The 144,179-nt window shown below is 38.4% G+C and overlaps 1 pseudogene; it reads left to right on the top strand.

Moving 5' to 3' along the window:
* Nucleotides 1–45,974: 45,974 nt before the first annotated feature.
* LOC110542940 (ubiquitin-conjugating enzyme E2 N-like) lies at nt 45,975–107,434 on the top strand (annotated as a pseudogene).
* Nucleotides 107,435–144,179: the final 36,745 nt, after the last annotated feature.

Here is a 144,179-nt window from a genome sequence, read left to right as displayed (position 1 = left end):
TGTGTGTCTTTCTGCTTCTGGGATATCTCACTCTGATGATCTGTTCTAGTTCCCACCATTTGCCTGCAAATTTCATGATTTCCTTGTTTTAATTGCTGAGCAGTATTCCATTATGTAAATGTACCACAGTTTCTTCAATATTTTTAACAAAAAGGCATGTTGGATTTTTTCAGGCTTTTTCAGCATCTAACGAGATAATCACATGTTTTTTTTTATATTTTTTATTTTAATTTTTATTAATTACATTTTATTCACTTTGTATCCCCCCATAAACCCCTCTAGCCTCCCCTCCTAATCTCAGTTTCTCTCCCCCTTCTGTACACATACCCCTCCCCAAGTCCACTGATAAGGGAGGTCTTCTTCTCCTTCCTTCTGATCCTAGTCTATCAGATCTCATCAGTAATGGCTGCATTGTCTTCCTCTGTGGCCTGGTAAGGCTGCTCCAGGGTGAGGAATCACATGTTTGTTTGTTTTTCTTTTGTTTTGTTTTGTTTTCTTTTGTTTCTTTCAGTTAGTTTACATTGTGGATTACATTGGTGGATTTTAGTATGTCAATCCATCCCTGAATCCCTAGGATGAAGCCTGCTTGCTCATGGTGGATGATATTTTTGATGAGTTCTTGAATTCTGTTTGTATTTTATTGGGAATTTTTGCATCAATAGTCATGAGAGAGACTGGTCTAACATTTTCTTTCTTTGTTGAGTCTTTGTGTAGACTAGATATCAGGGTGACTGTGGCTCCATAGAATGAGTTTGGTAACATTTCTTCTGTTTCTATTTTTGGAACATTTTGAGGAGTATTGCTATTAACTTTTCTTTGAAAGTCTGCTCTAAAACCACCACTCTGGTCTTTTTGTGTTTTTGATTATCTGATTGTTTTTGTTTTGTTTTTTTGTAGTTTGTTTTGCTCTTTACTCTGAGATAATGTTTATATTGCTGAGAAGGGTTTCTTTTATGGATCCTATTTTCATATCGATTCTGTTAGCTTATGGCTTTTGATTGGGGAATTGAGTCAAATGATGTTAAGAGATTTTAATGACCAATGATTGTTAATTTCTAATATTTTAATGGTGGTGGTGGTGGTGGTAGTGTGTGTGTGTGTGTGTGTGTGTGTGTGTGTGTGTGCCCTTTTGGTTTTGCTGATAAGGAATTATTTATTTCCTGTGTTTTTGTGGCTGTAGTTAAACTCATTAGGGTGGAGTTTTTCTTTTAGTATCTCTGTATGCCTGGATTTGTGTGTAAATATTGGTTAAATTTTGTTTTGTCATGGAATATCTTGTTTTCTACATCTATAGTGATTGAAAGTTTTGCTGGATATAACGTTCTGGGGTAATATCTTTGGTCTTGTAGATTCTGTGATATATCTCTCCAGGCCCTTCTGGCTTTTAGATCATCTGTAAGATATCTGACTATGCCCATCTCTGTTTTAGAGTTTCTGGTAAGTAGTTAGATGTAATTCTGATAGGTCTGCCTTCATATGTTACTTGACTTTTTTTCTTGCAGATTTAATATTCTTTTTGTTGTTGTTCTGTACTTTTAGTTTTTGATTATTTTGTCTCAGTAAGATTTTCTTTTCTTTTTGGTGTTCTGTAGGTTTTTTTTTTTTTTTTATGTTTACAGGCATATAAGAATATCTTAGGTTGAGGAAACTTTCTTCTATGGCTTTGTTGACAATGTTTTCTGGGCCCTGGAGCTGGGAATCTTCTCCTTCTTCTATTCCTCATATATTTAGGTTTGGTCTTTTCATAGTGTCCCAAGGAGCTTTTTGTAAGGATCATGCTACAGCTTTTCAAGAAAGAAAAGTTAGAGTACAACTTCCAATTCCGCTTAAGAGTCTCAGATAGAGACAAGAGGAAGAAGAAAGTAGAGAAAGGAGGAGGTCACAATTCGGGAGAATCCATGAGGAATTCACCATGAAGACAAAGATAGAACAGGAGCAGACTAGTGGCAGGTTAGAGGGCGCAGGATTTAAGATTAGTCAGACTAACAAAGCTGGCTTAGAATAGATGGATATCTGCTCAGTTACAGTGCTTAAAGTTTGTTGAATAGATCTAGTAGGCCTCTACATCAATTATTTTGGAGTTAGTGTGGGTACTAGAAAAGGCCCACACTAGCACTTAAATTCAACATCTGGTGCTCAGTGTTTAAGGGTTGTTGCATGTGCTTCCATGGGGCAGGGCAGCGTCCATGAGACACAGCTACGTGCCCCCTGACCATGCCTTGGACTACTCAGCTGCACAGGGCGAACTAGTCCCCACCCGGGATGAGAAGCCAGCAAACTGCTTGGCAGCAAGTAAGTCTAACAGTTCACTGCACTCCACAGAAGCACTTCCTAAAGTGTAACTATGGTAGCGTAGCTGCAACTGCCACTTGGAAAGGTGATACATCAGGGGAGGTGCAGGTCCTGGCTGATGCTCAAGAACATGAGCCTTGGCATAAGCCAGCAGCAGACACGTGGAGACTACAGAAACACCTCTGCCCTGTGAGCAGAAGGGACCAGCCACAGCACATGGTTTGAGCTAAAAGCAGAAACAAGGAATAGACAGAACCAAAGAAATCTGAGCACAGCCACACTTCTTTTTTCTAGTTAATTTGTTTTTTATTAATTATAATTTATTCATTGTGTATCCCAGCTATAGCCACCTCCCTCGTCCCCTCCCAATCCCCTCCCTCTTTTCCTCCCATGCTCCTCCCCCAGTTCACTGATAGGGGAGGTCCTCCTCCCCTTCCCTCTGACCCTAGCCTATCCATTCTCATCAGGACTCACTGCATTGTCTTCCTCTGTAGCCTGGTAAGGCTGCTCCCCCCTCAGGGGATGGTGACTAAAGAGCCAGCCACTACGTTTATGTTCTAATCAGGTAAAAAGATAAAATATATAGAGTTATGTTTTAATGTTAAAAAGAGAAAGACACTGGGTTTAAAAATTCATAGATAGACATAAATAATTTGTAATTGATACATTTAAAGAAATAAGACACATAAAGATGAAAGCACAGTAACAGAGCTCTTGAACTCTATGTAATGCTATTTTACATGGTTTAAAGATAAAAACAAACACAAAAAGAGATAAATGACTTAACTTAAACTGACACAATATTGATTACAATACTGGCAATTCTTATGCTAGTCTCCACAGCCACAGTGGAATTTTGTGCCTACTCAAAGGACTTTAGAGATACAAGAAAATGAGAGATATAAAAAAAACAAAGTCAAGCCTTAGAAGAAAAATTGGAAAATTTTATAAATAACAGTGAAGAATAAACCAATATAGTAGAAATACAAGAAAATTAATATGTAAAAAATAAAGACAGGGAGCAGTGAGAGCAAAGTGACTGAGAGTGTACTATGGACCCCAAAACCTTGACATTTGTGTTTCTTAGCTGATTGGAGAGCCCACGGGGAAACGCTAGTGTCTGACTTAGGGAAATGTTCTTGGACTTCTGCCGAGCACATCCACAGCCCTAGCCCGTCCACCCTATCCCACTGTCTGTGGACACCTTCTGGATACCAGGGTCTGGCCTTCAGCTGCAGCCTCAATCTCGTTGTCCCCGGAATGGATACCTTCCAGCACTGGGGGTGAGACTCCAAACCTGGAAGCCTACTCTCACCATCCCATGGACAGCAGTGTCTCCAAATTCCAAACTCAGGATACCTTCTGGTACCGGAAGCATGTAGCTCCAAACCCTGGGTCTACTCTCACTCTTCCAGGTGCATTACATCAACCACGGGCCTCCTGGTGCCCCAGACCTATGGAATCAACTCCAGACAATGCTCATCTCTGAGGATCCTCGAAGCTCACAGGTTCTCTAAGAAGGCTGTGCCCAGCAAGCACAGTGTCTGAGCACACTGCCTAAGTTCACTAACCTCAGAGCAAGAGAGCCAGTGGCGGGGCAGCTGCTCTAAGACTCCCCTTGGGAAAAGGAGGATACCTAAGGCCTGAGGAATCCACTTGGTCCCCAGGATCAAACATCTGAGAGGACCCACAGGCAATTCTCTGAGAACCACCTGCAAATCCAAGCTCATTCCCACCAATCTGAGAAGGATGCCTGCAGGAACATGTCTCTTCCTGCCTAGGGCTCTTCCTGCACCCAAAGAACTTTAGTAGGCAACAGGATCTATCAGCTGGTGCCAGAGATAAACAGATGGCTAAAGGTCAATGTAAAAACACATTCAGCAAAACCCAGAACAATATGGCATCTGCAGAACACAGTTACCCAAAGGCAAGCAGTCCTGGATGCCCTAAAACAACTGAAACCCAAGAAAATGTCCTTAAATCTGTGCTTATGAAGATGATAGCAGGGGAAATGAGTAAAATCTGTAAAGAAATACAGGAAAGTACAGATTGAGGCTTTAGAGAGGAAATTAAGCACTGAAAGAAATACAGGAACGTTCAAACAAATAGGTGAAGGAATTGAACAAATCATTTAATGAAAGGCAGGAAAATACAAACAGACAAAGAAAATCAATAAAACAGTTCAAGATGGATGTAGAAACATTAAAAGTACAAACTGAAGAAATAGTGGAGAAGCAGAACTTAAGATAAAAAAGGGGAACTACAGAGATAAGCATCATCAGCAGAATACAAGAGATGGAAGAAAGAATCTCAGGTGTAGAAGATACAATGGAAGAAATCAATGCATCCTTTAAAGAAAATTTCAAATACAAAACATTCCTGACACAAAACATCCAAAAAAACAAACAAACAAACAAAAAAAAAAAAACAAGGACCACATGAAAAAAACAAATCGAAAAATAATAGGAATAGAAGAAAAAGAAGGTTACTAATTCCAAGGACCAGAAAATTATTTCAACAAAATCATGGAAGAAAATGTCCCTAATCTTAAAAAAGAGATGTCTATAAGCAAATGAGAGGTCTACAGAAAACCAAATAGAATAGACCAGATAAGAAAATCCTCCTGCCAGATAATAATCAAAACACATTTATGGTGGGAGACTTCAACACCCCATTCTCATCAACATACATGTCATCAAAACAGAAACTAAACAGAGAAATAATGAAACTAACAGATGTCATGATTCAAATATACATAACAGGTATCTATAGAACATTTCACACAAACACAAAGGAATCTTCTTCTTGGCACCTCACCTATTCGGTTTTCAAAACTGACCATATAGTTTGTCACTAAGCAAACATCAACAGATACAAAAAAAATTGAAATAACCCCTTGTATCTTATGAGACCACCACAGATTGAAGCTAGTTTTCAACAATAATGGAGACAATAGAACACCTACAAACTCATGGAAACTGAACAACTCTCTACTCAATGACCAATGGGTCAGGGAAGAAATAAAGATAGAAATTAAAGACTTTCTAGAATTCAATGAATACAAAGAAACAAAACACCCAAACTTATTGGACACAATGAAAGTAGTGCTATGGGGAAAGTTCACAGCACTAATTGTCTTCATAAAGAAATTAGAGAGCACACATACTATCAATTTTAAAGCACATCTCAAAGCTCTAGGACGAAAAGAAGCAACCAAGCAAAGAGGAGTAGATGTCAGGAAAAAATCAAACTCAGAGCTTAAAACAATTAACTTAGAAAGAAAGAGAATAATACAAAGAATAATTGAAACCGTGATTTTTTCTTTTCTTTTCTTTTTTTTTTTTTTACAAAATCAACAAGATAGGCAAACAACTAGCCAAACTAACTAAAGGCAGAAGTAAAGAAGTAAAAGGGGTACATAACAACAGACACTGAGGAAATCCAAAGAATCACTAGGTCTTACTTCAAAATGGACATACATAAACACAATAGAGGCAATATACAGCAAGCAATAGCCAACATCAAATTAAATGGAGAGAAACTTAAAGCAATTCCACAAAAATCAGGGACAAGACAAGGTTACCTACCCTCTCCATATCTCCTCAATATAGCACTTAAAGTTCTAGGTAGAGCAATAAAACTAAAGGAGATCAAGGTGATACAAATTGGAAAGGAAGAAATCAAATTATCACTATTTGCTGATAATAAAATAGTATATTTAAGTGATCCCAAAAACTCTATAATAGAACTCCTGTAGCTGATAAACATCTTTAGCAAAGTGGCTAGATACAAATATCAACTCACAAAAATCAGTAGCCCTCCTATATACAAATGATAAAACAGCGTAGATAATTAGGGAAACTACACTCTTCACAATAGCCACAGGTAATATAAAGTATCTTGGTGTAACTCTAACCAAGCAAGTGAAGGACCTGTATCACAAGAACTTCAGGTTCCCGAAAAAAGAAATTAAAGAAGATATCAGAAGATAGAAAGATCTTCCATGCTTATGGATCAGTACGATTAACATAGTAAAAATACCAACAAGATTCTTCACAGACCATGAAGGAATTATTCTCGTCTTCATATGGAAAAACAAAAACCCCAGAATACCTAAAACAATGTACTACATTAAAAGATCTTCTGGAGGTATGTCTATCCTTGATCTTAAGACATACTATAGAGCAACAGTAATAAAAACTATGTGGTACTCACATAGAAACAGACTGGTGGATCAATAGAATCAAATCGAAGACCCAGAAACAAACCTACACACTTATGGACACTTGATTTTTGACAAAAGGGTCCAAAAGCATACAATGGAAAACTATAGCATCTTCAACATTTGATGCTGGTACAACTAGCTGTCTACATATAGAAAAATGCAAATAAATCCATTTTTATCACCTAACATAGAAGTAAAGTACAAGTGGTTTGAAATCCTCAACAAAAAACTAGACATAGAGCCAAGTAATTGTGGTAATGATACTTGCTTTTTGCCCAATGCTGGAATGCTAGTAAATTTAGGTATGCCCTGGTTACTCGCATGCCTCACTGGGTGCCTGTGCCCATTGATGCCCCTCACGCTATGACTCTCTTCAGACAGAAAAGGGATCTTGGAACTACAGCCACCATTGTTACTACCATCTCATTGACGGCTGTTGGAGCTACCACCAGGGCATTAGCCATGAGTCATACTGGGCAGACTGCTCAGACCCTGAATAATCATTTAGCCAATGTAGCTCATGCCTTAGTTGTACATAAAGGAATTAATGCTCAACTAAAATGAAGCTTGATGGTGTTCAATCAGAGGATTGACCTCTTGCAGGAGCAAATTGATACCCTATGGCAAATCGCTCAACCTGGCTGTCAATGAAAGTATGCTGGACTTTGTGTCACTAGCATACAACATGAGAATTTTTCCTGTGCTGCAAATCTGTCTAAACAATTGTCGAGCTATATTTTAGGTAATTGGACTGGAGAATTCGATACTACGATGGAGCAGCTGAGAGTGGCCATTGTCACAGTAAATTCTACCAGAGTGGATGCAGGACTAGCCACAGGATTATCACCATGGATTGCTGCAGCCATGAATCATCTGAAGGAATGGGCGGGCATGGGAGCGTTAGCAGGCCTTCTGGTGTTGGTCTCCTTGGTTTGCCTGTGGTATATATGCAAGATTAGAGTCTCACAACAGTGTGATACAGCCATGATCATTCAGGCCTTTACAGCCATTGAAGCAGGACATTCTCCCCAAGCATGGTTGGATACCATAAAAAGCTAAAATGATACGCTCAGGATGCGAGGCTAAGCACTGCACTCAGGGTCAGCTGCTTTGGACCCAGAGAAGAGCATTTCTGATTGCATGCGGGTTGATGCCCCAGGTCCCGCCTCTGAGAAAAAGGTATCGGACGGGTCTGATGCTCTTTGGGTGGATGACACCTAAATGAACATCTGTACAAAGTCCCAATTTATTTCTAATATCAGAGATCAGACCTCTACTCTTGCCTGATGCGTCTAAAACAAAAAGGGGGAACTGTAGAGAGCTGCGGAATGCTATGCCTTAAAGATGGAGCTGGTTTCCGCCTTCCACCTTCCCGATGGTGAGTGCTCTCTGTCACGAACAACTCCACATTTGGCTAAGGCCGAGGATCTGGCTTGCTTCCATGTATGTGGACCTATCTGCATTGCCCCCGTGGCACGCCTGGGTTGGCTACCCAGAGGCTATTTAAGCTGTGGGCTGGCTTTCCCCGGGGTCCGAGGATTGTTCCATGTTCCTGAATAAACTGCATTGAAAAAAAAAATAAAAAAAAAAAAACAAAAAAAAACAAATAAGACTGCTACAAACATGGTTAAAAAAAAAAAAAAACAAAAAAACTAGACTTGCCCAATCTTTAAAAACAAAAAAAGGTGGGAAGTGGCCTTGAATTCATTGGCACAGAAGACAACTTCCTAAACCGAACACCAAAAGCACAAGTTCTAAGATGAAAAATTAATAAAGTTCATGATATTGAATATTAAACAACAATAACTACTACTTTTATTATGACTTTAAAAGGGGTAAGGCAAGTAAAAGCAAACAACTATTAACTAAAAGAAGCAGGCCATGAATTTGAAAGAGATCAAGGATAGTTTCAATGAAGAAAGTAGAGAGATAAATATTGTGAACATATTAATGTCAAAATGACAAAAGAGAAAATACACTATTAACTGTAGAAAGATTGGTAGTGGATCTGCCCCCAGAAGTTAGGAGGTGAATGTGGTTTAAATATATAGAACACATAAAATTACCAAGTAAAAATAAGCTTAAAAATATAAATGAGATGAGGCTGACTAGAAGACTTCTAGTCATGTTGGGGTGAGCCACTGAAGAAGGACTGGGCCTCAGCCACTCCCTTCTTTCTTTTATATCCTGGCTGTAAGTAGACCTCATTTGTTCTACCGTGTGCTCCTAAGCATCACTATTGCCTCTCCACTGGCACCAAACAGTGAGCTGTGCTGGTTCCTATCTTATGTCAACTTGACACCAGTTAGAGCAGGGGATCTCGACTGAGAAAATGCCTTCACCAAATCTGCCTGTGGAAAACTGTGTTGTTTGTTTTCTGGATTGATTATTGATGTAGCGAGAATTTTGATTTCTGGAAAAAACAACACAGAAATGTTATAAGAATGTGGTTTTGTCTTAATCTCAGGTGTAGGATTTGGGCCTGCTTCAGACTGTCAACAGCAGCTGACCTACGACTTGCCTCATTCTCTAGCAGGGGCATGGCTTTGCCAGCTGCAGATAGTTATTTGGAAGCGTGTGACTTTTTTCCTGGGGATTTTTCAGAGGATATATAAATACTAGAGCCCTGATAGGGTTCCTGGTCGGCTGTTTCATGGGTGGATGCTATTAGTTGTGCTTTGGCAAGTTGTCATGAGAAGAGATGACAAGAAAAATAATTAGATATCCTAATGGCAAATATCATACTTGCCCCAGGAAACTCAATGTCCCTAATCAGCTGGAAGTAGTCTAACAATATAGATGACCCTTTTTCCTTTGCCTTCTTTCTCTCCTGCCTAATGTTAGGGGTTGGAAGGGAGGAGGCTGGTGGAAAAAAGGGACCCATAAAGTAACCAAAACCCAGGCTACATGAGGGTCTGGCTCACTCTGGGTGGTTTTACCCCTGAGTAGATGTCTGAATGTTGTAAGAGCACAAATTGAACAAGCCATGAGGAGCATCTGACCACAATTTCTGAATCAGCTCCTGCTTCCAATTTCATGCCTAACTAATGGCATTTAGTTCAGATGGAACAGGTGAGAGATCACAGATGAAAAGGAGTTTTAATTGCATAAAATAGTGCACTGGGTTTTAAAGAAAGTATTAAATGTATAACGGGTCGTGAAAAGTAGATACTGCAAATCTGAGAGCTATAAACAAAGCTAGGTCAAGTAGTACCCCATCCTTAATGGAATATTATCATCAATCTACCAAGTGCTTTTCGTATCTATTGTAACTCATTACAATAAAAGTCTTGGACAGGATATTTAACAAATGACTTTTGGAGCATTGTCACTGAAAGGAAAAATATCAGCTCAGGATTCTCAAAACCAAGTTCTTAGCACACACACAAAAAATATTTATCTCAGAGGGACAAAGGACAAAGAGTAAAAGAAAAGACCAGGAGATAGAGGGCAAGTAAGAAGGGGCATGGAACAAGGGAGAGGGGAGAATAGGTTCAACAATGAGGGGTAAGAGGTATTTTCTCAGCCTTTGGATAGAGAGGTGACAGACATCATTTATAGAAGTAAAAGGTGGAATCTCTATGTTAGGATGAGATGTTTAATTTTAATTAGGCATGTAAATTAGGTGAGCCAAGGGGCTTTTGGTAGCTACACTTTTATAGCTGGACCTTGGTAGAGACCCTCAGGATGAGGAAGTGGCCAAAGAAGAGCACAGACTTTGGTAGCTAGCTTTAGGAATGTAATCTAATGTGTTTTTTTTTATTAATTACACTTTATTCACTTTGTATCCCACCCATAAGCCCCTCCCTCCTCCCCTCCCAATCCCACCCTCCCTTCCCCTTCTTCAGGCATGCCCCTCCTCAAGTCCACTGATAGGGGAGGTCCTTCTCTCCTTCCTTCTGATCTTAGTCTATCAGATCTCATCAGGAGTGGCTGCATTGTCTTCCTCTGTGGCCTGGTAAGGCTGCTCTCCCCTCAGGGGGAGGTGATCAAAGAGCAGGCCAATCAGATTATATCTAATGTTTTTTGTTGTTGTTGTTGTTGTTGTTGTTTTTTTTTTTTTTAAGTAAAGGAAATTGAGGCAAAGAGTATGGCCTCCCAGAGCCATGCTCACCATACTTGAACTGGCCGGAGTCCCTTCTGTCACTAGAATTCCTATGTCCATTTCAATCTTTTCAGTCCAGTATAAAACTGACCTGTTTATTTTCACATTTCAGAAAATTCCTAAAGAAAGTCAGAAGGTAGATTTTACAACTAAAAACAAGTAGTCATACGTTAAAATGAGGGTTGAGAAAGTTATGATAGTTTTACAATTAAGTATTCTTCAGTTTTTTTGTAACTGTACTATCTCTTGATTTACCCAGCCACCAATTTTTATTGTTGTTAGCTAATGTGCAAAGCAATGCGAAGTGGTTGACATAGGAAAATTACTATATGGCATGCACATATGCTGTTATTCTGCTTCAAGTCCTGTCTAATCTAATAATTAGAAGATGCAAACAGGGAACTCTGAAAACATAGGTTAGTTTTCCACTGGTTAAAATTCATTCTCTCTATGATGTTCATACTAGCAAAATTGAATCTCTTGAATTTTATTTAATTATTTTTTATAAGTTACATTGATTTCACTTTGTATTCCAGTTGTAGCCCCCCCCCATTCACTCCCAATCCCACACTCCTTCCCTCATCTCCTCCCATGTCCTTTCCCAAGTCCACTTACAGGGAAGGTCCTCCTTCCCCCTCCCTCTGACCCTACCCTATCAGGTCTCATCAAAACTGGCTGCACTGTCTTCCTCTTTGGCCTGCTAAGGCTACTCCTCCACCAGGGGGAGAAGATTAAAGAGCCAGCCATTGAGTTCATATGAGAGACAGTCACTGTTCCCATTACTAGAGAACCCACTTGGACACTGAGCTGCCATGGGAAATATCTGTGCAGGGGTTCTAGGTTATCTCCATGCATGGTCCTTGGTTAAAGCAAAGGACACTGTCAGAACAAAATAACGGCCTTCAGACTGGGAAAGGATCTTTACCAACCCTATATCTGACAGAGGGCTACAATCCAGAATATATACAGAACTCAAAAAATTAGACAGCAACAAATCAAGTAATCCAATTAAAAATGGTATACTGTGTTAAACAGATAATTCTCAATAGAGGAATATCTACTGGCAGAGAAACTCTTAAAGAAATGGTCAACATCCTTAGTCATCATGGAGATGCAAATCAAAACGATCCTGAGATTTACCTTACACCCATTAGAATGGCTAAGTGACAACACATGCTGGAGAGGATGTGGAGAAAGGGGAACCCTCCTCCAGTGCTGGTGGGAATGTAAACTTGTACAAACAAAATATGCTTATTTTCTAAGAACTAGCTTCCTGACATTGCATATTCACCTTCAACCTGCAGAGTCCTACTCTTTTGTAGTGTCAGGAATTGAGAAATTGACCTCAAGGGTCTGCTTTGTCTCCTGGCTCTAATGGTGTAACTGAAAAGGTGTATATTGTTTGTCATTAGCTCAAATAAATGTTTTTACAAATATCCCTGAATTCTCACTTTTACAGAATTTGAGGGTTTGTATTACAATGAACATTTTACAATGCAGAATATCCCCAACTGATTTTTGATACTGTGTGTAGCTCCCTTCAAAGCACTGGTCAGCAGCAGCACCAGTTGAATGTAGAGTAGGAATTCAAGATGAGGTTGCTGTGAGACTAGAGCCATGGCTCTCAGCGGTGAATACAGACCAATTCAAACAATATCGACATATTTACAGTGCAGCATTAAGATATTTATGATTGTCTCACTTTCATTCAGGTAAAATTGGTGGGAAGCTTAAAGAAGTTTATTGCATTTAGGGAAAGTGACTGAATGTGAGAAGGAAAACATTTTGGAGATTCGGAATGACCTAAATGACCTCATGTAGAAAGACACTACAATGCATTTCTAGAAAAAATTTTTTTTCTTCCTACATATGCACATGTGTGCATGTGTGTATGTGTGTGTGTGTGTGCTCATGTGTGTGTGTTTTTGTGTGTGTGGCAGTGTATGTGTGGTATATGTGTACACAATTTGGAAAATAAATATAAGAAAATTTTTAGTTTCAGGGGTCAAATACCACTGTATTTGTCTATTCTCAATGGCATTCAAGCAACTATATCTCATATATTTGGAAAGAGCATTGAGCATTCCAATATATTTTAGCAGGAAAATAAATTATATGAAGCTAATCTATTTTAAGAGTTCCCTTTAATTTTTATTAATGTTAATCAATCTGTATAGACATACTTAATTAGGCACTGTTTGCAGGTAGATATGCCCAGATATTTTATTATACTTTTTTTTCTGTCTGCCTAATGTAAGGTCCAATCTTTTCCCACTAATATAATTTTATGTGGTTTCTAATATCCATTTGTAACACTATTTCTATTTTTTTTTGTACCAACTATCACAAGAAAATGACATTTAAATGTGTGAAGGATGTTTGCATTATGTGAGATATAAAGAATTTTGTGAAGATCACAGTGTTTGGCCAAAAACAGAAAATTCAAGCATGTTATAAAGTGTTAAATTGCCCAAAAGATACCTGTGTTGAATAATGTGCATGTATGCTTCTTCAATTAAACGTAATACTTTTGATGTTACCAGGTGACATAGGATAATGCAGTACCTCTGGAGATCAAGCAAAATATGCAATGTAAATTCTTGGAATTGATTTATAATGATATTCTTTATAGTCAGTCTTTTAAATCCTTGACAACTGAGCCGAGCTGAAACAAAACCCCTGATCTTACTCAGGTGACTCTGAACCTAGTTCTGGGTGGCTCAATGCACTATCTGAAAAATAATGCTAGGAGAATAGTGCAAATTCATTGGGTGTGCACTCTGTGGATACCACTTCAAAAAAATGGCATAATGTTCTTTTCCCTTGGCACTTATGGGGGTTTAAATGAGAATTGCTCCTGTAAGGCTTGTATGTTCGAATAATTGGTTCCCAGGTGGTTAAAGTGTTTGGAAAGGATTAGGACATGTGGCTGTTGAAAAAGGTGTGTCACTAGGCTCAAGCTTTGACTCTTGAATAGACTCACACCATTTCTAGTTTCCTGTCTCTGCCTCTGGGTGGTGTCTCAAGGATTGAGCTCTCAGCTGATGCTCTAGCCACATGCCTGCCTGCTCCTTGCACACTTGCTTCCAGGAGGGCCTTGGATTCTAAGACTCTGAAATAGTAAACTCCAATTAAATGCTTTCTTTTTAAGATGATTGGTGTTTTATCACAGCATTAGGAAAACAAGAATTCTAAACATTTCTGAGCACCATGTCTTATCTTCTTTACACATGGAGGCACAAATGCACTGTCAAACTCCATCATAAGAAGCAGAGCAGCAGAACCCAGCTTCATCCAAAGCTGCAGTATGTGTTCTTGCTCTACATCATTCACTTTTCAGAATATATTAGAAAATTTTTAAAAAAACTTTAAATATAAGAACATATCCATTTCAAAGTGTCCTTAAAAATAACATCTAACACTGTTTCTTCTGATGTCTTGAAGGGCAAACTCAGGCTGAGGTGCTCATTTTCAGGAAATCTGTCTCTCCTGTAGACTTAGTTCTCCAGGATACATACATCTTTCTATTTCCTTTGTACAGTGCACCACACAGACGGGCAGCTCAATTAACGTTAATAAGTAATTATGCTATCTTTTTCCCACAGTTGCATATTTAACCTAAGGCCAGTTCTATATTATTAAAACACTCACTGAAAGTTCTTCATGGAGTTCAGTCTTTTGCAAGTGAAGATATGGAAGTGGATGTGAAGCGTCTTTTCACACACTTATCTATACCTCTTTAATATATTTTTTTTTTACTTCCCATCCCTAATGTATAATTAAAGTTACACCATTTTGAGTGTTTAATGGCATATGAAGCCAAGAAACTCTTTAGAAAAAAGAATTTTGGCATTGAGCTGCTTTTCTCATCATTCCAGCAGCAATCCTATAGATCAACGATTGTTAAATTGTTATCAGTGTTTGATGTAGTGTTGAGACAAAATGGATTCTTTCTTAAAAATGCATGTTATACCTTAAAATAAGAGTATGATGTTAAAACTTAAAAATATCATTAGCACAATTTATTCAAATCCTATCATTGAATACATTCCTGGATAGATTATAAGTGAAAAATAATTAGTGTGGGACCAAGGGGATAGGTTTTATGTAATTTTGACGGAAATAAGGTGGAGAAAGTCAGACTAAAACACCTGTTTCACCACAGAGAGGATGAATGATAACCTTTGGGTAAGTATAAAAAACTAAGAGAAGGTTTGAGGAACTAAGAGATAGATTCCATGATAGACAGCTAGATAGAATGAGTGGCGAGACTCAATAATAAAGATAGTGAACTTCCAAAATGGCTAGCTTTTTCATCAGTCTTCCGTTTTGAAACGCAAGTTGGCAGCTTAAGTCAAAGGTTCTGCAGGTGTTTTCTCCCACGGCACATCCTGGTGCCTGTGGATTGGTTTGACAAGTTCAAGCCCAGACCAGATCACGTTTACCCCAGTGTTGTGGATCTATCATCCTCCCTGTTTTTGTCCAATACAAATAACCGTAAATTTGGGGGAAGAAGATCCTCTCAAAGATCTTAAAGGCCTTAGGATTCAAGAAGAAACTAGGCTTCAGTTTTCCAAGTGATTCCTCTACTAGGCAGAGAGCATTTGTATTTCATCACAAATGGGAAAAAAGTCTCTTTTCCAGGAAAAAAGAATTAAAAATGAAAACTGACTAAATTCTGGTATCAATATTGAGGATCACATGTTTCATTTGTATGTAGTCTCATTTGTTATCATTAGTGACAATTGATACAATTTAGCTTCTTTTTGTTTTCAAACTTCATTAGTCTCAGGAGATGTCATCTCATAAATACATATTTGAATGAACGCAGTCAATATCACACCTTGATATAACAATAGAAAATTATGAAGAGAACTAGGTGTAATGTTACATTTTATTATTGTCCATTGTTTCAAAGTACTTAATAGAAAGTGCTTCTGCCCCTGCAATAAATAGCAACATATGTAGTCTGAAATTAATGTTAGTCTAAGTAACCACAAGATAGTGCCCTTTGCAACAGCCTAAATTTTTTCCAGGCATATAATAAGGGAGAGAAACATGATTTCCATCATCTCACATCAGCCAGACAAAATGCTAAGCACAGTAATTGTTAGCATTGTGGTATCATACTTAAGAAACACAGAAGGAGACTAAATACCAATTGTAATGGTCCTCTGAACCCTCTTGCTTTTAAGAGAAACTTAGAAGAGATCCATAAAATGATTATGCTAGAACAATGAAGATGTCACAAAGAGGTTGAAAAATGGAAATTTTTCCATGAACCAACAACAAAATCAATTTCGTAGTAAGGAGAGACTACAAACATTATACTAATGACTAGGTTCATTAGTAAATAATATTCTTCTACTAAACCAGGCCTCTATCCATACACACTCATGAACACAGACGTACTGATCACTTAGTAAAGAATGTTATTCATGCTACAGTATAGGGTTATCAATATAGTAGTTGATTTGTTGTGTTAATTATAAAGAAATGGAATTCTATCATGGTTAGTCCAAATACAAACCCACACTAATTTCACTATGAGTTTATTAATACAGACTCAATCAGTTATCAAAGACTCTAGGCAAAATTCTACATTCTGTTTGGCAGATCAAATAAAAAATTAAGTATTAACCCCTTATTTAAGCTTAATATAAACTATTGATAGTAAGTAATATTCCAACTTGATACAAAAAATTTATAACTATTTTTTTCTAAACAAATAGAAGAGTATTTGTAAAAGCCAAAGTAACAAATAATTCTACTCAATTTTCTCTTAATGATTTGGTATTACTACTGACTTAATATATCAAACACAAACAGAAGTTTTGAAATTTATCTTGAACATCTTCCTGAGGGCCAAAGACATATAGCAACTGTTAAAAGAAGAAATGTCAAAGTAATTGTTATTTCCTCCCGTGATTCTCATTAGCCAAAAATCATTACCTCACTATATAACTATTCTGGACTTAAATACTCACATAATAACCTATTTTTCATTTTGATTTAATGTCCAGTCACAAGATTGTTATATTTCTGAGGGTAATTTTTACTTCTTCAGCCCTGTGTATTAAGTCATCTTAGTAAAACTAAGTCTATAGATAAAATGGAGTTTGGATGAATGAAACAACTTATGTCATAGTTGGTTCTTTAGTACTGTTATATTTAGAAATTGTTCTTGTTCAGAATATAAATAAGAAATAGCCCTATAAGGACATACTTACCAGCAATGTGGGGAAGCAAACTGTTTCTAAGAATGGAACACAAACAGAGAAGTTTCTGTCATTAGTATTTAGCATTCTGTTTTGTTTGCTATTTGTTTTGGGACTGTTTTTACTAATTTTTCTTGTTTTCTTATCTTTGTTTTTTATTGCACTTACAGTTAAGATTCTAAAATACTAAATAAAACAAAGCTTCAATGAGAGTATGTACTGAAAGTGATACCAAACCCTCATTAACCAACATTAATGCATTCCAATGAGAGGAGATCTAACAAAAAAATTATTTTACATATTGTATCAAAGTTCATAATGGAGATTGGCCTAAAATTCTCTTTCTTTGTTGGATCTTTGTAAGACTTAGGTATCAAAATGACTGTGGCTTCATAGAACAAATTTGGTAATGTTCCTTCTGTTTACATTTTGTGGAATAGTTTGAAGAAGTTAGCTCTTCTTTGACAATTTTGCGCTGTCATGAGTAGCAAGTTGTTCAGTTTCCATATGTGGGTAGGATTTTTCTTATTTCTGTTGTTGTTGAGGTCCAGCTTTAGTCTCTGCTTGTCAGATAGGACAAAAGGGATTATTTCAATCTTCTTCTTTTTTTTTTTTTTCAATGCAGTTTATTCAGGAACCTTGAACAATCATCTGACCCTGGGGAAAGCCAGCCCACAGCTTAAATAGCCTCTGGGTAGCCAACCCAGGCGTGCCACGTGGGCAATGCAGATAGATCCACATACATGGAAGCAAGCCAGATCCTCAACCTTAGCCAAATGTGGAATTGTTCGTGACAGAGAGCACTCACCATCAGGAAGGTGGAAGGCGGAAACCAGCTCCATCTTTAAGGCACAGCATTCCGCAGCTCTCTACAGTTCCCCCTTTTTGTTTTAGATGCATCAGGCAAGAGTAGAGGTCTGATCTCTGATACTAGAAATAAATTGGGACTTTGTACCGATGTTCATTTAGGTGTCATCCACCCAAAGAGCATCAGACTCGTCCGATACCCTTTTCTCAGAGGCGGGACCTGGGGTATCAGCCCGCATGCAATCAGACATGCTCTTCTCTGGGTCCAAAGCAGCTGACCCTGAGTGCAGTGCTTAGCCTCGCATCCTGAGCGTATCATTTTAGCTTTTTATGGTATCCAACCATGCTTGGGGAGAATGTCCTGCTTCAATGGCTGTAAAGGCCTGAATGATCATGGCTGCATCACACTGTTGTGAGACTCTAATCTTGCATATATACCACAAGCAAACCAAGGAGACCAACACCAGAAGGCCTGCTAATGCTCCAATGCCCACCCATTCCTTCAGATGATTCATGGCTGCAGCAATCCATGATGGTAATCCTGTGGCTAGTCCTGCAACCACTCTGGTAGAATTTACTGTGACAATGGCCACTCTCAGCTGCTCCATCGTAGTATCGAATTCTCCAGTCCAATTACCTAAAATATAGCTCGACAATTGTTTAGACAGATTTGCAGCACAGGAAAAATTCTCATGTTATATGCTAGTGACTCAAAGTCCAGCATATTTTCATTGACAGCCAAGTTGAGCGATTTGCCATAGGGTATCAATTTGCTCCTGCACGAGGTCAATCCACTGATTGACCACCATCAAGCTTCCTTTTAGTTGAGCATTAATTCCTTTATGTACAACTAAGGCATGAGCTACATTGGCTAAATGATTTTTCAGGGTCTGAGCAGTCTGCCCAGTATGACTCATGGCTAATGCCCCGGTGGTAGCTCCAACAGCCGCCAATGAGATGGTAGTAACAATGGTGGCTGTAGGACAAACCCACTAAAACCTGTGCGTCTAAAGAAACTAAGCAAGAGAGAGGACCCTAACTAAAATGTCCAATCCACATCCGGAAAGGCAAAGAGGATGGACATCAGAAGAAGAAGAAAACAGGAAACAACCTAGGAACCTACCACAGAGGGCCTCTGAAAGCCTCTGCCCTTCAGACTATCAAAGCAGATGCTGAGCCTGATGGGCAACTGTTGGGCAGGTGAACGGAATTTTAGGTAAGAACTGGGAAATAGTAAGAGCTGGAGAGAACAGGGTCTCCACAAGGAGAGCAACAGAACACAAAATTTGAACACAGGGAACTTCCCAGAGACTCATACTCCAACCAAGGACTATTCATGGAGATAACCCAGAACCCCTGCACAGATGTAGCCCAGGGCAGTTCAGAGTCCAATTGGGTTACATAGTAATGTGAAGAGGGACTGCCTCTGACATAATCTGATTGGCCTGCTCTTTGATCACCTCCCTCTGGGGGGGGGAGGGGGGAGCAGCCTTACCAGGCCATAGTAGAGGACAATGCAGCCACTTTTGATGTGAACTGACAGACTAAGATCAGAAAGGAGAGGAGAACCTCCCCTATCAGTGGACTTGGGGAGTGGCATGCAAGCAGAGGGAGGAGGGAGGGTGGGACTGGGAGGGGAGGAGGGAGGGGCTTATGGGGGGATGCAGAATGAATAAAGTGTAATTGATGAAAAATTTTTAAAAAAAGAGAAAAAAATAATTTAAGAACCTTAAATGACTTTCAAAAGTGGAGGAAAACATGGAGTTAGTCAAATGGCATGGAGCACGTCTCACCCCTGGGTGCAATGGTCTCCTGAACCTACTCAGACCTCGGACACCACCACTGCTAGTTCTAGAACTGACGCAGGATGTTTCAACGAGGGTGTTAAGGCTTCTCATAATATTTCCTATAAGCCCACACCTGTTTGTTAATATCCCCCATTTTTATTCATTATTAGCCAGATAGAGCCAAGTAATTGTGGTAATGATACTTGCTTTTTTGCCCAATGCTGGAATGCTAGTAAATTTAGGTATGCCCTGGTTACTCGCATGCCTCACTGGGTGCCTGTGCCCGTTGATGCCCCTCATGCTATGACTCTCTTCAGACAGAAAAGGGATCTTGGAACTACAGCCACCATTGTTACTATTTCAATCTTCTTATATCTGTTGAGGCTTTCTTTGTGACCAACAATATGGTCCATTTTGGAGAAGGTTCCATGAGGTGCTGAGAAGAAGGTATATTCTTTTGGATTTGGGTGAAAGGTTCTATAGACATCTCTTAGGTCCGTTTGATTCATGACATCTGTTAGAGTCATTTTTTCTTTGTTAAGTTCCTGTTTTGTTGACCTGTCCTTTGTTGAGAGTGGGGTGTTGATGTCTCCCACTATTAATGTTTGGGGATCTATATGTGGTTTAAGTTTTATTAATGTTTATTTTACAAATGTGTGTTCTCTAGTATCTGTGGTATAGATGTTGAGAATTGTGATGTCTTCTTGGTGGAATTTTCCTTTAATGAGTATGAAGTGACCTTTCCCATCTCTTTTAATCAATTTTAGTTAAACATCTATTTTATTAGATATTAGAATGGCTACTCCTGCTTGCTTCTTAGGTCCATTTGTTTGGAAAACCATCTTCCACCCTTTTACTCTCAGGTAATATTTATCTTTGTGACTTAGGTGTGTTTCTTGTATGCAATAGATTGTTGGGTCGTTTACACATCCATTCTGTTAGTCTGTGTCTTTTTATTGGAGAGTTGAGTCCATTAATGTTAAGAGAGATTAATGACCAGTGGCTGTTAGATCCTTTGATTTTGATGTTGGTTGTGGTAGTGTGTTTATTTACTCTGCTACTTTTAGTTTTTCTGCATTGAGGTTATTTCCTGAAAGTAGTTAATTTTCATGGGTTGTATTGTTTCCTTCTAGTATCTTCTGTAATGCTGGACTTTTGAGTAGGTATATTTGAAATTTATTTTTGTTGTTGAATATCTTTTTTACTCCATCTGTGATTACTGAGAGTTTTGCTGGGTATAGTAGCCTGGGCTGATCTCTGTATTCTCTTAGGTTCTACATCATATCTGTCCAGGACCTTATGAATTTCATAGTTTCTTTTGAGAAGTCAGGTGTGATTCTCAGGGGTTTGTCATTATATGTTACTTGGCCTTTTTCCCTTGCAGCTTTGAGTAGTCTTTTCTTTTTTTTTTTTTTCTGTATACTTAATCTTTTGATTATTATGTGGCAGGAGAATTTTCTTTTCTGGTCTAATTTATTAGGTTTTCTATAGTTCTCTTGTATGCTTATAGGTCTCTCCTTTATATTGAAAAAAGTTTCTTCTATGATTTTGTTTAAATTATTTTCTGGGCCTTGTAAATGGGAATCTTTTTTTTCTTCTATTCCTATTATTTTTATGTTTTGTCTTTTCATGTTGTTTTGGATTTCTTGGATGGTTTTGTTATACCAGAATCATGGGACACTCAGAGAGCACCAGGAGACATCTCGATGCAAGAGCAAGAGAGCTTTATTACAAGAGTGATCGAACTCAGGACCCAAGTCTCACTGACACAGCAGTAGAGAAGTGGGACCACGAGCTCTGAGTGGACAGGGTTTTTAAACGGAAAGTCTGTGAGCAGGAGGTTTCCATGACAGCAAGCAGGGGGCACATGTTTCTATGACAGCAAGTGGGGGGGGCACATGCCTTGATGTTACAAGATTAGGTAAAAGTTAGAGGGCAAGGTGACCTTCTCTGAGGCACAATTGTCTAAGACAAATGATCACAATTGCTATTCTTCTAAACTATATCTGAAACATTGGGGATAATTTTCCCAGCTGATTCCCAACTGATTCTCATTGATTATTGCCAGGGAGATTGTTTCTATTTTCTGTGAAGTATTTATTCTGTGTTATTTCCTGGAGGCTGTTGCTAGGAGATTTAACTTTGTTGTCTGCCAAGTGTACATTCTGTGATATTTCCTGGTACCTGTGTTCAGCTCCCAGTCAAGGTGGCTCTTTATTTCAAAATGGAGTTATACCCAGGCTAATTTAAACTATTAAGTTTCTGTAAGGAATTTTTTAGATTTAACATTTTCTTTGATAGATACATCATTTTCTTCCATTGTATCTTCCACACCTGACATTCTTTCTTCTATCTCTTGTAGTTTATTGGTTATGCTTACCTCTGTAGTTCCTGGTTTCTGCCCTAAATTCTTCCTTTTCATGATTTCTTCAGTTTGTGTTTTCTTTAATTTTTCTGATTCTATTTTCAGATCTTGAACTGTTTTGTTAATTTTCTTCACCTGTCTGACTGTATTTTCCAATTTTTCCTTCAATTCGTTCACCTGTTTGTTTGAACATTCCTCTGTTTCTTTTATTTCCTTCAGTGATTTAATTATGTTGTCTCTGAAAGCTACAAACTGTTTGGCTGCATCTTCCTGTATTTCTTTATGGATGGCCATAATCTGTTTGTCTTCATCTTCTTCTAAATTTTTAAGGATGGTCCTAATCTGTTTGACTTTATCTTCCTCTATTTCTTTATGGATGGCCATAATACATTTGACTTTATCTTCTTCTAGTTCTTTACACATTTTATTTGTTTACTCCATTATCCTCTTCAGTAGCATAGATGTAAGGTAATCTTGAATTTCATTTATGATAGGGTGTCCAGGGCTACTTGCTCTTGTATAACTGAGTTCTGGAGATGCCATATTGCTTTGGCTTTTGTTGATTGTGCTTTTATGCTGGCGTGTCCCATCTGATTGTCTCAGGTATTGGCTGTTAGTTTCTGTTGCCTCCTGGAATCCTGGGTTGGGGAGAATCCCCTTGGCAGGAAGATGGTTGTTCCTGAAGGAGGCCTCCTCAGTTTTTTGGGTATGGTCACCAAATGGACGGTGCTTCTTAGGAATTGCCACAGCTTACCTCAGAGGTATGGCCCTGTGTGGTAACTATGGTCATGGGCAGTTAGGGGCACTCTCCTCTCACCAGGAGATGTCCTGGAATCAGCTGCCCTGCCTTTGGGTTTCTTGCTCTGAATGTAGTGACTTTTCTCCCTTGCCAGGGTAAGCTCCTCTGTGATCCATATATATATATATATATATATATATATATATATATATATATATATATATAATAGCACACCACTCATCTTCAAGCCTTATTGATTGAGCAAAATATAAGAAAGCACTTTCCATGTGGCAGAAGCTCAGTAATACATTTTATAAACTGTCATCAGACATTCTCCACAAATGACAGATCTATCAAACACAATGATGCTGTTTAAGCTAACCTATCACTAAACAGAGGCTTTGTACTCAAATTAACATTAAATTACTCAGTTCAATATAATTAGCCTAGAAGAGCCAAATACTTTACTTTTGAACTCAGAATTCTCCTAAAATAGTGTTTCCACAGAGCACCACACTTTAGCATTTGAAGGTAAAATTCTGTTCACTCTAAAGTGTAACTGTTGGTGTGCTTTCTTGATGGGTTATTTTGAGGATAAATGCAACAGTCTGCATAAAACCCTGGGAACCATACATGGGGCAAGCATGACTCGTGTTAGCTGTAACCTGCCATGTTGTTTAAAATTCTACTACATAAAATACAATTTTCCCTATAAGAAGAATGTAATCTCAGTAAAATAAAATCTTGTTAAGAAGTAGTTACCAATGATACAGTGATACATACATGTCCAGGAATTGTTTGGTGGATTATTTTACTAACTCATCCAGAAACACGGACTATGAGCTTCAATATAAAAGTAAAAACTTACATTTAAGACACACTAAAGAAGTCTGTTTGATAGACATTGATGAGTGAATGGAGGTAAAGGGTAGGAATGAAAGAAGGTATGACATTAATGTAAGTGAATTCTAGAAAAGGATGCTTTGAACTTGTCTAAGACATGGGACATTTAAAGGGGTACGCAAATGGTTGGCAGTGATAACCGATAGACAAGAGGATTTCTCTGTCCCTGGTCTCAACCCTGCCTTACTCATCTCTTTACTCACAGGCCCCTGTGCTAGAAGCACTAGATAAAATATTTACTCCATTTGACAGTTCTATTTCTGAATGGTCAGAAAGCCCAGGGCAAAAGAGTTGTAATAAGTTTTGAAAATGTCTATTTTTTTTTCTATTCAAATTCATCAAAGACAGGAAATATTCATAGATGTTTACCACCTCGGCAACTAGGAAAACAAAGTGTTACAAAGTGTAGAATTGATACAAAGGCCTATGTTTGTTTGTTTGTTGTTTGTTTGTTTGTTTTCTCATAGCCCTTGAAAGGGTCTTTGTAAAATAATTTAATGCCATTTCCATTTCCAGTTCTTAATATCAAAAACTTAGCTGCTCATTCATTTGCCATTTAAAATAAACTGAAATAGCTAATAATTTAAAACTCTTGTAAATGCAATTTTAAGTACTGTCAAGTCCTTCTGCTGTTGGATAGAGAGTTTTATACAGTTCAGAATACATCTATGTAATCCAATTTCTGCCTAGTCTGTGATCAGACTCTGTAGTTTCTTTTCCACATTAGCCAGCCGCTTTTATATGCCCTTCAGTCAGATTTACTTGATCTCTTTATTTTAAGCTTCTGAAGACAGACACAGACATCCAACTTGTCTTCCCTCAGGCTGTCAATTGTCACTAAAATATAAGAACTTTTAGCAATCAATATCAAAATTCAAATACAGAAAATCCCCATAAGCTACTTCCCACCTTAAAAAAAATCCTGAACCTTTACAAAATAATCATGCTCCCTGCAGAAATTTTGGGTCAGTATAATAAATAGGATTCAGAAGAAAATAATTGAACTCAAAAAAATTCTTAAATAAAATCTCCTCACACAAGCAGACAAATCCAGTAACTATGACTTGGCTTTGTGCATTTTACTGAGATAATAAGAGGAACCACGTCCTACTCTATATTTCAGAATCAATATTTAATTTTTCTAGAGTAAGCATATTAATAAGATTACAAAGAAAGTCTGATTAAGCTTACCTCCTCCTTATAATTCGTCATGGTCTTTGAATTATGTCTATTTCCAAATATTAATAAATATATGTGTAAAGCCAATTTTAATCAATACTATAAGTTGTGTTCTCTCACTACCTGAGATACCCATCTTTCTAGGATTATTGAGTTGTTAGAATTTATGGCAGTTGTGTGCCACTTAGCTGTCATATAACTTTCCAATTGCTTTAAGCTTTCAGGTTGAGGTAAGAAGGAAGTTTTCACATTTGCTCCTCTCTGCCATCACCAGTGACATCTGACACCCGACATTTATGACTTTCTGTGAACAGGAAGCGCAAACACCACAAGGCATTGCACTACCTCCCAAGACTTGTGGGTTTCTGAGAAGCTAAGGCTATTTTGAAGCACAGTGCCTATGGGGCTCCATCAAGTAACAACAACCTAACTCTTAAACTGAGCATTCTTGCCATCTTCTTTCTTACAGTTACTAGACCTCTACCAAACGGCATAATGTCATTTTTGTGAAGTCTTATTGAAGAGTCCTTTTTTACCCAGGTATTTGCAGCTCCTTGTAGCTCTTTCATTCTCTTTCTTCACACCTTCAGCCAACTTGGCCTCTCTCGTCAGTCCATACTAGATGGCATTGGCCAAGCTTGAATTCAGCAAGCTATTAAAAAATGCAACATTCCCCATAACATAACATTGTTCCCCTGGAACAATTCCCCATAATGTGCTTACACATTTGAAAAAAAAAAAATGCATTTCAGGCTGTTCCAAATCCCGCCCTGCAAATCCACCAATTTACTATTCAATATAACGAACACTCTTCATTCTTTATAGTTAATAGTTCCTCCTTTGTTTACCTGGAGGAATGCTACTTTGAAAGATTCCCCACTGAAGCTATACTTTCATCCTCATCCTGCTAGAAGAATGCATAACATGTTCATGTACTATACACTTCATAATGCTTAAAGACAGGATTCTGGATACTTTCATATAGGTGAAAATAATGGTAAGTGGGTAAAAATGTGAGCATACAGATATGTACACCTGGGTACTAATATCAATTAATGCTTGTGCACCAAAGAAGCTGCTGTGATAAAGACAAAGAAAAAACAAACAAACAAAACTCCCAAACATTCAATGATCTTTCACTTGACCCTACAGCCCTAACTTAGAGCGGAGTGAAGACATGTTTCTGCCTCCTTTATTTTGGGACAGGTTACTGTTTGATTCTACATCAATTAAATAAGAGGGTTTTATTTTGATTTTTGTTTGTTTGTTTGTTTGTTTGTTTGTTTGTTTCTACTTAAACTGCTTCATCCCCATTTGAGGCTGAAGATTAAGGCATTGTACAAAATTTGCTGTTACCTTAGATTTTAGGAAGGAAAGTTTAGTAGTTGGCCTCATTACTCAATTATTGTTCTAAATGTTTGCTAACTGACTTTCTTTTGTTCTGTCTGCATCCTAAGCAACTGAGGGAACTGGAAGAGTGCCTGCTGCCTGCTCTGTTGGTAAAAATTAGGGTGGGTAAGAAGGTAGGAGAGAACTGAGAGAAGTTGGGGGAGGGGAGAGATTATGATCAAAATATAGACAGAACCAAAATATCTGTACACAGGAGTCTTTTCTGCAACTGATACTCCAATTAAGGACCATTCATGGAGGTAACTTAGAACCGCTGCTCAGATGTAACCCATGACAGCTCAGCATCCAAGAGAGCTCCCTAGTAAGGAGAGGGTCTCCTAGTAAGGAGATCAGGGATTGTCTCTGAAATGAACTCAGTGGCTGGCTCTTTGACCACCGCCCCCTCTGAGGGGGGAGCAGCCTTGCCAGGCCACAGAGGAGGACAATGCAGCCAATTCTGATGAGACCTGATAAGCTATGGTCAGATGGGAGGGGAGGAAGACCTCCCCTATCAGTGGACTTGGAGAGGAGAATTGGAGGAGATGAGGGAGGAAGGGTGGGAGGGAATGAAGGAGGGAGCTACTGCTGGGATACAAAGTGAATAAACTGTAATTAATATAAAAAATAAAAATTTCATTAAAAAATTCAATAGTTTAAAAAATGAAACATGTTTTATGGTCAAATTAAAATAACCAAGGACACTTCAAAATCTCCAGTCCTGAGAGCAAGTGACAGGTGCCCAGGAAGGATGGTGCAATGAAACTCTATTAAAACTCAGTGTAGTATAGTGATACATACCTTTAATTCTAGCATTCCGGAGGCAGATGCAGGTGGATCTTTGGAAATTGAGGACAGCCTGGTCTTCAGAGAGTTCCAGGAGAGCCAAGACTAAACAGAGAAACCATGCCTCAAAAAAATAAAGCCGAGAGAAAGAGAGAGAGAGAGAGAGAGAGAGAGAGAGAGAGAGAGAGAGAGAGAGAGAGAGAGACCCAAAGCTCATTCCATTGACCACATTTTCAGAACCTGCTTTTAGCAGTTACTCTTCTCTCTTTCCTTGGCATCCTGGGGGAAAATAAGGCTAAAACAAGCATGCTGGAACTTCCACAGTAGAGGAATCTGCTCTGAAACTTTGTTTCAAAAGCACTCTAGGGCAAGTCAAGCATATGTTTTTGTCAATTGAAATAATGTATCAATAAACATATTTTATATTAAAAAGTAATATACAATGTTACAGAATTAGTCCACACCCCAATCTGTGGAAATCCTATTCTGACCTTAAAGCAGTCCCGGTTCAGACTGCCTTAAAGACTGCAGACGTTAGTAAACAGTAAGAAAACTGCAAAGCTGCTGCCTGCTAAGTGGCAATTTACCGTAACAAGCATCAGCCTTCCCTGGCTCCACAGAAACAGAACATTTTTCTGAGCGGCATGTGACTTTAGGAAGGCTGTCAACTTGATTACTGGAAAGTGTCCCCTGAACTGAAAATAACATCAAAGCAAAAATTCTGCCTGTGCAGCTGAAATGGCTGAACGTTTCCTTCCCAGAAGCTGATGCCAGGCAAACCTTCATCCCACCAGACAGACAGCCTGCTGGGGGAAGCAGGAGACTGCTGCTGAAAGGACACTCAGGATGAAAGATAAAATGATTTGGTAGTGTGGAGGAAATTCAATCACAGCCACATTCCTGGAATAGGTCTTTCCTTTCTTTCTCTTTCTTTCTTTCTTTCTTTCTTTCTTTCTTTCTTTCTTTCTTTCTTTCTTTCTTCTTCAGTCTAGAGAAATATGAACAGGGAAACACTTATTTGGACATATGTGAATTTCAAATGGGGAAAAATGATGAGGACGTATAGCCACTAAGCACATCTTTATGGAAATCTTGTATACCTCTTATGGAGTCCCGAATCCTGCCAGTTCGGGGTGATTACATCAATATTTATAGCACATCACACCAGGGTGCCCATGTTCCCCAGCAGGAGCGATTAATGTGTGTTATCAACTCCTATGACAAGGCACATTTTTTTTTCTGTCAACGAACAAAGCACATTTGTACTCTGTCAGCTACATATCCAAGTCTTTTATTTTGTGCAAAAAAAAAAAAAAAAAATCCCCATAGCTGAAGCTGAAAGATAAACATTGAAATGCAGTCAATTCTCTAAATAGATTTATTCAACTGGCAACTGGCTATATTTGTGGCCTGTATCAAACAAGAGACAGCACTAGAGGAAGAAACTGGCTGCCTGGGGTTGTCAGGCAAGTTTCACAAAAAGTACATACAGGCAAGACTATCTGACGATAACTACCAAATAACTAATAATAGAATAGCTAATAAGAATGACAGAAGCAGCCAAGGAAAGGTTATTCCTAATTTGATGTTTATTTCAATATTACTGTTGTTGCAGCTGTGGCTGTTGTTTTAAGGCTTTGCCTTGGTGAGTGGTGTCTTAGTTAGGATTACTATTGCTGAGATGAAACACCGTGACCAAAAGCAAGTTGGGAATGAAAGAGTTTATTTGGCTTATACTGCTACATCATAGTTGATCATCAAAGGAAGTCAGTGTTATGATATATAGCGATGCAGTGAGACAGTACCATGGTGGACTCATACCAAGGTGTGCCCCCTGAGAAATTACATCATGCAATAGATCTAGTATAAGGAAGTTTATTGGAGGAAGGGAGAAGAGGGCCTGGAGAAAGGGCAGAAACTGTGGGTAAGGCCTGAGGGCAGAGAGAGGGGGCTGGAACAGAATGAGAGCTGGGGTGGCAGGGGTCCATTTATCTGGCAGGCAGTGATATAACAGGTTTTTAGGTCACTGAGGGAAGGCTAGCCAAATGGCCTGTATGCTAACCGTAAAGACAAGAACTCAAGCAGGGCAGGAAGCAGGAGATAGGAACTGATGCAGAAGCCATGGAGGTGTGCTGCCCACTGGCTTGTTCTTCACGCTTTCTTATATAATCTAGGACCACCAGCTGGGGATGGGCCCACCCATAGTGGGCTGAACCCTCCTCCATCAAGAACTAACTAAGAAAGTGCCCACAGGTTTGTCTATAGCTGGATCTTATGAAGATTACTTTAATTGAAGCTCCCTCCTCTCTGACGACCCCAGTGTGCGTGTCAAGTTGACATGAAACTTGCCAGCACAGGTGGTGTTACGCTTTAGGAGTTAGAATGAGACGGTAGCGCCAAGCACACAGGGTTTCTGAATGACAGGACTGTAGTGACTGGAAAACGAGTGAGAGGCCATGCTGCAACCTCCAAAATACCAGTGTCTGTGTTTCACAGGTGAGAGGAGAGCTTGTGGGCACTAGGAATGAACAGTTTCAGACTCCACACCAGGCTTTTTCCATCTTCCCAAGGACAGCTCCCTGGTTCCAGGAGCATATGGTTCCAGACTCCGGCCACCCAACACTCCAGATTTAGGTAAACAGACCCAGCCACCCGCCCACAGATCTACCAGTCTACTCTGAGGAGATTGGAAAGACCTTGAAGAATCTCTCTCCAAATTGGTGGCAACAAGCCTGCATGGTGTCTAAGCAGCTTGAGCTCAGGGAACTGGGAGGGAGCAAGTAAATGGTGGTGATGTTGACTCAGGGAGTTCTGCTGGCAAGAGGAGGGTTCCTGGGAGCTTGAGAAGACTTGTCAATCCTCTGGATCATATTGGCTAGACACTCCCATTCAAATCCACTACCTGTGGGTCTAACTGGGACACAGCCATCTGAGAAGAATGGCAGGCTCTTCCCTCAGAGCCAGCAGCCAATTCACAACCACATCCACCATCCTGAGAAAGGCTGCTCAAGGATCATCAAGGCTCTGGCTCAGGGCTCCTCCCACTCAAGAACCCCTGAAGGGAACCACGAACAACTAGCCAATATCAGAGACAAACAGATGGTTAAAGGCCAGCATTAGAACACAATCAGCAAAAGTCAGAGCAACATGGCAACTTCTGAACCGTGCCATCCCACTGCAAGCAGCCCTGGATACCCTAACACAACTGAAACACAGAAAATGACCTTAAATCTATGCTTTTCAAGATGATTGAGGCATTTAAAGAGGAAACAACTAAATCCCTTTAGAAATACAGGAAAATACAATCAAAGAGATAGAGGCCCTTAACAAAGAAATGAATAAATCATTTTTAAAAATATAAGAAAATACAAACAGGTAAAGGAAATGATAAAATGGTTCAAGATCTGAAGATGTGTGGAAAATTATAATAATAATAAAAAATAAAAACCTAAAGAACTCCTGGAGTTGGAACACTTAGGGAAGAAAAGAGAAACTACAGAGGTAAACATCACCAACAGAATACAAGAGATGGATAAAGTTTTCACCCCCCAAAAAAAAATTACCTACTTCTTAGCACCTCACAGCAACTTTTTCAAAATTGACCATATAGTCTGTGACAAAGCAAACATCAACAAATACAAGAAATATGAAATAACCCCTTGTATCTTATCAGGCCACCATGGATTAAAGCTAGATTTTAACAACAATGGAAACAAAAGAAAATTTATAAACTCATGAAAACTGAACAACTCTACTTGATGACCACTAGGTCAGGGAAGAAATAAAGAAAGAAATTAAAGACTTTGTAGAATTAAATGAAAACAAAGGAACAACATACGCAAACTTATTTTGGACATAATGAAAGCAGTGCTAAGGAAAAAAAGTTCATAGCACTAAATACCTTCATAAAGAAATTGAAGAGTTCTCATACTAGCAAGTTTAAAGTACATCTAAAAGCTAGAGGACAAAAAGAAGCAAACACGCCCAAGAGGAGTAGGTGGCAGGAAATAATCATACTCAGGTCTAAAATCAAGAAACAAAGAGAACAATACAGAGAATCAATGAAACCAAGAGCTGGTTCTTTGAGAAAGTCAACAAAGTAGACAAACCAGTAGCTAAACTAACTAAAAGGCATAAAGACAGTATCCAAATGAACAAAATCAGAAGTGAAAATTGGAACGTAACAATAGCCATCATTGAAATCCAAAGAATCATTAGGTGTTACCCAAAATTGGAAAAAATAAGGGAAATGGACAATTTTCTTGATAGAATTCACTTAGCAAAGATAAATCAAGATAAGGTAAATAGTTTCAACAATCCTATAAACACTTAGAAAATAAAAGCAGCCATCAAAAGTCTCCCAACCAAACAATGCCCAAAGTCAGATAGTTTTAGCATAGAATTCTACCAAACTTTCAAAGAAGAGCTAATACCAAAACTCCTTAAACTATTCCACATAACACAAACAAAAGGAGCATTGCCAAACTCATTCTATGAAGCCACAGTTACCCTGATACATAAACCACAGAAAGACTCCTGTGCTCATGGATCAGTAGGATTAACATAAAAAATGGCACCAACAAAATTTTTCATAGACCTTGGAAGAACAATTAGCAACTTCATATGGAAAAACAAAAATCCAGAATATCTGAAACAATCCTTTACAATAAAAGATCTTCTGGAGGTATCTCTACCCTCAACTCAAGCTGTACTCAAGCAGTAATAAAAACTGCACTGTACTAGCATAAATACATACTTCTGGATCAATGGAATAAAATTAAAGACCCAGGAATAAACACACACAGACACACACACACACACACACACACACACCTATGGATACTTGATTTTTGACAAAGAAACTGAAAATGTACAATGGAAAAAAGATAGCATCTTCAATAAATGGTAAAGGCAGAACTAGCTGTCTACCTATAGAAAAATACAAACAGATCCATGATTTACCACCCTGCACAAAACTCAAGTCCAAGGGGATCAAATACCTCAACATAAAGGAGACACATTAAATTTGTTAGAAGAAAAAGTGGGGAAGAGCCTTGGACTCATTGGCACAGGAAACATCTTCCTGAACAGAATCAACACCAAGAGCACAGGCTCTAAAATCAACAATAAATGCGACCTCATGAAATTGGAAAGTTTCTGTAAGGCAAAGGAAACTCAATAAAACAAAATGACACTCTTCTGATTGGGAATTTAAATATCTTGACAAATTTTACATCAGAGAAAGGGATAACATCCAAAATATATAAAAAACTCAAAAAATTAAACAACAACAAACCAAATAATCCAATTAAAAAATGGGATAGAGAGCGAAACAGAATTCTCAACAGAGGAATCTGAAATGTCTGAGAAGCTCCTAAAGAAATGCTCAATGCAGGATGTTCCAACGAGGGGGTTAAGGCTTCTCATAATATTTCCTATAAGCCCACACCTGTTTGTTTATATCCCCCATTTTTATTCATTATTAGCCAGATAGAGCCAAGTAATTGTGGTAATGATACTTGCTTTTTTGCCCAATGCTGGAATGCTAGTAAATTTAGGTATGCCCTGGTTACTCACATGCCTCGCTGGGTGCCTGTGCCCATTGATGCCCCTCACACTATGACTCTCTTCAGACAGAAAAGGGATCTTGGAATTACAGCCACCATTGTTACTGCCATCTCATTGGCGGCTGTTGGAGCTACCACCAGGGCATTAGCCATGAGTCATACTGGGCAGACTGCTCAGACCCTGAATAATCATTTAGCCAATGTAGCTCATGCCTTAGTTGTACAAAAAGGAATTAATGCTCAACTAAAAGGAAGCTTGATGGTGTTCAATCAGAGGACTGACCTCGTGCAGGAGCAAATTGATACCCTATGGCAAATCGCTCAACTTGGCTGTCAATGAAAATATGCTGGACTTTGAGTCACTAGCATATAACATGAGATTTTTTCCTGTGCTGCGAATCAGTCTAAACAATTGTCGAGCTATATTTTAGGTAATTGGACTGGAGAATTCGATACTACGATGAAGCAGCTGAGAGTGGCCATTGTCACAGTAAATTCTACCAGAGTGGACGCAGGACTAGCCACAGGATTATCATCATGGATTGCTGCAGCCATGAATCATCTGAAGGAATGGGCGGGCATGGGAGCGTTAGCAGGCCTTCTGGTGTTGGTCTCCTTGGTTTGCCTGTGGTGTATATGCAAGATTAGAGTCTCACAACAGCGTAATGCAGCCATGACCATTCAGGCCTTTACAGCCATTGAAGCAGGACAGTCTCCCCAAGCATGGTTGGCTACCATAAAAAGCTAAAATGTTACGCTCAGGATGCAAGGCTAAGCACTGCACTCAGGGTCAGCTGCTTTCGACCCAGAGAAGAGCATGTCTGATTGCATGCGGGTTGATGCCCCAGGTCCCGCCTCTGAGAAAAGGGTATTGGTCGGGTCTGATGCTCTTTGGGTGGATGACACCTAAATGAACATCAGTACAAAGTCCCAATTTATTTCTAATATCAGAGATCAGACCTCTACTCTTGCCTGATGCGTCTAAAACAAAAAGGGGGAACTGTAGAGAGCTGCGGAATGCTGTGCCTTAAAGATGGAGCTGGTTTCTGCATTCCACCTTCCTGATGGTGAGTGCTCTCTGTCACAAACAATTCCACATTTGGCTAAGGCTGAGGATCTGGCTTGCTTCCATGTATGTGGACCTATCTGCATTGCCCACGTGGCATGCTGGGGTTGGCTACCCAGAGGCTATTTAAGCTGTGGGCTGGCTTTCCCCTGGGTCAGATGATTGTTCAAGGTTCTTGAATAAACTGCATTGAAAAAAAAAATTCTCAATGTCTTTTGCATTATAAAAATGCAAAACAAAACCACTCTGAGATTTAGTCTTACACCTCTCAGAATGGCTAGGATTGAAAATTCAAGTGACAGCACATGTTCTTGAGGATATAGAACAAGGAACACTTCTCCATTGCTGGTGGCAGTGGAAACTTGTACAGCGACTTTGGAAACCAATATGGTACCTTTTCAAAAAATTGGGGGTTCCATCTCAAAACAAAGCTATACCAATCCTGGGTATATACCCATAATATATTCCACCAAACAACAAGGACATTTGCTCAACTCTGTTCATAGTGGTTTTATTCATAATAGTCAGAAACTGGAAACAACCAGATATCTAACTGAAGAATGGATTAAAAATTTTAATACATCTACACAATGGAATATTACTCAGCTCTTAAAAAAAATGAAATCACGAAATTTGCAGGCAAATAGATGGAACTAGAAAGAACCACCTTGAGTGAGGTAACATAGACCCAGAAAAACACACATGGTAAGTACTAACTTATAAGAGGATATTAGCTATTTATTACAGAATAACTCTTCCACTAATCATGAACCCAAGAAATTAAGTTCATTCAGACTATAATGTTCTTATCTAAGAACTAGTATTGTTTCTATCTCTTTCATGAGCAATTATGTAAAACGCTTCTGCCTGTTAAGCGGGTCAACAGGCATACTGGAATTGAGCACAGAGTCTCACACATGCAAGGCAAGCTCTCTACCACTGAGCAGCATCCCCAGCCCTTGAACATAGTCTTTCACTTACTTCTGTTTGGGTTGAGGCCAATTACTTAGCTTTGATGCCTTCATTTTGGCACTATATCTCCTGGACTCACATGTGAGCTCTGTGAATTCTGTGTATAAATACACAGGAGTTACTTCATGCCACCGCTCTTCAAAGTATCAGGAGATGTGTGATGCAGCTTTTATACACCCCTGAAAGATGGCATTAAAGACAAAGTGGAGCAGCAAGATGTTTCTTAGGATGAGAAAGTTGTGCATCCAAAGAGGAATGGCAATAAAGAACCTGAGGGCCAGGGGAGCAGAGCCAGGGCAGCAAGGAGAGCAACAGTGTTCAGCAGAGCAGAACGGAGCAGAGGCAGCACTTTGGAAAGAGCGCTCAGAGCCGTGCTCAGTAACTTCAGGATACAGACCAGACAACATAGTGTCAACCCAACACACACCTGCCTGGGCAGTGGCTGGAAAATGGGGCTGTCAGGGAAGTAGCCTTTCCCCTGGGGTCTTACCTCTTTAGGAGCCCCAGCTTGATTGCACACAGAATATTTGACCTCCTGCTGGTAGCGTCCCGCTCATTCCCTTTCTCTTCCTACCCAGGCTTTGTCCAACATTGTAGTTGCCCTGGTATCCCAATCGAAGTGTTCAACTTTCCTTATAAACCTTCACAAATGGCTTGGCTTAGATACTCACTTGTCAAGCTTTTGGCCAGGCGTGGTGGCAGGGTGATCTAACTCAAAAGGGCAAAGTTGGATAAGTAAGCCCTGGTAGAGGTGGAATAATGCTATAGAAAGTAGAATTCTGGAAAGAGAATTACGTTATAGCTGCAAATAGGCTCACCCTTCATGCTTTCCAAATGAAATTAAGATTATCAAAGGCAAATCTTAACTATGCCATCAGTTGTTATAGTTTGAGCATAAATATTTATAAACAAATATCTACAAAGTTTCTTTCAATTCCCCCCAAATGAGGATTATATATATGAACACAGTAAATAAAATTCATAAATGTACAGCAAGTTATATGCCATGCCAACTTTTCATTGAACTAGAAGCCATCCTTTCAATCATACCAAATATAGTGATTGATTAGATCTGTGAGTGAAACATTGAAGAGACTAACAGGATAATGTGGCCAAGCAAAGCCAGGTTGAGAATCAGTGCACTTATTATTCCATTTATAAAGTCAAAGATAAATTTAAAAATAAAGTATTGCCTAACTACCTGTAGAGTTTGAGATAAGTTCTTTAAAGAATAGATTTTCTGGGCAACTGCCTTTGCAGATGCAGGCTAAGCTGAAGGGGCAGTCTGTGTAGGACAGTCTTTAGATTTTTACAGTGATGAGAGCTGGGTCAAATAGCACGGACTTTACATGAATCTTGTGAATCTACTCATGTTATGCTCTGTCAGGTTCATTAGATTTACCAGTGTTTCCCATTTATGTTAGATGGCATTTGATTAATCTCTGAATTTCTTTCTTACATTGTAATAAAGTTTGATAAAAATGCAGCAAGTTTGCCTTTCATATATTAAGAGTACAAACCAAGATTACTACTCTTGGAAACGTAGCCATCTTTGTCTTTTGAAAAGGTCTTTTGGGAAAGGCTCAGGAAAGTTTCAACTAATAGCATTTTCTCTTAAGTTTCTCCTTATGACCCAGACCAGCAGGTTGATCTTCAGTGACAGGTCTTGAGAGAGAGGACCAGGAGATCAGAAGAGAAGGAGATAGGGCAGTTTGAATTTGAAGTTCTTTCAAAAGCTATGTATTGTGCCAAAAATAATGCAGCATATTACATACTATGTGAAAGAATGAAATGGGAAGAAGAAGAAAATTTACCAAGCACTGAGCACAGAGAATATCGCAATGGCATTACAATAGTTTTGGCATCACACTGACAACTCCAGTCTCTGCAGGAGGAACAGCCAAGTTCTCAGGAACTGAAACCTAATTCCTTTGAGGCTCTGGCCCCAGCCTCAGACTGGCCTTGCCAAGTCTACTCCTGGGCAACCACATAGAACTTTGTTCTTTTGGTTCTTGCATCAGGGCCTCTGAGAAAGCCTTGACTGGTCCAGCTCTCAAAGTCTTTGTAAATCCTGAATGACCTAAATATCAGACATCTTACAGGAGACAGATATCGTTAAGAGGTAATCTTAAAGAAATTTCCACTGGAGACTGTAGGGGAGAAACTTAAAGAAAACAATAGGTTCCTTCATAATTCAAAATGACCTTTCCTCAGAGATTCATTGCCACTGGATATTGGCACCAGAAAGCTCTGGAAAAGGCTGACCACTAGGTAATGTTCTTATATTCTCATGAAGAAAGGAGCCAGAAGAAATCACTGGTCCTGTTTTTTTCTATTTAATAGAAACTATCATCCCTTTCATATTGCAGGATTTCCCAAACACAAACATTGGTATCAGCTCCAGCTTTCAGAATGCCATTTCTATTCTACTATCCATAAGTTAGAGTCCTTGACTTTCTCTTACTTATCTAATATCTGTCTTTATTGTATGCTTTTCATTTGTATCAGAATATGTCTTAAGCAAAAGCAGATGATTGTCAACCAAGAACTATTTTTAGTTTATCTTTGTCCTGTGCCTACAAAATAAAATGGCTTGCCATTATATTACCACTAGGTGGAGGCACAAATTTTGAAGTGCTGAATAAAGGTCCCTGGTTTGAACTTCCTGAAAGGTGAGAGTTCAAAATCATACGTACATTTTTTGTGTGTGTTCTTAAATGTTCATAAATTCTACTGCCAGGAAGATGGTAAGTGAATGTACCATTTTATCTCATTAAAGTATACAAATAATGACAAATCTAAAATCCATATTTTTATTAATTCTAAATATATGTATACATAGAAATATTGTTAGCAATGAGGCAAATGCTCATATGGCCTAGCTATAGTCAATTACAGCTTATATTATACTTTGTTATTTGAAATGCCTTCCACAACCAATAAAATAAAATAACAGTTGAAATTCAGAACAAAAGAAATGCTTCCTTGCAGAAGCGCCTTTTCTGCTCATGTCTGTATTTTCATTCAGGGCTCTAATATGTACTCACCCTCCCCTCACACCATACGAAAATCTTAAGCTCCACTTGATAGCTTTAGATAGTGAAATTTATGACTATCACATAGGGGAAATTGTTATGTCTTTTAAATGTTATTTACCAGCAATGTGTGGGGGTGCACATACACACACACACACACACGCACACACACACCTGTGTTCAGATGCATACATGTACATGATGTTGGGGGAAGGGGCATTTGCATGGATGGCCTCGCATGGGTGTGGAGGTCACAGAACAACTTAAGGAATCAATTCTCTCAATCCCACTTTGAGCTCTAGGCATGAGATTCATGTCACCAAACTTGCACAACAAACAGTTTTGCCCACTGCTAAAGTCATACCTATAACACAGGAATTCCAAATCTTAATATATTAGTAGAAAGAAAATAGATGTTTTTTCCTTCAAACCTAAAACCACACAAAGAAAGACCAGCTCATATTGAAATATAGAAGTGTTGTGATTGATTTTCTTTTTTTTTTTTCCACAAAAAAACTTGGACCAAGGCAGAAAGATTGTCACTGGATGTTACAGTTTTGAGAAGGGCAGTTTAAGTGTGTGATTACTTAGCATGGAGTGGCAACAGGCTAGAAAAAAATGGACTGATTTCAGTCCATTAAGTAGGGAAACAAACAAACAAAAAAATACATGACATTTTACTCCATGAAAGAGAAAAATATCTGAAATGGAATGGGGCCCGAGTAGATGAAATGGAAAATGTAAATAGAAGAAAGATTGATTTCACTATGCTCTGTATTTCCTTATCTACACAAGCCTTTCTGAGCCCCCGTCCTCAGGCTGGGAATAAATTGAAGGCCATATTATATGCGCTTGGAAAGGAAACACAGATAATTAATGAACAGATTCCTTAATAACTATTCTATCACTAAGTACTTGGGGCAAATATGTTTTGCTGTTGTTGATTGAATTTTTTTCTATAGTTCAGTAAATTTATTTAAAAAAATCATTACTATATTTACAGTAAGATTATCTTGAGGCAAATGAAAACTTATTAAACTTATGTGGTAAATCTTAAACTTACCACTTACAATTTTCTGGTGCTGTGATTCTCAAAAGAGTAAGAATTTATTTAAGTAAATATTTGTTGATATCTGGTTGGTATCCTGTGGCTGCAAGAAAAGGGGAGTAGAAGGCACTAAAAGACTTTGTCTACTTTTTACTAAATATTAACTGCAAATCATTGAGTTTACTCCAATTCTAGTCTATAGAGATCATGTGATTGTACCTGCTTATTTCACTCTGTAATTGATTTATTATTGACATTTTCTTTAATGATAGGTTTCTATACCTGCTAATACAGCATATGTCTTGTAAAGTTGTGAACAGTAAATTAATTACTATTTACCTGGGTTTTTCAGATCTGTATGAGCTTTGGTCCACTTGGAAATATTACTGGGCATGTTTTGTAAAAGCATTGATATTTTTCTAAGATAACTGTTTTATATCCTAACGTTTAAACAAAAGTCATTGAACAATTACAAAGGACAAATGTTGAACATGAAGTCTTAAGAGTGCCCAAAGAAATATAAACTCATGTGAGAAGTACCCAAACATTATGGATAAAACTCCTTCTAAGATAGATGTCTATAGTGATGGCATTATGAACGGGTCACATAAGGAACCAGCTTAGGTGAGAATAAACACTTTAAGGCATCTCTGGGAAATGTGCATTTAAAGTTTGATTTTTAAAAGGATTTGTTAGGTCAAAAATTGGAGAAAGTTGGAGCAGAGAACAAAATATCCAAAGCAAAAAGGTGGTTGTTATATTTGATAACCTCATCTTTGTTACCCAATGAAATGATACCCCCTTCAGACTCTGACATGTTATACTTGGTGGCTGGCCCAGCTGTACTCAAGGTAAAAATACTGATATAGTAATCACATTAGTGTAGGCCAAGGACACTTCAACAACAAACCTGCATGAAGGTTTTAGAAGAACATGAAGAATTTTTCAGTTAACCTGGAGTTGTCATCAGAAAGGATGCATTACCACCTTTAGGCCCCCAGAAAGAACAAGCAAATGATACTGTAGAGCTTGGCAAGCATTTTATACAGAAATGGCCTTTTTGAACGAAGGAATGGCATTTTGTCTGAAGACACAGCTAGCAAGTACTCTCTCTCCCTTTCCCCTCTAATATGCTGAGGAGCCTACTGACTAGACCCCAACTAGAAACTCAAGGTCAGAGATTCCTGTTGATATAGCCACACAGTTAGGTTCCTTTTACAGAGTATAAGACATACAGAAAAGATGGTGAGTAGACTATGGAGGAACAAATAGAAAAAGCCGCCCACAGTGCAGGCGATTTCCACAGCACCAAAGCAAATGGAGAACTATATCCCCAACACTGATAAAACTAGCCCTTCTCCATCCTCAGAGCCATTCTTTTATTTTAATTTTATTCTCTCTCTCTCTTTCTCTTTCTCTCTCTCTCTCTCTCTCTCTTCCTATGTGCATGCATGAGAGAGAGAGAGAAGGTGTGTGTGTGTGTGTGTGTGTGTGTGTGTGTGTGTGTGTGTGTTTCAGGTGCCTGTGAAGGTCAGAAGGGGTGTCATAAACCCTAGAGCAGGAATCAGGAGAATTGTGAGCTGCCTCACTTATGTGCTGGAAACTTTACAAGAGCAGTATTTGCTCTTAACTACTGGAGAATCCTCTCTCCAGTCCTGTAATACCCATTTAAAAAATGGATTCCTCTTAGCCATTATTTGTCGGCCTACTGGAACAAATTTGCTTTTTATTTTCACAATATTATCTATATTTGCTTTCGATAGCATAGCCTCGGGAAAGTGAGATCTTGTATAGCTCTAGTGATCTTCAGAAGTCTTCACACTCTGGTTGTTTTTTTATTCTAAATCTATGTTCATAATATTATCATAAATATTTTCATACAGGACAACAGTCTCAGGCTACAAGCACATGAGATTTGCTGGAGACATATTCTAACATTCCTGACCAGGCAATTCTATTTCTGAGCGTGGGGAGAAGAATCCTAGGATCTCTGTCTTAAATAAGAATACTACTATGAATATTTGCTCCATAAACAGATAATGAATGTGTGGATGGTTATCCTTCGTGATTCTTGGTGAGTTTTATGCATTATTCTGAAGCAAAGACCACAACACATTGAGAAAATATAAAATAATTGATACAATAAGAATAGCATATTACTGAATTAATGCTATTCCGAAATTAAGACTCATCCCAGCAGTATATAAAAACTAATGCTGAGACTCATAACCAAACTTTAGACAGAGTGCAGGGAATTTTATGAATGACAGGGAGAAAAGACCTGGAGAGGACAGGAGCTCCACAGTAGAGAGCAACAGAACAAAAATATCTGGGCACAGGGGTAATTTCTGAGACTGATACTCCAAACAAGGACCATACATGGAAATCACATAGAACCCCTGCACAGATGTAACCCATGTCAGTTCACTGTCCAAGTGGGCATCCTAATAAGGGGATTAGGGACTGTCTCTGACATGAGCTCAGTGGCTGGCTCTTTGATCACCTCTCCCTGAGGGTGGAACAGCCTAGCCAAGCCACAGAGAAAGGCAGTGCAGCCAGTCCTGATGAGACCTGGTAAGCTAGGGTCAGATGGAAGGGGAGGAGGACCTCCTCTATCTGTAGACTAAGGGGAGGGGCACAGGAGGAGAAGATGGTGGAAGGATGGGGTTGGGAAGGGACTAGGGATGAGGTTACAGCTGGGATACAAAATGAATAAATTGTAATTAGTTACAAAATAAATTAAAAATAATGAATCCTTCAATATATTTTTAAATAGAACTTTTCTTCTTTTCAAATGTATTTAAGGACAACATGGAAAAAACTGTTCAATGACATATTTAATCTACAATTAAAGCATAAAATGAAAAAGCTACAAAATGTATCCTAAATTGCTAGTGATATAATTTACAAAGGTGTCATCTTTTTATCTGGTTTTCTGTAAGTAACAACAGATGGTGCTTTGGCTTTTCTTTCTCTGAACACCTGGTAACTTTTAAATCAGTGCTCAGAATCTCTGAAGAAAATGGAACCATACAATGAGGTCTATGGCTTGCTTTCATTGTCAAACTAATAAACATATATGTATATATTATATTTGAATATGTTAATATTAGTTCAAATATATATGAAAATTGATAAATAGAGAGATATGATAGATATAAATACAGAGAGATTGAAATAGACAAATAGGGATATAGGGATAGGTATAGAGAGATGGAGATCTATTGGTAAAGAAATATAATGATAGAGATAGAGGTAGAGACACACTCTCCGCACTGAACACCACCTTTCCTTCAATTTTCTGTGGGTTACTTTAATTTTAAACAGATGGTTACACACTTATTTTTAGAAGAACAAGATAATAAATATTTTGGACTTTGATGCCATATTATTGCCTTTAGACTCACTTAATCCCTAGTTACACTGTAAAGGAAGCAATTAACCAATGCAACTTCTTTGCGGTCAACAAACTTAATGTTATGTCATTGTCAGATTTTATACACTATTATTCAATTTCATTTTAATCGTTTAAAATTGTGGAATTCATTTTACTCTATAATGATACAAATATAGATATTGATTATAGAAAATTGAGCTCAGGTTTTATGTTTTTAGAAAATATACTTATGTGCTTTGAACACACAATTAACATACATATAAACATATATTTATCCACACATACCTTTTGTCTAGGGATACATAGAGATAAACACACACACATACACACACACAGATCTATCTATATCCCCAGGCAAATGGTATTTGTGATACTTAACATGGATTATTTACTTTACAACATCTAGAAGTAACTAGTAGCCAAATCTGTGGGGAGGTCTTTGAAGGAGTTGGTTAACTGCAGAGAGCTCGCCCTCAGGGTGGGTAGCAGAGTCCCATGTCCTGAGGTCCTGTACTGAGTAAGAATGAAAGTGGGTTGAGCACTGGTGTTCACCCTTCTCTGCGTCAGGACTGTGGTTGTGCTGTGACCAGCTGCCTCACTTCCCCACCACACTCTTTCCTGCCACGACACTCTACTTCCCAACCATGAGTCACAATGTGCCCTCCCTTATTTAGGTTGCACTTGTCAGGTGTTTTCTCACAGCTCTGAGAAAAGTAAGTAATAAAGCATTAAACAATGTAAGCTCTTAAGCAGTTCATGACAAATTTAAATTTTACTACTGATCCTTAAAGGAAACATAAGAAAAAAGAGAAAGCATCTTCTTTTCTTGACCGTCTACCAATCTTCCCTCTATAAACAGCGTTACCTCAGACATTTACTTCTCCTATCTAAAAAAGATTTCTTTTTCATAATTTATGAGGAAACGACTGTCCACACATAAAAACACTAAGGACATTTGAAAAAGTTTCAATGGAAACTTGTGGTTTTATAAAATGACCAAAATTACGAATGGAGGCCTCTGAAGAGGATAACAGTTCTCCAAAGCCATAGGTTCTCAAAACGTGCAGTGCCAGGGATAAGATACCTTTCTTTGCATTGTTGGTCAGGAGGGTCCCAGAGGCTTGCCAAACAAATCAAGCTACCCTCATGCTTCTAGTTGCCTAACAGAATTTGTTTTGATAGTAAGATCCTGCATTTGAAGATGCTATACATATTGGTTAGAGGACACAGATAAATCAAGCTACTATGAACTGGAACCTTCCTCCTAGATGATGCTAGCTTAGTGTTGGCTTCTATAGAGAAAGGCACTGATAATGTAAGCTATAATAATGACTGGTTTGATAAAGTATGCCCACTGGAACAATACTGACACAAATGCTACAGGAATAATCAACGGCTTTTTTGTTATATTGAACATCTGTTACACAGGAGGGAACTCATGGTTAGGGAACTCATAAACTTTCCAGGAACTTTTGCCAGGGGTAGTTATAAGCCATTAGGGGAAAAGCTACTATTATTATTTTGCTAATTCTTCCATTAATTTGCAAATATTTACCTTTTATACTCATAGATTAGTGAAGATATCAGCCTTAATCAAAAATCTTTTGCCATGGGCATGATCAGTGTAGATTCACAAGTAGTCAAAGTGTAGAGAATAAGTGATTGTGGTGTATTCATCTCTAAGTAGGTGTCCACATGACATCTCCCTTCTCCAAAACTAAGGGAACATAGCAGAAAAGGTAGAGGGACATTTGTTCAAATCAGAGGCTGGGAAGAACTGCTGAAGGTCAGTGTCTTCTGAACTGACATGGCATTCATGAACACACAGGGGGTACTGGGGAAGGTCAAGATCATCAGAATTTCAGCATGTGAACTGGGTAATGGCACAGGCCTTTAATCCCAGCACTTGAAGGACAGAGGCAGGCAGATCTCTGAGTTCAAGGCCAGCCTAGTCTACAGAGGGTGTTCCAGGATAACCACTGCTACTGTTAGCAAACTAGACACAGTAGAGATGTTCCCATCCCTATGAAAGAAAAGTTACTCCACATGAACTAAATATAGCATCTTTGATACAACATAAAAATTTTCTTAAGGACAAAAGTTGTACTATATATATTATATTATATTACATATTATATATTATATATAAATATGTTGGAATTTCTGTTTTTTTCTGTGTATTTCTTTATGAAATTAGCTAAGATTGTCAGGTGTGGTAGCGAATAGTTTAGTTCCAGCACTGAGGAAGCAGAAACAGGTGAATTTCTGAATTTGGGGATAGCCTATTATACATAGCAAGTTCTATGCAAACAGGGCTATATAACGAGAATTTCTATATCAACAAAATTAAAACTGAACAGTTTTTGGAGGGAGAGAGAGAAGAAAACAAAGAGAAGGCTGGGAAGTAAGAACATAAGAAAATGGTAAGGGAGCCCACTGCTGAGCGACCTCCTCATTAGGCATAACGAGGAAAAGCCTAAATGATAATGAAAGATAGAACATCCAAACCTCCCGCCTGAGCACAGAACCTACTACATAACAGATGACAATCATTTTGAGGAAATCAGGGATACTGACTGGAAACGGGACCAGCCACATTACAGGATGCTGCTCTCTGTGATCCAGTGACAGAGGTCCTAGAGTCACTGTGAACAGTAGAATTCAGAGATGCCTTCAGTGCACAGCAACTTACATCTAACTGGTATATTAAGTTTAACATTTCAATATTTTTCAAATATTATAATATGGAAGGCATTAAATAATCAGAATGTTACTTTTTAAAAAATAAATTAATTTTTACTTTATTCATGCAAAGAATGGATTGCAATGTCTCTGAAAAAGGTGGATGGGCAGTTTTGCCATTTTTGTCAACATTGTCATTTCTCGATATATATTGGCTGATTTGTAAGAACGCCTCTATCCACGTCCCTTGCAGGTGAAACATCTTGACCTATATCTCTCTCTAGCAGCACTAATACTTCTAACAACCCAACTTTTTTTTTCCTACCAAACAACCCTTGTTCACTTGCTGAACTTTCATATACAGCTTAGTGTTAATAATTTCTTCTGATCTCAGGACTTCAGACAGACAAGTAAGGCAATGGCTCAGAAAATAAAGCACATTTGATTGACACTCAATCAATAAATGTTAAATTCAATAGCTCTGAAGGTGTATGACCAAATGAACTTTGTGTTAAATGTAAAATTCATAGTGGCAGAGAAGTGCAATCAAAGTTAATATTATCTCAGAATCCTGACACCATATCACACATGTCATGATTTTTAATGTTTGATAAAATCTGGGAATTTTCAATTACTTATGACAAGACACTTCTTCCATCTTCAGAATCATTTTTTTTCTAAGCTAAATGACTGTAAGGGAAAATCTCTCATTTCTTTTTTTCTTCACATCTTACCGTACCTTTATGTCTCAGTATGTTCCCTATCTTCCTCTTGTTTGTTACATTTCTAAGATAATTGGCAAGACTTTATTGTTCAGTAATCCACAGATTTGAAAATCAGTATCTGAATACATCTCTAGCCACAGCAAGCTAAATAGCAAAATTAAAATGAATACATAATTTCTCTTTTCTGGAAGTTAAAACATTGTTAGGTAAAGGTAACATTTAGTTTAGTAAAAATCGCCTGTTTGCTGCCAAGTCAGGCTTGCAGTAAATATGTAAACAACTTAGCAAGTGAAGATACATATGTCTCATTGTGACCTCAATGAGGGTGTCAACATTGCTTTTCCTATTAGATTTTCTTGAGTGCCATCATCTACTCAACATAGTCTTGGACATGGCTATCTTGTTGAAGAACAGAGGGAGGCTGAGATCAAGGGTTCCATTTCTTACAGGAATGTCAAGAGTGCTTTAAGATGAGGCCACATGCTCAGCAAGGCTACCAGTCTCACCAGGGGAGGTGGAAGTGAATTTTCCACCTGGCCTTACAGTTAGTTAGCTCTTTTAAAATGAGATTGCCCTTGGCAATGGAAGCTTGGTTCCAATTAATTTTAACATTTTCCAATTAGTTTTTAACTTTAACATAAAGTTGTAACCAAGTGTTACAACTCCTTGGTTTAAACTGCTGTGCTAAGCATGGCAGAGGATGCAGGAGGATGCCAGGAACTGGCCAGACAGCAGCTCAGGTAAGATTCAGCACTGATGGACCAGAAGGTTATCCAGGCCCAGGGGGTGCTTTCCAGGGTGCTTAGCAAGCTCATGGTGGTCAGGCAGCTCCAGTGGGCAGCCAAGCCTCCTCCAGTCCAACAGCAAATATCCATGGAGAAGGGGAGCTCTTCCTCCCCCAAAATAAATGATGAATCTCAGTCAGCCATGTTGGAAAGAACCATGTGAGATCACTATTTCATGTGAAATCAGGGATTTATAAACTTTGGGCAATGGGGGGGGGGGTTGAGGGTGAATATTTTTGATTCACTGGGGCTAGAGGTGCTAGAGATACTTGATTTACCTATAATGGTTCAGCACCTCATTCACATGCAATAGGAGAACATCTTACTTAATTATCCTATGGGTGGGGAAAATATCCAAGTACAAGGTCTCTGGTTGAAAGCCAAGATACCAAGACATCTTATTAGTTTGGGGTGAGTATCTTCAGGAATCCCCAGATATTTGCTAAACAGGTTTCCTTATCAGGAAAGCATCTAGACTATAATCTTCCCTGAGGACTATGTGACAAGCCTTAGAGGTTTCTGGGGTTCATAGAGGGTGCCTCTCTAAGAACAGGAGTCCATTTTACACCAAGCTAAGAGGCTATCCAAAAAATGTCACACTTAAATCTCATCAGCAGAACCCCACACTTGAGAAATAAAAATTACTTTTAAAACCATAGATAAATCATTTTATAAAAGGTGCTTACTTTTTGCTTTCATGGTTCAAAGATGTATTGGAATTATAAAAATTATGTAAATCACACTAATAATATTTTAAAATGTATTTTATCATTAAGATGTTAGTTAAAACAGAGTTCAAATCTTGACCTTTCCCCTCATCAGTTATTACCAAGTCTCAGGTCATAGAGATGCTACATCCGACAGATGAGCAGCCACAAAGCAGAAAATTCAGAAAAAAAGAAAACCTTAAACAAACAAACAAACAAAAACACCCCAAGGAAACACAAAAACTATAGTTTTTTCCTTTAAGGCCTGGAATAAAGCTGCTCATGACAAGAGAAAGAAAAATCTCTTCCGTTTTTTTGTTTGTTTGTTTTTTTATTTAACTTTTATTAATTACACTTTATTCATTTTGTATCCCCCTATAAGCCCCTCCCTTCTCCCCTCCTGATCCCACCTTCTCTCCCCTTTCTGCATGCATGCCCCACCCCAAGTCCACTGATAGGGGAGGTTCTCCTCTCCTTCTTTCTGATCTTAGTCTATCAGTTCTCATCAGAAGTGGCTGCATTGTCAGGGTTCTAGGTTATCTCCATGAATAGTCCTTGGTTGGAGTATTAGTCTCTGGGAAGTTCTTGTATTCCAGCTGTAGCCCCCTCGATCTCTTTCCAGTCCCAGCCACCCTCTCTCTTTTCCCCTATGCTCCATCTCTAGTACACTGATACAGAAGGACCTCCTCCACTTCTATCTGACCCTAGCCTATCAGGTCTCATCAGGACTGGCTGCATCATCTTCCTCTTTGGCCTGGCAAGGCTGCACCCTCCAGGGGTGAAGTGATCAAAGAGCCTGCCACTGAGTTCATGTCAGAGACAGCCCCTACCCCCTTACTAGTTAACCCACTTGGAAACTGAGTGGGGGGTGAGGAGAGCTAGGTCCTCTCCACACATGATCTTTGGTTGGAATATCGGCCTCTGCAATTTTTGACAAAGGAGCTAAAACCATACAATGGAAAAAAGACAGCATCTTCAACAAATGGGGTGCTGGTCTAACTGGATGTCTACACTTAGAAAAATGCAAATAGACCCATATTGATCACCCTGCACAAAACTAAAGTCCAAGTGGATCAAAGACTTCAACATAAAATCTGAAACACTAAATCTTTTAGAAGAAAAAACGGGGAAGAGCCTGGAACTCATTGGCACAGGAGACAAGTTCCTGAACAGAGCACCAACAGGACAGGTTCTAAGACCAACAATCAATAAATGAGACCTCATGAAACTGAAAAGCTTCTGTAAAGCAGAGACAGTGTTATCAGAACAAAACAACAGCCTACAGAATGGGAAAAGGTCTTTACCAACCCTATATCTGACAAAAGGCTAATATCCAGAATATAAAACGAACTCAAAGGTTAAAAGCAAGTAATCCAATTAAAAAGTGGAGTACAGAGCTAAACAGAGAATTCTCAACAGAGGACTATCAAAGGGCAGAGAAACACTTAAATGCTCAATGTCCTTTGTCATCTGAGAAATACAAATCAAAACAACCCTGAGATTTCCCCCTCACACCCATCAGAATGTCTAAAATCTAAAACTCCAGGGATGATGCATCCTGGAGAAGTTGTGGAGAAAGGAGAACCCTCCTCCATTGATGATGGGAATGTAACCTTGTAAAACCACTTTAGAAATCAATTGGCACTTTTTCAGTGCTTTTGTGATACAAAAACAAAAATAAAATTACTTTTACTTTTTTAGGGTTTTCAAATGCATCTGAGAATGAAATGTATGCAAAGCAGATTAGCTGGAGAAAACATACAATTTTGATATTTTCCTCTAAGTCTGAACAAAGGCAGGCCATTGTTGAGAAAATCTAAAATGTCTGCGGAGAATAAAAAAAAAAAAAAAAAAAAACCGATTTAACAGGTACTATTTATGAAGCATCCTCTGTGTGCTTCCGCACTAACTCATGCTTGCCTTCTTCTTCTAGTGGTGGAGAACATTTTTCCATGGAAGTATTTATTTGTTTTCAGAAAAATCAAAATCCCCATTCATGATCTGCTTGGTTATCAAATGACCTCAATTCAAAGCATGTGTTAAACCCAGTGATGTATTTTAGGAAGCATATTTACTATCTTCTTCCCTTTGTTCCATTAGTCATAGGGTACTAAGACATATTTAATATGTACCCTTATTTTCAGCAAGCATGCTTTCATTTAGCTCAGTTACTCTTAGAATGACAGAGGAAATGCACCAGCTGATTAGACTGCAAAGATTAGCCATGGGCCCCTGGCCTCAGACAAATATGAATGTTCTATCTCCAAGGATTGGTTGACTTTGCAGGCTCCCCAGCTCATCATAAAGATGAAAGAAAAAAAATACTTCAGAGACTGAGAACTCACAGAACTGTAGCCATCAGGAATTAGAGAAATCAACATCCCCCAAACAGCAATAGATGAAGATGAAAACCAAAGCTAATGAACAATGCAAGTACTGTGGCAAACATTTCTAACTCAATGGCTATCCACCGGGAGATGTTAAGAAGTGACAATTTAATCCCAGTGTGTTAGACAATCAACAATAGGAAAACAAACTCTTAGAATATGTTTTATACTAATTTATTTGAGGAAAAGAAGTTTCAAGTCTCCACATAACTCATTTGAATATCAAAGCAGAAAGAATTTGCCTGTATCAGTTGCTTCTTAGCAAACTTTAGAGTAAGTTTGCACTTGATGTAGGAAAGTAGCCATTTCAAGTTTTACAACATCATAATGTTCCACTAAAAACGAAGGCAAACCAGTCAGCAGGTGTATCTTGTTACCTTCTTCCTGTAATTTTTTTCTGAGCAGGAAGAATGCCCATATTTATACGAGCATGGCTAGCTATATTAAAATGAACATACTCCAGTAAACTAAATTAAAGAGGATTGCAACTGACTTGTTTTAGACTGCAGTATGGAGACTGGGTCTAAAGCAAAGCATTCTTTCATTTTCATGCTGTTTCTTTTGTAAGCAGCCTGCAAAAGCAAGTCAAACAAGACTAGGAAATTTCCTAAACAGAATGGAAGATCTAGATGTTTGATTCTAGGATGAACTAGAAATAAAAATCATGTGACCCTTACACAATAGCATTTTTATTTCACTTAGTATCTAGATAGCCTAAATCTAAATCCTTCTTAACTGTATCCAAGGACATGAAAATAATAAATGTTCAAATCTAATTTTCAGGGTTTACTATTTTAATACAATTAGAAATTGAAAATCTTGAAAATGTTTGTAAAAGTTTTAAAAAGATCCAGCTATACCACTCCTAGGCATATACCCAAAAGATGCTCAAGTACACAACAATGACATTTGCTCAACCATGTTTGTAGCAGCATTATTTGTAATAGTCAGAAGCTGGAAACAACCCAGATGCCCCTCAACTGAAGAATGGATACAGAAATTGTGGTACATCTACACAATGGAATATTACTCAGCAATGAAAAACAAGAAATCATGAAATTTGCAGGTAGATGGTGGGAACTGGAAAGGTTCATCCTGAGTAAGCTATCCCAGAAGCAGAAAGACACATACAGTATATATTCACTCATATAGACATATAATATAGGATAAACCTACTAAAATCTGTACACCTAAAGAAACTAATCTAGAAAGAGAACTGGCTAAAATGCTCAATCCCCATCCTGAAAGGCAAAGAGGATGGACATCAGAAGAAGAAGAAAACAGGAAACAAGTTAGGAGCCTCCCACAGAGGGCCTCTGAAAGGCTCTGCCCTGCAGACTATCAAAGCAGGTGCTGAGACTTATGGCCAACTGTTGGGCAGAGTGCAGGGAATCTTATGAAAGAAGTGGGAAATAGTAAGATCTGGAGAGGACAGGAGCTCCACAAGGAGAGCAACAGAACCAAAAAATTTGAGCCCAGAGGTCTTTTCTGAGACTGATATTCCAACCAAGGACGAAGCATGGAGATAACCTAGAACCTCTGCACAGATGTAGCCCATGGCAGTTCAGTGTCCAAGTGGGTTCTATAGTAATGGCAACAGGGACTGCTTCTGACATGGACTGATTGGCCTGCTCTTTGTTCACCTCTCCCTGAGTGGGGGAGCAGTCTTACCAGGCCACAGAGGAAGACAATGCAGCCACTCCTGATGAGACCTAACAGACTAGGATCAGAAGGAAGGAAAAGAAACCCTCCCCTACCAGTGGACTTGGGGAGGGGCTTTCGTGAAGAAAGGGGAAGAAAGGAGGGGTTGGGAGGGGAGGAGGAATGGAACTCGAGGGGGGATACAAAGTAAATAAAAAGTAATTAAAATAAAATAAAACAAAAATTAAAAAAACTTTCTACATATCAAAAAATAAAGTAAAATAAACATAAATTCCCAATAAACAGATGGGGAAATTTAAATGAAATAAAGCATGGCATAGTATAAAAATTTAAAGTGTTGAATGCATATTATCATATAACTAATTGATAAGTTTCATCAGAATAAATAATGTTACAAAATTAAACACATTCATCACAAGTAAGAATATTTAATGAGTCTAGCACAGCATTCAACTAAAATAGTCAGAAAATATTTCTACAATAGACAAAATCACAGAGCAGAAATCAATGAAAGTACACAGAAAGTAGAGAAGATTCATGGTAACAGACAGAAAAGGCATAAATAATCAATACGTAGTGGAAAACTGGTACCTGACAGGTAGATAGAAATTAAAGACAGAATAATGTAAAAATAAATTAAACTTTGTAGTAAATTAGATGACAGTATGCATAATTATGTCTAAGATAGTGTTGTCCTCTTATTGCAGTAGGCAGCACGTCAGTCATAATTACATCTAAGATAGACTTTAGAAGAACTTTAATCATAAAAGTCATCAAAGAATCATATCTTTGTTAGAGTAGTTAAAGTGCCTTTCCCTCCCTCAGTACTGATGACTCACCCACAGCCATCCCTCTACTCTCCAGGATGCATCTACACATACATGTGAACATAGGACTGCCAAATGCTCGGACCACATAATCATAAGAAAGTATTTCGCATAAACCTCTAAAAAATAGTTAAGTTTATACAATGTAAGTTATTTTTATTGCTGCAATGCAAGGTTATCAACTCCAAATAATTTAAAGGTAAAACAGTGGTACACAAAAACATGCTCGATTCATTAATATAAAACTGTTACATTTCTAAAGAAAAGAAATCAGCAGATAAACAAAAATGTATCCCTAATTATCACATGATCCCAATGTTAGGCCAAATTTTCTACCAGAAAACTTCTAGAAACTGTAAACAAATTCAGAAGTGCAGAAGGATACAAAATCAATTTGCACAAATCAATGACTTTTCTATACACCAACAAATATACAGAGAAAGAAATCATGAGCATATCATCTAGGGTAGAGATGTTCCTTTCACTGCAAAAGAAAAGTCGCCCTGAATACACATTTTATAGTATCATTGCCATGACATAAAATTTTCTTAAGGACAAAGGTTGTACATAATATATATTTTTGTTATAATTTTGGGTTTTTTTGTTTTCATTTTTAATTAAAATTAACTAGAATAGTCAAGTGTGGTAGCACTGAGGAGTCAGAAGCAGGCGAGTCTCTTAATTTGAGGAAGCCTAGTCTACGTAGAAATAGTATGACACCAAGACCGCATAATGAGACTTTAAATAGGAACAAAATTAAAACTAAACCTAGTGTCCTGGAGGGAGAGAGGAAAGACAAGAGACAGCTGGGAAAGAAGCGCATGGAAAAAAGGCAAGGAGAGCCTGCTGTTTCCTAGAATACATTGGGTATGTGACAGAAAAAAAAAAAAGAGTGAGACGTTCGATTACCTTGCTGTTTCTCCAGGGCTGGTTAAGGAGCAGGGTCTGAATGTGGCCACTTCAGTCTAAGACTGAACGTGAGAGGATGAGAATAATCGTCATAACATTTTGACCTCCTTTGAGCTTCTTTTCTTTTTTTTCATTTTTTTATTTTTATTTTTTAATTTATTTATTTTTATTAATTACAGTTTATTCACTTTGTATCCCCCCGTAAGCCCCTCCCTCCTCCCCTTCCAGTCCCATAGTCCCTCCCCCTTCTTCACGCATGCCCCTCCCCAAGTCCACTGATAGGGTTTTTTTTTTTTTTTTTTAGGGTAAGACTTTAACGTTTCATTTTTTTTTTTTTCAATGCAGTTTATTCAGGAACCTTGAACAATCATCTGACCCTGGGGAAAGCCAGCCCACAGCTTAAATAGCCTCTGGGTAGCCAACCCCAGCGTGACACGTGGGCAATGCAGATAGGTCCACATACACGGAAGCAAGCCAGATCCTCAGCCTTAGCCAAATGTGGAATTGTTTGTGACAGAGAGCACTCACCATCGGGAAGGTAGAAGGCGGAAACCAGCTCCATCTTTAAGGCATAGCATTCCGCAGCTCTCTACAGTTCCCCGTTTTTGTTTTAGATGCATCAGGCAAGAGTAGAGGTCTGATCTCTGACATTAGAAATAAATTGGGACTTTGTACCGATGTTCATTTAGGTGTCATCCACCCAAAGAGCATCAGACCCATCCGATACCTTTTTCTCAGAGGCGGGACCTGGGGCATCAACCTGCATGCAGTCAGACATGCTCTTCTCTTGGGGAGTGGCATGCATGCAGAGGGAGGAGGAAGGGTGGGGTTGGGAGGGGAGGAGGGAGGGGCTTATGGGGGATGCAGAATGAATAAAGTGTAATTGATGAAAAATTGAAAAAAAAAGGAAAAAAATAATTTAAGAACCTTAAATGACTTTCAAAAGTGGAGGAAAACATGGAGTTAGTCAATTTACATGGAGCACGTCTCGCCCCTGGGGGCAATGGTCTCCTGAACCTACTCAGACCTCGGACACCGCCACTGCTAGTTCTAGAACTGATGCAGGATGTTCCAACTAGGGGGTTAAGGCTTCTCATAATATTTCCTATAAGCCCACACCTGTTTGTTAATATCCCCCATTTTTATTCATTATTAGCCAGATAGAGCCAAGTAATTGTGGTAATGATACTTGCTTTTTTGCCCAATGCTGGAATGCTAGTAAATTTACTAGCTGGTTACTCGCATGCCTCGCTGGGTGCCTGTGCCCGTTGATGCCCCTCACGCTATGACTCTCTTCAGACAGAAAAGGGATCTTGGAACTACAGCCGCCATTGTTACTGCTATCTCATTGGCGGCTGTTGGAGCTACCACCACAGGAGTCATACTGTGCAGACTGCTCAGACCCTAAATAATCTTTTAGCCAATGTAGCTCATGCTCTAGATGTACAAAAAGGAATTAATGCTCAACTAAAAGGAAGCTTGATGGTGTTCAATCAGAGGGTTGACCTCGTGCAGGAGCAAATTGATACCCTATGGCAAATCATTCAACTTGGCTGTCAGTGAAGGTATGCTGGACTCTGAGTCACTAGCATACAACATGAGAATTTTCCCTGTGCTGCAAATCTGTCTAAACAATTGTCTAGCTATATTTTAGGTAATTGGACTGGAGAATTCGATACTACGATGGAGCAGCTGAGAGTGGCCATTGTCACGGTAAATTCTACCAGAGTGGACACAGGACTAGCCACAGGATTATCATCATGGATTGCTGCAGCCATGAATCATCTGAAGGAATGGGCGGGCATGGGAGCGTTAGCAGGCCTTCTGGTGTTGGTCTCCTTGGTTTGCCTGTGGTGTATATGCAAGATTAGAGTCTCACAACAGCGTAATGCAGCCATGACCATTCAGGCCTTTACAGCCATTGAAGCAGGACAGTCTCCCCAAGCATGGTTGGCTACCATAAAAAGCTAAAATGTTATGCTCAGGATGTGAGGCTAAGCACTGCACTCAGGGTCAGCCGCTTTGGACCCAGAGATGAACTTATTTTCTTTAAATAAATAACTTGAGACAAATGATCATATCAAATTAATAGACCCAATTTCAAGTTACCAAATTAGCTTCCCAAAGTCTTGCTGGTATACACATTTCCTTAAATAGTGAATACATGTGTGTCTATGCATGAAAACAAACATTACCTTGTAGAAGCTCTTTGGCTAGGCTCTTGATTTTTTGTCCAGCTTCTGTCAGGTCATCTAAAGGTGAGGGTACACTATGTTCTTTCAAGACTTGTTTTCTGAGGTTGGTGGGTTCACATGGTGATCTGTTACCATATTTTTATTCTGTCAAAAGTCTAACCTGAAGCCCTTCTGTCCATCTTGCTGCTTTTTAATTATGAGTGGCTTCTACTTGGGAACATTTATCCTTCAATGAGACATTTACCTCCTGGGAGTGTGCTGGGACACTAACTGTTTCTGTGTATTCAGCAACCCACACAGGCTTTTGTTTCTCTACATCACGGTAAAATTTGTCCAATTTTCATTCATATTTTCCCAACTTTAGGTTCCATAGCAACTATTACTAAATGTAAATTGCCACCAAGGATATTATTAGGACTCTCCTTAGAGCTGTTGGGCTGTTTGGGTAAAGGGAGTATGTCCAGACAGAAGTGCCTAATCTCAGGAGTCCACTTTATTCTGTGTTGAGAGAATATGGCAGAGTATAGAAGTCCAGATAATTTTCTGAATAAATATTCACAAATACAGCCACTACTTTGCTTATTTCTTTTACAGAAGTGTCTCATGGTGGCTTATAATATCACTTCTCTCTAGGCTTCTTTCTGGGAGAAATGAGTAACAAAGCTTGAAAGAGCAAGCCAGTCACATGAGCACACAGACCCTCCATATAAATCCTTCTGCATCTGTGAATGAGAATAGATTAACTGTCTTAGAGACAGGTTTCTGGACATAAAGCTCCACAATGATGTAACCATTTAAATGACGAACAACGTGAGCTCCATGGTGACATTGCAAAGATGCCCTAGGAACACTTTGCACTTACATGTTTGCTGTGCAAGCTCTGTTTCACTGGAAGTGTTAAGAGGAAATTAAGGAAAGTGGAAAAGATAATATTCTCCCTTACATTGTTGGCTGTTTCTTTCTCACAGCCTGATCCCATGTTTAATCTTAAGGTCTCTCCTAAGGAGTCTTTACTCATCAACTCCTATATCTACCTCCCCTCGGCTACTGAAATGACATCACAGGATCTGTCCCAAGAATTCGACAGATCATCAGAGCTGTGTGGTGTGAGCTGTTTGTAATATACTGCATCAGTTGCTTATGCATAGTTAAAACTAAATACCAGACACACACAGCTGAGAGGGGGAAACATTTACTTTGGCTTATGGTGTAAAAGGTATGGCTATTGAATTGAGGACTCATCAGAGCATACAGCTCACAAAATAGTAGCAAGAACTGCGGAAAAGTATATTGCCTGCAATGACACATCCCAATTTCCTGTTTCTCCAGCTTGTCCTCTCTGCTCCTGTCCATATGCCATTTGTTATGAATTCATCATGGAGTCCATTCATTCATCAGAACAGAGCTTTCATGTTCTGTCTGTGGAAACACCCAGAGGTGTGCCTCACTAAACTACGAGGTGCTTCTCCTCCCAATCAAGCTGAAATCAATGCCAATCATCACACACCCTTGCTGTTCAGCATTACATACTTTTAGCCACATTTGATGTTCTCCTTCAGTAGGAGTTATGGGGCATCTAGTAAATTAGTGGAATTCTATGCAATGAATTCTAAGGTGGTGATTGTGTCACTGATAGAATATTCCAAATTTGTTTGACACAGAAAATAAAATTAAGAGTCTAGAACAAGGTTTTCAATTTGAAGCATCTCAAAATACCGGATATTGTGTTTTGTGAAAGATATTAGAGAACATGCAATCAACACTCATGTTAAAGCACAGACACTAAGTTCATATTATCATTATGCCCCTGCCTAAACTATCTGTAGACTATACCAGAGTGAAGGCGATGCTTGTAGAATGGCCTAGATAGGAATGGGCTGTGTAGAGCAGAGTAGCAATTCCAGGAATAAAATTCAGTGCCCAGTGTGAAGTTCCTCTTATATTTGTCAAATGATCAGTCCTGATTTAACAGTCTTTTATTACATGTAGGCTGGAAGACAATATAAAATATTAAGAGAATTTCACTTACAACATTAAGAGGGTCTTCAAAATGTCTGGTTCCAGAAGAACGTTCGTAAGTACTAAAAACAACCAAGGAAAAAACAAACATAACAGCTAGTGTATTCAATGATATGTTAAACGCATACATTATATGTGTAAGTCTGAAAGGAAGAAAATACAACTTGTATCCTATGTCCTCTTGAAAGGCTAGAAAGTAGCCTTCATTCTTCATTCACATCATTCTAATATGACATGATGTGGTGGGTACTAGGCAGGCCGAAGCAGGCAAATCATTTTATGACTCAGTAAGTTATCATTGACAGCATTATGTTCTGTGTGTAGTAAAGTAAAACAAATCCTATATCACGTTGAACAGGTCAAATAGAGTAGAATGGAAGATTAACTGCCAGGAAAGAACATTTTGCTTTCGTACTGCAAAACCAGACTGTGGCTGGATCTCTTACCACTGGAGTGAGCAGGAGAAGTGCACAAATAGGAAATAGCAAAGCTGAGGCTGGGGAAAGAGGAGAGGGATATATTTGCAATGGCTCTACTCTCTGGATCGAAAATCTTGTGCTTTTCTTTATGGCAATGAAGCCATTGGAGGTTTCTGTAGTGATTCATCATGGCTGCCAACTTGACACATCTGAGAATAGGGAGCCTTGGTTGAGGAATTGCCTCCTTCAGATATACCCCTGGGCGTGTGTGTGTGTGTGTGTGTTGGGGGGGGTTTCTTGATTGATGATTAATGTTAGAGGACCCAGCCCAACTTTTGTACAGGTGCCTTTTGTGTAGGTGGCCCTGGGTTGTATCAGAAACCAGGCTGAACAAGCCATGAGAAGCAAACTGGTAAGCGGTATTGTGTTGTCTCTACCTCAGTTCCTGCCTCCAGGTCCCTGCCTTGGCTTCCCTTGATGTTATACTATAAATTGTGAGTCAAATAAATCTTTTTCTCCAAAGTGCTTTTGGCAAGTGTTTTATCATGGTGAAAAAAAAAAAAAGCAATATAGGACAGTTTCTAAACAAAGGAGATTGTATTCTAAACTGCAAGGCTAAAGTTCATTTGCTCATTTAAGTACCTTCAGTGACCTACTTGGGAAACCTATCAAAAAACAGAAAGCACTGTTGACTTTAAATCTTGTGATAAATTCGAAATCTCGAAGAAACTTAAAATCTTCCCTGAAGTATGCGGACATCCCCACCTTTGAGCACAGGGCATTTGTTCTTCTTTTCCTACCCAGAACCGCAAACACTATGCTAAGAATATAACACATGTTAGGGTTTAACTTAAAAACATTCTCCAGTATTTGAGCAATTGTTTAACTTCAACAGAACACATTGCTGTGGCAAATAAACTAAAAAAAATAAGAGCAAGATGAGTAATTAGTATTAATTAGTGTTCATTACTGTTTTTCCTAGAAATAGCTCTTGCTGAAGAAGCATGTCATCACATGAGCTGATTGTACCCTAACAGCTTTTTTAATGTCATCAGTTTTATAATTTTAGGGAAAAAATACATCATTATATTTTGTCAAGGATGATTGATTTGGGGAACCAGCTTTGCTTAATGAGATAATATTGCTCTGGGTTGCTGGTGTTTGTGTGGCTTTCTGGGTTTGGAATGGGCTGTTTTCACTTGGCCCTGTTCCCTGACATGAAGTGAGTCTTGCAGATGAAGCAGTCATGTGATGTGTGTGCCCCAGATTTCATATGTTGCCTTGTACTCACTGTCAATAGCAGTCTCTCGCTGGGTGTTACTCTCTTGATCATTTGCCACATTTATATTGAAATTTCAGATTATATCACAGTGAAACCGTAGCAGCTGATTGTAAAATATGGTCCACTGTTTTGCCAAACTTTCTAACAGCAAGTTAAAGATCTTTCTGAGTCATATATTCTCCATCACAGTGAATGTGTTAGACTGTAATTCATGTCCAACACTGCATAGCTCTCCCCTGGAACAAAGCCTGCATTAGCATGTGACCCAGGTACATCCCACAGACCAATAACAGATTTTGATTTAATTTAAAATGATAGGATCATTTTAATATCTTTAAAATATGTACATATTTATAAACCTTTGGTATGTTTATTCTTACTAATAGTAGCAGTATTTAGAAATCCTCCAGTTAAGTTGCCCTCCAAGATAAATATTCCCACCTAAGTGAGTTGATTTTATAAGCACTCAATACATTTATTTATAGACTGTTTCATATAATATGACTACATTTCTTCTTCATGAAGAGTTTTCCTCTAAGTAAGATGAAACCTTAGATTCACAGTCTCTAACAATTTTCATCCCAAAATAACCATCATGGCATCTGAAATAAAACATGTTTATCTGCTCAAATGGCCAAACAGAACTTCTTTAGTTTCATGGCCACTGGCTAGAATTCTGTTCATTTATTTTTGTTTGTGTCTTTGTTCGTTCTTCTGCTTTGTTTGGTTTTTCTGTTTCCTTGTTGACGAGCTCTCATTATGTAACCCAAGTCATTATGTAACCAAGGCCAGTCTGGAACTCACAAATTTCCCAACTCTTTTTACTTCCTGAATGTCGAAGTAAAAGGTCTAAGCCTCAGTGTTTGACTTCATTTAATTCTTCATTTAATTCTTATCCACACTCCTAAATTCTCTTGCTTCTAGACAGAGCCAGACTTTGTGTTTTAACTTCAATAATGAGCACAGTTTCCTATTGCAACTGAGGAATGTTCTGCACTCTTGTATTTGATGTGCTTATGTAAAAGTTAGCACTCCAAAATGTATAGTCCACTCTCACTTATCAGTTTGTAGGGACATACTAAGCTTGACTGTGCTCCACTTCTGATTCATTTTTCAGTTATTTCTAATTCTGGTCATAGATCCTAACCCCATTTCTAGTTCAATTTAGAAACCTTGGGCTGTGAATTCCCTTCCAGTGTGCTGGCAGCATCTCTGAGTATGTGTTCTAGTGCAAGGGGTAACTCTTTTGATGTTTTCTCCATGCAGACTTATCTGGCAATGAATTTGATGTACATGCAACATCAGGAATGTGATCCTGCAAGAAATAAACTTGTGAAGCAGATACTGAGATGCGGTGGAGCTATCTTTCAGGATAGCTCACTGGTCTGTGTTAGCTTAAACATAACTCAGACTTTTCTACAATTGGAGAAATATAATTTGAAAAAAAAAATGCTTTCACGTAAACTAAATAATGCACATCTTACAATATAAGCTCATTAATTTTTACCCTAAAATTTATCCTAATTTTGAGTTTTTCTGTTTTTTATTCTCATTGTGAAATAACATTGCCTCATATTTACAAAATATTTGGTTTTTCCATTGCATAGTTCATATTACCTACATCCTGCTATTCCTCTCCCACTAAGTCATGGGCCCTCTGTTCTTCTGTGGTTCTTTGGTTATTTCATATTGAAAACTCACATCTGAATTTTTGAAGTTAGGACAATAGCTGAGAGCAAGAAGATGCAATGTTTGTCTTTCTAGGTCTAGGTTACTTCACTCAACTTAATATTTTTTATGTTCTTTCATTTACCTACAAGCTTCATCATTCCATTTTTTTTACAAATGAATAGTATTCCATTGTTTTTATGTACTATGTTTTTATTGTCCATTCATTTGTTGAAGGACATTTTAATTGTTCCCATTTCTTGTCTGTTATGACTTGAACAGAGCAGTAATAAACATTGCTGATCAAGAACCTGTGGAGTATATTATCAAGTCCTATGGGCATATGCCAAGGAGTCTTATGGGGGGTTTACACAATTGTTCAGTGTCAAAGTACCGCTTAAGAAACATACATTCAAGTAACAGATTATATTAGGATATATGTGTTAATAGAGATACATATGAACATACAATGATAACTGAAGAAAAATAGGCCTTGATTTTTATGGAACTCAGGTAGGAGTATATGAGAGGATTTGGAGAGAGAAAATGAAAGGAAGAAACATAATTAAAATAAAATTGCAAAAATAAACAGAAAAGAATGATGTTAGAATCCTGTCTTTTAGTTTGACCCCAGATTGTGGGCTTTCATTCTCTCATGGTCCTCAAACCAAAATGAGGAACAGTGCCTCCCTTCCTGAAAGAGGTGAGACACAGAATCTGAAAGATGAATGGTAGTTATCAGTTAGCTTGGAATAAGAAACAAAGGGACTGAGGAAGGGTGCTTCAGGAAAAGAAAACAGCTTGGGAAAGGACAAAGAAACTGCAGAATCTTGACACCAAAAGTAGGGCAATGGTTCCAGAACTAAAATTCTGAGAAAAGAAATAATAAAGAATGAAACCAGAAAAATGAGTAATGAAATGAACCTGTCAAGTATCACAAAACATGATGAGGAGCTTAAGATTAAGACCTATTGAGTGGATTCAAGGCTTACTCTATGAGGCTTCTGTATCCACCAAACCTTCTATTTCAACACCATTCATGTGTAGCATTACTTTGGGTCTCTGATTGTTAACCACTGTTTGTCAAAACACATATTTTCTGGAACTCCCGAAAGACCCTGTTCTTTCTACTGGAGTGGCCTTGCCCTTGATGTAAGGAAACAATAATAGCTGAGCAATTCTATCCCCTGCATTAATTTGCATCTACTTTTTCACATATACCATGATTTTAATTTCTTCCTTGCAATCTCCATCTATGATACCTGGGTGCACAGTAAATCTTTGAGAAATTAATCCACTTCTTCTCAAGATTATTCCTACTCTCTCTGAATGTAAAGTACTATAAACATGAGTGGTTATCTTGTAACATTCAACATTTGGAGACAGTTTAAGAGGCATATCTGTGGCCAGATCCAAAGCTCCACTACCCTCAGTAGCATGCATTAAATCATCAACACTTAGTTTTGATTTCCCTGCCAGCTTGGTACCTCCTGGTTGACTGAAGGAAGACAGCTTGCATTGTTTGTTGTGGGGCCCGGAGTTGACAGTTCCCTTCATTCATTTCCCGATGAGAAGAGGCAACTTTGTATACCTCTTTTGGATTTACAATCCCTAAACCAATGTTTTCCCTTGCCACAGTGCATAGCTCAATTATTTAACACTTGTTTGATAAATGGAGAATGCATCCCATACCTTAAATTAGACTCTTTATAATGTTTTAAATGTACCATGTCTATTGGATGCCATGTCACCTCATCATAAGCTTTATCACCATCATTAGCAGGCACATGCTGTACAAAGTCTGGGAAGTTGATGGTGCCTGTATAGGCCTAGGCAACTCCTCTGGTGGTCCACTTGGCTAGACAGGAACCTGATTACCTTGTATAGCCTCCTGCTTTTCCAGGTCCCTTGCCTCAGGAAGTGTTCTAGGCATCTGGTATCAAAAGTGGGTGGAACAGGGTAGCGTGGCAGCCTGCCTTCTAGCCTAGTTTGCTTCCCTCTTTCATCATGCAGAAGATTCCCTGTGTTGGACACCAAGCCTAATGGTTGCTCTCCTGTCATCAGCCCCTTTTGCTTTCTAAGCACCTCACCTCTATTTACAAACTCTCAACGTGCATAGCCAACTCTGCAATCCTTTCTAACACCAGAGAACTGAGTGATCCTTTTGAGATTTCAACTTTTCCTTCAATCTTTTTTCAAGATGAAATATGTGAAGACTATAAAGCAAAATCAGAAAACACCCTCTGGGATCAAAACAGGAGACTATCCAGCAGCAATAGCCACTACTTTGACAACCTCCATAAACAACATTGCCAAACCATCAAAACATCATCATTTCTCCACTATATTAGAAGCACAGTTATCCAGAGTGCTTAAGCCAAGGCTGGGTGCCATCTGTAGGCTTAGATTTTTCACCAAACCTACTTTATTCGGGATTCTTAAACAACTTTATCTCCCTTCTAACCCCCTGAACTTAGATAAAAGATTAATAGGAAAAAGGGCTGCAGACTTCTTTTATCTATTTCCTGCTGATTAGGGTCAATGGGTCTTTAGGGGATTACCAGACTCAGTTGTCTAGATACCAGCAGTCCAGTCCAAAGACCTACAAGCAGCAACATGAAGTCAGCAAGAGCCACAAGACTGTTAGATTGCCTTGAGATGTTCTCTGGAACATTTCTCTCTGAGAAGTAAAGTGTTGAAGCACAGAGAAAGTGCTTAGAAAACTGCTAGGGAAAAATACAATAATGTAACAAAATAAGCTCACTGACATTGTGTTAGTCAGTGTTACATAATGACACTCTTCATCAAAGTTCTATATTAAATCACACCAACTCTTGTTATAATTACTCACAGTATATAGATTAAAAATTAGGATATCATGATCATCTCACTTGGGTTATGATCCTTATGAAAGAAATTACTGTTTTTTTCCATTCACAGAGGACAGATTCTCTTGGGGTCAGAACCAGCTTCAACTGAACGCCTAGCACTGTCACATCAGTTTTGTGAAATACAGTTTAGAAATCAGCACTCCATGAAATTCAAGAATTCTCAGTGGGATTCTGCAAAGGCTTTTTATATAATTATAAGCAAAATTTAGTTCACTTTTCTACTGAAAAAAAAAATTCTGTAAGAAATGCTTACCAGATTTTGGAATAATTAATCATGAGAAAACTCACCTATCATTTTATTCAGAGTCAGGTGATCCACAACTTATTTCAGTGATTTTTGAGGACATGGAACATGATTAAGACAGATTCTTTAGAACGGTTTTGTGATGAGCCAAGCGAAAACAGTGGTCAAAATGTGAGTAGAAGGGAGGGAGGGAGGGAGCCAAAGACATGGCTAAGTGATTAAGAGAACTGACTGTTCTTCCACAGGACAGGTGTCTATTTCCAGAAGCCACGTGTTAGCCCACATCACCCATAATTCCATTTCCAGAAGATAAGATAAACTCCACTGCCATCTGCACACATGTGTTGAACAAACATACATGTAACAAGTACCAAAACATTTTTATGTGGGTAGGATCAAGGAAGAAGAGGAAGAGTGCTTCTCAAAAATAAATAGGAAGCATCCATATTCACTCTATAAGTTCACAGTAATGAATAGTCCTTTCCAGACCTACCCAGTGCCACAGGCTTTCTCAAGGTTCTAATGGTGCTGAATTTTCTAACTATAGACATAACTCCCTTATTGAAAGGTAAAAGGAACTTCTAAGGCATCATGCTAATTTCACAGGAATACAGGACGAGGTGTATCAATGAAATTTTTTTTATTAGTTACTCAGTTCAGTGATTCATATATTTAACAAGTAGGCAAAACCTCTGTTTCAGATGAAAGAAGAGCAAACCCTGAATAGTCACTGTAACTGGATATACCACTTTAAAAGAAGACATATATTAAACTTGTAGACTGAAAGCAATTCTTCTGATGCTTACTGGGTAAAGAAAAGGCATATGAAATTTCAAAGGCTGCACATAGTTACCAAGAGCTAGACACTAGCACTAAAAGACAGTAGAGATACAAACTAGATGATAGATTACTGTTATCGTACAAAACATTTTGTTATATGCCAAAGAATATAAGAGAGTTTTTATAAAAATACTTCTGTAAGAAACTCATTTCTGGAGTGTGTTGTGTCTTTGTGAGTCTGTGCCTGGTATTTATGTAAGGCATGCACAATTTGAGCAAACAGTAAAGCACACAGGGGAAGCACTCTTCAATTTCCAAAATAATATGTTGGATTAAAAGCTTTACGTCTCTTTTTAAAACTTCCATTCTAATTTCCTCAACTTAAATTTCATTTACATATGTAATGCAGCATTTAGCGAGATAAAAATAAGCTAAACTCCCAAGAACAATTTGCACTACCAATGTTCCTATATTTCAATATAAGCTGAATTTTCCCAAAATTAGTCAAGTTTGAGCCAAAATAAGTCATTTATGAGGAAATTACAGTGTTGTGCATAAAAAAAACCTCACATCTCACCCCCTCAGGAGTAGATTCTAAAGGATTATCAGACATTAAATCTTATTCATGGCTTTTTCTCTCTCTCTTTCAAAACATCCCTTCCTCTTTTAACTGAAAGGTACATTTTACTGTTGTCTGGACACTAATGCTTTGTCACCTCATTCTCCATTCTCACTTACCTCTTTATTAAAATGGTGGAGAGAGGTTCTGAAACATCTAGTAATATCTGGCTGCCACTGCCATGATGACAAAGCAGTCATAAATATGAGCAGGAATGTCAGTTGCTTAAAACAAAAAAATCTGTTTCCTACATGGCACACAGCTACCCTGAATTGTCAACAGGAAATTTAAAGAGGCTCTTTATGATGAATTTAAACATATTTGCCTGTCTACGATATCTAAAGTTAGTTTCCTACAGGACTAGATTTTTTACATCTCTAGACTAGGCAACTAATTTAGATAACTTTACTCTGCATCTACAAGCTCCACTTTCCAGAGAGTTGATATGCTGGAACTCAAACATTGTTTCCATTTCATCCATGATGCAGAATAAGTAGGAAGGCATTTTCTACAACCTATGAAATAGCCATGAATCACACAAAGCATGCTGATACACATCCTTTCTGACAGTCTTAGAAGACGGTGACGAGGAACAAAGTGATGAATGGAACAAGTAGATGCCCACGTTCTACAAATTGGCTATCTCGAGGACATGACTACATTCCACAAGCAGGTGGACACAGTAGAAATTCAGGATTTTAGAAAAGTCACTATAACTGGCATGTGTTTTACATTTTGTAAAATCAGACTATTTTGTAGAAAATAACTGAGATATCTGTAACCAGAATATATAATAACTGACTCTAGGCAGAGCAGTACTTTCCCTGAATGCATTTAACTACTTCACACTCAGAAGAATAGAAGGTTTAGGAAATATGAACGACACAGTAAAGACAAGTCCAGGAAGTAGCCACTTAGCTTGAGTATAGACATTAAAATATAGTCTGGAAATAACTGGTTCTTTAAGGAAACCATTAGTGATGTTAACAGTTGGAGGCAATATCCCTTATGTATGATCTACAGATTTAATAAGAGGAAAATACAAATACTAAAAGCAGCATTTCAAACATTCAATTATTGAAGATAAGTCAATATTTGGGTTTCATCATCCACCTGAAATTGTGATATGGCACTACCTGAAGGAATAGAAAACAGATTGCAGCAATGTCTAAGGTAAATGCTGCTCTCAACTCACCTCTGAAATTCACAAGCACACTCTGTGTGCTTTTTTAAGCACTTTAAAGCACTAACAGATCTTCAAGTTGTGGAGTTCCTTCCTGAATTACTGGTTCTCAGAGAGGAAATCACAGTCCCCTCTTCCTCAGTGTAGTCATCTTCAGGTCTTTATCCCTTCTCTCTCAGTTATCTTTGTGGGGCTGTGCCATTTGCTCTATTTTTTTTTTGTCTTTACCAGATTCCTTTACCTGATTGACCTTTTTCCTGATGCTGTGACACTCCCCCACCCCCTGTTGTACACAGTTCGAACCACAGACCTTTTTGCTATTTCTCCCAGAAAACCTCTCCTTCTTGGACTGTAAGTATATAGTATTCCCACAGATGGACTATGGTCACCTCTGTAGTTCTATTTTGTTTATGATGAGAGCGCGTTTTTAAATTTTGTTATTTTGCATATTTCAATAATAGCGCTTGGATTTTTAAATTGAAAGTAAAACTTTAATACAGTATATTCTGATTACGGTTTCCTTTATGCCAATTCCTCCCAGACCTTCCCAACTTCCTCACCTTCCCAAACTCACAACATTTTTTGTTTTGTTTTGTTTTGCTTCACTTTCTCATTAGGATACAAACAGGCACATAAAACAATGAGACTTCTCAGACATTTGTTTCTTCTTTTGAGAATTCTCTGTTTATATCTGTAATCTATTTTTAGTTGGGTATTTGAGGTTTTAATTTGGTTATATGTCCAGTGTTTAAATTATTTATAAATCTTAAATATTAACCCTCTATTTGATGTGAAGTTGGTAAAAAATCCCATTGTGTAGGCTGCTGCTTTATTCACAGGATGGTGTCCATTGCTGTGCAGAAGCCTTTCAGTTCCCTGCGGTCTCATTTGTTATAGTTCTTTATGCTGTGTGTATTCTTTTCATAATGTCATTTTCAGTGAGTTTAAAGATATTCCCCACTTTCATTTCTAGATTCAGTGTGTCTGGCCTTATGTTGAGGATGCTGATCCATTTGAGCTTGAGTTTTGTACAGGGCAATAAGTATGGATCAGTTTGTATTCATCTATGTGTAGGCCTTTAGTTTGACCAGTATCACTTTCTGAATAAGCTATTTTTTCCCAGTGTATATTTCTGGCTTCTGTATCAAAAGTAAGATGTTCATTGGTTTATAGACTTATATCTACATCTTAAACTCAATTCCATTGATCAACCTGTCTGTTTTTATGCAAATACAATGCTGTTTTTATTACTATAGCTCTGTACTGTAATCTGAGATCAAGGATGGCTATACTTAAAGCAGTTCTTTTATTATCCAGGAGTATTTTAACTATCATGGGATTTTTGTGTTTTCATATGATGCTAAAAATTGTCCTTTCACATTTCTGTAGAGAACTGTGTTGGAATTTTGATGGGGATTGTATTGAATCTGTATATTGCTTTTGGTAGGATGACCATTTTTGCTGTTACTCTTATCAGTCTATGAGCATGGACGTGGAATGTTTTCCTTAGTGTTTTGTTTTTAAGAGAAAGGGTTTTACTTGGCTTATGCTTCCAAGTTACACTTAATCATTCCAAGGAAATCAAGACAGGAACTCAGACTTGCTTCAAAATTTCTAATGTAACCAAAGATGACCTTAAACTCTTGAGTCTCCTGCCCCGGCTTTCAGAGTGCTGCTCTTGGTCTTCAAAGCTCATAATCTTTCAGACTTAGTGCAGAACCTGGTACACAAGTTCATGCTACTTTTCAGGGAAGCATTGTAAATCAGGTCAGCGAGAAAACCGGCCTTTGCATTGTCGTTCATCCTCAAAAGCCGTTAAGCCAAATCAGGGTGGTGTAGACGAGAGCTGTAACTAGGTTCAGGTGTCCAACAACACCGGGTTCTGCTCACTGTGGGCTCACTGCACAACCCCATTTACTTCTTATTTCTGTGTTTAAACTACAACTTCTGATTCTGCTTCTATTTAAGAACTTACTGCACAGTGGTCAAGTTTTGCACAAGAGTCCACCTGTTACAACCTGAGGCCCCGTGAGCTATGACTTATTATCTAATTTTCGAGACAAGTGGGCACTCAGTTTGTCTCATATGTACAAACAGCTGTGGCACCCAGGGTGGCATACAAACACTCTAGAGGCATGAGACTCTCCTACTTTTCCCTTATAGCTGGAGCTGTATCGTTTGTTAAATTAGGTCAGGTCAGAAAATGTAGACCTAAGTTCTAATTCCAGCTTTCCCTGTACACAGCTCCCTTCAACTCTCCAGGCCTTAGATTCCTCAACTGGATGCTGCCAGTTGGCTTCTCGTGATAAGCCATGGCACTCCTGATAAATTCTCTCTGATATCTGGAGGGGCACTGCTTCTGGTGGGAGTCACTATCTGGTTATACTACCCAGGCAAACATTACCTCTGAGCGTCAGTTTCCTGATTTTCAAAGATGCTCTTCACATCTCAAAGGAAGCTGTGGGCTGTTGGTGGGCTGGTTCCTCCAGAAGCACATTATTATGTGACATTGATCAGGTGCTACATCTGCAAAAGAGTACTTGTTAATTCAGTCTGTGAAACTATTTACGGAGTGAAGTGTGGTGGTGAGCAGGAGTATTGTGGGGTGAAGGTCAACCAGGGATTCATGGAGAGGGCTTAACTGAAAAATAGGGGGGAAATGAGTATTAAGTAATAAAAAGAGATGGGAAGTTCTTGGAATTGAGAAAAACATATATAACATCACTAACCATGAAAAAAAGGACTGAAGTCAACTTGGTGGAGCAGATTATAGGTACGTGATTATTTACTGAAAGCCACAGATAAGTCCACTTAACCACTGGCATCATGTCAGAGGAATTCCATAATCCGGTAGACCCAGAATCCAGGAAGAGGAGAAAATGGAGACAGAAGACAGGGCTTTAATATCTGTAAGTGGAGCAAAGCCTTCAAGAGCAAGAGAGCATCTGGGAGGAGATGGGGTGCTGGCTGAAACTAGTGGGTTGGTTCAGAACTTCTTATGAAGCCCAAAGAGTGTGAGGGCTCTTATTAAAATGAGAAGTTACTAGGAGAAAATTGCTTTTCTTGTTATGACAAAGGGTGAATTATTTTCTCTCTAGAAGGGTAACCACCACAGAACTGACTGTTTTGAGATAGCAGTCCTATGCAGAAGAGGCTCTTGGGCCCTGAGGCAGTCGGTCTTCTCATGTCCACAGGGAAGCAGACATCAGGGGCTGGTTATAGAGGCAAAATACCCGGGTTGAAATCCAGGCTTGGTGAATGAATCATTCTTCTAACATATTTACTGGAAGATCTCAACATCAGCACAGGAGAGAGCACTTTTCCGGGCACATAGATAGGCTCCTACTGCATTCTGTAATTTTAATTTTGCTATAGAGACAGTACCACAGCTGCATCTCTATATCTTACATGCTCACTATTCCATTCTCAGTTTGATGTGGCTAGAAATAAATGCCAAGCCCCTAAAGACGTCACAGTATTAATCCAATCAAAAAGACCATTTTTAGGTAAGCTGCAGCCTACTGAGTGACCCTTTCCATCTTTTCATATGTTCTTCAATTTCTTTCTTCATTGTCTTCAAGATTCCACTTGTTTGGTTAGAGTTACCCCAAGATATTTTATATAATTTGAGGCTGTTGTGAAAGGTGTTGCTTCCCTGATTTCTTTCTCAATCAGTTTGTCATTTGTAGATTTATCATTTACAGGATACTGATTTTTGTGTATTAATTTTGTATCCAGCTACTTTGCTGAAAATGCTTATCAGCTGTAGGAGTTTCTTAGTAAACTTTTAGGGTCACTTATGTATAGAATCTTAATATCTGTAATAAAGACACTGACTTTTTCCTTTCATATTTTTATTCTCTAGATCTCCTTCAGTTGCTGTATTGCTCTAGCTACGACTTGATGTCCTGTATTGAGTATGTATAGAGATGGTGGACAGCTTTAGTTCCTCTCCATTTGTTAGTTGATGTTGATTATGGGATGTATGTAAACTGCCTTTACTATGTTTAGTTATTTCCCTTGTATACCTAAACTCTACAGAACTTTTATCATGAACGGGTGCTGGATTTTGCCAAAGGCCTTTTCTGCATCTACTGAGATGTTTGTGTGCTCTTGGTCTTTAGATGTGTTTATATGGTGGAATACATTTACCTATTTTGAGTATTAAATCATCCCTGCATCTCAGGAATGAGACCTACTTGATCATCTTTAATGATCTTCACTAAATATTTCCTTGAGAATTTCTGCATTTATATTTAATAGAAATTAGTCTATAATTCTTTCTCTTTGTTGAATCTTAATGTGACCTTGTAAAACAAATTGGGTAATGTTCCTTTTATTGTGTGAAATAATATAGGGTATATTAGCATTAACTTTTTGAAAATCTGGTAGAATTCTTTACTAAAGCCGCCTGAGCCTGGGCTTTTCTGGTAAGGGAAGGGGAGATTTTTAATGACTGCTTCTTTCTCACCAAGCATTGCAGTTTTGTTTAGAATGATTATCTGATCTAGGTTAGCTTTTGTAGGTGGTAAGTATCAAGGAAATTATCCATTTCTTTTATATATATTTTTTATTTTGGTGGAATAAAGATTTTATACTAGGTCTTAAGATTCTCTAGATTTTCTTTGTGTCTCTTCTTATGTCTCCTTTTTGTCTCTAATTTTGCTAATTTGAAACTTCTCTCTGTCTTTTGTTTAATTTGGCTAAGGGTTTGTCAATCTTACTAATTTTCTCGAAGAATTAAGAATTTGTTTATTTTGTTGTTGTTGTTGTTTGTTTGTTTGTATTTTAATGATTTAAGCCCTGAGTTTGAATATTTCTTGATTTCTTGTCATGTAGTGCTTTGGGCTATTATTTCTTCTTCTTCTTCTTCTTCTTCTTCTTCTTCTTCTTCTTCTTCTTCTTCTTCTTCTCCTCCTCCTCCTCCTCCTCCTCCTCCTCCTCCTCCTCCTCCTCCTCCTCCTTTTCCTCTTCCTTTTCCCTCTACTCCTCTAGAGTTTTTAAGATGCTTCCACTTTCTTTATGTAGGCATGTTATGTTATCTCTTAAAACTACCTTCACTTTGCCCCATAAAATTGGATGTGTTGAGTTTTCATTTTCATTCAATTTTTAAAAATTTTTAATTTCATTCTTACTTTTTGTCTTGACTCATTTTACATTCAGTAGTGAGTTCTTCATTTCCCATTCGTTTGTAAGCTTTCTGCTGTTTCTGTTGTTGATATCCAAGTTTAAGACAGCGGGGAGGCAGAGTGTTTCTTTAATTTTTTGTACTTACTGATACTTGTTTTGTGTTGGAGTATATAGTCAGTTTTGCGAAGTGTATCAAGAGGTGGTTATAAACAAGATATATTATTTTGTGCTTAAATTAAATATTCTGTAACTGTCTGTTAGTTCCAATTGGTTTATAACATTATTTAATTCCAATATTTCTCTGCTTAGTTTTGTGTTTATTACCTGCCTGTTTGGCAAAAAATGGTTATTGAAATCTCCCAATATTACTGTGCTCAATTATGTGATTTCAGCAGTCCTATTGTTTCTCTTTTGAACTTGGGTGCCCTTGTGTTTGGTGCATAGATGTGACTATGCAGTGCCCTTGCTTATATCTTCAGCTTTGCTTTTGTTTGATACCATATTTTGTCAGATATTAAAATCTCTGCATTGGCTTACTTCTTAGATCCATCTGGAATGTCTTTTTACATCCTTTTACCCTGAGGTAATGTCTATTCTTGACGTTAGGGTATGTTTCTTAGGTGAAGGAGAAGAAATATCCTGTTTTGAATAAAGGCCATTGGTTTTGAGAGTTATCAATGAGTTGTGTTTGTTGACTTCCATTATTTGTTGTGGTGTAAGCGTTTCGTTTTTTTTTCCTCTGTTTTTTTTTTTTTTTTTTTTAATTTGATGCCCTGGGATTATTTATTTTGTATATTTTCTTAGCATTGCTTAACCTCTTTCAGTTTAAGTATTCCTTTGTTGACAGATACTGCTTGACTGTGTTTTTATTGTGGAATGTCTTTATCAGTTGTGATTGAAAGTTTTGCTGGGATGCCATCTCTGACCTCTTAGGATATTTAGAACATCAATACAGTCCCTTCTGGCTTTTGAGTCTCCTTTGAGAAGTCTGATGCTATTACAATGGGTCTGCACTTATGTATTACTTGTCTTTTTTCTCTTGCAGATTTAATAGTCTTTCTTTGTCCTGTACATTTAGTGTTTTGATTATTATGTGCTGTGGGCAAATTGTTTTCTGGTCCAGTCTATTAGGTGTTCTGTGTATTTCACCGTGAAGTGCTTTCTTTAGATTAGGAAATTTTTCTTCTATAATTTTGCTGAAAATATTTTTCTGTGCCTTTGACCTGGGTTTCTTCTCCTTTAATTATTCCTATTATTTGCACTTTTTTTTTTCGTACTGTCCCAGATTTTCTGTATATTTTGTGTCTGGAGATATTTTTATACTTAACATTTTCTTTGCTGAAGGTATCTGTTTCTTCTATCTTGTCTTCAGTGCCTCGGATTCTCTCTTCATCTCTTCATCTGTTGGTATGTCATGCCTCTGGCCCTCCTGTGAAAGTTTCTAAGTTTTAATTTACAGTTTTCCTTATTTGAAAATAATTTTCTTTCCATTGTCATGTCCTGAAAGGTTTTGTTAATGTTATTTTACTGTTTGTATCTGTTTTCATAGATTTCATTAAGGCATTTATTGATATCTTCTTTCATATTCGTAAGAGTGAATTCGAAGTTCTTGTCTGAATCTTCTGCTTTATTTCATTACTTAGGTCCTACTGTAGTAGGGTTTCTAGGTTCCAGTGGAGATATATTGTCCAAGCTGGTACTGTGGTTTTACATGGGCATCTTGGCACCTGGGTTTGAGATTACTTGAATTCTTGGTGTTGGTATCTGAGCTTGTCTTTGTTGGATGGGTTTTTCTTGTTTTTCTCTTGACTTATTTGGATTTTAAGACAATTTTGTAGATACAGGTTGCCTACTAGGGAGTATTTCTGAGTCCCTGTCAGGTGTAGCCACTGGTATCTTCAGATACAACTCATTTCTAAGTATTAGTAACTGAGGTGAATGAATGGGAATGGGCTACTAGGGCAGGGTTCTGAAAGAGTTCGCAAGAAGGAGGGAACTTGTTCTGACACAGTATCTATGTATTCCATTGGGCCTTAAGGAATAGAGTAAAAACAGCTCCCTGTAGGTAAAGGTCTGGAGATGAAACTGGTGCCATGAAAACTAGTCCTCACGGAGGAGGCATTCAGGTCAATTTCAGCTCATGAGCCTCTGGGCCTTGTTTCAGAAGTGCATGCTGTCTTCAGAAATAGGGGCTCCTCCTGGGGACAACCAAGAGCAACAGCGGTGGACTGTATGTTTGGAGAGCTATAAGACAGCCTTTGCCAACAACTCAAAAGAAGGCTTTTCGTGTCTTTTATTAGTGTTCTTGTTAGGATTTCTTTTGGACTTGGTGTAAGTGCCATCAGCCCGGATAAGAAAAATTAGACACTGAATTATGTGCTTTGTAAGGCCTTTTGTAGGTAAATAGTTAATAATATAATTTCTTGTGGATTTTTCAACCCTCCATATTGTTATTCCCCCTTTTTAATTTTTTTAATATTAGTTACAGATTATTAACTTTGCATCCTAGCTGTATCCCACTCCTTCATTCCCTCCCAAACCCACCCTCCCTTCCTTATATCCTCCCTGCCCCTTTCCAAGTCCACTGCTAGGAGAGGACGTCCTCCCCTTTCATCTGACCCTGGTTTATCAGTTATCTTTAGGACTGGCTGCAATGTCCTCCTCTGTGGCCTAGCAGGGCCACTATTCCCCCTGTTTTTACCAGCGTCTCTCTTCCTCAACTAGCCTCTTTCTCTTATCCCTCTATTATATCACTTGTTTCTGCATGTTTCATTTACCTTCTTTCTAAGCTCTTCTGTATTAATCCCCTCCTTCTCCCTAAGGATCCTCCTGTTTTACCATTTTCCCCATCAGATCACTTGTACCTTTATTCTCCTCCCACCTTCTTCTATATTTACATTTATCCCTTTCCTAAAGATACCCGTATTGCTCCCATTTCCCCTATCATATCCCTGAAGAAAGCATCTTTGACAAATAGTGCTTGGAAAACTGGATGCCCACATGCAGAAGAAATTAGACACCTTATACATAAAGTAACTCTAAATCATGTTCTAAAAAGACCTAAACCTGAAACACTCAAATTGATAGATTCTAGCAGTTAGAAAAAAACATAGAACCTTACATCATCTAGGTGTAAGAGATGAAAGGACCTTCTCAATAGGATTCCATTTGTCCAGGAATTAAGCCCAACAATTGACAAGTGGACCTCATAAAACTAAATTGCTTATTGACAGCAAGGAAAAAAAAATCAGTCAAACAAACAAACAAACAAACAAAAACAAAACAAAAATAGAGTTGAAAAGTAAGCCTAAAGAATAAAGAATAGAAACATATATTTGCCAGCCATTCATCTGGAAGAGGTTTGATAACCAAAATATGCAATGAACTCAAAAGACTCAAGCAAATATATGACCTGTTCAAAAATGAGCCTGCAAATTGAATACAGAATTTTTAAAGGAAGAAAAACATAATGTTTAAGAAATATATAAAAAATATTAATTATACCCAGCATTTAGGGAAATGCACATCAAACCAACTTAGTTTTCATCTTACTCCAGTCATAATGGAAAAGAACAATTGATAACACATACTGCAGGAGCAGCGAGGAAAGGAAACTCATTCACTTTTGGTGGGATTGGAAACTGGTCCATCTCCTATGGAAACAGATTTGGAAAACTCTCAAAAAGATAAAATACATCCACTATATGACCCAGATATACCACTCCATGGTTTATGCCAAGTGGGCACATCATCACACTCTACAGATACCCCCTCATCCCTATTCATTGCTGTTCTATTTATAATAGCTAAGAAATGAAAATCACCTAAATGTCCTACAAAGAATGAAGAAGATAATGAAATTGTGGTACATGAAGTAACACAAACTCAGAAAGACAGATGTTATAGTCCCCCCCCCCCGGTATGTTTTATTTATTTTATTTTATTTTATTAATTACACTTTTTTTACTTTGTATCTCCCCGTAAGCCCCTTCCTCCTCCCCTCCCGGCCCCACCCTTCTTACCCCTTCTTCAGGAATGGGGAAAAGGTGGCTCCTTTGGGGGGGAGAGTAAATTTAGATGTTCTTTTAACATTTGTACTGAGTGGATATAAGATCAAAGCGACTGCATTTTCAAAATCTGTCTAAATTTCCTCTGCATTTGAACTTGCTTTGAACACATTTTGTTTTTAAAGCGTTTGAAAAGAGATGGTTATATCACAGCACACCTCCTCCACAGACAATTCAGGTCATTTGCTCTGAATGTGCCCGATTTTCTTCATGCTTCCTCCTTCCTTTGAAAAGATCCTCTCATTCTGGAACTTAGTTTACTCTAAAACTTGATTTCATTTAAGGTGCAGCAGGATTTAAATATTGCACATCTGTGTGAGCAGGTACTGCCATCCTGAACAGTCCCAGCTCTTAACAGTTACAAATCTGCCACCTCTGCAGAGAGAATGAAGTAAAATACTTGCTGCCATATAAAGTCTGAGAGAATGTGTGGTCCCTAAGGCACTATTTTGAAGTTTGGTTTTGAGAATCCTGTCTCCTATTTGATGCGATCTGAAACAGAATGATAAAGGGAGATAGAATAATGGCAGTACATTGGAGTATGACATTCTTCTGTAGAACAAGAGAAAAATCATAATATAAATCGTTACCAATGATGTAGTTGTTTTCACTTACTGTTTTTTTTTTCCAGTGTGAATGGGACATTATTTATAACTGACTGAAACATCAAAAAATTGGCAACCTCATTCCTAGAAGTCAATCTTGAAAAGGACAACCTGCCTGGACAGCATGAAATTTGCAAAAGTGAACAACACCTTCTGTGACAGGGCCCTGGCCGAGTGTACCTCTATAACACAGGGAGCAGCTTTGCCCATCTGAAGCTGTGCTGCTAAAAGACAGTGACAACCAGTAGCTATTAGATTTTCACACGAGTGAGGCCACTTTCCACTTCTTTTGCAAAGAGCTGACAGATCTCATTACAGTGACATGATGCCCATCCTTTAAGAGAGTTGATGTGCTCAGGAAATGGCTGTTTTACAGTGACATGATGCCCATCCGGAAGAGAACTGATATGCACAGGAAATGGCTGTTTTTGTTTAGGATCTGATGTAAATTGGTAGAACTCATATTTTTTTTTCCACATGGGTGGAGGGACAGGACTCCCAGAGGTTGTCAGAGCAGGTGAAGCCAGTCTATTTAGAAAATTCAGCAATGTTCTCTGAACTGAAGACTGTTTTTTTTTTTTTTTAAAAAAAAAAAAAAAGAATAGAAACCTACCAAAATCCATTTTAGTCCTCCTCTGAGTAGTATATTAAATAGATTTCAAAAGTTAGAGCTGTGTATGTGAGGTGACACTTTGTGCTATGGATGAACAACATGTCAAAATAACTCCCACCTCCATGCAGGGTATGAGAATCCAGGAAACCTATGGCTTACACAGGACCTCTAGGTCTGAGTTTGCAGAAACCCCTGTTTGGAACCCTGAAATTTATGGAGAGCTAGTTGGTCAGATGAAACAAATTAAGCTTGCACAAGACAAGTAAACTAAGAATAGTGTGCTGGGCAAGGTAGTGCAGGCTTTAACCCCAGCACTGAGGAGGCAGAGGCAGGTGGTTCTCTAGTTTGAAGCCAGTCTGGTCTACATAATGAGTTCCAGGACAGCCAGGCTTATGAGGAATGATTTGTCAATTGAAAAAAATGATACACTTATAAAAATATATAGGAGGCTAGAGACATCATTCAACACCGAAAGCACACTTTTTGTTCTTGCAAAGAATACAAGTTGCATTTTAAGCTCCCACATGTCAACTCTGAATATATTATGATTTTTCTCTTGTTCTACAGAAGAATGTCATACTCTAATGTACTGCCATTATTCTATCTCCCTTTATCATTCTGTTTCAGATCGCATCAAATAGGAGACAGGATTCTAAACACCAAACTTCATGTCAAACCAAACAAACATGTCAATTCCAGTTCTTCAATGCAGTGGTCTTGTCTGACTTCTCACATATACTCCAGAAAGTTCACACATAGAAATGAGTAAAAGTAAATAAACAAATCTTCCAAAAGAAAAGGATGTTGGGATGAGAAAGAATGACATAACACCACATACACTCAGACACTGAGTGCATGGAAACTAGATTGGAGAGATCAAATGAGCATTTGTAACTATCCATCTGGGAGGTGTGGTACTCAGCCTTGAATCGACTTGTACTTTCACACAGCAGGAAGTGCTGCTGGACTAGTTCTTCTAAATCTCTATTCTTATAAGTACAAGTCATTTGATTAAGACAAAGCATAGAAACACACCACCAACAAAGCAAATTTGTGCATCTCCTGATACTTCAGGAAGTACTACAAGCAATTTACCCCATGATGGACTTATATCAGACATTAGCACATTATGGTTTCTTGAAAAAAATTTAAGCACACTTACTTAAAATGTGTTTAAGGTTATTTAAGCATAGCACTGTCTTTTCCCTCCAATATAAAATAGCTAGTAAAATTTAATGGAAATAAAATTCTTGATATGTTCCATATGAAAATTTTCTCCATACAGTCTTCACATGTGACCCCAGGAACATTACCATGGGCTCTGTATTATCTGAATCTCAAACTGCAATCCCAACCAAAAGATCATGTCTGTTCCAGCTAGGTGAACACTGTTTTTTGCTGACACCTAGTTGTTCCAGACTATGGAAACAATAGCAGATCCTGAAACAGAATCCTTAGTGTGTTTTTGGAATTTCTATGTCTCCGTACCACTTCTTCATTGTTGATTATGAAATCACAGGGTGATGAGAAATGGACATATTCTGTCAGTTTATGCTAGAGAGAAAAATGAGCACATACAGATACTTGCTGCCTAATGGATCTCACTTACAACCACCAGGAGAAGCAATACGACACAGGTGGCGAGTTTCCTCTCTACACCGAGGTCAGACCCTACTGAAGCTCTTTCAAATCACATGCCTCAAGCCACATTCACCACGCTGTATCACGACTGAGTGTAATGAATAATTAGAACATAGGACTGTTAGTTGCAGCTGAATGATACCATCTTCTAAAGATGCACTTCTTTTACTCAATGAGTCAGATGGTGAGTGTTTTCAGGCTTCATAGAAACAAGGTAAAATCAAGGGCATTTGTAGGTTCTTTCATGATCACTAAAATTGCAGTTAATTCAATCCCCATTCAGAAAGGCAAAGAGGATGGATATCAGCGGAGGGAGAAAACAGGCAACAGGACAGGAGCCTACCACAGAGGGCCTCTGGGAGGCTCTACCCTGCAGGGTATCAGAGCAGATGCTGAGACTCATAGTCAAACTTTGGGCAGGTTGCAGGGAATCTTATGAAAGAAGTGAGAGATAGTAAGACCGGGACAGGACAGGAGTTCTACAAGGAGAGCAACAGATCCAAATAGTCTGGGCACAGGGGTCTTTTTTGAGACTGATATTCCAGCCAAGGACCACTCATGGAAATGGCCTGGAAAACCCCTGCACAGAGGTAGCCTATGGCAGTTCAGTATCCAAGTGAGTTCCATAGTAATGGGGACAGGGATGGTCTCTGATAGGAACTGATTGGCCTGGTGTTTGATCACCTCCCCCAAAGGGGGGAGCAGCCTTACCAGGCCACAGAAGAAGACAATGCAGCCACTCCTGATGAGACCTGATAGGCTAGGATCAGAGGGAAGGGGAGGAGGACCTCCCTTATCTGTGGACTGGGAGAGGGACCCAAGTGGGAAAGAGGGAGGGTGGGACTGGGAGGGGAGGAGAGAGGGGGGTACAGAGGGGATACAAAGTGAATAAACTCTAATTAATAAAAATAAAAATAATTAAATAAAAATTAAAAAATAGTGTATCTCTTTTAACTCATAAATTGTAAAAGATAATGACAAAAAGAGACCTTTGGCTTAATTTATCCACCTGGCCTCCATTCATCACTCTATGTTCTCAATAATGTCTCTCAAGTCTGTTTCTTGAGTTCTAAAATGAGAGCTGCAATACATCCCTCTTCTGCTTAGGTTGTTGTGAAGGTAACTTTACTACCTGGAGAAAGCCCGGCTTCTCACAGCAGATATGTATCAGGTGTTCACTATAAATTGATTTGAAGATTTAAAAAGTGTGTTAGTAGGACCTGGAGAGGACAGGAGCTCCACAAAAACCAAATATATCTGGGCCCCGGGATCTTTTCTGAGACTGTTTCTCCAACCAAGGACCATGAATGGATATAACCTAGAACCTCTGCCCAGATGTAGTCCATTGCAGCTCAGTATCCAAGTGGGTTCCCTAGTTAGGGGAACAAGGACTGTCTCAGACATGAACTCAATAGCTGGCTCTTTGACCTTCCCCCAGTCCCCCAACGAGGGAGGAGCAACCTTGCTAAGCCACAGAAGAGGACATTGTAGACAGCCCTGAAGACACCTGATAAGCTAGGGTCAGATAGAAGGGGAGGAAGCCATTCCCCATCAGTGGACTTAGAGAGGGGCAGGAAGGAGATTAGGGAAGGAGGGTGGGATTGGGAGGGAATGAGGGAGGGGGCTATAGCAGGGATATGAAGTAAATAAACTGTAATTAATATAAAAACTAATAAATAAATAAAAGTGTGTTAGTTATAGTTGTTCTGTAACAATTCGGTACAAACATATAATGCATATTAATCGCTCTCATTTACACTCTTCCTAATGCTTCCCCAGCCCTGTCAGCTCTTCATCATCCCTACTAATCTGTGTCCAGAATGCATGTCTTTGTTTTGTTTTTCCATCATGGTCTCAGTTTTGGTGGTCTCACCAGTGGGTACTCCGTGAAGACAATAATTTCCTTCTCCCAGGATTTAGCAATAGCCAGTACTTCACCAGAAGTAATCCAAGACTGATTATTTTATAAATAGATGAATTCATAAGAATCTAGAAGTAAACATTGCCTTACAAAAACTTTTCAACTTCAAGAGATACATTTCTACAACAGAATGCTACTCAGCTATTAAAAACAAGGAAATCATGAAATTTGCAGGCAAATTATAGACTAGTAAAGATCATCCTGAGCATAGTAACCCAGACCCAGAAAGACATACATGGTATGTACTTACCCATAAGCAGATTTTAGCCATATAATACAGGAAAATCTGTACTACAATTCACAGACTCAAAGAAGGTAAGTAACAAGGAACACCCAAGGGAGGATGCTTAAATATCACTCAGAAACAGAAATAGAATAGACAGTGGAAGTGATTGAAGAGAGGGGACAAAGTAGTAGAGGAAGCACAGAGAGAAATGATGGTGGAGATTAGATATTGGAAGAACAGGGGCCAGGAGGACAGAGGCTCTACAGAGAGAAGAGAAAGTGTGGGCAGAGGTATCTCTCTGACAAGTTAATGATCTAGGACAGTGTAGGCTCCTCAGATGATAGAGGGTGACTCTAGCTGAAAGGCCTAGTAGAAGGGGTCATAAGACCAAAGAGGAAACCCTCTAACTAGACAGAACTCCTATTGGAGTAAGGCAAATACCAATTGACCCACAAAAACTTTGGCCCTAGCTACAAGGTGTGGGGACAAAGACAGAGCAGAGATGGAGGAAATATCCAACCAATGACTGGTCCAATATGAGACTCACCTTATGAGAAGGGGCCAACTCCTGTCACTATTACTCTGCTATGTGTGCAGACAAGAGCCTAGCATAGCTGTTCTCTGAGAGGCTATGCACAGCAGCAGATTGAAACAGATGCTGAGACTCAGAGCCAAACACTGGGCAAAGCATAGGGAGTCTTGTGGAAAAGTGAGGGAAGGATAGAAGGACCTGGTGGTGATAGGAGCTCTACAAGAAGACCAGCAGAGGCAACTACCCACACCCAGAAGGCTTATGGAGTCCAAAGTGTTAACTAAGGACCATGAATAAACTGAACCTAGATTCTCTACACAGATGTAACCAATGGATACCTCAGGCTTCGTGTGGGTTCTCTAGTAAGAGGAGCATGGGCTGTCTCTGACATGACTCTTCCCCCCTGTCTCTTGCCAGGCCACAGGGGAAGAGGAGGTGCTCAGTCTTGATGCCACTAGACAAGCTGGGGTGGGTTGGGGAAGACTCCCATTCTCTGAGGAACAGGGGAGGGAAAATGGGGAAGAGGGAGGAAGGGTGGCACTGGGAGAAAAGGAGGGAGGGGGCTGCAATTGGGATGTAAAGTGAATAAATAAATTAGTTAATTAACAAAAAAGAAACAAAACAAAATGTTTCCATAAAGTACTTGTGAAATCTAAGACTACAAAATAATGAGGCAAGTAACACAGAACCAAGTCCAAGATGGATGCTCGTCACACCTGTGCTTAATAGCTTCCTATCTACTATCCCACAAAAAGACGAAAAAAAAAAATGTCTGCCACAAACAGACATACTGAGTACTCCTGGGAGTCTCAATATGCATGGGGACATAGAAAGGCAAAAGTGGAAAAAGATTCTGTCTTCTAGCTAAGGTTACAAACACTGCTGTTTTACTTAGCAGACTCAACATAGGAGAAAGACCAGGCAATAAAAAAAGCAGCAGAATTCCATCACAGACTCTGTTATCAAGAAAAGAGGATAATTCAGGCCACACACTCCATTCTTCCTCATAGTCAGCCAGGATGGGCTCTCCAGGAGGAAGAGCATAAAGGAAATTTACAAACAACAGTTGGGAGATTTGACATCCTGGCAGTTGGCAGCTATACGTTATCATGAAGACGTAGAAAGGGTGGAAAGGAATGATGCAGTGAGAACCTTAGTTTCTGGTCTGAATAAAACAAACGAACAAACAAAACCCTCAAGTCAGCTGGGATTACTGCACAAAAGTCCAACCCTGGGGTAAGACATCATGAAGCTCTGAAAACTTAGCAGAAGAATAAACGGCAGCATCTTCCTGGAGAAAAGATAAACAACACTTATCTGTGAGTACATGCGTATTGAATCGGCATTAGGCTTTTTGGTCAATATCGTAATCATTGGGAGGTATCAAAATTAAATCCTCACTGTCCTGAAGAAAGAACCTAAAGCTACATTCAACTTTGAGAACGTGCGGGCAGCCTTACCAGGCCACAGAGGAAGACAATGAAGCCAGTCTTAATGAGACCTGATAGGATAGGGCCAGATATAAGGGGAGGAGAACCTCCCCTATCAGTGGACTAGGGGATGGGCATGGAAGGAGAAGAGGGAGAGAGGGCCGGATTGGGAGGGGACTAGGAAGGGAAAGAGGAGGGGGCTACAGCTGGGATACAAAGTGAATAAATTATAATAGACTTAAAAACACATTTTTTAAGAATCTCAAAATATGATGGAAGTAATTGAGGTTGGAGAGACTGCTTAGTGGTTAAGAGCACTGGCTGATCTTCCAGAGAACTTGGGTTCAATTCCCAGCACCCACATGACAGGTCTCAGCTGTCTGTAACTCCAGTTCTAGGGGATCCTACACCCTCATACAGATATATATTCAGGCAAAGCACCAAATAATATGAAATAAAAAATAAATTAATTTTTAAAAGATGAAGACGATTCACTTAGATTTCGAGGGAAACAAATTATTAAAGGACAGCACAGCAAAACAACAAAAAAATGCATTGTTGGCGGTTTGTCTGGTGCTTTATTTTGATGCTAATTACTAGCCCTCAAGATCTGGGTACTGCCTGGATATACATATCCTTGTTGTGTAAACCTGCCTAAAACCTGGGGAGGCAGAATGAGGTAGACTTGGCTGAGGTTCCCAGGCTTTGGGGAAAAGGAGAATCATAGGAAGAAAACAGGTGGTCGAAGAGAGGAGGAAGAAGTATGCCATGATGGATTAGCTTGGAGAAGAAACCATGTGGGCTGGGAAAAGGAACTCCAATAATTGTGTGAAAAGGCCCAGATGAAGAATACAAGCAAGTATTTATTAGGTTATAGATGGAAGATAGGCCAGATGAGGATGGTTAAGGAGGATGGCATTGGATGGGGGCTGGGAGGTAGGTAGTGAGGTTATTGAGACAGCATGGGAAAAATATTTGCCCAGACCAAGGTTTTAAGACAATTATAAAAACTAACAGGTGTCTGTGTCTTATTTGATTGTGATAGTGGGTTAAAAATATCTCTATGAAAATTATAGGGCAAAAAAATAATAAATAACATTGTTTAGTCCAAAACCATTTTTATTTACTATAACACTGCATACATAGAAAGACATGAAAATATAAAGGAATTATTTGAGACAAATAAAAACGTACTCTTTATCCTCATCCTCTGTTCCTCATGTCCCCTGGGGTACACCCTGCTGCCCTGAGATTCAGTATCAGGAACATCCAGGTTAGCTCCCTCCTCCACTCCCCCAACACCACTGCCTACCAGGCCCTCTGGGGCATGCCCCACAGCTCTGAGCGTCATGCTGTTCTTTCCTGACCCACTGCTCCATTGTCCAACCACCACTCTTCCTGCCTTTGCCAGGCCTGCGGCTCCAGGAACATCCATGTTAGGCCCACCTTGCTGATACCTGCTACAACAGAAACATCCAGGACAACCAGATGGCTAAAGGTAAGAGCCAGGGCAATATGGTAGCCCCGGAGCATAACTATCCTACTATAGCAAGCCCTGGATACCCTAACACAACTGAAGCACAAGAAAATGACCTTAAATCCAATTTTATAAAGATGATAGAGGCCTTTAAAGAGGAAATGAATAAATTCAGAAATACAGAAAAACACAATTACACAGGTGAAGGAAGTGAATAATGAGTGGCCCAACTTAAAGACACAACCTCCCCCGCCCCCACCAGGAGAGAGCCAACCCCTGACACTATTAATGATATTCTGATATTATTACAGGCAGGAGCCTGGCATAAGTGTCTTCTGAGAGGCTTCATCCAGCAGCTGGTGGAAACCCACAGCCAAACAATAGGCGGAGCTTAGGAAGTCTTGTGGAAGAATGGGGGGAAGGACTGATGGAGCCAGAAGGATCAGACACCACAAGAAGACCTATAGTGTAAACTAACCCAGGGAATGTGAACATGGGGGCTCACAGAGACTGAACCACCAACCAAAGAGCATGCATGGTCTGGACCTAGGCCCCTACACCTGAGGAGCAGATAAGCTGCTTGTTCTTATGTGAATCTCCTAACAATTAGATCGGCATGAGGGGCTGGGGCTGTCTCTCTTTTTTTTTTTTTTAATTTTATTTTTTTCTTATCAGTTACATTTTATTAACTCTGTATCCCAGCTGTGTCCTGATCCCTCATTCCCTCCCAGCCCCTCCCTCCCTCCCTCATCTCCACCATGCCCCTTTCCAAGTCCACTGATAGGGGGGGACCTCCTCCCCATTCATCCGATCCTGTTTTATCAGGTATCTTCAGGACTGGCTGCAAAGCCCTCCTCTGTGGCCTAACAGGACTGCTCCTCCCTTCGGGGGAGGGAGGACAAAGAGCCAGTCATTGAGTTCCTGTTAGAAATAGTCCTTGTTCCCCTCACTTTGGGAAACCAATTGGTTACTGAGCTACCACAGGCTACATCTGAGTGGAGGTTCTAGGTTATATCCATACATGGTCCTTGGTTGAATGTCAGTCTCAGAAAAGACCCTGTGCCCAGATATATTTGGTCCTTGTGGAGCTCCTATCCTTTCCCCATCAGACTAACTCCCCTTCTTTCTTATGATTCCCTGTACTCTGCAGAAGGTTTGGTCATGAGTCTTTGCTTTGAAAACACTGCTAGTTAGAGTCTTTCAGACACACTCAGTAGACTCCTGTCATAAGTTCAATGCACATCCCATCTGTCTTTCTAAACGAGGATTGATCATCTTACCCCATGTCTGCTCTCTTGATTATCTTTTTTAGGTGTATAGATTTCATTATGTTTATCATATCTTATAGGTCTATATAAGTGAGTATATACCATGTTTGAGAATTCTCGACAGAGGAATGTCGAATGGCAGAGAAACACTTAAAGAAATGCTCATCCTCATTAGCCATCAGGGAAATGCAAATCAAAACGACCCTGAGATATCACCTTACACCCATCAGAATGGCCAAGATGGGGCTGTCTCTTTAGAAGTGAAGATTTGGGTAGATTCATGGGAAACCCTAAAATTTAGTACGAATTTAAGAATTTTTAAATTTAGAATGAAAATACTTTGGTATGAAATCTGATAAAGATGGGCATAACGGAGCGTAACCAAAATTATTTGGTTTTGCTTTTACTTTTCTTTAGTTGAGATAAATCAGTTTTCAAATTTCTATCTTTCAGCTGATCCTCATTGCCCTTTTACTCACTGCTTCATGATGCTACATGAGGGCACGGGAGGTGGTAGACCGGCAGCCTCCTAAACCACGTGAGGCATCAAATGATATCCTCAAAAATTCCTGACTGCAGGTACACGAGGCACTGATGTGCAGAAGCGCTTGATCTATTCAGCTTCAGCATCGGCTTAGTACTGCAGACCATACCGAAAGCTAAGCTGGACCAGACTGAGATGAGTTGACTTGCTTCATTACACTAACTATAAACTTAGTTTCCATGTGTTTTCCAGGGTTTAGGGGTAAACGTAAAAGCCTTATGCACAGTAAGCAAGCATGCTGTCTCTGAGCTATAATTAACCTCCCCCCCCTTTTTTTTTTTGATGTTTTAAAATATGGTATCAGAACATGGATTGAAAGGAAAAAAGCTCACTTTAATCATATACTGTCTTGTCTAGCTCCTGTCACTTCTGGGTTCTTTTCTCTTTATTCCCATTGTTCCCCAAGACTCCCTAGGCATTGACTAGTGTTTGGTTGTGAGTCTTAGCATCTGTTTCTAGGAGCTGCTAGGTAAAGACTCTCAGAGAACAACTCTGACAGGCCCCTATCTGCAAGCTCAGCGGACTATCACTGATAGTGTCAGGAGTTAGCACTGTCGGATAGGATGGCTCTTCAGTTGGGCCAGGCATTGTTCTGCTCTATCTTTATCTCTGCACATCTCATAAGCACAATACATTTAGGGTCAAAGTTTTTGTGGGTGGGTTGGTGTTTCACGCCCTTTACTAGAAGACTAGTCTAGTTAGATGGTGTCCTTTTCAGTCTCTATGGTCTCTGCTACTAGGAGTCTCTGCTTGAGTACCCCTCATATCCTTTCAGAAGCCTACCCGGACTTAGGACTCCAGCTTGTTACACAGATATGCCCACCCCTCAGTTTCTCCTTTGTCTGCATGCCTTCTGTCCTCTTTCTCTTGCTCTCTCAGGTTTGATCTCCACCATCTTAACTCTGTGCCTCCTCTCCTACCTTATTCCCTCTCTTCATCCATTACCTCTGTTGATTCTATCTCCCCTTCTGAGTGTGGTTTATGCCTCCTCCCTTGGGTCCTTCTTATTGCTTATCTTCCTTGGGTCTGTGGCTCATAGCATGCTTGTACTATGTGCCTCTTGTACTCTATGCTATTATTGTCAAACAGTTAGTAGTGCCAAACCCCTAAGCTTAAAAATTCATTGGGTTTATTCATATGTGTTAATCTTAGGATTAATTAGAAAAATTACTTAAGTTTTTGTTTGTAATCAATCCATTGTAATCAATCCAACTTCATCAATAAAGCCAGGAATAACCACGTTTTTCTGGTAACAAAAACAACAGTAATGAGTTTTATTATTATCTTATGCTCCTCAAAGAAATGTCCTTAAGAAATAAATACATCTTGGGAAAAAAAATACGCTGCTAAAAGCAGAAACTAATAGAAATAATTTATCTTGATAAACTATTATTCATATCTCTAAAAGGAAGCATGTCAAGACTAAAAGAGCCAAGGACAGCAGCTGTCAGCCGCGATCCCCACTCGGTTTCTCCATTTTCATGAGGTAAGTCTCCTAGTAGAGATCACATATCTATTATAGACAACTGTACAACAGTAACATGTTCTCTTCTGTGTAGCCAACTCACAAGATCAACAAAGGGAAGTGGTGCCCCTTTCTTTTCTTTCCTGTCTTTATCTCTAGTCAAAAAGTTTTCTAATACAGCATTGAACACAAGCAAAACTATGCAATGTTAGTAATTCAATAAGGAAGATATTTCCTCATGGTGACATTAAACTTCTACATGTTGAAGAATGTGAGCAATCAGACACATTGGGGGCTTAATGATAAGACTTCAAAAGACATTGGTTCAGTACACACAGGATAAAATAGGATTGTCTTGGAGGAAGAGCAGAAAAATAAGTCAAAGGAGAGAAGATACTGCACAGAACAAAAATTTCTGATTGCTGAGTGCACTTCTGAATATGCCAGAGATATTTTTTTTGGCCATAATGATCTGGATCTCATAATTTTCACGTCTGTCATAATGTCGTACACATTAGTTACTTTCCTTGTTGCTGAGGAAAAATTCCCAGGCAAACTCATTAAGAAAGGAAGAGCTTGTTTGGACCACTGATCTAGGTATGTCTACCATGGCGGATAATGCAAATAGCAGGAGCATAAGACTACAGGTCACAGTGAGTTTTAAGAAAGAAGAGAGCCCATCTAGCAGTGTTTTCAAAGCAAAGACTCATGACCAAACCTTCTGCAGAGTACAGGGAATCATAAGAAAGAAGGGGAGTTAGTCTGATGGGGAAAGGATAGGAGCTCCACAAGGACCAAATATATCTGGGCACAGGGTCTTTTCTGAGACTGACATTCAACCAAGGACCATGTATGGATATAACCTAGAACCTCCACTCAGATGTAGCCTGTGGTAGCTCAGTAACCAATTGGTTTCCCAAAGTGAGGGGAACAAGGATTATTTCTAACAGGAACTCAATGACTGGCTCTTTGGTCTCCCCACCCTCGAAGGGAGGAGCAGTCCTGTTAGGCCACAGAGGAGGGCTTTGCAGCCAGTCCTGAAGATACCTGATAAAACAGGATCAGATGAATGGGGAGGAGGTCCCCCCTATCAGTGGACTTGGAAAGGGGCATGGTGGAGATGAGAGAGGGAGGGAGGGACTGGGAGGGAATGAGGGATTGGGACACGGCTGGGATACAGAGTTAATAAAATGTAACTGATAAGAAAAAAATAAAATTAAAAAAAAAGAAAGAAGAGAGCCATATCATATGGCAGAGAAACATTTAAAGAAATGCTCAACGTCATAAGCCATCAGGGAAATGCAAATCAAAATGACCCTGAGATTTCACCTTACACCTATCAGAATGGCTAAGATAAAAAATTCAAGTGACAACATATGCTGGAGAGGTTGTGGAGAAAGGGGAACCCTCCTCCACTGCTGATGGGAATGTAAACTTGTACAACCACTCTGGAAATCTATCTGGTGCTTTCTCAGACAATTAGGAACAGCGCTTCCTCAAAATTCATCTATACCACTCCTAGACATAAATCCAAAAGAAGCTCAAGTACACAACAAGGAAATTTGCTCAACCATATTTGTAGCAGCTTTATTTGTAATAGCCAGAAGGTGGAAACAACCAAGATGTCCCTCAACTGAAAAATGGATACAGAAAGTATGGTACATCTGCACAATGGAATATTACTCAGCAATAAAAAACAAGGAAATCATGAAATTTGCAGGAAATGGTGGGAACTAGAAAAGCTCATCCTGAGTGAGCTATCCCATAAGCAGAAAGACACACTCGGTATATACTCACTCATATAGATATATAATATAGGATAAACCTACTAAAATCTGTACACCTAAAGAAACTAATCAAGAGGGAGAACTCTGGCTAAAATGCTCAATCGCCATCCCAAAAGGCAAAGAGGATGGACATCAGAAGAAGGAGAAAACAGGGAACAAGTTAGGAGCCTCCCACAGAGGGCCTCTGAAAGGCTCTGCCCTTCAGACTATCAAAGCAGATGCTAAGACTTATGGCCAAACTTTGAGGAGATTGTAGGGAATCTTATGAAAGAAATGGGAGTTAGTAAGACCTGGAAGGGACAGGAGCTCCACAAGGAGAGCAACAGATCCAAAAAATGTGGGCACATGGGTCTTCCCTGAGACTGAAACCAAGTAGCATGCATGGAGATAACCTAGAACCCCTGCACAAATGTAGACCATGACAGTTCAGTCTCCTAGTGGGTTCCATAGTAATGGGAACAGGGACTGTCTCTGATATGAACTGATTGGCCTGCTCTTTGATCACCTCTCCCTGAGCTGGGAGTAGCCTTACCAGGCCACAAAGGAAAACAAGACAGCCACTCCTGATGACACCTAACAGACTAGGATCAGAAGGAAGGAAAAGAAACCCTCCCTTACCAGTGGACTTGGGGAGTGGCATGTGTGGAGAAGGAGGAGGAAGGGAAGGATTGGGAGGTGAGGAGGGAGGGAACCACAGGGGAGATACAAAGTAAATAAAGTCTAATTAATAAAAAGGGGGGGGCTGAAGAAAGAAGAGAGCCATGAATGTTCCTGTTGGGCCTAATGTATTGTTATTGTTTTTTTTTTTTTTAATTCAATATAGGATATTATTCCATAGAACGAATGGTGACTCCTACCTGTAGGGATGGTGTTGCCATCTCAATTAGTCTAATCTAGAAAATCCCTCACAAATATTTTCTCTCCAAGATGATTCTAGACCATGGCAAGTCAAAAATCAATACAAACCATTACACTAGGATTGTGTAAATTCATCTCACTTTGATTATAAATGTATTAAATACACTGCAGTTTTTTAACCACTAAACTATATGTTTAAAAGAAATTAATTCAGGACCATGCATGGAGAGGACCTAGACCCTCTCTCTGCTCAGATATAACCCATGGCATCTAAGTCTCCATGGGGGTTCCTTAGTAAGGGGAGCAGGGGAAGTCACTGTCATTAACTTGGCTACCTGCTCTTTATTCAATTCCCCCTGGAGAGGTGGCCTTATTAGACCACAGAGAAAGAGAATCCAGATAGTCCTGATGGGACCTGATAGGCAAGGGTCAAGTAGTAGGGGTAAAGGCACTCCCTCTCAGTGGACTAGGAGAGGAACATAGAGGGGGAATTGGGAAGGTGAGTGGGACCAGAAGGAGATGAGGAAGGGGGTCACAGCCAGGATACAACGTGAATAAATTGTAGTAAATAATAATAACATAATAATAAGAAAAAATGAAAAAAGAAAAAATAATTCTGCAAGATTTCCATTATTAATATTTGATAATCTTCAATTCATTTAGTCTTTTTTCATTTCTGTTTCTTCAAGACTTACAAGTATATTTCTGCACCTTGAAAATCCCATGGTAACACGAAAACAGTTTAGTAAACAGACTTCTCTGTATTTGCAGCAAATTGAAGTCTCCCTGTGAGAAGAAAGAGAATGATGTATTTTTATCTGGGTTAACCCTTCATCCTTTGTGGAAAGGGTAGTTTGAATATATCAATATAAAACATCACATTAATTCAAACTCTGCACAAAAGACAGAAAGAGAAATTTGAAAATTTCTGTAATACCAACAATTAAGAAAAAATATTTAGTATGTTTCAATATTTTTATTCATAGAAATACTCAGATATTCACTTAAAATCAGGATCAATGCTTCATAATTTTAATTGTATGCTTTCCACTAATGCTTCTATCTGATTAGTTTTACCTTAAAATTTAGTTAAGTTGTTTTTATGATTTATGGTTTACTTGTATGTGCCATCATATATTGAATTAGACCTCTATTACAGAATGTTTTTTAATTTTATCATAAACAGCCATAGAAAAGCACCATTTTTTATTGTTATACAAAGACTATATACACTTCTTAAACTTCTTTCATTGTGCCTTATGGAGCTATCCTGCTGGATTGCAACATCACAAAAATAACACATTAGAGGAAAGTTGTGAGGAAGAAGAGTAAATGATTTCTTCCGAACTCAGAGATAGTATTGCACAGGATACAATATAGTCAGATATATAGGCTTTGTTTTATTAAAGGAATAACTGGTAATGCCTACTGGAAAAATAGCCAGAACCCAGGATTAGTGGTTGAAATGGACATTAATCTTTACGGTAAAGAAAAATTCCATATGAAACTGGAAATAGGGTAATATTGAGTATTATAAACATAATACAATCAAAATGAAAAATCACTGATACTTAATTTGAAAATAAATAACTTTTGTTAGGGAAAATAGAAATAATTTCTTATTTTAAATGATTTTACTTTTTAAATTGTGGTATTTATGTTTACATAATTCACTGTTTGCAATATTGTAAATGTGTGATACAACTGGATCTACAATAATGTAAACTGTGCAGAAAGTTCAGAAAAATTGTTTAAATGGGGCTTTTAAATAATGCTAATACAAATTCATGTAACTCCAGACTACCAAAGAATATATATCAGAGTGAAAGAAGCTATCCCAGAATTAAATTTTTACCTTTAGGTAGTAGGCCTTGCGGTCATCCAGGTAGACAGTTGAGAACCACTGTACAATGCAAAGTTGACAAATGGCAAAATGTATTTTAATTAAAGCTACAGAAAGAAATTGATATTCTCACAAATGGAGAACAAGAAAATGTCACTTAATAAATAATGACCAAAAAAAAAAAAAAAAAAGGGAATGTGCAACTGTGAGTGTGTCATATGTGGTTTTGTTTAGATGGTTTAAAATCAAACTCTATTTATGATGTCATTTTCCAAAACATGTTTGTATGTTCTTTGTAGATTCTTAGAATGTTTTCCCATTCACACCAAGTTGAGACCTGTGGTAAAGAATCCATATAGAGCTCAATCACAGCTCAATATAAAATTTACCTTAAGGCCACACCTGCCACTGGTGCTTGCCTTATAGTGATTTAACTTTCATCTCTCAGGTGGAATGATCCGCTCCTAACACTCATCCTGATTAAACTGAGTCGCGACTTCTGAGTCCTCAAGACTTTGACAAGCACCTTTTTCTTGCCTTTTCCTTATATTAGTCTGTAATCTTAGACTGTCTCCTTAAAGCACGTGCTTAAGTTTGATTATGGGTAATTTTTCTTTATAATGTTGAATGATCTTCCATTGCTGAAAAGCCTAGCCTTAACACATTTGTATCTGACTTCTTTATTGGTTCTTTGTTGGATTTTATGCATCAAATAGCAACAAACAGCCCTTTGTATCATTGTATTTTTTTTTATGAAGGATATAAATAACTGGGCCTGCCCTAATGAACTTCCAAAATGAAGGATACGTTTGAGAATCAAGAGTACAGAACAGAAGTTGCAAAGTGAGGAAAATGGAAGGAACACATGTACTTTGAGTAGGCGATTTCCACTGGCTCATTGAGTTAGTGTTTAGGTTTTCATAAGTTATAAAAAACTGGCTTTTCAATGCAGCCAATATTAAACATTGTATATGTAAACATAATTACACTCGTTATGGAAGAAAAAAATGAAATCTAAAACTAATCATTTTCTTTTACTAAATGCAGCCAGGGAAATTTTTATCTATTGAATCACTTTGGTAGAAATATGAAGCAGTGTGCATTTGCATAATTATAGGAGTGTGTATCTCAATTCCATAGTCAACACAGTAGGATGACATTGGACTTGTAAGAATCGTGATACCCGCTATGACTCTCTTCAGACAGAAAAGGGATCTTGGAACTACAGCCACCATTGTTACTACCATCTCATTCGCAGCTGTTGGAGCTACCACCAGGGCATTAGCCATGAGTCATACTGGGCAGACTGCTCAGACCCTGAATTTAGCCAATGTAGCTCATGCCTTAGTTGTACAGAAAGGAATTAATGCTCAACTAAAAGGAAGCTTGATGGTGTTCAATCAGAGGATTGACCTCGTGCAGGAGCAAATTGATACCCTATGGCAAATCGCTCAACTTGGCTGTCAATGAAAATATGCTGGACTTTGAGTCACTAGCATATAACATGAGATTTTTTCCTGTGCTGCGAATCTGTCTAAACAATTGTCGAGCTATATTTTAGGTAATTGGACTGGAGAATTCGATACTACGATGAAGCAGCTGAGAGTGGCCATTGTCACAGTAAATTCTACCAGAGTGGACGCAGGACTAGCCACAGGATTATCATCATGGATTGCTGCAGCCATGAATCATCTGAAGGAATGGGCGGGCATGGGAGCGTTAGCAGGCCTTCTGGTGTTGGTCTCCTTGGTTTGCCTGTGGTGTATATGCAAGATTAGAGTCTCACAACAGCGTAATGCAGCCATGACCATTCAGGCCTTTACAGCCATTGAAGCAGGACAGTCTCCCCAAGCATGGTTGGCTACCATAAAAAGCTAAAATGTTACGCTCAGGATGCGAGGCTAAGCACTGCACTTAGGGTCAGCTGTTTTCGACCCAGAGAAGAGCATGTCTGATTGCATGCGGGTTGATGCCCCAGGTCCCGCCTCTGAGAAAAGGGTATTGGTCGGGTCTGATGCTCTTTGGGTGGATGACACCTAAATGAACATCAGTACAAAGTCCCAATTTATTTCTAATATCAGAGATCAGACCTCTACTCTTGCCTGATGCGTCTAAAACAAAAAGGAGGAACTGTAGAGAGCTGCGGAATGCTATGCCTTAAAGATGGAGCTGGTTTCTGCCTTCCACCTTCCTGATGGTGAGTGCTCTCTGTCACGAACAATTCCACATTTGGCTAAGGCTGAGGATCTGGCTTGCTTCCATGTATGTGGACCTATCTGCATTGCCCACGTGGCACGCCTGGGTTGGCTACCCAGAGGCTATTTAAGCTGTGGGCTGGCTTTCCCCAGGGTCCAAGGATTGTTCAAGGTTCCTGAATAAACTGCATTGAAAAAGAAAAAAAAAAAAAAAGAGTGCATACAGTATTTGACAAAAAGATAATTCCCCACTTGTTTGTGCAGACAGTTAATCTCAAGAGTTAGGAGTAAGGCAAGCTATTTTCATTATGGAACTTAACAATGATATTATGATAAAGTTATATAGAATTGGAATCAGCTAAAATTCAAGACAGAGTTTGCTATTGAGTAAACTCAGTGTATGAAATTTCATTTATTTGCCCCTTCTCATTGTCACATGTAAGGGAAAGTGACAAGTTATCATCACTTAATAAATTTGAGTATTTTGTCTTTAAAAAAAAAAAGAATCGTGATACCTTATGAATCTGAAAATCAAGGCTTAACTTATTGTTTGATTGTTATCTGGGTTAAATGCCACTAAAAAATTAATGTCAATAAAACTATATTTAGTGAAACATATGTCTTCTAGTCTAAACATTAGAAAGTGCAATTCATTTTAAATATGTAGTACATCTGAATCCACAACGATGTAAACAGTGCAGAAAGTTCAGGGGTCATTTCAATATGTAAACAATTATTTTTTTCCTATTTTCCCATTTAGCATTGACTTCACAGTCATTATTGACAAATAGTTAATGTTATAACACATATTTTCTTTGTTTTTTTTCATGTTACACACTAATCTAAATGAAGATATCATCCAATATTTAGGTAATAACTCCATTAGTTTATCAATAACACTCATCAAATTGCTATAGACACAAGATTTGGCAAAATCCGACCAAAATATTCCATGCTAATTAAATGACCTTATCAAATTTATTATCATTGATTTTTTTATTTATAAATGGTGTACTTAATATTCTTATATACACAAAGGATTTGATATACATACCTATATATGCATACCTATGCATGCATTGAATTTTTTATTGAAAAGCATGATTTTCTTTCTTCTGAAGATTCACATGTTCAAATTTAAAGGGACACAAGAGAAGCAACAGAGTAACAATAGAAAAGAAAGTAGTTGTGGCCACTTCAGAATACTCTGAAGGGAAGGAAGAGGCTCCCTAGGAGGGCACATTTTTTGACACTCTCTGGTCACATACTCAGGACCAACAGGAATTTTGATAAGGATTTTATTAAAATGTAGCAAAGAAAATGTTCAAGAAGTGTACAACTGAATTGGAGATGTCCTAGGAAAGGAGAAATTTGGACCTCATAGGGATACTAGGACAAATGCCAATGTGCACATAGCTAATAAACACGATGGAGCCAGGGATAGAAAATCACTAAGAGGAAACTGTAAGGCTCGAGGCATCTTACTGACAGTCCTCCAGCATAATAAGGTACCATGGTAACAGTGATACATTTCATGACTTACAGGGAAATCAGATAGCAACAATATCTTGCTGAAGTTAGTAAGATTCTTGGTAGCAACAGTCAGGAATGATTAGAATGAGTAACTGAGGTACCAGAGTGAGTGTGAGAAATGATAAAGGGATAGAATTGGATTTTAAAATATAATAAAAAGTGACAGTAATTTGAAGGCAAAGTCACACACAGTATAGGAACTCTGTCCTTTGATCTGGTATGGAAAGTAGTTTGAAAAACAAAGAGCTCATAATCTAAAAATGGCCTCCTTGCAGTATATGAGTATATACCCAAACAGTTATGGGGGTAGCAAGTGATTAATGGGGTTTTTACTTCTAAACTTTGCTATTTAAGAATATTTAGACAAAACATTGCTCACCTGTTTCTCTCCTTGGCTTTGTGACTACCTTCCACCCTCAATTTTTAAGCATTTTCTGCAGGCTTAATGCTCCTGGCAAGCTGTCAAATGGCCTGTGTGTCTTTACAAAGAGACTCTGTTCCTGTAGAAGTATCAGGACTCCAAAGTTAACAGTGATTTTATTTCTCAATGTACATTTCTGTCATAAGAACTTTGATATGTAAATTGGCCATACTCCCTTCAAGAATCATTATATGCGATCATGCCAGAACAACCTCTTTGCTGACAGGCCACCTGTCAAGCCCTGTAAGAGCTCTCTAAGATGGGTATAAGAATTCTGCACATATGGTGTTTGTTGCAAACAAATGCTTCCCATATAAAATGGCGACTAGAAAACTTCCGAATTAAAAGCAGCAGGAAGTCAGTGACAAAGTGAGTAGGGGAAGGAACATTCTTAAAGTTTTACACAGTTGTCATGAGGAGAATAGTTAAGAGGAACATAAGTATATATATGCTAAGTAGTTTAAATGGTTGTGTGTAGGTCTTTCCCTGGTACTCAAAGCCTAAAATTAATGAATGTGATGCTTTTTTTAAATATGTGATAGTAACTTCCATTAATTATGTGGATCTTATGTGGATTACATGATATACATATGGTTAAATCCCTTACTGAGGGTGGGTTAATTTTAAGGACTTAAAAACTGATGGTTGATCTCTTACCACAGGCATCAAGAAAATATATTTCTCTTGAGAATACTTCTACTTTCAAGCCCTGTTGCTCGAATGTACATCAAATGACTTACATGTTAAATATTTAAATTCCCAGTGTCTTCTAGAAGGTTAACAGATGTCAACCTAAGAATCTAAAAGATGGTTCTAAAAGTAATGGCTAATGTTCATTATTGCCTCTGAGATATATGACAACCCACAGATGGGTTAATTTGTTTAATTATTGTAAGTTCCTTTGACTTAGTCAGTATACTAAACTCCAGGATAGAGGAATGGAGAAAAGCCATGACCTTGCTCAGAGTAGCGATAATAATGGGCAGACTCAGATTTGATCCTAAATGTCCTCTGTCCAAACAAACGCTCTCTAAACTAACTACTGATCCACCCAACATTCTTTATCATTTACTTTATCAGTCCAATGTTAATATATTAATTCAACCACTAGAAAAGATTTCTTATATTTGTAGTTGTGAGCCTAGCCTTTAATGGCTGAACCATCTCTCCAGATCTAGAAAAGATTTCTAAGCAAACAAAAAAAGCAAACAAGCAATATAAAACAAAACAAAACAAAAAAACAACATGGAGACTAGAGAGAAGGCTCTAGAGAAGGCACCTGAGCAATGTCTCTCCTAACATTAGTCCTCTCAGCCCTGTGACTAGTGGACCTCCTTGGGTTCTACTTAGTCATCTTTTACAAACTAGCTAACCAGACAAACTTGGCTATTCTTAAGAAGATTTCTTCATCAGATCCCAGGGGGGAGAAAAAAAAAAAGAACATTTTGCTCAATACTGACAATTCTTCAAATCAAACGCATACCTGCCATAATCACTACCCTATAAAGACAAAAGAGCCCATTGTTTTTAAGGAGTCAGTGTTACTTATTGACTATTATATTCAGTCAATCAGAACTTAGCAAAGAGAAGAATTTATTTGATGGCCCCAGTGATTTTTCAGCAATAGCTCTAAGATCTCTTCAAGCCTATGACCTCATACTTCAGAAGAACATTAATGGTTACTCTAGAGGTGAATAACTGCAGTATTTTGTTTATTCAAAACCATGATCCAATCTGAATAAATAATGCTTTGGAATAAATGTTCACAATGAAAGCTGGCAGCCATCGTTTTTCAAAGAGCCTGGGAGGGAAATTATTAAATCTGGAGAAAGCACCTTCTGACTCTCTAATGCTGAATCTGACACTGGAGAGTAGACATGGGAAATGAAAAATATTATCAACATGCTTCCTCCCAACAAGAAACACAAATAGTGCCATTATTTGACAGATATTATTTGAAACTGATCTTTCATGACCTCATTCTATACAGCTTCTATGATCATCTGTCTGTGTGAGAGCCTGATTTCTAACAATGTGGCTATTATAATTATTTATGTTGATCTAAGCTTGTGCCTGAGAAATGAGTTTATGAAACACAGATCCGGACATATTACTAATAGTGAGTTCAACAGAGTCAAGATCAAGATTTGATAAGAAAAGAAATAGAGTGCATTCAGATATACTTTGTAAGCAAGTCACATTTATTCAAAACCTTCAGATCATCACAAAGCAAATTTAAGGAACAAAATAGCTCAAGGATTTATGTGGCAAATTATAAAAATAAATATGATATAAGAAAGGAGTGGGAATGGGCATATCAGTGACTGATTGGTCATTTATCAGTCACATGATGTTGTCATATGAACTGTATGGACCGGGTCCTGTGCTATAAAGCTAAGATGGGCTATCAGAATTGAGAATATAGGCCCATAGGTATAATACAATGCTGATGATGTGTCTTAGTCCCTGTTCCTGCCATAAACAAATGTGCAAACCTAATACTATGAACCCTGATTTAATCTACAGGGAAAACATGTAGTTAAAAACTTTACATATATATGTGTATGTTTTCCTATATTTCTTGTGAGAAATGCAATAGCCTACTCAGGAGTCCATCGATCACATAACTGCCTCAGAGATAATCTGAAGGTTGATTAGCTACAAAGATCAGATAGGCACGCTCAGTTTCTTCAGGAGTGCAGAAGTGGAGCCATTACACATTTTCACACCACTTACATAATGTGATGTTTCCCTAACATTTAACAGGATTGTAGCATTGATTAATGCATTTATGTCAGAGCCACAGCTTTGAGGATGAATTTATTAATTTCACTGGGTTAATGGCAATGACAATAAGTATATGGGAGTTTGTGGCTGGAAGATCAAAGAAGGAGGTGATTAAATATTATTGCAGAGCCTAGAAAAGAGACAGTGTGTACTATACCACAATTGTGTTGCTCTTACTCAAAATACATTGTAAATATTAAGCCCTGCATATAGTTCATTTCTTTCCTTTTATTAATTCATTTAGGTTAGGTTATGTGTTCTCTCTCTCTGTGTGAGTGCAGGTCTGAGTATTGGTGGAAACCAGAGGTCAACATTAGATCTTTTCCTTAATTATGTTGTATATTGATTTTGTGAGTGTGTGGTGTGTGGAAGCCTGCTGGGACTATGTCTGTTCCCAGCTATTGTGCCCATAAATGTGATGGTGTGTGGGCACACGTACATGTGTACATGGGGAGGCACAAAGTGGTCATCAGCTTTCTTTCTCATTATTCCCTGCTTCATTGAGGCAGGAACCTTTGCTGAATTAGAGCTTGACTGGATAGTCAGGCTGGCCAGCTTGCCCTGGTTTTCCTGTCACTGCCTCCCAAGAACTAGCTTACAGTTGGCCATCACATCCCTCTGGTGTTGACGTGGATTTTGAAGACTCTGTTTTCACATTTTGGCATCAATTACCTTAGTCACTTTGCCATCTTTCCTCAGTAATCTCACTGCATTTTTTGAGACAGGGTTTTACTGAACGAGGAGTTTCACTGGGTTAAGAGGCCAGCAAGCAACAACGAATTTCTTGCTTCTTCTACACTCAGTTCCAGGAACACAACCTCTCACAGCTTTTCCCATGGTGCCTGGGAATCAACCATGGTTCTCCACACTGACAAAACAAGCACTTCCCTGACTGGGGAGGCTATTTTTAACTCTCTCAGAAGTTACTAGTTTCATGTAGTTTTTTGACTAGGAATGGGACCATTAAATCTTTTTTATTTCATATTATCATCTCTACCACTGTTGTCATTGTCAGGTATTGTTTAGGCAGATATATATTGGCTGCCTAAACAATATATATGTATATATAGTTCCTTGGGTATAGCTTCCCTGTCATATCCAGAAGACAGAATCTCAAAGCATAATTCTTGATCCTGTGGCTGTTACAGTCTTTTCACCTCCTCCTCTTCTGTCATATCCTGTGTCTTGTGTACAGGATTATATGGCAGATGTGTCCACTGAGCAGCCCACCATCAGGTGTTCTCTGCATTTGACCAGTTGTGATTTTCCGTAATGGTCTCCGTCTTCTGCAAAGAGAAGCTTATTTGATGAGAGCTGAATGTATCTGCGCGCATAAGGACAAGTATTTAGAATGTTAAATGATGCAGTCTCGGAATCTTAACATCTATGGAAGTTGTCAGTGTCTTAGTTTTGGTAATAGTTCATTCACAGCTTTTAGTAAATTTGGAATATATTATCATTTCAAAATGAAAGCTTCATCGTTCTTGACATTTTCTTATAGTTATTGCAGAGATCAATAGTGAAAAATAAAAATAATTTTTGATACTAAGATCATAATTGTAGAGCAGATGAATGTAAAAATCCAGGTTAAATGAAGAAATGGAAATATTAGTACTGTCTTTCTTTTCAAAAGAAATTCAAGACCACAAGCAAAAGATCTTACTATACAGAGGCATACAGTGGAATGGTTACCCTCATAATCTTTATACACTAATGACTATAGAAATTCACAGTAACATCTTTAATATATAATGTCAAATGATATTGGTTCACCCCATCATCATTCACTGCAGATCAAAATGAAGACAATGATAAGAGTCCTGCCATGATTTTATACTCAAAATGTTATAGTAAAATGAGAATATATTTGACATTTTAGGTACTTGATTTTGTGTTAAATTTCTACTATTCTATGTTTTTCTTCTTGAAAACACAATTATTAATAAATTTGTATGTAAATTAAAAATAAACAAAAGAAGTCAAGTTCAATTTGAAGAATATCATTCTCTGTTCTCTATATTCATTTCTTTATATCAACACCAATGCAATGTGGGGAATGTTGAGGAACGCCTTATAGAGGCCCATGGGGAATGGCGAGCAAAGCCTCAGGGAATCCTATGACTCCTTTCAAAAGGTCCTGATCCACTGCACACAGTGTTGATCTGCTAGGGACTTCTAGCACACTAGTGAAGTCTCAAAATGGATTCAAGGCTAGGATGGTTACTGCTTCCCCCTCCTTCATGGAAGTCTGCTAAGGGGACCTTGCTCGCTCACCCAACATCTCCCCCATTTTCTTATAGTGGCACCACCCATTTGTTACTGGTGCTTGGGGCTAGCATGGGAATGGTCTGATTGGCCTTTCAATCATTTAAAGAAAGCAGCATTACCAGGCCACAGAAGAAGACAATGCAGCCACTCCTGATGAGACCTAATTGACCAGGGTCAGAAGGAAGGAAAAGAAGATCTCCCCTATCAGTGGACTTGGGAAAGAGCATGCATGCAGAGGGTGGAGGAAGGGAGGGATTGGGACAGGAGGAGGGAGGGAACCACAGGGGGGATACAAAGTGAATAAAGTAATTAATAAAGAATTAAATATATATGTATGTATATATATATATATATATATATATATATGAAAAAAAAGCTTGTTACACTGGACAATAAAGTTAGGCCTGCACCTTGAGTCTGGTGTCCCAAGTGTGATTCCAGGGATTCTGCGTGGGCTCCATTGCCACTCACCCTCTTCTCCTCGGTTCTTGATCCCACAGTGGAAAACAATCCAATGTTACATTTGTTATCTTAAACTTAATTTGTTAATTATAACTTAGAATTTTAATTTTTAAGCTATAAAGCAGAATTTTGGATATACCTTACTGATAGGTGTTCTTCAGAATCTTACTTAACTGTTACTTATAACTGTTGTGATCAAGTTCTACCTTGAGAACAAAGCTTTGCATGTTTAATTTGACTTCTCCTTTAATTGACCTAGCGGATTTCTTTGGAAAGAAAAGAGGCAGCTCTCACACCTAGTCAGGCTGGGATAAAAAAAAGCAAGAGAACACTTCAAGTTACTTACATGTCTACTATTATATCTCGTTTGTTAGAGCCCAAAAATATACTAAAGAGAAAAAATTTGGTTTTCTTAAGTGTGCCCTGCAATTGCATCAATAGCTATTTGGGTCAGGAGTGACCTTGCTACAAGGTATGAATGCCACAAAAATGCTTTAATATGAAAAAGAAAATATCTATTGCTATGTATTGCAATATGTGATACTAGCATTGAGCGGACTACTCCATTTCTTGTCAGGAATGTCGGGCAATTTTGTAATATATATGCAGAACATGGTGAGCTACTAAGTGTAAACTTCTCTGGATTTTGAAGTTCCAAAACTGACACTCTGCAGGTCTAGATTTCAGAAATAAATCTAAAGCACAACACTTTGTAAACATGAAGTTTCTGCCTAAAGGCTAACTTCAAGATGAACACTGCACAAAGTTCACAAAGCTTTGTATGTATCTATAAATGCTTTTATGTGCGAAAGTATTAAACACAGATATCTTATTATATTCATTTGTTCTGAGTGCTCCAAGTTCTGGGCTTATGCAGAGCAATACTGGTGTCACAAAGATGAGCTTGTGTGATAAAATATGGGCAGCAAAAGAGCCAATTTATTCTTTTGAGGTTATATCTGAGCCCAGTCCCACTGGTTACAGAAAACAGGTGTGCGAAGATCTGGAAAGAGTACAACTTCCTTGACGAAAGGCTTAGAAGAAAGAAACATGGTACTCTGTAAAAACAAAGTGAAGGCCAGTGTCTTGAACACAAAGGAAGCAACAGATGGATGATCGAAGGCAGGAGCTGTGGGCAGTGGAGGGAGACTCAGAAAGGAGTGTGTGTTGCAAATACCACAACTGGAACAAATTGAAGCATTTAAGCATGGGATGACAGGATCTGACTTGCCTAAAGGGTTTAAGAAATACGAAGGAAAGAGGCCACAATTACTGAGTAAAGCAAAGCAAAGAAACATTACCTCCATTAGGAGCAGGGACACTCAGCCTCTAGACTCTTTTTATCATTGACTTATATATTTTATTTATTTATATGTAAATTATGCATATTTATATGTAAATTATGCATACTAGGTTTCAGTTTGAAATTTACATACAACGACATAATGTATTTTCATACCTACAAACACAGATACCCCTTTGAGGGTTCCTGTTGGAGCTGGACAGAAGTTAGAATCAGCAAGAGGATGGACCTCTGTGAACACGTGTATGTGGGCTTCTCCTGTGTGTGTTTATTGAAGTGAGGAGTCTACCCACTGTCTGTGGCACTATTTTCTAGGTGGTTGCTAGCCTCTACTAGGATGGGAATGGAAGCTGAGCACCAGCATGTCTGCATTCATTGTTCTCTGTTCCTTTGTTTGGATGCAGGGTCTCTAGCTCCCCCAAGCTCTTGCTGCTGTGACCTTCCCAGCTCTGCCAGACGGTGAAAGGGCAATGCGAGCCTGAATAATTTACCTTGCTCAGGGTGTTCTGGCACAGAAACCAAAACATAAACTATGATAGCTTCCCTTATCCCACCCACTCACTCTTACCAAGTAGTCTTCATATATTAATATCTCTTAAAATGTTCCGATTGTTTAATGAATTTTAATTATGATTTCTTATAGGCATATTTGAAGTGCTATTTACAGGCCCATAAACAACTGATCAGTAGCTGTCCCACTGAAGAATACTGAATTTTCTCTCCCAGCAACCTTCAATTTCCTGTCACCGGTCCCTCCCCATACCAAGATAGAGTGCTGATAAGCCCATTATTGTGCATCTCTTGTGTGGGTCACCATACTTGCTGTGGTTTGGAGAATACAATGGCCATTCCATGCCTGGAAAACGGTGTTTGACAATACTTACTGAACTGTCAGCAGGAACACCTCTAGTAAACTCACGACCTACCTACATAAGGGCTTGTGACCAGATTCTTAATACAAGAACTTTTTCTGTAGAACAGGCCTCAAATCTAATAAGAAAGCAGTTCATTAACCACACAATAACTGTGACAGTACTACCCCAATGGGCAGGCCTGTAAGTAAGGCCCTCAGTGCCAATTTCCCATCAGCTTGTGTAGCACCTCTTAGCATTATCAAAGCAATCCAGCAGGGAGCCTGTCTAGAAGTCTACAGACAATTTCAATTTCTTTATTTACCTACTGACTGTAAAATACTTAATATTCATGCATGGATATAATGTCTTTAGATCTAGTCCACCCCTCATTTACTCCTTCCAAATCCCTTCTTTATGTACCCTAACTTTCTTCCTCAATTTCATGTGTTCCATATCAGTTCTCTGTACTGTTTTTGAAATCTCCAGGACATTTTTGACCGATCACTGAAGGGAGGTATCCCACCTTTATTACTGGGTCATTTATTTATCAATCTATAGCTTATACGAGGAGCATAAACCCCTGTTTTGAGTAGCTCCAACTAATTAAACTTGTATATATACATATGAGTTTATGTGTATACACATATACATACAAAGTACATATATACATATATAACCTCAATTAATTAATCTAACATATATATAATGTATATACATGTATGTATACATATATAAGTGTATGCATATATATAAAGCTTATAAAATAGTAGATTTCTGTCTTATTTTTTCAAGTATTCAGTGTTCATCTTGTTGGTTATCTCATTCACACCATCTTCTTTGTCATACCTTTCTATCCCTCTTAAATCTCCTTCCTTCTTTCCTCTTCAAACTGTGTTCTCTCTCCCTCCCTTAGTCCCCACTCTTCCACCGATGGAATCTTTGTGAGGCTTCACGGGTGAAAATGCTCCAGTAGGTAGTCCACACCCAGAAGAGTATAGATTGTATACACTGTGGCTTAATTGGTGGCTTACTTTAAGAAAGAGAAAAAAGAACATAAAGTTTGGGAATAAGAGTGGGAGGATATGCATGTAGGAAAGATTATGGGGAAGAGTTTGTGACAAATATGATTGAAACATGTATAAAATTCTCAAAGTATTAGTACAAACAAAAGATGAATGGCGTATGAGGAACAACAGCCACGGTTGATTTCTGGCCTCCACACTAGAACATCCATGCTACATATACAAGAACAAACATATCATAATTCACTATATTAGACATAGGAGAACAATGATGCTTTTATTTTTAGAAAATGTCAAGTGCAATTTCCATGAGTCTAAACCAATTCTCAGTTAAAAATAATAATCCAAATATAGTTTTATTTTTTGTTCTGTTTTAGCCAGTTTGAGTATTAGAATAACACCATAATGGAGTCTTCCACTCTCTTTTCTTTTCTTTTTTCTTTTTGTTTCTTTCCTTTTATTTTATTTTATTTTCCTTCTCTTTTATTTTCTGAGTTTAGGAAGTGTTTATTGTACTGTGAAAGTCTGGAACTTTCTGTAACTGTGATCTAAGCATAATTTTTTAGTTGGAAAAATTTTTATTACCGTTTCAATTTCAGTATAATTTATAGCTTGTTTAGGTTGTTATTCTTTCTTCTTATGATATTTATTTTTTATTTATTACAATTTGTTCATTTTGTATACCAGCTGTAACCCTCTCCATCACCCCCTCCCAATCCCATCCTTCCTCCCTCTTCTCCTCCTATGCCCTTCCCCACTTACACTGATAGGGGAGGTCCTCTCCCTTCCATCTGTCCCTAGCCTATCAGGTCTCATCAGGACTGGATGAATTGTCTTCCTCTGTAGCCTTGTAAGGCTGCTCCCCCCTCAGGGGAAGGTGATCAAAGAGCCATCCACTGAGTTCATGCCAGAGAAAGCCCCTATTCTCCTTACTAGGGAACCCACTTAGACTGAGCTGGCATGGGCTACATCTAAGCAGGGCTTCTAGGTTATCTCCATGCATGGTCTTTTGTTGGGGTTATTCTTTTTTTAACTGTGGTGGTTTGGATGAATCAAGAAATTCATCCATTTCTTTTAGATTTTCCAACTTAATGGAGTAAAGCCTTCTTTTGTAATGTTCTGTAACTTTTTGGTATCTTTGTAATGTTTCTTTGTTCACTTCTGATTTTGTTAATTTGAGTCATTTCTTTTGGTTAGTTGGGCCAAGGGTCTGATGATCCTGTTTATGTTCTCAAACAACCAAATCTTAGATGTAATAATTTTTTTGGTATTTTTTATTCCAATTTTATTTTTATTATTTTCTTTGTAAATTATTATTATTATTATTATTATTTTACAATTTATTCAATTTTATCCTTGTTGTAGCCCCCTTCTTCTTCTCCTATCCCTCTCCCTTAGTTCCCTGATAGGGAAGATCCTCCTCCCCTAATGTCTGACCATAGCTATCAGGTTCCAGCAGTACTGCCTGGATCCTCTTCTTCTGTGGGCTAGGTCACCCCACCAGGGATAAGTGATTAAGGAAAGAATAGGCAACCAAGTTCATGTCAGAGACTGTCTCTTCTCCACTTACTAGGGAACCTACATGGAGACTGAGCTGTTTATGGGATACGGCTGAGCAGGGGCTCTAGGTCCTCTCTATGCATGGTTTTGGGTTGGTGCATCAGTCTATACAATCCTCCCTGGGCCCAGTCTTTATTTCTATTTATTTATTTATTTAGGTTTTGTTGGTCTCCTTATGGGGCTTCTGTCTCCTCTGTATTGCCCCTTTCCATAAGACTCTCCATTCCTATCTTATTAATTTCTGCTCTGATTTTTCTTATGTCTTGCCATCTACAAGGTTTGGGTTTGACTTCTTTTTCTTTCCAAATTCTTATGTTGCACAATTATAGTCATTTATTTAAGCTCTTTCTGATAATTTAGGCACTTAGGGCTACAAAATGTCTCTCTTACAATAATTTTCATTTAGTTACAGCACTATTTTGATTTATTTTTTGACCATTCATTATTCAGTAATGAATTGGTTAATCTCCATTAGTTTACATGTTTACTAGAGCTTTGCTTGCTGTTGGTTTTGATTTTAAAGTTTATTGCATAATAGATAAGACACATAGGATTAATTCAGTTTCTCTGCATTTGTTAAGGTATGCTTCATGAACTCACAGGGGGTCTATTTTAAAGAAGTGTCCTTGTCCTGCTGAGAAGAATGAATATTCTCCAGAATTTGGATAGAATAATCTATAACTGTCCCTTAGCTCCACTTAATTAAGATGTCAGTTAATTATGTGATTTCTTTATTTTTTTCTATTGAGATGATCTACCTATTTTAAAAAGTGGGTTGTTGAAATTGTCTACTATAATTCAGTTTGTGTTATGCCATTGGTATGCTTTCTACAAAATTAGGTGCAACAGCTTTTGGTGCACATGTGTTTAGTATTGTGATATGTTTTATGATTAATTGACCCCATGATGAAGATGAAATGCCCTTATTTGTCTCTTGTGATTAGTTTTAGTTTGAAGTCTATTTATCCAATACTAAAATGGCAACTCTTGCTTGCCTCTTGATGAACTTTAATGCGGGAACCACAAAGATACCAAACTTACTCCTACTGAAGTAGTGGGAGGTAAGACAAAGAACTATTGATGTGCTTGATAACACTGCCACATAGTAATTGACACAATCAGACAATCAGGATAAATACTTTATAATTCTAACATGAAAGAGAATGACTCTTTGTAGATAGTATGGCCATCTTAAAAAAATCAAAAGCAGCAAATCAAAATATAAAGAGGGAGCCTGGGACTTCCATTCTTGCTTGAGCCAAGTGGAGTTGAGACAAGAGCAGAGGCCAAACTTGGCATCTGACAAGAAGGCCAGGCTGCCCGGCAAGATCACCAAGGAAACCCAGCATTTGCTGTCAGAACCAGTTCCTGGCATTAAAGCAGAACCGGATGAAAACAACGCACCATTTTCATGTGGTTATTGCTGGCTCCCAGGATTCCCCCTTTGAGGGAGGGACTTTTAAACTTGAACTATTCTTTCCAAAAGAATATCCAATGACAGCACCTAAAGTATGTTTCATGACCAAAATTTGCCATCCTAACATAGAGAAGTTGGGAAGAGTATGTTTAGATATTTTGAAAGATAAGTGGTCCCCAGCACTGCAGATCTGCTGAGTTCTATCAATCCAGGCTTTGTGAGGAGCTCCTAATCCAGATGATCTATTAGCAAATTATGTTGCAGAGCAGTGGAAGACCAACAAAGCCCAAGCTATAGAAACAGTGAGAGCATGGATTAGACCATATGCTGTGAATAATACTTAATTTGATCGGATCATCAAATGTACATCACTCTTCCTGTTCTGCCAGACTTCTTCCTTTTTTATTTGCATTTAATGGGCACAGTCTTAGAAATATTACAACATAAAAACACAAGCATCTTTATCTTTGGTGAGTACATGCACATTATCAAATCTGTGTCTTGACCTGATTCACTATTGTAAAGCATGAACAAAGGCTAGAAGTATCATCTGGGTTGTTGTGAGATATTTAAAGGCAAGGATTGTGCTTTGACTTGTTTCCCCATTGAGATTTAAGTAAGAAGCACTGTGAATGAAGGTAGTTGTCAGGGTTAGCTGCCAGAGTTATGGGTGATTTTATTTAATGTTTTAGGGGGAAAGTAGTTCAATTTTATGGCCTCCTTTACCCTCCCCATCTTAAGGGATCTAACTGCAGTGGTCAAATGCAACTACCCAGGATTTTAGAATATGCTCTCTAGCCAAGTTTATCTTTAGACTCTGTAGGTAAACAAGCTTGATTGTCTGAACCAAAATGGGAACGTTAAATAAACATCACAGCCCTCATTAATAACATTGTGACTTTGCTGTCAAGTGTAGATTCTCCACCCCTCAGTAATCCTCCCCACCAAGAAAAAAGAATAAGGGGGAAAAAAAAAAACAAGCATGTGACCATTTTGTATGGCTTGTCTGGAAACTTCTATAAATTTCATGTTTTAGTAAAGTATTTTTGTTATTCTACAAAAATATTAAAAGAATTGAGTCACCAATGAGTTCTAGGGTCTTCCCCACTTTTTCTTCTAACCAATTTAATGTGTCTGGTTTTATGTTCAGGTCTTTGATCCACTTGGACTTTAGTTTTGTGCAGAGTGATAAGTATGGATCTATTTGCATTTTTCTACATGTAGATATCCAGTTATACCAGCACCATTTGTTGAAGATGCTATCTTTTTTTCATTGTATGGTTTTAGCATCTTTGTCAAAGATTGGGTATCCATAAGTGTGTGGGTTTACTTCTGGGTCTTCTGTTTGGTTCCATTGATCCGCCATTCTGTTTCTATGCCAGTACCATGCAGTTTTTATTACTGTTGCTCTATAGTACAGCTTAAGATCAGGGATGGAGATACCTCCAGAGCATCTTTTATTGTAGAGGATGGTTTTAGCAATACGGAGATTCTTGTTATTCCATATGAAGTTGAGAATTTTTCTTTCCAGGTCTGTAAAGAATTGTGTTGGTAATTTGATGGGAATTGCATTGAATCTGTAGATTGCTTCTGGTAAGATGGCCATTTTTACTATGTTAATCCTGCGAAGCCATGAGCATGGGAGATCTTTCCATCTTCTGGTATCTTCTAATTCTTTCTTCAGAGACTTAAAATTTTTTTTATACAAGTCTTTGACTTGCTTGGTTAGGATTACACCAAGGTACTTTATGTCATTTGTGGCTATTGTGAAGGGTGTTGTTTCCCTAATTTCTTTATCAGCCCTTTTGTCTTTTGTATACAGGAGGGTTACTGATTTTTTTTTCAGTTAATTTTTAATCAAGCCACTTTGCTGAAGGTGTTTATCACCTGTAGGAGTTCCCTGGTAGAGTTTTTGGGGTCACTCACCTATACTATCATATCAACTGCAAATAGTGATACTTTGACTTCTTCCTTTCCAATTTCTATCCACTTGATCTCTTTCAACTGTCTTATTGCTCTAGCAAGGACTTCCAGAACTATGTTGAAAAGATGTGGGGAGAGTGGGAAACCTTGCTTTGTCCCTGATTTTAATGGGATTGCTTTAAGTTTCTCTCTATTTAGTTTGATGTTGGCTAAAGGCTTGCTGTTTATTGCATTTACTATGTTTAGATATGTGCCTTGTATCCCTGATCTCTCCAATAATTTATACATGAATGGATGTTGGATTTTGTCAAAGGCTTTTTCAGCATCTAGGGAGATTATCATGTGGTCTTCTCCTTTCAGTTTGTTAATATAGTGGATCACATTGATGGATTTCTGTATATTGAACCACCCCTGCATACCTGGGATGAAGCCTACTTGGTCATAGTGGATGATATCTTTGATGTGTTCTTGGATTCGGTTTGCAAGTACTTTGTTGAGTATTTTTGCATCAATGTTCATAAGGGAGATTGGCCTGAAATTCTCTTTCTTTGTTGGGTCTTTGTGAGGTTTAGGTACCAAGGTGACTGTGGCTTCATAGAATGAGTTTAGTAGTATTCCTTCTGTTTCTATTTTGTGGAATAGTTTGAAGAGAACTAGAGTTAGATCCTCTTTGAAGGTCTGGTAGAATTCTGCACTGAAACCATCTGGTCCTAGGCTTTTTTTGGATGGGAGACTTTCGATGACTGCTTCTATTTCCTTGGGGATATAGGACTATTTAATTGATTTACCTGGTCTTGATTCAGCTTTAGTAAGTGGAATCAATCAAGAAAATTGTCCATTACATTTAGATTTTAAAATTTTGTGGCATATAGACTTTTGAAGTAAGTCCTAATGATTGTTTGGATTTCCTCATTGTCTGTAGTTATGTCCCCCTTTTGATTTCTGATTTTGTTGATTTGGATGGTGTCTCTCTGCCTTTTAGTTACCTTGGCTAAGGGTTTGCCTATTTTGTTGATTTTCTCAAAGAACCCATTGGTTTAGGAGACAACTTCCTGAACAGAACACCAACACCGTAGGCTCTAAGAGCAACAATCAATAAGTGGGACCTCATGAAACTGTAAAGCAAAGGACACTGTCAGCAAAACAAAACAAATGCCTACAGATTGGGAAAGAATCTTCACCAACCCTTTATCTGACAGAGGGCTAATATCCAGTATATATAAAGAACTAAAGGAACTGAAAAGCAACAAACCAAGTAATACAATTTAAAAAAGGGGAACAGAGCTAAACAGAGAATTCTCGATAGAGGAATATCAAATGACAGAGAAACACTTAAAGAAATGCTCAACATCATTAGCCATCAGGGAAATGCAAATCAAAATGACCCTGAGATTTCATACCCATCAGAATGGCCAAGATCAAAAACTCAAGTGACAACACATGCTGGAGAGGTTGTGGAGAAAGGGGAACCCTCCTCCATTGCTGGTGGGAATGTAAACTTGTACAACCACTCTCGAAATCAATCTGGCACATTCTCAGATAAGTAGGAATAATGCTTCCTCAAAATCCAGCCATACCACTCCTAGGCATATATTCAAAAGAGGCTCAAATACACAATAAAGACATTTGCTCAACCATGTTTGTAGCAGCTCTATTTGTAATAGCCAGAAGCTGGAAACAACCCAGATGCTCCTCAACTGAAGAATAGATACAGAAATTGTGGTACATCTACACAATGGATTATTACTCAGCAATGAAAAACAAAGAAATCATAAAATTTGCAGGTAAATGGTGGAAACTGGAAAGGATCGTCCTGCGTGAGCTGTTCCAGAAGCAGAAAGACACACATGGTATATACTCACTCATATAGACAAATAATATAGGATAAACCTACTAAAATCTGTACATCTAAAGAAACTAATCAAGAGGGAGGACCCTGACTAAAATGCTCAATCCCCGTCCTGAAAGGCAAAGAGGATGGACATCAGAAGAAGAAGAAAACTGGAAACAAGTTAGGAACATGCCACAGAGGGCCTCTGAAAGGCCCTACCCTGCAGATGCTGAGACTTATGGCCAACTGTTGGGCAGACTGCATGGAATATTATGAAAGAAGTGGGAAATAGTAAGATCTGGAGAGGACAGGAACTCCACAAGGAGAATAACAGAACAAGAAAATTTGAACACAGGGATCTTTCCAGAGACTCATACTCCAGCCAAGTACCAGGCATGGAGATAACCTAGAACTCCTGCACAGATGTTGCCCATGGCAGTTCAGTGCCCAAGTGGGTTACATAGTAATGGGAAGAGGGACTGTCTGTGATATGAACTGACTGGCCTGCTCTTTAATCACCTCCCCCTAAGGGGGGAGCAGCCTTACCAGGCCACAGAAGATGACAATGCAGCCACTCCTGATGAGATTTGATAGACTAAGATCAGAAGGAAGGAGAGGGGGATCTCCCCTATCAGTGGACTTGGGAAGGGGCATGTGTGAAGAAGGAAGAGGGAAGGTGGGATTAGGAGGGGAGGAGAGAGGGGTTTATGGGGGATACAAAGTGAATACAGTGTAACTAATAAAAGTTAAAAAAATTAAAAAAGAATTGAGTCACATAGAATAACCTCATAATTCACTTGCCAATCAGCTAGTAGACATTTATTTAAATTGTGCTGGTTGATCTTAAAATAAATTGGTGAAACATTGTTATGGACATTTTAAGTTAGTAAATTATATTAATTTGTATTGTACAGGTGAATGTAAAATTACATGGCAATATGTGTGCTTATCCTTTTCAGAAACTATTAAATTTATTTTTGAAACATCTGGTATACTTACAGGTGTGTGTGTGTGTGCCACATCTTCCATAGCACAGGCAAAAACTATTCTGAGTTTGGGTCATTGAAATGACTGAGCAGTGTCATTTCCCCACTGATTGATACACAGTGTATTTTCACGTGCTATTTGCTATTGCCTTATTAGTAAGACATTTCTTCTTCTCTTCTACATATTTTTTCTGTGCTTTTAGGATGTTTTAAAATTTTAAAATAAACCTTTGGCAGAGTATAGGGAATCATAAGAAAGAAGGGGAGTTAGTCTGATGGGGAAAGGATAGGAGCTCCACAAGGACCAAATATATCTGGGCACAGGGTCTTTTCTGAGACTGACATTCAACCAAGGACCATGTATGGATATAACCTAGAACCTCCACTCAGATGTAGCCTGTGGTAGCTCAGTAACCAATTGGTTTCCCAAAGTGAAGGGAACAGGGACTATTTCTAACAGGAACTCAATGACTGGCTCTTTGGTCTCCCCACCCCCCAAGGGAGGAGCAGTCCTGTTAGGCCACAGAGGAGGGCTTTGCAGCCAGTCCTGAAGATACCTGATAAAACAGGATCAGATGAATGGGGAGGAGGTCCCCCCCATCAGTGGACTTGGAAAGGGGCATGGTGGAGATGAGGGAGGGAGGGAAGGACTGGGAGGGAATGAGGGATTGGGACACGGCTGGGATACAGAGTTAATAAAATGTAACTGATAAAAAATAAAATAAAATAAATTAAAAAAAATTTAAAATATGTAGGAACTTATCACTTGTCAAATATGTGTTTTGTTGTAAATGTGTACTCTAAAAGCCAAGTCTTGTTATTCTGAGAGTGCCTTCTAGAAAACTCCAAATCTTTATACAATCTAATTTTCTGTGGATTTTGCTTTGGGTATTATAGAGATTAAATCTTTCAAAAACATCTCTCATTTCATCTGCCTGCTCTACAGTTTTAGCTTTTCAGTGAAATCTATTCTGAATCTTAGCTGAACCCTGTGCGGAGTGAGATGATGGACTGAGTAGTCATTCTAAATGGCTGCTCAACATTCTGTACGCAGCACACTAAGCAAGTATTGCTTTCTCCACTAGACTGCATTGGCACACTTGTGAAAACTGTATGAACCATTTGCATCCAGGTTCTCTACTGTTGTTACATTGTGTTAAAGCTTGTGGTTGGTGTCTGTCTTTGGCTAATTTACACTATTGTTACTGTGCCTGCTCTGTAAATAGTTTTAAGTTAAAATAAGTTCTCTAAGTTTCTTTTCTTTTTCAAAGAGTTTTGCCAACTCTATTCCATTTCTGTTTTTATATAAAATTTATAATCTTTTTAATATGTACTATACACCGCACAAACTACCCTACTAAAGTCTCCAGAGGGGTTTGGATTGCATTGAAATGGCAAACAAGTGTAATTGGCAGATGTGAAATTGCACCAGCGTTAAGACTTGAAACTGGGAGTTTCAAGATGGCAGCAACCACTGTGTCCCATATCTGAGGGGCAGATGATCTAAGACTCCAAAACCAGTGTGTGGACAGTTAGCTGGATCCAGAACATCAGCCTTTGGACTTCTCAGGACGAGAGGGAGTTGGGGCCAGTTGAATACATGCTCTCCCCCACCCGCCGTCGCAGTCTCCCACGTCTGGGAAACACAAACTGTGAACCCCCTGCATTTTCAGCAACCCCAGTGAGGGCAGAACCCCAGGTATAGGCACCCTCTGCTCTAGCAGCAGCCAGACACCAGTTCATTCCTGCCTTCCTGAGGGCAGCTTCAAGTTTCCTGGGACATTTAGAACTGAACATACCTAGGGCCCATGGCCATTTCTCTGGATTGTGAGTCATGAACCTTGGGCCCCCAGCACTGGCCAAGTTTGGAAACCCTTTCTGTGTAGCCACCAGACATTATATCCCTCCTGCCCCCCGGAAGGCAGCATCTGGATTTCCGGGACAGCTTTCCCAGCACTCAAGCCCTGGTTCTGCCGGTCAACCCATAGAGACCAGGCAAACAATGGAAGCGCACAGATAGTAGATCCAGGATAGAGAAGTCTGGAAGAGACAGAGTGGCAGAGGCACAGAGACTGGTGGGCTGTGAAGCCAGCTCCTTTCTGAGGCACCCTGAGATATCCACCCAGGCAGAGCTCGTCTGGGCACCTACACATATGTGCTGTGCCCACATCCCAACCTGCATCTGTGCTCTGCCCTGCACACAAGCTCCCTCTGACTTTCAAAGCACACACCTTCACCTGAGACTGAGCATGCTCCCTGCCCTTCAGTGCACTCAAGGCACTCACCTCAGCACCTGAGCCACGCTCCTCAAGACATTGGCATCAGCGTGCTCCCTTCCTTAGCTGCATCCGAATCTCCAAACCAAGACTTGAGCCTCTAGACTGTTCTCATCTTCCCAAACGCTACTCCAGACTCCAGAGACAGGTGGACCCAGTATGCGGTACAGGATTCAGGAACAAACTGTGAAGACTACAGACAACAAGATGCCTAAAAGTGGGCTTAAGTATTCAATCAAAAAACCCAGGACATCATGGCTTCACCAGTATCCCCCCCCCCATGGATACTCTAATGCAGCTGAAACACAGAAAAAAATGGTCTAAAAGCTATGATTATGTAGTTATTAGAGGCACATAAAGAGGAAATAAACAACAAAAATAGCAACAGCAACACAACAAAATTAGAGGCCATCATGGACAGACAGGATTCCACAATTAAACAGGTGAAGGAAATGAATAGAATTGTTCAAGAAATGAAAATGGAATTAGAATCAATAAAGAAAATACAAACTGAGAAAAACCTGGAGCTGGAGAACTTAGAGAGGAGATCAGGAATCACAGAAGTAAGCATTACCAACAGAATTCAAGAGATGGAAGACAGAATCTCAGGCATTAAAGATACAATTGTGGAAATCGAACCATCTCTCAAAGAAAGCATAAAAACAGAAGAGTTTTTAACACAAAATATCCAAGAAATCAAGGACAGCATGAAAAGACAAAACCTAAGAATAATCGAAATGGACAAAAAAGATTCTCCAAGGTACAGAAAATATTTTCAAGAAAATCATAGAAGAAAATGTCCTCACCTTGAGAAAGAGATGCATGTAAACATAGAAGAGGCTTACAGAACACCAAATTGTATAGACCAGAAAAGAAATTTCTCCCACCACATAATAATCAAAACACTAAATCTACAAAACAAAGAAAAATATTACAAGTGGCAAGGGGGAAAAGGCCAAGTAGCATATAAAGGCAGGCCTAACAGAATCAAGCCAGACTTTTCAATAGAGACTATAAAAGCCAAAAGAGCCTGGATAGATATCATGCAGACACTAAGAGACCACAGATGCCAACCAAGACTACTATACACAGCAAAATTTTCAAATAACAGAGATGGAGAAAATAATATATTCCATGACATAACTAAATTTAAAGAATATACACACAGCAACCCAGCCCTGCAGAAGATACTAGAATGAAAACTCCAGTGCACTGAGATCAACTACACCCAAGAAAACACAGGATAAAGACAACTTCACAACAAAAAAGAAAAAGAAAACAAGAACACAAACACACTTTCACCACCAACTCTACAATAAATGGAACTAACAGTCATTGGTCACTAATATGTATCAACATCAATGGACTAAATTTTCCAATAAAAAGACACAGACTAACAGAATGGTTGCAGAACCAGGATCCAGCATTCTGCTACATCCATGAAATATACCTCTGCAAAAAAGATAGACACTATTTCTATCTTGTGTCTTGTGGGTTGGGAAAAGATTTAAAGATTTTACACACACAAGCAGACCCAAGAAGAAAGCTGGAGCAGCCATCCTAATGTCTAGTAAAATAGATTTTCAACTAAAATTAATCAAAAGAGATTGGGAGGGACACTTCATTCTTATAAAAGAAAAAATTCACCGGAAAGGCATCACAATCCTGAACATCTATGCCCAAATACAAGGGGGCCTGCATTTGTAAAAGAAACATTATTAAACCTTAAATTACACATTGATCCCAACACATTAATAGTGAGAGAATTAAACACCCCACTCTCACCAAGGGACAAGTCATCAAGACAGAAGCAAAATAGAGAAATAATGACACTTACAGAGATCTTAAATCAAAAGGACCTAATAGATGTATACAGAACCTTTCACCCAAGCACAAAAAAGTATACCTTCTTCTCAGCACCACAGAGAACCTTCTTCAAAACTGACAACGCAGCCACTCCTGATGAGACCTAATTGACTAGGATCAGAAGGAAGGAAAAGAAGACATTCCTTATCAGTGGATTTGGGAAGGGGCCTGCATACAGAGGGTGGAGGAAGGGAGGGATTGGGACGGGAGGAGGGAGAGAACCACAGGGGGGATACAAAGTGAATAAAGTGTAATTAATAAAGAAAAAAATTAAAATTAAAAAATTGACCATATACTCAAGAAAAAAAGCAAGCTTTAACAGATATAAGAAGATTGAAATAATGCCTTGTAACATATCAGAATACTATGGTCTACAACTAGACCTCAATAATAATGAACTAGAAATGAACAACTCTGTACTCAATGACAACTGGGTCAGGGAAGAAATAAAGAAAGAAATTAAAGACTTCAATGAAAATGAAGGCACAATATACCCAAACTTATGGGACATAATTAAAGCACTGCTAAGAAGAAAGTTCATAACAGTAAGTACCTTCATTAAGAAATTCAAGAAATCTCATACAAGCAACACTTGAAAGCATGCACACACACACACACACACACAAAAAAAAAAGCAGACATATCTGAGAGGAGTAGATGGCTGCAAATATACTCATAGCTCAAATTGGTGAATTAAAAACAAAGATAACAACACAAAGAATCAATTAAACCAAGAGCTGGTTCTTTGAGAAAATAAACAAGATAAACAAATCCTTAACAAAAGTAAGTAAAGGGCAAAGACACACTATCCAAATAAAAAAAAAATCAGAAAAGAGGGGACATAATGACAATACTGAAGAAATCAAAAGAATCATTAGTTCCTACTTCAAAAGCCTATACACCATAAAATTTAAAAATCTAAATAAAATGGACAATTTTCTTGATAGATTCCATTTACCAAAGTTGAATCAAGATCAGGTAAATAAATTAAATAATCCTATATCCCCTAAGAAAATAGAAGAAGTCATCAAAAGTCTCCCATCAAAAAAAGGCCAGGGCCAGATATTTTCAGCACAGAATTCTACTAGACCTCCAAAGAAGGGCTAATTCCAATATTCTTCAAACTAGTTCACAAAATAGAAAAAGAAAAAACATTACCAAACTTATTCTATGAAGGCACAGTCACTTTGATACCTAAACTGCACAAAGACCCAACAAAGAAAGAAAATTTCAGACCAATCTCTCTTATGCACATTGATGTAAAAATACTCAATAAAACACTTGCAAAATGAATCTAAGAACACATCAAAGATATCATCAAATATGACCAAATAGGCTTCATCCAAGGCATGCAGGGGTGGTTCAATATACAGAAATCCATCAATGTAATCCATCATATAAACAAACTGAAAAGAAATAAACCACATGATTATCTGCTTAGATGCCGAAAAGCATTTGACAAATCCAACACGCAATCATGTTTAAAGTCTTGGAGAGATCAGGATACATGGAACATACCTAAACATAGTAAAGACAGTACACAGCAAGCCTATAGCCAACATCAAACTAAAGGAAGGGAAACTTAAATCAATAAAACTGAAATCAGACTATCCATTCTCTCCCTATCTATCTTCAACATAGTACTTGAAGTCTTAGCTAGAGCAATAACACAATTAAAGGTGATCAAGGGGATACAAACTGGAAAGGAAAAAGTCAAAGTATCACTATTTGCAATTAATATTATAGTACACATGAGTGACCCCAAAAGTTCTACCAGAAAACTCCTTCAGTTGATAAACACCTTCAGCAATGTGGTTGGATACAAATTAACTAAAAAAAAAAAAAAAATCAATAGCACTCCTGTATACAAAAGACAAATGGGCTGAGAAAGTAATTAAGGAAACAACTCCCTTCACAATAGCCAAAAATAACATAAAGTACCTTGATGTAACTCTAACCAAGCAAGTTAAAGACCTGTAGGGAAAGGAAAAAAAAATAGAAAAAGAAAACTTCAATTCTTCAATTCTCTGGAGAAAGAAATTGAAGTCGATACCCTAAGATGGAAAGATCTCCCATGTTCATAGATCAGTAGGAATAACATAGTAAAAATGACCATCCTGCCAAAAGCAACCTACAGATTCAATGCAATTCTCATTAAATTACCAACACAATTCTTTCTTGACCTTGAAAGAACAATTCTCAATTTCATATGAAAAAACAACAACAACAACAACAACAAACAGAACACCTAAAACAATCCTGTACAATGAAAGATCTCCTAGAGGTATCTTCATCCCTGATCTCAAGTTGTTCTATAGAGCAACAGTAACAAAAATGGAATGGTACTGGTGAAACAGTACTGGTGAATCAAGGGAATGGAATCCAAGACCAGAAATGCACACTTCTACAGATACTTGATTTTTTACAAAAAAGGCAAAATCATACAATGGGAAAAAATAGCATCTTCAGCAAATGGTGCTGGTCCAACTGGATGTCTACATGTAGAAAAATGTGAATAGTTTCACATTTATCACCCTGACAAAAGTAATGTCCAAGTGGATCAAAGACCTCAATGTAAAACCAGACACACTAAATCTGTTAGAAGAAAAATTGGGGAAGAGCCTTGAACTCATCAGCACAAGAGACAACTTCTTGAACAAAACACCAACAGCACAAGCTCTAAGATCAACAATCAATAAATGGGACCTCATGAAACTGAAAACTTTCTTAAAGCAAAGGACACTATCAACAGAACAAAACAACAGCTGCTTACAGACTGGGAAAAGATCTTCACTAACCCTACACCTGACAGAGGGCTAATATCCAGAATATATAAAGAACTGAAGAAATTAAATATCAACAAAACGAATAATCCAGTTAAAAATGGCATACTGAGCTAAACAGAGAGTTCTCAACAGAGAAATATTAAATGGCAGAGAAACACTTAAAGAATGCTCAACATCCTTAGTTACCTGGGAAATGCAAATCAAAATGACCCTGAAATTACACCTCATACTCATCAGAATGGCTAAGATCAAAAACTCAGCCGTATGACACATTCTGGAGAGGTTGTGGAGAAAGTGGAATCCTCCTACATTCCTGGTAGGAATGTAACCTTTTACAACCACTTTGGAAATCAATCTGATGCTTTCTTAGAAAACTGGGAATAGTGCTACCTCAACATCCAGCTGTACCACTCTTGGACATATATCTGAAAGATGTTCAACCATTCAATGAGGATAGAGGCTCAACTATGATCATAGTAGCTTTATTTGTAATAGCCAGAATCTGAAAACAACCTAGATGTCCCTCAACAGAAGAATGGATTAAAAAAAAAAAAAAAAAAAAGTGGGACATATACACAATGGAATGCCACTCAGCAATTAAAAATGGTATATACTCACTTATAAATAGCTATATTACATAGGATAAATATACTAAAATCTACAGACCTAAAGAAGCTAAATAACAAGGAGGAACTTAAGATGCTTAATTCTCAATCTAAAGGGAAAACAAGATAGACACCGGAAGTGGTAGAAGAGAGACTAGGAAGGGAGCCTACAGCAGATTCCCTCCAAAAGACTCCATCCCGCATGGGATCAAAGCAATTCACAGCTAAACTTTGGACAGAGGGCAGGGAGTCTTATGAAAGAAAGGGGAGATAAAAAGACCCTGAGGGGACACGAGTCTCACAAGGAGAAAACAAAGCCAAAAAAGACCATGCATAGAAAGGACATAGACTCTGCTCAAACGTAGCCCATAGAAAGTTCAGTCTCCATGAGGGTTCCCTAGTAAGGGGAGAAAAGACAGTCTCTGACATGAACTGCTCCTTAATCACTCCTTCCTGGTGGGGCAAAGTAGCCGTTGCCCACAGAGGAAGAGGATCCAGACAGTCCTAAAGGGACCTGATAGGCTAGGGTCAGATAGTAGGGCAGGAGGTCTTCCCCCATCAGTGGACTAAGGAAGTGGAATAGTAGAGGAAAGGGAGGAGACCAGTGAGGGGGCTTCAAAAAGGATACAAAGTGAATAAATTGTAAAATATAATAATAATAATGATAAATGGAAAAAATAGAGCAGAAAAAAAAAAGACTTGGGACTGAGAACTCAGCTGTTCTCACCATAACTTTTTCCTACATTATCTTGATGATATTTTGTGCTTAATATTCAGATTTTAACGCAATTTATCCCTAGATATTTCCTGTTTTAAATTATTTAGTGTAAATTTATCTTAGAGTGCCATCTTTGGCACTATAAAATACATAATTTAAACACATTTTCTCTATTATTTTTGCATAGATATTAAATTCTGCAACATCATTTTTTTCTGTAGAAATTTGCAGATTTCCTATATCAAAGATCATGTCATATGCAAATAAAGACAATTTAACTGTCTCACTTCAATTTGTATGTTTTACTTGCTTTTCTTGATTTTCATTACTCTGCACACTGTCAGTACAATACTGAATAAAAACTCAGTGGGTTCAGATTCTTCAAATGTCTATCTTAATAAAAAAGAACACATTTTCTAACAATTAAACACAATGTTTGCTTTAGATATTTTTTCATTATCCTTATAAACTTGAGGAAATTTTTATTGCCACTTTGTGGAAAGCATTTACTATTATTAAAAGTGTTAAATGTCTGCATCACACTGTTGTGAGACTCTAATCTTGCATATATACCACAGGCAAACCAAGGAGACCAACACCAGAAGGCCTGCTAACCCTCCCATGCCCGCCCATTCCTTCAGATGATTCATGGCTGCAGCAATCCATGTTGATAATCCTGTGGCTAGTCCTGCGTCCACTCCGGTAGAATTTACTGTGACAATGGCCACTCTCAGCTGCTCCATCGTAGTATCGAATTCTCCAGTCCAATTACCTAAAATATAGCTTGACAATTGTTTAGACAGATTTGCAGCACAGGAAAAATTCTCATGTTGTATGCTAGTGACACAAAGTCCAGCATACTTTCATTGACAGCCAGGTTGAGCGATTTGCCATAGGGTATCAATTTGCTCCTGCAAGAGGTCAATCCTCTGATTGAACACCATCAAGCTTCCTTTTAGTTGAGCATTAATTCCTTTATGTACAACTAAGGCATGAGCTACATTGGCTAAATGATTATTCAGGGTCTGAGCAGTCTGCCCAGTATGACTCATGGCTAATGCCCTGGTGGTAGCTCCAACAGCCGTCAATGAGATGGTAGTAACAATGGTGGCTGTAGTTCCAAGATCCCTTTTCTGTCTGAAGAGAGTCATAGCGTGAGGGGCATCAATGGGCATAGGCACCCAGTGAGGCATGCGAGTAACCAGGGCATACCTAACTTTACTAGCATTCCAGCATTGGGCAAAAAAGCAAGCAGCCATGATCATTCAGGCCTTTACAGCCATTGAAGCAGGACATTCTCCCCAAGCATGGTTGGATACCATAAAAAGCTAAAATGATACGCTCAGGATGCGAGGCTAAGCACTGCACTCAGGGTCAGCCGCTTTGGACCCAGAGAAGAGCATGTCTGAGTGCATGCGGGTTGATGCCCCAGGTCCCGCCTCTGAGAAAAAGGTATCGGACGGTCTGATGCTCTTTGGGTGGATGACACCTAAATGAACATCTGTACAAAGTCCCAATTTATTTCTAATATCAGAGATCAGACCTCTACTCTTGCCTGATGCGTCTAAAACAAAAAGGGGGAACTGTAGAGAGCTGCGGAATGCTATGCCTTAAAGATGGAGCTGGTTTCTGCCTTCCACCTTCCCGATGGTGAGTGCTCTCTGTCACGAACAACTCCACATTTGGCTAAGGCCGAGGATCTGGCTTGCTTCCATGTATGTGGACCTATCTGCATTGCCCCCGTGGCACGCCTGGGTTGGCTACCCAGAGGCTATTTAAGCTGTGGGCTGGCTTTCCCCGGGGTCCGAGGATTGTTCAATGTTCCTGAATAAACTGCATTGAAAAAAAAAAAAAAAAAAAAAGTGTTAAATGTGGTTTAATGTGGTTTTAATGTGTCCATATGAACATGATTTTTTTTTTCTTATTTGGAGTGAGTGTGCTAGTTTATACTGCTGAAATTTTGCATGTCAAAGAATTTCTGTTATAAACCTCAGTTAAAGGATATTTTTAATTTATTGTTAAATTTAATTTGCTTAAAGATAATTGATACTTGGAAAATGGTAAGACTTCAATCTAAACATATTGGAGACTTAATTCTAAAGAGTGTTGGTATATCTTTGATTTTAAGTAAAGCCTTTGATCCTGATTTTAGGAAAATCCTGTCTACAAAGTAAGAGGTGAACATTCCCTGATCTAAATCATCAAGAAAAGCTGGTACACACTTTGTGGATTTTATCTGTGAAAACTTTGGGTGAAAGTCTTTCATCTGGAAATGTTTTTAGACTTTGATTCAAATCCTCTTATATTTATAGGACTATGTAAGCCCTGAAGTGAGATTTTTGTAGTTTGTGTCTTTTGATTTTCTTTTTCCGTTTTATTATTTAAAACATTTTTCAGTCTGTGACTCTTTAAGGTTGTTCCCTGGTATTAGGAATACATCTTCTCTCCCTTTTCCACTCTAATATGGCTAGCGGCTTACCATGTGTTCAGCTTTCTGTTTCATTGACATTTTTTCCTCTCTTTGTTGGTATATAGTCTATTTCTGCCTTTTTTATTTTTCTATCATCTCTGCTGTTGTCCTTCTAATTCTGATGTGTGTTTGGTCTTTGAGGCTTATCTTCTTTACTGCTGTGTTTGATGGCAGGTGTTTCCCAAGAATTCTGATGTTTTTTTTTTTCTTAATTGCATTCACTCACACATATTTTCCTTCTGATTTGATCTTTGACCCATGTGTGAACGTGTGTGTGTGTGCGCGCATATTGCTTAAGAATTTTCCAAATATGTTTTGTTATTTTATATTTTATTGTATATTTCTGTTAATTTGCATGATTTAAAGACACTCCTTTTCAATTTCATCTTTCACACTTTCATACTTACACATAAAGCTTTTTCATATGTGCCACCTCAGTAATCTCTGATATTTCCTTTTCCATTCCTGCTGAATAGCTTTCTAACAAGTCTGTCTCCTACTTTTGTATTTGTGTGCTTTGCTTTTATTTATTTATCTGGGACCCACCACATGAGCTTGGGTGTGCTGTTATTAACATGAGCCAGAGCAGCTTACCAGTGGTTATGCAACTAAGAAATTTCCCTCCCTGTGTGTAACCATTAGCTGTGTTTATCTCTTAAGGCATGGCAAAGCTTCATGATAGAATGTTGATCAGCCCAATCCTGGGCATGTCTCATGCATGTAAACAAAGTTTCTTTGAATTCGTGAGTGAAACAGCCATTCCATATTTAGAAGACAACATTTTGTAACACTCTTGCATTCTTAGGCTCTTTTATTTTTTTTTCTGCCTCTTCTAAGATGCTCTTTAGGCATCACAAGCATGATTTAGATGGCCCTTTTAAAACCAAGGCCCCAACAACAGCTTATTCTTAGAATTTTGATCAACAGTGAGCTTTAGCCTACATTACTGCACATTGCAAATGACAATCCTTTGCCTATGGCTAAGAATAGCACTAATCAATGGGTATATACTTAGATAATTAGAAGGCAGTTTCATAACCTGTTAATTAGCCAAAACAAGAGTAGGAAATTCCACCCTAGGGTCGATTAACCCTTCACTCATGGAGTTGGGACCAGGCTTACGATGCCGTTCATGATTTCCTGTCAGTGGAAGGGCCCTCAAGTCTAACTGGAACATAGTGAGTTACCCTCATAATGATTTTCCAAGTTGTAACAGTGTAACATCTTGTAAGGCAGGTTGGTATTGTAACATGCAGCATCCACAAAAGAGTAGGTTAGTTGCTGATTTGTCTGCCTTACCTGGGGGAGGCTGACACACTCTCTCTGCTGTTGCTAGTTACTCATAACCCTGTGTCCAAGGCTATGATCCGTAGGATTTCCCCCTTCTGAGTTAGGTTGTCTACTGATATTGCCATTGTTCAGGTCTAGACCATGAAGCCTGTTCTGTAAGAGACTGTTCCACAACACATTTCCTGGTATGCTGGCTCTTACTGTCTTTCCACCTACTCTCCTGTGATGTGCCCTAAGCCATAGATGTAGGAGCTGTCCTTTAGGTGTATCAATTAAGGCTGGGTTCCCTCACAAGGGACTCATCTCTGCATGTGTCCAGCTATGGTTTTTCCTAATTGTCTCCATTTGCAGTAAAAAATAATCTTTTGTGGCTGAGGGCTGGTACCTCCTTATCTGTGAGTATAAGGATAAGATTCAGAATGTAGTTAGAAATTACACTAATCCAGCCAAGCGGTGGTCGTAAATCTCATTTCATACATACACTCAATAGTGAGGTTTCTAATGCCAGGAATGGCTTTCCTCCTGTTGAATGGACCCCAAGTTTAATTAGACAACTGCCGGTTGCCACCAATATCTGAGTGCCATTTGCTACACCTTTATTGATATCTGCCATGCTTGTCATTGTTGTGGTTGACAGATGTCACAGATAGGTGGTACTATTGATTGCTGCTCTCCCTTGGCAGATTGGCTAATATTTTCAGGTGACATGAAAGCTAGACTCAGAAAGGAGGCTTTTAGTTTAAATCCAGCGTGAATCATTTGAGTCCCATGTCCTAAGTATGTTGTGTTTTCAGCAACAGTGGCTTACCCTTAACTTCTGAGAAGCAACTAAACACAGTATACATATTCTATACTGTTTTAAGAGTCACTTAAACTACTCTGATCAACTATACTAAAAAACAAACAAACAAACAATCAAATAACAACAACAACAAAGAAAAGCAGTGCCTAGCATTGGAATTTTTCTTAGCCTATGTTTCTGTGGAGAGTATTGTCACTCCTAGTGGCCTAACTTTCTGTGTGTGTGTGTGTGTGTGTGTGTGTGTGTGTGTGTGTGTGTGTGTGTGTATCTGTGTGTTCACATTCAGTTATCATGTAACATGTTAGGTTAATAAAAAAATAAGACTTTGTCAAACAACATTGGTGTCACTTGTCTCTCCTCTTTCTGGTTGATCTTTCCTAGTTGGAGGCCCTTCTCATTCTTTGAATTCCTGGTTCATATCACCTGTATCTGGTTATTTACCCATCAAGATCTTACCCCATGGTCACTTTACACTTACCTGTTGATAGCTTCTGTGATTTCTGAATATTTATAAGAAAGTTTGGAACTAGTAACTGCAGATGAGAAAGAGAATATGCAGGGTTTGTCTTCCTGGGTCTGAGTACTTCACTCAATATATTTTCTAGATCATCCATTTACTTGCAAATTTCATGATTTAATTTTTTCTTCACAGTTGAATAGTATCTGATAGTGTATGTGAACCACATTTGCATTGTCTATTCCTGCGTTGAAAGACATTTTGATTGTTTTCCTTACTTGACTGTTGTGAATAAGATAGCAGTAAACATGTCTGAGAAAATAACTTTTGAATAGGATGTCAACATTTTTAGGCATAAACCAACGAGTGGTATAGCCTGGTCATATGATAGATTTGTTTTCAGATTTTTTAGGTTTCTTCAAAACATAAAACAAGAGTGTTTAGGCCAGTTTGCAATCCTGTGCAATTCAGTGATGAGTAAGGATTCCCCTTTCTGTAAAACTTCACCAGTGTTTGTTTTCATCTGTTTTGTTAATTTTAGCCATTTTCACTGAGGTAAGCTGAAGACTCAAAGTTGTTTTAATTTATATATGCATAATTATTAAGGATTATGAACACTTTTTGAGGTCCTTCATAATCGTTTTTGTTTTGTTTTGTTTTCTTCAATTGAGAATACTCTCTAAAGATCTTAAGTCCATTTCTTTTTTTTTGAATTCATATTTATCTTTTATTCTATTACAGTTTCTGTAACTGTTAACTGTTATATTGTTAACATGCATGCACTGTTTAAGAGTTTTGGCATTATTTGATTTAAATAGTTGATCTACTATATTTTGTGTGCCATATTAACAAGGAATATACAGTTATAGAAGCAAAAATTAATTATTTTGATAAACCCAGATTTACAGTCAAGATCTTTTTTATTTTTTCAATGCAGTTTATTCAGGTCCCGCCTCTGAGAAAAAGGTATCGGACGGGTCTGATGCTCTTTGGGTGGATGACACCCAAACGAACATCGGTACAAAGTCCCAATTTATTTCTAATATCAGAGATCAGACCTCTACTCTTGCCTGATGCATCTAAAACAAAAAGGGGGAACTGTAGAGAGCTGCGGAATGCTATGCCTTAAAGATGGAGCTGGTTTCTGCCTTCCACCTTCCCGATGGTGAGTGCTCTCTGTCACGAACAATTCCACATTTGGCTAAGGCTGAGGATCTGGCTTGCTTCCATGTATGTGGACCTATCTGCATTGCCCACGTGGCACGCCTGGGTTGGCTACCCAGAGGCTATTTAAGTCCATTTCTTAATTAGGTCATTTAATTTCCTGACATTTTGTGTTTTTGTATACTTTGTATATTCTATATTAATCCTCTGTCAGAGTTATAGCTGGGAAAGATTCACTTCCTTGCTGTGAGATTTTTTTTTTCTTCACTTCACTGATCATTTCCTTCTTGATACAGACAATTTTTACTTTTATGAGGTCTTACTTCTCACTTGTTGGTCTTACTTCCAATGCAAATAGATTCCTCTTCAGAAAGTTTTTCTTTTTTCTACACCTAAAACATGTATTCTCTTGAAGCAGTATTAGTTTTTTGGACTTTAGCTACTTGAAGTCTTTAAGTTATTTGGAGTTATTTTCTGTGCAATGTGATAGACATGTGTCTAATTTCATTCTTCTACATGTGGATATTTAGTATGGCTGAAACCATTTGTTGAAAGTATTTATTTTCTCCAGTGGGTTTTTTTTTTCTATTTGTAAAATATCAGATGCATATAATTACATGTACTCATGTCCAGATCTTCTATTTTATTCCATGTCTGGTTTTGTGGCAATACTATGTTGTTGTTATTACTATAATTCTATAAAATACCTTGAAGTCTAAAATTACAGTTACTCACTATTATTCATTTTTTCAGTATTGCTTTGGGTATCTGAAGTCTTTTCTGATACCATGTGTATTTCAGCATCTGTTAATTTCTGTAAAGAATATTGCGGGCATTTTGATTGATATTATATTTCATTTATAAACCTGTTTGGTAGAATGATCATTTTCACAATATTAATTTTATTGATCCATGAACATAGAATGTCTTTTCATTCTTTAGTGTCATTCTCAATTTCTTTTTTTTTCCAGAGACACAAAGTTTTCATTGTAGATATTTTCTCCTTTTTGTTTAGATTTTTTAATTAATTTTATTTTTTAATATTAATCACAGGTTATTTACTTTGTATGCCAGCCATAGTCCCCTCTCTCATTCCCTCCCAAGCCAAAATATGTTCTTGTCTTTGACTGTGTTGTAAACGGAAATATGTCCATGACCTCTTTCTCAGTATGTTTGTTAAAAACCTATAGAAAGAGCATTGATTTTGTAAGTTGTTTTTCTACATTCCTGCTTCCTTTTTATTTTTTGTAGAATTTTCTAGTGGAATATTTTGGGATCTCCTATGTATAATAGCAACCATCTGCAGATGAGGATACCTGGACTTCTTTTGCTATTTGTATACTTCAATATTCTTTTGCTGTATTGTTTCAGTGAATGTTTCTAGAACTGTCCTGGTATCCAGCGAGCAAAGTGAACGGTCCTATCTCAATCCTGACTTCAAATAGAATTTGGCTTTGAGTTTTTCTGCAGTTAGGATCATGTTGGCTCTGGATTTGTCACAAATGGCTTTTATTATGTTGAGGTATATTCCCACTGATCCAACACTGCCTAGAACATTTACTAAGGAACCAGGTTGAATTTTGCCAAAGGCTTTTCTGCATCTCAAGTGATTTTTTTTCTTTTAGTCTATTTAAATGAATTATTATCTTTATTTATGTGTATTGAACTAACCCTACATTTTGAAAGAAAATCAACTTCATCGTGGTATGTATATGATTTTCTTGATCTGTACCTATATACATTTTTCTAGTGTCTCATTGAGAACTTTTGTATCTATGCTTATCAAGGATCTGACCTGTAGTATTAGTTTTGTTGTTGCTATATTTTTACCTTGTTTGTGTATTGGAGTGATGCTAAGTTTATAGAACACAGTTCGGTGTGAACCTTCTGTTTATTTAATAGGGGAGGACCTCCTCCCCTTCCCTCTGACCCTAGCCTATCAGGTCTCATCAGGACTGGCTCCATTGTCTTCCTCTGTTGCCTGGTAAGGCTGCACCCCCCCAGGGGGAGGTGATGAGAGAGCCTGCCACAGAGTTCATGCCACAGACAACCCCTGCTCCCATTACTAGGAAACACATGTGGAAACTGAATCTAAGTGCTACATCTGAGCCTAGGTTTTAGGACCTCTACATGCATGGTTCTAGTTTGGGGTATCAGTCTCTCTGCAGGGGTCCCAGGGCCAAGTTTTTCTTTAACTAATTTAAGAGTTATTGGTTGTAGTTTTGTGAAAGTCTGATAGAATTCTTCTGAATCCATCTGGGCCTGGATACTTCAGTTGGAAGACTTTTCCTACTGTTTTAATCTCCTTATTTATTATGGGTCTGTTTAGGTTCTCAAAATCTTCTTCTGTAGTTTGGACGAATCAAGACATTTAGTCTTTTCTTTTAGATTTTCCAACTTGATGGAGTAGAAGTTTTTAAAGTATTCCTTGACGATATTCTGATCTCTTCAATGTCTTTTGAAATATTGCCATAATTTTTTATGATTCTGTTAAATTTGGTCATCATTTTTTTTCTTTTTTTTTTTTGAGAAGAAGTAGATGTATTTCTCTTATACTTCTAAAGTACTGTTCATCATTGAAGAAAGTCAGAACAAGAACTCAAGCAGAGTTGGAGCCTGGACTCAGGAGTTCATGCTTGGAGGCCATGGAGCAGTGCTGCTTACTGGCTTGCTTGCTTTGGCTTGCTCAGACTGCTTTCTTAGGAAACATAGTTCTACATGTCACATGAGTCTGCTCCTCCCACCCATCAATCAATACAAAAAAATTTTTTTCAGGCCTAATCTTCTAAACTGAGTTTTTGTCCTCTTAACTGATTATAACGTAGGTCAAATTAACATAAAATTATCCAGAACAACCAATCAATTACCAAATAAGTTTGAACACTGAGGTTTTATCCAAAAAGTTAAATTCACAGAAATATTCAGTTTTATGTAAGTCTATATGCATACATACAATTTGTTAACTACATTATTCGGAAATATTTGCATGTTTATTTACATATATAATAAAGCTAAGATAAAAAAACTCAAGTGACAACACATGCTAGAGAGAATGTGGAGGAAGGGGAACCCTCCTCCACTGCTGGTGGGAATATAAACTTGTACAACCACTTTGGAAATCAATCTAGTGCTTTCTCAGACAATTAGGAATAGCGCTTCCTCAAGATCCAGCTATACCACTCCTAGGCATATATCCAAAAGATGCTCAAGTATACAACAATGACATTTGCTTGTCCATATTTGTAGCAGCTTTATTCATAGTGGCCAGAATTAGAAACAACCCAGATGTCCCTCAACTGAGGAATGTATACAGAAATTGTGGTACATTTACACAATGGAATAATAGTCAGCAATTAAAAACAAGGAAATAAGGAAATTTGCAGGCAAATGCAAATGAAGGAACTAGAAAAGATCATCCTGAATGAGGTATCCCAGAGGCAGAAAGATACACATGGTATATACTCATTTATAAGTAGATATTAGAAACATAATATAGAATAAACACACTAAAATCTATACACCTAAAGAAGCTAAACAAGAAGGAGGACCCTGGGTATGATGCTCAAACCTCATTCAAAGGCAATGGGGATGGACATTGGAAAAGGGAGAAAACAGGGAACAGGACAGGAGCCTACCACAGAGGAACTGTGAAAAACTCTATCCAGCAGGGTGTCGAAGCAGATGCTGAGACTCATAGACAAACTTTGAGCAGAGTTCAGAGAATCTTATGAAAGAAGGATCTGAGCAGTCTGCCCAGTATGACTCATGGCTAGTGCCCCGGTGGTAGCTCCAACAGCCGCCAATGAGATGGCAGTAACAATGGTGGCTGTAGTTCCAAGATTCCTTTTCTGTCTGAAGAGAGTCATAGCGTGAGGGGCATCAACGGGCACAGGCACGCAGTGAGGCATGCGAGTAACCAGGGCATACCTAAATTTACTAGCATTCCAGCATTGGGCAAAAAAGCAAGTATCCTCACCACAATTACTTGGCTCTATCTGGCTAATAATGAATAAAAATGGGGGATATAGACAAACAGGTGTGGGCTTATAGGAAATATTATGAGAAGCCTTAACCCCCTCGTTGGAACTTCCTGCATTAGTTCTAGAACTAGCAGTGGTGGTGTCCGAGGTCTGAGTAGGTTCAGGAGACCATTGCCCCCAGGGGCAAGACGTGCTCCATGCCAATTGACTAACTCCATGTTTTCCTCCACTTTTGAAAGTCATTTAGGGTTCTTAAATTATTTTTTTCCCTTTTTTTCTACCACCGGGGCACTAGCCATGAGTCATACTGGGCAGACTGCTCAGACCCTGAACAATCATTTAGCCAATGTAGCTCATGCCTTAGTTGCACATAAAGGAATTAATGCTCAACTAAAAGGAAGCTTGATGGTGCTCAATCAGAGGATTGACCTCGTGCAGGAGCAAATTGATACCCTATGGCAAATCGCTCAACTTGGCTGTCAATGAAAATATGCTGGACTTTGAGTCACTAGCATATAACATGAGAATTTTTCCTGTGCTGCAAATCTGTCTAAACAATTGTCGAGCTATATTTTAGGTAATTGGACTGGAGAATTCGATACTACGATGGAGCAGCTGAGAGTGGCCATTGTCACAGTAAATTCTACCAGAGTGGACGCAGGACTAGCCACAGGATTATCATCATGGATTGCTGCAGCCATGAATCATCTGAAGGAATGGGCGGGCATGGGAGCATTAGCAGGCCTTCTGGTGTTGGTCTCCTTGGTTTGCCTGTGGTATATATGCAAGATTAGAGTCTCACAACAGTGTGATGCAGCCTTGATCATTCAGGCCTTTACAGCCATTGAAGCAGGACATTCTCCCCAAGCATGGTTGGCTACCATAAAAAGCCAAAATGTTACACTCAGGATGCGAGGCTAAGCACTGCACTCAGGGTCAGCCGCTTTGGACCCAGAGAAGAGCATGTCTGGTTGCATGCGGGTTGATGCCCCAGGTCCCGCCTCTGAGAAAAAGGTATCGGACGGGTCTGATGCTCTTTGGGTGGATGACACCCAAACGAACATCGGTACAAAGTCCCAATTTATTTCTAATATCAGAGATCAGACCTCTACTCTTGCCTGATGCATCTAAAACAAAAAGGGGGAACTGTAGAGAGCTGCAGAATGCTATGCCTTAAAGATGGAGCTGGTTTCCGCCTTCCACCTTCCTGATGGTGAGTGCTCTCTGTCACGAACAATTCCACATTTGGCTAAGGCTGAGGATCTGGCTTGCTTCCATGTATGTGGACCTATCTGCATTGCCCACATGGCATGCCTGGGTTGGCTACCCAGAGGCTATTTAAGCTGTGGGCTGGCTTTCCCCAGGGTCCGGTCCGAGGATTGTTCAAGGTTTCTGAATAAACTGCATTGAAAAAAAAAAAAAAAGAAAGAAAGAAAGAAAGATGGAGGAAATAGAAAGACCTTGAGGGGACAGGAGCTACTCAAGGAGAGCAACAGAACCAAATAAATAAATAAATAAATAAATAAATAAGAAATCTGAGCACAGGGGTCTTTTCTAAGACTGGTACTCCAACCAAGAACCATGCATGGATATAACCTTGAACCCCTGCACATATGTAGCCGATGGCAGCTCAGTATGCAAGTGAGTTCCCTAGTAATGGGAGCAGGGGCTGTCTCTGACATGAACTCAGTGGCTGGCTTTTTTATCACCTCCCTCTGAGTGGGGAGCAGCTTTACCAGGCTACAGAGGAAGACAATGCAGCAGTCCTGATGAGACCTGATAGGCTAGGGTCAGATGGAAGGGGAGGAGGACCTCCCCTATCAGTGGACAGAGAAAGGGGCATGTTTTCTTTATGTCATTGAGTTGCACCACGGTTCTGTCAATCTAGTTATCTTCTCAAAGGCACAGATCATTGAGTCATTGATTCTTTTCATTGTGTGATTTGTTTCTATGTCATTAATTTCTGCTTTGATTTTTATTATTTTTTATTTACCTGGATTGGATGTGGATTCTTCTTGTTTTCCAAACTTCTTGAGTTTCATCATTTAATTATTTATTTGTGCTCTTTATAACTTAAAGACCACAAAAACCAAATATGATTATCTCTATATAAGTAGACAAAACTTTTGCAAAATCCAAGATGCAAAAATCTTAGAGCAGAATTGGAGGAAATATACTTCAACATAATAAAGGCAAATATTTGTCTTTCTCCTTATTCATTATTAAATTTTAAATCTGCAAAATGATTTAGATTTTAACAACATTTTCTTTCATAGCCATCTAGGCAATTACCTATGTCTCTCACATGGATCTGAGTTCAATTCCCATCAACCACAAGGTGGCTCACAACCATCTACACAGAGATCTGATGCCCTCTGCTGGTGTGCAGGTATAGAGATAGAACACTAATCTATATACAATAAATAAATCTTTAAAAAAATAAAAAATAAACCAGATTCACTATATTCACAAACATACTTAATGATTTTTTTTTCTCCTTTCTTATACTATATAGAGATAGCAATACTTACTTACCTGGTACATAAAAAAACTGAAAAACACACAGAAACTCGTCGTTCTATCGCTCATCATTTCCAAAAGGATCAAATCATATTGTCTTTACTTCATTTATGCCTCTCCAACCTTGTCCTCTATGTCTCGCCATTATCCTAAGGAAATTTTAAAATCCTAGGAGTGTAGAGTATTTTCCCTGCAGACTCCTGTGTCATTGTACAATCTATTTTACACGCAACAGCTCATGTGTCATACAATATTATATCACCTCTGCTTACTGAAGGCAATACTGTTTAGACTGTCGGCAGTTTTGCTAACTCTACCGCCATTAAAATATTAAGCTCCAGAGTGACTTCTGAATTTTTCGCATGCCTATCACTTTCTACGGCCATTTAGTTTGTTTTAAAATGTATGCTATCAAATATAGAATTCGGTGTCTAATACAACTCAAAGCAACTGAGGATATAAAATAAGAGGGCAACTGTTATTACTGAAATTAAAATTAATTTTCTGCTCTGTATTGCATTCTTTTTAGTAAAATACTCACCTGTTTGGGGGGAAATTATTATGGAAATGCACACTAAATCATGTTATTTGAATTTGTCTATTTAAAGTAAAAATTTCAGTTCAGAAGCCAGATGTTTTGTCTATTCATTTCCAGACATCTGGGTGTTTATATATTCAACAATGATTAGAAAATTTAACTTCTTTATATTTGGTTATTTAGTATAATGCATAAACAGCTTAAATTTCTAAAATAATAAATTTGATATTGTTTAAAATGCATGAAAGGAAAATGTGCTTTTATTCTAGTAAAATTTCACTGAACCTCACTCTTTAATTTATAACAACTTCTGTAATGTTGTCAATCAAGAAATTACATTAAAATCCGTGTCTTCTTCTCATCCCTACAAATTAGACCTTCATAGTGACATTTTATAAATGTTAATTTTAGATATATTGTCCCAGAGTGTAAAGAGCATCACAAAGAAGTTGATCTGAAAGCAGGGATTATTGAGTGTTGCCTTTTAGGTAGTAACATTTCATCCTTGTGAGTGTGGCTTAGGTTTTCTTTCCATCCCCAGCCAGACCATGTTTTTAAATACGATATTGGTGATGATAACATGCTGAATAGTATCTCTTGCTATTAGTTCCTAGTCATCTGCCAGACCTTCCTACATATTTTTAAATGTTTGATGCACACTTGCCTTAAATAACTTCTACACAAAAATGTTATCTTATTGTTGGCATTGCAGGAATTGGGAAGGCTTATGTATCAGGACATCACGATAGGCATTAAAAACTGACAAGAATAGAAAGAGGAAGGAGATGCTGCTATACTTCAACAAGCACCATTCTCACAATGATTCCAGTAGGAATTCTGCCAGATGCTAATTCCAAATGATATTAAGCAGTGTGAGAAAAGACTATTACGATATGGCCTGTCTAGGAACACAGGAGTTAGAATTTGCTCTGATAAGCACACTTATAAAAATCTGTGATTATCAGAAGAAGAAGAAAACAGGAAACAACCTAGGAACCTGCCACAGAGGGCCTCTGAAAGGCTCTGCCCTGCAGACTATCAAAGCAGATGCTGAGCCTGATGGCCAACTGTTGGGCAGAGTGCATGGAATCTTATGTAAGAAGTGGGAAACAGTAAGATCATGAGAGGACAGGAACTCCATAAGGAGAGCAACAGAACCAGAAAATTTGAACACAGGGAACTTCCCAGAGACTCATACTCCAACCAAGTACCAGGCATGGAGATAACCCAGAACCCCTGCACGGATGTAGCCCATGGCAGTTCAGTGTCCAAGTGGGTTACATAGTAATGGAAAGAGGGACTGCTTCTGACATAATCTGATTGGCCTGCTCTTTGATCACCTCCCCCTGAGAGGAGAGCAGCCTTACCAGGCCACAGAAGATGACAATGCAGCCACTCCTGATGTGATCTGATAAACTAAGATCAGAAGGAAGGAGAGGAGGACCTCCCCTATCAGTGGACTTGGATAGGGGCATGAGTAAAGAAGGAGAAGGGAGGGTGGGACTGGGAGTGGGGGAGGGAGAGGCTCATGGGGAAATACAAAGTGAATAAAGTGTAATTAATAAAATAAAATAAAAGAGTTATAATTAAACAATAAACAATCTGTGATTATCAAAACTAGAGTTGATACACAGCTATGTAGAGTCTTTAAGAGGCCCTATGTGGTAGGCTCCTGTCCTGTTTCTTGTTTTCTCCTACTTCCAATTTCCATCACATTTGTCTTTCTAAGCGAGGGTTGATCATCTTACCCTGAGACTTCCTTCTTGTTTAGCTTCTTTAGGTGTACAGATCCATAACCAAACCTTGGGCAAAGTGCAGGGAATCATATGTAAGAAGGGGGAGTAAGTAAGACATGGAGAGGACAGTAGCCCCACACAGACCAAATATATCTGGGCACAGGGGTCTGAGATTGATTCTCCAACCTAGGACCATGCATGGATATAATCTAGAACCCCTGCTCAGACATAGCCCATGGTGATTTAGCACCCAAGGGGTTTTCCCTAATAAGGGGAACAAGGATTGTCTCTGATATGAGCTCAGTGGTGGGCTCTTTGCCTCCCCTCCCCCTGCCAAAGGAGGAGCAACCTTGCTAGTCCACAGAGGAGTATATTGCGGCCAGTCCTGATGAGACCTTGCAAACTAGGGTCAGATCGAAGAGGAGGAGGACCTACTCTATCAGTGGACTTAGAGAGGGGCAAAGAGGAGGGTGGGATTGGGAGGGAATGAGGAAGAGGGCTACAGCTGGTGTACAAAGTAAATAAACTGTGATTAATATAAAAAATTAAAAAACAAAGATAGAGTCGATTTATCTAGGCATCTAGTATGTTAATTAGGCATTGTAAATTTACAAATGATGCAGCATATTGCATAGCATTTCACAAAGATTTGTAATCATGAGAACCTCGTGTGACATGTATTCTAAGCATCCTGTACAAACCTGAGCCCAACATGCTCTTTTCAAAGAACAGGATGACTAACGGCTGTAAATTCAGTTTGCCACCAGTTTTCCAGACATACAAGAAGACTTAGGACCTAGGCTCCGAAAGCTCTGGAGAAACACAAATAATTATGTCCTGTAATGAACATGAACTGATGGTGTCACACAAATTATGAGATCATATCGTCCTTAGACCAGGGTCAGTTACATAGAGAAATACATTTCTTTATGTGTACACATGACCTATGACTGTCTTAATGATTTGAACAGCTTTGATTTGGATCTCCTCTGACACGCTGTAAGTTGCCTTATATAAACTAATAAACATCTGGCCCAATCGCAGAGTAATAGACCAGGTAGTTTTACTTGCAGAAAGGATCAATGGAAGCATTTTAATTAGAACTCTAAATTTGGAACTAGCATTATTTTCTCTGTTTTGTGCAGCAGAGACTTCTCTGTTCTTTACTTGCTTTTTTTTAATGCAGATTCCAAGTTTTCCAGAAGCTTTTTGAGAGAGCCCTCTGGACTTAGTGCATGTTCCAAGCTCCGTGTTCCTCTCTTCTCATGCACAGCTAACATCAAAGTTCCTAATCAGACAACAAACTACTTGAAATTAAACTTTCTAGAATATCTTTTAGGCATTTGAATGAATGATAGTTCCTCTGACAAACTGTACCCTCATCCTGTTTTAGAGTCTACTCAGCTTGTGTTGAATAAACAAAGTCCTGGAAATAACAATGCTGCAGCCAGACAGAAGAGAGTGTATTCTCTGCTCTTACCAGCTCTTGTGATCTTCGGCCTTTTCAGTCGCCCATGCATAGTTCCACTTAGAATAGCTTCTGTGATCCTAGTTTGTATAACTGTCGTAAAGATGAAGGAAGATAAAGCCTGCAAAACATGGAGCTCTGCATGAAGTAAACTCTTGATAAATCTTTGATACTATGATGTTGATCGTGGTGATGATGTAACCATCTTAGACAACTAGAATTCAAAGGGCCCTTTGGTTTAAATTACTAACAGGCAAACGTTAGCTTATGTTCACAATTATCTAATGTTCCCAGCACCCTGTAGTTTAGTAGAAAGGAGTGGTGGCTTTGCTAGACATGCAGAGATTGCATTTTTACAAACAGTGGACAAACGAGTGGAAATTTCCACAATGAACCCACTGCAGTGATTTTTATACTCCCTTTACCACACCATCATTTGCATAAGGATCATCTCTCATTATTTTTGCTCTTTCTTTCGAGTATGGAAGAAAGGAGGCCTGCAGCTGTGAAGGTGTACATGGATAAGGCAGGGCAGCCCTCATATCTACTCTTTGAAGAGCCAGTTCTCAGGGCATATTCCCCCCAATTGTTAGCAAGAAATTCATCTTATCTGCAATCAAAGATGTTATGGTCACTTGCTAAAGAGCTCCTTTTAGCCTGTCCCATAACTGAGGATAGGAAAAGAATGAGCAAAGAACACCTCCCAGTTATAATAAATCATTTGCAAAAAACAACGAAAAAAAACTGACAGAAGCAAACCCAAAGCAGCAGTCAGTTAAAATAGTAGCTTTCTCTTTAATTATTCAAAAGGTCAAAATTAAATTATTTATACACATATACTAATAAGATGCTTTAGTTTTGTGTGTGATGTGGAACTCTGATATACCTGCCTATAATATTTAGACAATTGCTTTAGCTCTCATCTTTAGCTTCAAATATAGTATGCCAGGTAAAGCAAGTGACACTAGCTCATAGTTGGGTAGGGTTGAAGCAGAGGGATCTCAAGTCTGAGGGCAGCAGAACTACAGAGCTCTGTTTTTAAAATAAAAGTAAACATTTTAAAATATTAACTCACATTTCTTTTTTCGTGAAAAGTAAAAGCCCCAAAATCTTTTACATCTGACAGAAGAATAAAATCACATGATTATTCCTATCTTTTCCTTATTTTGACAAACAAGCTTTCTTGGCAGCTACCTTTGAATTTTGATGAGCTCATTTATGAACAACTGCCGTCTTGAAGCCTCCCAAGTATGCAGAGGTGAAATGTCGATGGTGCAGCTGACTCAGGCCGGGCTGGTGGATGAGTGCGAGTTTTGGTCTGGCTGTCTCCTACAGTTTGATCTGTTATTTTCAAGTTGTAGTTGGACTGTGAAGAGAATAAGAGAATCCCAGTGCTGATTTTAGCAGTATTGTGGAAAAAAGCAACAAGAGTCAACAGAGCCATAGTCTCGGCTGTCAGAGACAGCAATGTGACCTTTTCTTCCAGCCCTCAAGAGTTGTGCATACACCCGGTGGGTTTTATACACACTCATGGGGATATGATCACCACTTCTGTGAGAGACATCTTAGAAACACAGCATCTCAGAAACTTCGTAGTGCTGTCTTCACATTGGCACGAGACTGTGACTTATAGCAATTTTAATATTTCATCTGAGGGTCTGCATCGTGACTGGCTTCCTGGGAGTCCAGTGCCTTCCTGGGAAAGACTAACTGAGCCAGTCTTTAGGGCCCAGTCATGGTACTGATAATTCAAGGGGGGGAAGCTATTGACACTAAGCAAGTATGGGGCATAGAAAGCTTACCAAATCGCTTTTATGTCACGGAAATTACTTAGAATCAAAGCCAGATCCGAGAATAAAGTCAAATTAGACAGCTGCTCCCCTGAAGTGAATAGAGCAGCCTGGTTTGGTACTAATAAAAGCTCAGATTGGGCCATTCGTGACTCTGAAAGCTCTATGGAATAATTTTAAGATTAATGGTAGTGTTCTTTGTTGTTGTTGTTTTTCCTAAATCAAACAGCTGTCAAACTCTGCCCAGAGCAAATATACATATATGAAACCTATTTTTTTCCCCTAGAGGATTGTTACCTTCATCACTGTGACACAAAACCATGTTTCCTTATTCACTCACCAAAATGCCATTTTTCACATTCACTCAATAACTTTAAGTCTTTCCTCAGCGTTTAGTGCTGAGATGTCAAATCAAAGTGAGTTGTCAGTAGAGAGCCTTCATTTCTATGTTCAGTAGAATTCAGGCACGTAGCAAGGGCATTTGTCATGCCCACTCAAACACCACAGAGTTTTTCCTATGACTCAGATCAGATCAAAAGGTCTATATTTATATAAAGCAAGACAGTGAAACAATGAACTGCATATTTTTATCAAATTCTATTTTAATTAACATTTCCTGAAATATGCCTTATTTACACCTTCCTTTTATGTTTGATGATTGGTTTTCTAAAAATTTCATGGTTTCAGAAACTCATAAAGCTTACTGTTTATGTAAGAATGTGTCCACCTACTAATTGGCTACGCACTTGAAGGTATGATTAATCATCCTTTGATAATGGTTGTTTTGACCCAAGCAAATCACACTATGAGTAAAAGAAATTCCTGCAACAAAAGAAACGCCTGTAACTTATTTGAGAAAAAAAATTAAGAGGATGCTGATGATCAAGGCATTTCTAATTGACATATTTCAAAGTGAATAATTTAAAACCAAAGACTTCTGACTTAAGAAAACAGCTTAATCATGGGGACATGAATGTCTTTCAGTCCTCTGTTGTAAAATTCAGATTGCCTTTTTTTATCATCTTTTTCTCTTTTTTTAATTTATTTATCTGTTAGCTTTTTTCTTTTTTCTTTTATTTTTTATTAATTACACTTTATTTATTTTGTATCCCTCCTGTAGTTCCCTCCCTCCTCCCCTCCCAACCTCCCCCCCTTCCTCCTTCATCTCCACGCATGCAAGTCCACTGGTAGGGGAGGTCTTCTTTTCCATACTTCTAATCCTAGCCTGTTAGGTCTCATCAGGAGTGACTGCATTGTCTTTCTCTGTGGCCTGGTAAGACTGCTCCACCCTCATGGGGAGCTGATCAAAGAGCAGGCCAATCAGTTCATGTCAGAGACAGTCCCTGTTCTCATTACTATGGAACCCACTAGGACACTGAACAGTCATGGGCTACATGTGTGCAGGGATTCTAGGTTATCTCCATGCATGCTTTCAGTCTCAGGGAAGACCCATGTGCCCAGATTTTTTTGGATCTGTTGCTCTCCTTGTGCAGTTTCTGGCCCCTCCAGGTCTTACTAACTCCTACTTCTTTAATAAGATTCACTGCAATCTCTTCAAAGTTTGGCCATAAGTCTTAGCATCAGACTATCTTAGCTTTGATAGTCTGCAGAGCAGAGCCTTTCAGAAGCCCTCTGTGGGAGGCTCCTAACTTGTTCCCTGTTTTCTCCTTCTTCTGATGTCTATCCTCTTTGCCTTTCAGGATGGGGATTGAGTTCTCCCTCTTGATTAGTTTCTTAAGGTGTACAGATTTTAGTATGTTTATCCTATATTATATGTCTACATGAGTGAGTATATACCGTGTGTGTCTTTCTGCTTCTGGGATAGCTCACTCGGGATGATCTTTTCCAGTTCCCACCATTTACCTGCAAATTTCATGATTTCCTTGTTTTTTTATTGCTGAGTAGTATGCCATTGTACCATGTATGTAGATGTACCATAATTTCTGTATCCCTTCCTCAGTTGAGGGGCATCTGGGTTGTTTCCAGCCTCTGGCTATTACAATTAAAACTCCTACAAACATAGTTGAGCAAATATCCTTATTGTGTACTTGAGCCTCCTTTGGATATATGCCTAGAAGTGGTACGGCTGGATCTTGAGGAAGAGCTATTTCTAATTGTCTGAGAAAGCACCAGATTGCTATCCAGAGTGGTTGTACAAGTTTACATTCCCACCAGCAATGGAGGAGGGTTCCCCTTTCTCCACAACCTCTCCAGCATGTGTTGTTACTTGAGTTTTTCATCTTGGCCATTCTTATGGTGTAAGGTGAAATCTCATTGTCATTTTGATTTGCATTTCCCTGATGGCTAATGAGGTTGAGCATTTCTTTAAGTGTTTCTCTGCCATTTGATAAACGGAGAATTCTTGTATCAATGAGTTCCAGGCTCTTCCCCACTTTTTCTTCTAAGCTATTTAGTGTGTCTGGTTTTATATTGAGGTCTCTGATCCACTTGGACTTTAGTTTTGTGCAGGGTGACAAGTATGGATCTATTTGCATTTTTCTACATGTAGACATCCAGTTAGATTGACTTTTTTTAAAAGTAAATATAGGTGATGTTGTGCTACCTATCCAGGGGTCAAGCCTTTGTGTGTGTGTGTGTGTGTGTGTGTGTGTGTGTGTGTGTGTGTGTGTGTGAACTCTGGCCCTAAGAACAAAGTTAGGAATAAAAACATCAGCTCTCTCCATGTTCCTCAGTGGACCCCAGAGGAACAAATGCTGGTGAAGGCACAGAGTCAGCAGCACTCTAAGCTGCAGGTATTTAGGAAACTTGAAATGGAAACATTCTCCAAAGTCAATGCAGTCTATAGGCAGACGCTCCCAAATTTATTCCTATAGAAATAACTTAACAAAGCCATTTTCTAGAATTAAATATTTTTAATATCTCTGCTTGAGGTGATAAATTATGTCTTCAAAAATGTTTTCCTATTAATAGGAGTAACTCTCTTCAGTCTTGATTAAGATGAAATTCCTCAGGAGTTTAAGAAACCTCATGGCTAACCTAGACAACTGAAAGGAGTTTCCTCGAGAGAAGGTAAGTCAGTTAGGCTCAGCCCATTTCTAACAACATATTGAAGTCAATGTATTGGAAAGGTCTTTGTAGCTACCTATTTTTACATTTTCCTGTCATTTTAGAGAGAAGCAAACATACAGACATAGATCAGCAAAATGCTAATCCCAATTCAAGTTATGCAAAATTCTTTGGAAAGCTTCAGAGATGTTTTGTATCTATATTGTAATGATCTTATTCTGTTTTTCAAATTTTATTTGGACACAAACATAATATGATATATTTGGCAGTGGTACAGGGAGCTTTATATTTTCTTTAAAGGAAACCATAATGACTAATCTACACATAAGATTAGTAATTTAACATGCAAATTTCAATACCTGCTGTTCACATTCTCAGCCTTTCAGCACTTAAACACTTAAAGATAAAGAGCCCTCAATCTTTTTTTACCCTGGAAGAAATTGACAGTAGAAATGCTTAGATTATTCATAGCTTTAATTTTATGAACAATTATTATAATAACAAAGTCAAAATGATAAAACTATTTCAATCAATATCCAAAACTATCTTTAATGATTGCATTTAAAAATGGCTACTTTATCATAGTGAAATCAGCCAGATATGGATTAAATGATGGACCTATCCTTAGAGAATAAAGTAGTAAAACAGAGTTAAAATATGTCTCTTCATCATCTGAGCCAGACAGTGATAGACATTCAATCCAAAATGAACAAAAGATGTGTCAGTCATAAAAATATGTCATCCTACCGTGCAATTATTCTTTTGCTGAAATATGCCATCAATTTCTCTTTGCACTTTAAGAGATTTTTTTTAGCTAAAACTGGCTCTAAAATTATATAATTATTTTGAAATAAATAGAGTTGTACTGATGAAACTGTACAGATCTGTTAAATTGATGTGGGAGATACTTCATTTATTTCTTGATGAATTAATCTACAGAAATCAAGAACTTTGTTTTAGTTGTCCTAATCCTTCCACATTTTCATTTCCTTTTCTTATCATGCTTATTTAACACTATAAAAACAGTTTAATTTCAAACTGTCAATATGAGTTATAAGGAATGGATAGATGAGTCAGTAGCTAAAAGCACTTATTCTCCGTTTCCAGCACTCACTTCAGTAATCTACCAACCAACAGTAATTTCTAAACCTGGACTCTGATGCCCTTTACTGCCCCCAAAAGAGCCGGCACCAATATACACGTCAGTCAAAATAAAATAAGTCTTAGAAAATGTATGTTTTTCAAAACACAGGTGTCACACTCTATAATTTATGAAAGTCTAATCAACTTCATAAAATTGTAATATAAATTATAATTTCTAATATCTTATAATGATGACTATATGCCAATGAGCAGCCTACAAATCCATTTATATTATCCCCATGATTAAGGAACTTTTTTAAAAATCAAAGATCCAGAAATAAAACCCACACACCTCCCGAAACTTAATTTTTGACAAAGAGACAAAGAGGACAAAACCATACAATGCAAAAAAACAAAACAAAACAAAACAAAACAAAACAAAACAAAAACATTTTCAACAAATGGTGCTGGACTAACTGGATGTCTACATATAGAAAAATGTGAATAGACCCATATTTATACCCTGCACAAAACTAAGGTCCAAGTGGATCAATGACCTCAAAAAAAAAAAAAAGACACAATAAACCTGTTAGAAGAAAAAGTAGGAAAGAGCCTTGAACTCATTGGCACAGGAGACAACTTCCTGAAGAGAACACCAATAGCACAGGCTCTAAGATCAACTATCAATAAATGGGACCTGACGAAACTGAAAAGCTTCTGTAAAACAAGGGACACTGTCCTCAGAACAAAACGACAGCCTACAGGCTGGGAAAGGATCTTCATCAGCTCTATATCTGACAGAGGGCTAATATCCAGAATGTATAAAGAACTTAAAAAATTAAATACCAACAAACCAGTAATCCAATTTAAAACTGGAGTACAGAGCTAAACAGAGAATTCTCAACAGAGGAATATTGAATGGCAGGGAAACACTTATAGAAATGCTCAATATCCTTAGTCACCTGTGAAAAGCAAATCAAAATGACCCTGAAATTTCACCTCACACCCATCAAAATGACTAAGATCAAAAACTCAAGGGATGATGCATGCTGGAAGGTTGTGGAGAAAGGGAAACCCTCCTCTATTGCTGGTGGAAATGTAATTTGTGCATCCACTTTGGAAATCAATCTGGTGTTTTCTCAGAAAATTAGGAATAGTGCTACCTCAAAATCCAGCTATAACACTCCTGGGCATATACACAAAAGATGCCCCACCATTCAATAAAAACATTTGCTCAACTATGTTTACAGAAACTTTATTTGTAATAGCCAGAATCTGGAAACAGTCTAGATGTCCCTCAATGGGGTAATGAATACAGAAAGTGTGTTACATCTACAGAATGGAATACTACTCAACAATTAAAAACAAGGAAAACATGAAATTTGCAGGCAAATGGGTGGAACTAGAAAAGATTATCATGACTGAGGTTATCCAGAATCAGAGAGATACATATGGCATATACTCACTTATAAGTGGATATTAGCCATATAATATAGGATAAACATACTAAAATCTATAGTCCTAAAGAAGGTAAAATCAAGGAGGACCCTAGGAAAGAGGCTGAAACCACACTCAGGAAAGCAATCAGGATAGAAATGAGAAGTAGGAGAAAACAAGGAACAGAACAGGAGCCTTCCACAGGGGTCTCTTAAAGACTCCCATCAGGGTATGGAAGGAGATACTGAGATTCATAGCCAAACTTTGGGCAAAGTGTAGGAAACCTTATGGAAGAAGGGGGAGATAAAAAGACCTGGATGGAACAGGAATTCCACA

The sequence above is a fragment of the Meriones unguiculatus genome, chromosome 12 (genome assembly GCF_030254825.1).
Source record: "Meriones unguiculatus strain TT.TT164.6M chromosome 12, Bangor_MerUng_6.1, whole genome shotgun sequence".
NCBI classification, from domain to species: Eukaryota; Metazoa; Chordata; class Mammalia; order Rodentia; family Muridae; genus Meriones; species Meriones unguiculatus.
Note: the sequence above shows the minus strand (reverse complement) of the source record. Positions and strands in the feature narration are given on the sequence as shown.